This window comes from Sphaeramia orbicularis, chromosome 21 (assembly GCF_902148855.1).
Source record: "Sphaeramia orbicularis chromosome 21, fSphaOr1.1, whole genome shotgun sequence".
In the NCBI taxonomy this organism is placed as follows: Eukaryota; Metazoa; Chordata; class Actinopteri; order Kurtiformes; family Apogonidae; genus Sphaeramia; species Sphaeramia orbicularis.
Window position 1 is genome coordinate 56,673,997 of NC_043977.1, and position 144,179 is coordinate 56,818,175.

The 144,179-nt window shown below is 38.5% G+C and overlaps 3 protein-coding genes across 5 annotated transcripts in view; 1 reads left to right on the top strand and 2 right to left on the bottom strand.

Annotated features, from left to right (window-relative positions):
• Positions 1-28,752: 28,752 nt before the first annotated feature.
• Positions 28,753-110,268, bottom strand: tbc1d8 (TBC1 domain family member 8). Of its 2 annotated transcripts, XM_030125682.1 has the most exons (20): positions 109,941-110,268; positions 87,006-87,116; positions 83,959-84,077; positions 82,908-83,136; positions 77,308-77,548; positions 71,623-71,830; positions 69,296-69,493; positions 65,521-65,670; positions 60,100-60,250; positions 51,888-52,102; positions 47,177-47,294; positions 42,157-42,442; positions 40,726-40,864; positions 38,407-38,505; positions 38,254-38,322; positions 35,332-35,602; positions 33,716-33,781; positions 33,544-33,630; positions 32,193-32,305; positions 28,753-29,959 (listed from the first exon to the last, which is right to left on the bottom strand). In XM_030125682.1, the coding sequence occupies exons 1-20, from the start codon at positions 110,065-110,067 to the stop codon at positions 29,567-29,569; spliced, it is 3,390 nt and encodes a 1,129-aa protein (XP_029981542.1). In that variant the 5' UTR covers positions 110,068-110,268; the 3' UTR covers positions 28,753-29,566. The 2 variants fall into 2 exon arrangements, with proteins under 2 accessions (XP_029981542.1, XP_029981543.1); XM_030125683.1 differs by lacking the exons at positions 28,753-29,959; positions 32,193-32,305 and adding an exon at positions 32,346-32,456.
• A 7,364-nt stretch (positions 110,269-117,632) lies between these two features.
• pdcl3 (phosducin-like 3) lies at positions 117,633-128,388 on the top strand. The gene is made up of 6 exons (XM_030125645.1): positions 117,633-117,727; positions 119,132-119,252; positions 120,367-120,457; positions 124,177-124,320; positions 124,428-124,636; positions 128,229-128,388. The coding sequence occupies exons 1-6, from the start codon at positions 117,722-117,724 to the stop codon at positions 128,375-128,377; spliced, it is 720 nt and encodes a 239-aa protein (XP_029981505.1). The 5' UTR covers positions 117,633-117,721; the 3' UTR covers positions 128,378-128,388.
• Positions 128,389-128,924: 536 nt separating this feature from the next.
• Positions 128,925-144,179, bottom strand: part of nms (neuromedin S) — a 33,666-nt gene continuing 18,411 nt past the window's right edge. The window contains exons 4-7 of one of the 2 annotated variants that reach the window (XM_030125647.1): positions 144,113-144,139; positions 143,974-144,027; positions 135,075-135,149; positions 128,925-129,171 (exon numbers count right to left, since the gene is read on the bottom strand). In XM_030125647.1, the coding sequence (XP_029981507.1) occupies positions 129,142-129,171; positions 135,075-135,149; positions 143,974-144,027; positions 144,113-144,139 (186 nt within the window). In that variant the 3' untranslated portion in view covers positions 128,925-129,141. Of the gene's footprint in view, positions 129,175-135,074; positions 135,150-143,973; positions 144,028-144,112; positions 144,140-144,179 lie in introns of both variants that reach the window. The other variant, XM_030125646.1, reaches the window with a different exon arrangement.

The following is a 144,179-nucleotide window of genomic DNA, read 5'->3' on the forward strand; positions in this document are numbered from 1 at the left end:
TAAAAAAATGTTCCCGCAATTACAAGAGACAGCAATGAAACAAGTCATACCAAAAAAAAGAGATTTAAATTTCATTTTAACTGTTTTATTTGAGATTCAATTTGGTCATCAGGGGGTTGGGACAAGTGAAAAATGGCATTTTAGGGGGTACTCCAGACTTATTTGGTATTTTTAAAACTATTTACAAACATTCTTTTCTCCCAGTTTTTTTAGATTTGGTCTCAGGACGAGTAAATTTACACAGAAACTCCATGTTTTAGTATTTTGTACATGGATTATTTAAAATTTGATGGGTGGGATGTCAAATGTCCTCCAATTCTGGAATGACCCATTTGACATGAAAGCAGATCTTTACATAGGGTTTTTTCCCCTAAAAGTGTGGTAATCAAACACAGTTATCATGAGAATTAGAATTTAAACGGTAATACTAACCATCTGTTATTTTACTGCAGTTTACCGTTATACCAGTAATCGTTCCATCCCAACATATGGCACAGCATAATGACAATAACAGTATTTATAGAACATAGTGGAGCTGGTCCAAAGGCAGCCACTACAACAACAGAGCTAATACTGAAGGTACTGATGACAGCCACTGGAACAGAGTGGCTCATAGTAGTTAACCCAGTCTACCACCTAGCTAGCGTTTGGTGGAGCTAATGTGCTCTGGACACAAACAGAGCCTGTTCTATCTGTAATATCAGCTCCATCAGATCCAGGCTCTGTCTGGAACCAGCTGAAACCATGGATGGAACTGTTGTGTGTGACCACTGGACGTGGAAAGCAGGGTTCAAAAACAAACAAAAACAAGAACGTTCAGTTTAAATTCCATATTAGCCGGCTTGCCGTCCAGTGTGCAGTCAATAGGAAAAGATCTGTTTTACAGAGAAAATACTTCAAATTATGTGCACAATATGTGTGACTGTTAAGCACAAGTAACAATTCACTAGAAAACAGTAAAAAATAATAAAATACATTCACATTTCAATCATTTGTCTGAGAAAACGTGTTTTACATGAAAAACAGGTTTAACCGTTCAGTCTGAGGAACAGTTCACTCACCAATTCACACCAGGGAGAAAGAGGAGGCACAAAATGGAGGATAAAGAGGAGGCACAAAATGGAGGAGAAAGAGGAGGCACAAAATGGAGGAGAAAGAGGAGGCACAAAATGGAGGAGAAAGAGGAGGCACAAAATGGAGGAGAAAGAGGAGGCACAAAATGGAGGAAAAAGAGGAGGCACAAAATGGAGGATAAAGAGGAGGAACAAAATGGAGGAGAAAGAGGAGGCACAAAATGGAGGAGAAAGAGGAGGCACAAAATGGAGGATAAAGAGGAGGCACAAAATGGAGGAAAAAGAGGAGGCACAAAATGGAGGATAAAGAGGAGGAACAAAATGGAGGATAAAGAGGAGGCACAAAATGGAGGATAAAGAGGAGGCACAAAATGGAGGATAAAGAGGAGGAACAAAATGGAGGATAAAGAGGAGGCACAAAATGGAGGAGAAAGAGGAGGCAGAAAATGGAGGATAAAGAGGAGGCACAAAATGGAGGATAAAGAAGAGGCACAAAATGGCGGCGCTTCAAAGCCTCGGATTTCTTCAACTAAGAAAAGTCCACAAAGAGGAGGAAAAAATCCTGACTTTGTGAACCTTTGTCTTCATTTCAGAGCATAAATGAATCCAATAATATTTCCAGTGAAACATGTTGGAGTTCACTCTGAGCAGATTTCTGAACTGACCTTCACGGGTCACGCTGAAGTCTGGGCTTCACGATGGAGGAAAATCCAGCAAAGCGCTCGATAAGAGTCTGAAAAAGGAGTTGTGTCAGTGCCGACGCCCATTTTCCAGGTGGAGCTGACTGGTAGATTTGACCTGTTGGACTTTTCTCTCCTTTCTTTGTGGCTCTTTTCTCCGTCTCGGTCCGTCCTGCTGAGTTCAAGAGCTCCCGGAGAAAGGAAGAGGAACTGACAAGAACGGAAGGTTCCAGAGAAAAGGGGCGGGACAATGAGCCCATTTACAACAGCTCATAGGTCAGGAGCTGTGTGTCAATCATTTTTACAGGACGTTAACTCTGACTACTGAACAAAATCTGTTTATTACTAATAGAAAATAGAACAATCAGAAACAGAAGTGAATGACAATTTAGTGAATACGTTCAGATCCTATTATGTCAAATCCTATTCTATTCTATCATATTCTATGATCTGAGGTAAAGCACCATGGTCATCTGGACAGAACATGTGAGAAATACAGCAGATAGAAATACAGCAGATAGAAATACAGCAGATAGAAATACAGCAGATAGAAATACAACAGATAGAAATACAGCAGATAGAAATACAGCAGATAGAAATACAACAGATAGAAATACAGCAGATGGAAATACAGCAGATAGAAATACAACAGATAGAAATACAGCAGGTAGAAATACAGCAGGTAGAAATACAACAGGTAGAAATACAACAGACAGAAATACAACAGGTAGAAATACAACAGGTAGAAATACAACAGATAGAAATACAGCAGATAGAAATACAGCAGATAGAAATACAACAGATGGAAATACAGCAGATAGAAATACAGCAGATAGAAATACAACAGATAGAAATACAGCAGATGGAAATACAGCAGATAGAAATACAAGAAATAGAAATACAGCAGATAGAAATACAACAGATAGAAATACAGCAGATAGAAATACAGCAGATAGAAATATAGCAGATAGAATTACAACAGATAGAAATACAACATAGAAATACAGCAGATAGAAATACAAGAAATAGAAATACAACAGATAGAAATACAACCGATAGAAATACAGAAGATAGAAATGCAGCAGATAGAAATACAACAGATAGAAATACAGCAGAAATAGAACACATAGAAATACAACAGAGACATACAGCAGATAGAAATACAGCACACAGAAAAACAACAGCGAAATACAGCAGATAGAAATATAGTAGATAGAAATACAACAGACATTCAACAGATAGAAATACAGCAAATAGAAGGGACATGTGCTCAATAATTCTCTGACTTTCCCAATAATTGCTAATATTCTGATATTTGAACTTTAATGTGGTTTCTGGGTCTTCCAACTTCACTTCTTGTGTAAAGTTACTCCAAGGAATGGGATTTCATTGACCCTTTCAGTCTGGATTATTTAGACTTAGATGTCTGTTATCACCACCATCAATCAAATCAATGTCAAAACTGTGTCAATCAAACAACAACCGTCCAATCAAATCCTGTTTTGATTGAAATGATCAGATTCATTTATTCCAGACTTTTATTGACTCACAGATCCAATAAAACTCCAATCAAACACAAACAGAAGCTTTTCTCCGTTTCCATTTCCAAGTGGTGACAGATTGATCAGATCTAATCTCAGCAGGTCGGTCCGTCGGTCCGTCGTTGGACAAACGCTGGCGTTTCCGTTCAGTCCACAACTGGACAAATGGTGGAATTTACACAGGAAGCATCAATCTACACACAATTTTTACCCACAATTCAACTCTTCAGTCAACTATGGATGGAGTTTTAGGATCACGCCCAGAGAATCAAAGTCTTTTCTTTTTTTTTTTTACACATAAAAAGTAACATTTCAGTATAAATGTTGTTCTACTGTTTGAATAAAAGCATCATACACAGAGTGAAGAACTCTTTGGACTATTCTGAGTAAAAACTATTTTCAAAAACAAGTCAGAATATGATCAGAATGAAGTGGTATTTACATGTGTATAAACTCTGTGAATAGAAGCTGAGACGTTGATGGATGGTGAAGCATCCGAACAGAATGAAGGCGTTTATTGGTTCAGCTGTGAAACTGTTGATCCGATCCAAATATCAGCTGGACTCACACTGAACCACTGGGACTCTACAAATGGGATGTTTCTTCCACAACTCTCATCGCGTTTGTCTCCGCCTTCATTCGGATCCGCTTCACGGAGACCTGGAAAAAACATGGCGGCACACATGTCCAGTTCAGACTCCTGTGTGTGACTCAGTCTGAAGTCCAATGGATCCACTGAGGACAGATGTGAACGTACCTTATAGAAGAAGAAGAGGCAAAGATCAAATATGAGCAGAGCCGAGACCAGGACCACCACCCTGATGATCAGATTTGTCACCAAGTCTGAAACACAAGAGAAACAACCTTTAACCCTTTCATGTGTAAATGAAGAATTGTTTTGTGTTATTATTCGTCCTAAGGCATGATTAAAAAAAACACTGCAACTGAATTTTTTATGAACCGATTTTCATGGAATTCCAAAAATATCCACTCAGCTGGACACCATGCGTTTAATTATTGAAGCAAAGAAACATGTATTTACTGATGTATTGTGTGAAAACTATGAAAAAAAATGTTTTAACTCTTTTCCCGCCATTGACGAGATATTCCGTCAATCCGTGTCTTCACTGTTACACTGTAGTTGAAGCTGTTGCGAATCGTGTGAGTTACTTTCCTTAGTCCAAAAACAAACAATTAAGCAGCTTTTCCACAAAAATGAAGGACCGGGTTTAACGTTTTCGCATGGGAATCACTGTATCCCATGGCAACGCATACAGCGCCAGTCACTCTGAATGAGGAAATGCCGACTGCAGGAACTGCATTCAGTTTCAAAAGCCTTAAAGATGATTATGGAGACAGAGTCTGACAATTCAATATATGAAGAACCTTCAGAGGAACCTTTTAGAGACAGTAACAGAGAAATTGAAGGTGAGGGAGACGGACACGGGAAACACAGATCGGCTCAGGTCCGACACAGAGATGGGCAGGGGGGGGGGGGCGGGCACGGACAGACAATGACAGACAGGAGGAAGAGAAAAGAGACATTTATACTGGACATTCAAGGAGAAGACAGACAAGCAGATGTAGGAGAAGACAAAGGACAGCTGGTCTGCATCTGTTGCACAGAGTGAGTTCAGATTCAGACTGTGGACATGGAACAGATTCAACATAGATGTGGTTCAGCTCCATAATGTCAGCACTGACACAGGTAAGACACTGTTTTATTTGGCTTTAGTATGAAATAAATAAATACATATAGTCATACATAGATAAATAAGTAGATGTCCATATAATTATTTACAGATCAAACACAGCAGCTGGTCCAACAGGAGGACCTGGTGCAGCCAAGGAAAGGCCAGAAATCTACACTATTTAGTGAATTTGTTTCTTTTTTTTTCTTGAAAATGAGGAATATTGAAGTGTTTATATCAAAAAGCTAAACTAATATGTGGAAGACTTATAGGTGATGTATGTAAATGTGTAAAGTTTATCAGGAACCTGGTGCTTTAGAAGATGTTTGGTCTAAAGTTTGGTGTGGATTCCCCGAACATTTTGTGGAATGATGGGATATCTTAGAGCTGATTGTGACTATTATTGTTGTTATTATTATTTTATTTTGTGATTTTGAATACAGTGTTACTGTTTGTAAAGAAGAAAGAGTCAAAAATGTAAATAGGAAATCAGTTTTATCTTGAAAATCAATATCTTTGAAAAAAATGCAATTTTCTCAGTTTTTTGCTCAAAATTCAGTTTTTTCCTGAAAATGACCAATATTCAAATGTTTGTATCTCACGAACGAATGAAGATAGAATAAAATTGATTTTTGTATTTAAAAGTTGAAGGTCTGTTCTTTCTTTTGATGTATTCAGTGTTCACTTACTCCTAACACAACATTTTCAGTCAGCCTCCAAAGATTAGTGAAAATGACCAAAACGGCTGGTGCTGGCTACCAGCTCACTGGAAAATGCTCTGGCGGGGAATGAGTTAAAATACTGCTAATCTCATGTTTTGTCACATTTTAACATACTCTAATATTGGTTATTACTCACTTTATGGAGATAATATGCAAAAAAAACAACTTTTTGTTTAAAAAAAAACAAAACCTCATAACAATAATTGCAGTGTATGAGATGATGCATTTAAGCATCCACTGTGTTGGCTGATACGGATCTAAACCAACAAAATCCATGAATATACAAGAGACCAGCTGTAGAAAAACTGTCCACTGTAGTGACCACTGTGCATGAAAGGGTTAAAACAACACCCATGGAACATGTGTTTGAAGACAATGAAGAAATACCAAAGGGTTGGAAGGAAGGAAGGAAGGAAGGAAGGAAGGACAAGTTCCCAAAGAAGGCAGACCAGAGCAAAGGGAACGACTCCAGAGGCAGAACACTCTAGTCCACACCTGGACAGATTTTCACTAGAACTATATCAGAGAGGATCAAACCAGCAGCAGAGGACCAGCTGGGTTCAACCAGGCTGGATTTGACCAGAACAGGTCAGGTGTTGATCCCAGAGCACCCAGCGGATCATGGTGGAACAGTCTGTAGAGTGGAACCTGCCTGGATTAGTCCACTTCAACCACTGTCAAAAAGCATTTGATGACACAAACCGCTCCAACACTCTGGAAACTCAGGAGACACTACGGAATACCAGAGAAACTAGTCAACGTTGTGAAGGCCATGGACCAGGAACCAACTGCACAGAAAGGACAACTGTCACAACCTGTCCACGTACAGACAGGAGGAGCACAAGAATTCTGTTCATCCTGGCAGTTGATTGGCTCGTGAAGGAACCGACCAAAGGAAGACACCTCTGAAACAGTTCCATCTGTTCCACGACCACAGGACATGTTTTATCTCACACTTGTTTAAGACAGTAGAAGTTGCTGGTTGCCTCAGTTGGGCTTAAATTGCTTGTTGCAGCTCAAACCCATGGGTCAGTGCAGTAATTCTCCACTGGACAGATCTGAACTAGTTCTAATAAAATCCTGGTTCAGACGTTTGTGTTTTTCAGACTGAATGTGTCTCTGTGGACACACCAGACAGATGGAAAAAACAGGACCAGTGTCTCCAACTGGTCCGATACAGACCAGTTTGGGTTGGACTTGAATCTGTGGACATTGTGGACCTTCAGACTCAGACCCACAGGTTTTAGTGGGACTGGTTTGTAGATTCCATGAGTTGAGTTCTGAGCTGAAGTTGACTTCAAAGTGTTGGTTGATGTTGTTGAAGTGGACTGGTCCTATTGGACAGATTGGACTCCAGTGCATGTGTCCAACTGTGTTGGTCCAGACCTCCATCTGCTGCAGCTCATAGACTGACTGATACCAGTGGACCCCCTCTAGACCTTGGACATGTGGACCACACACACACGTACAGATGCACCTTGAACTGTGGACACTAACTGGGCTTCACATTCAACTGGATGGACTGGCTTTAAACCTGGGTTTAAACTCAGCTGTGCTTTGAACTGAGCTCAGATTAAAGGAGTGTTTGTTGGTTCAGCCCAGTCTCTGACAGGTTCAACTGGACCGGCTTTACCTGATCTCAGTTCTACCATCGTGGTTCTGCTCACACCTGTTCACTCTGCTCACTGGGAATATTGTGGAACATGGTCATGTGACTGTTACTGATGCATTGTGGGTGTTCTGTGTGCGATTGTCCTGACGTTACCTCCGACAGTGAGATAGAGGGCGGGGCTCTGAGACGACGAGAAGCTGCGGTTATAAACATCCACGTGATAAACACATGTGTAGTTCCCTCGGTGGGCGTAGCCCATGGAAGACAACAGGAAGTGGGCGGAGTGATTGACGGCCAGCAGGGTGAGGTTCAGCGGCTTCTTGGTGTCGGAGATCAGCCGGAAGGAGCCTCCTGGGTACTGTGAAGTCGTGACGGTGAAGTCGGAGCCCACCAGCACCCGGAACCCCTGCTGGTAGACCTCAAAGACCCCGTCAGACAGGGAGATGTTGGGCTGAGGCAGCAGATCTGTCCACACACAGAGACATGATTGGACCAAGCAGCACACATGAGCACAAACAAGCAGTCAGAGAATCCATCCTCCTCAGAGACACAGATGGATCTGATCCACAGGAGTTTGGGATGGGATGAACACTGACCAATGAAAACATGAGGAATGGCTCATTTAGAGCACAGCTGACCTTCAAAGGCATTATGGGTAAAAAAGGACACACGTGGTGGTTTTACAGTCTCACATGTCAACATTTGGTCCTTTTGTCCTAAATGAGACTAATGGGAAATCTGTTTGTGTTTTCAGCCTCATCTGGTCCAAATGAAGACGTTCATTTGGGATCTGGACGTTCCAAAGGTCAAAGGTCAATATTTGACACATTTGACAGAAAAAACAATGAACTGAGACAAAATAATCAACTGATGAAATGAACAGATTCATTAGATGGAACTTTAAACGTCAGAGTCAGAACCATCTGGTCACTGAGAATTCAGTTCAGACACAGTTTGTGTCCATTTGTACCTGAACACACCACGTCCACAGCAGATGAGTCATTGTAGGAATCATCTAGTCCAACACAGTCCCTCAGTCCAGATGTCAGCTTTACACAAGGAACTGAGAAAAACCACACAGTTCTGTCTGTAGAATCATCTGTTGTGTTGACTGAAACAGCTGATCCACAGTCCACATGTTGACACACAGCAGATCCAGACTTCAGGTCCCAGCGTTTATAGTGGTCTACTACTGGTCTCCAGTGTCCCTGGTGTTGGATCTCCACAGTACCAGCACAGCGGCTCGGCTGTCCCACCAACCTGACCCCACCTGGATCTGAGCAGAGACACAAAGACATGAGTCAAAGGAACACACTGTCATATGAAAGCCACGCCCCCTTGGTACCTGTACAGGTGAGTCCAGCCACTGTTCCAGGTGAGCAGGTCTTCCCAGCTGAGCTGGACCTTCTACAGTCCAGGACAGCAGACTCATTTCCTTCACATTGGAGCTCACTGGTTCAGACTGGAGCCTCCCCCTCTCCATAGAGCGCCCCCTGCAGGAGCCTAGGAGCCCCACAGCCAAGCTCCCTACAGACCACCTGGGCGTCGTTCAGGTCCAAATCCTCTTCACACACTGAGGACCAGGACTGGTTGGACCGGACCTCCAGTCTGCCTGAACACCGACTGGAACCATGGACCAGTCTGACAGAGTCTGTGGACCCACAACAACACACACACATGTTTAAAGACACAAAAGCCCCTGGACAGACGGCAGTGTGAGGGTGGACTCTGTCAAAGCCTCCTGTCAGTCATTAGTGACACAGGAACTAAACTGGACTCATGGACCAGTTCAAGCAGAGACACAACGTCCTCAAAGAAAACAGCAGAACACAGAACACACCAATAAAAGGCCCTTTAGTGTTGAATGTGGAACTGAAGGACACAGTGAGTGTGTGCTGTTGTTGACCTGGATTCCAACAGAGGGCGCTGTCTACATTCAGACTGGACTCAAACAGGCCTCAGGTCCACTCTGTGGATCCTCAGTCACAGGTTAGAGTTAGTTGAACGTCAGCACTGGTGGACACACAGTCATTCTGAAGTCAGACTGAACATTCAATATGTGTGAGTGGGGTCTGTTCAAAGGCACACACACAATCCCAGTGGTCAGTGAATGCACCATAATGCAGTGGGTTTGATCAGTGACCTGTGCACTGGTTCATCTCAGACCACTGGAAACATGTGGCTCATGTCAAACATCTGCATTTAAGGACATGCTTTAGTGTCAGTGATGTTTCCATGGTGTCTTCAGAGTCCAGCAGACCCACATAGAGCTGGAAAAAGAGCAAATGGACCAACACAAAGTCCAGTTCAGACTAATGGACTCAGTCCTTCTGAGCTGTTCAACAGCCTGTTGGAAAGCAGAGTCATGTGACCACGTTCATGGACTGGAACTGAATTCAGCTGCATGTGTTTGATGGTTCAGTCCAACTGTCCAATGTGTGGACCTGGTCTGACTGGGTTTGGTTTGACCCAGCTCAGATAAAACACACCTGAATGGACTCATGGAAGAACTGGGACAGAATCAGGACCATCATCAGTAGACTTACCTGAACAGGTGAGGGACAGGGCGGAGCCAGAGTAAGAAGGACCTGTTTTCACACAGTCCATCAGTGCAGATGTAGAGAGAAGACATTCAGAGCTGATGGACCAGTTAGGACCAGATGAACCAGATGCATCAGATGGATCAGGTCTCACAGAAACAGCAGATCCACAGTCCAGTCGACGACATATGACATCTGCTGCCTTCAGGGTCCAGAGGTCATATTCATATTTCATGTCTCTCCATTCTCCATGACATTTCATCTGTACTTCACCGTTACAACGACTGGCTCCTCCCACCAGTCTGACATCATGAGGATCTGATGAAATACAAATGACAGATAAATGAGCTCAAAGTGAGTGAACTGATGTCAGCTGGTGTCAGTCAAAGCTCCGCCCACCTGTGCAGGTAAGGTCCACAGCTGTTCCAGATGAGCAGGTCTGTGACCCTGAGCTTCCACAGTCCAGCAGAGCAGACTCATGGCCTTCACAGGTGAACGTCTGCACCACAGGAGCCTCCGCTGCTCCAGAGAGCGCCCCCTGGAGGAGCCCAGGAGCCCCACAGCCCAGCTCCCTACAGACCACCTGGGCAGCATGAAGGTCCAAGTGTCCTTCACACACTGAGGACCAGGACCTGGACTGGTTAGACCGGACCTCCAGTCTGCCTGAACACACACTGGACCCATGGACCAGTCTGACAGAGTCTGTGGACACAGATGGAAGAAGACTGGAATAAGACTAGAGTCTGAAGTGGACTCTAAGGGACTGTAGTGGACTGGAGGAGACCAGGGTCTGGGGGGTTGGACTATATAGTGGATTTTACTGGACTGTAGTGGACTCACATTCATATGTGTTTGTGTTTGTTTCTTCTGTGTGACATGATGTTCAATCAGCTGTTTGTTTGTGGATGTGGATATTATTGATTGATCGATTGACTTGATCAGTTTGTGTGAGTTCACATTAAATGTGAGTTGAAGTCTTGGACCGACCAGGATCTGAGAGTCCACAGAGTCTGGAGCCCACAGTGACAGTGGAAGGGTTAGGGTTCAGTGTTAATGCTCTTACCTGAACAACTCAGCTCCAGGGATGAAGAGAGACGTGTATGAGATCTAAAACAGTCACTCAGTTCAGATTCATGACAGTCTGATATGATCAACCAACTATCTGTATGTGAACCATTGAATCTGTGTCTCACTGAAACTGCAGATCCACAGTCCAGTTCTGCACAAACTCTGTTTCCTAACTTCCTGTACCCCTCATACCCTTCCACTGGTTTCCAGTTTCCATCCTGTCGTTTCATCTCCAGGTCACCATGACAACGACTGGCTCCTCCCACCAACCTGAAGTGGACAGACCCTGTAGACATAAGACAGACCAGTCAGAGTCCAGTCCAGAACCACACCAGCCCATGTGGACCACATGGACTGGATTCTTGAGCACATGTGGTTTCCATGTGTGAACAGTGTTTTCAGTCCCACTGACAGATTTTGTGTCCAAACGGACTCAGTTCATCCCTCATTCATTCAGTCAGTGAATTGAATGGCTCAGTCTGCTCCTGTTTGTCAGTGTTTCCTTCACTTGTGGATCTTTAAAGCCACACTTGTCCAAATGTCAGGAACAGGAGCTGAGCGTGCTCAGTGGAGCTTCTGTAAACCCATCCTTCCTGAATCCTCTGCATTGGCTCCAGTTTGTTCAGATGAAAACCACCTGAACCAGGATGTTCAGCTTCAGCCCAGTTCACATCCCTCCTTTGTGCATTTCTTACCTGTTGAAGTGCTGTTGTTTTCAGACAGGAGCCCTGCAGGAAAAACACAAAGGACAGCCATGAAAACAGGACAAGACTGGGATTAGAACTCCAACATGTCCACATTAGGAACCAAACAGGAAACTGAGGCTGATCAGGTTGGATCCAAATCTGTCTGAACTGTGTTTGTGCTTTGACTTTGACAAACGGAGTCTAAATACCAAAGCAGCACGAGACACATTTGCACATTGAGACACATTTAAAAAATATGTAATTCGTTTTTTTCCAGCCGACATAGGTTTGTCCCAAGTCAAAGTCCAAGTCTTTAAAATGGCTGTAAATATTCTTTTTCATCTTCAACTTTAAAAATATGTTATATATATAGGTAATTATTGAATGCATTAAAAAGAAAAGTAAGTTCTATTAATATATAAACTTTATTTTTTTAATGTTTAATTATGAATATGGAGATGAAGCTGTCAGACAGCGGTGAATCCTTTTGTGTGTGTCCATCCTTCTTCATACCTTGGATCCAGAAGCACATCGAGATGATCAGCAGTGTGGTGTCCATGTCCAGTCCGGTGGTTGTCTCTTCTCTGAGTCATCCTCTTCACTGTCTCTGTCTTTGATCAGGACATCACTCAGCTCCTCCTCATTCTTATCTCCTCATCTCCTCTGCTGTGGTTAGTGTTCTGCGTCGGACACCTTCACATATTTGGGCGGTAATATTCCACTATAAGTCCAAACCACTGTTTTCTGGACCCAATGATTCATTCATTGATTTTCTGGGGGGGTGGGGGGGTGGCGGTCACTTGAAGCCTAACCCAGGTACTTATAGGCAAAGGCGGGGTTCACCCTGGATATTTCTCCAGTTCATCACAGGACTGAACATAGAGATGAACAACCACTGTCACATTCACACTTATGGGTGATTTAGATTAACCCATTAACCCACAGGTGTCAAACATGCGGCCCGGGGGCCAAAACCGGCCTGCCAAAGGGTCCAGTCTGACCCACAGGATGAATTTGCCAAGTGCAAGTTAAAGCATCAAGCTCAAAAACAATATGATAATAACCTATAAATAATGACACCAATTTTTTCTCTTTGATTTATTGCAAAAAACATTAAATTATGAAAATGTTTACATGAAGAAACTATCCTTTAAAATGTGAATAACTTGAACAAATATGAACAACCTGAAATGTCTGAAGAAAATTAAGTGAAATTTTAACAATATTCTGCTTGTTACTAAATGTTTTGTGCCTTTGTAGATCTGACCTATAATGCATATGTATAAATGATAAGTCGAGGCATAATATTGATAAAATTGTACTTATATTTCTTAACAAATTCCGTTTTTTTCAGGTTATTCACATCCTTTTTGTTTAGATAGATTTTAAATGTAAATATTGGCATAACTGAATGTTATTTTTTGCATTAAAACAATTTGGAGTTGTCATTACTTATTGTTTATCATGCTATTATTGTACTGGTCCGGCCCACTGCAGATTAAATTGGGCTGAATGTGGGCCCCAAAAGAAAATGAGTTTGACAGCCCTGTATTAACCTATCAGTGCATGTGTTTGGATGGTGGGAGGAGCTAAAGTACTCAGAGGGAACCCACACAGACAACATGCAAACTCCACACAGAATGGTCCCACCCCCATGGACTGGTGTTGGAATTGAACCCAGGACCTTCTGTCTGTGAGGCACCAGTGCTATCCACTGCACCACCGAGTCAACAATGAGTCAGTCATTTACAAAAAGGCTGAATGTAGAAAATAGAAATGTCTAATGTGGAGTTCTAGTCCCATCTGAGTGTGGATGGAAACATAGTGGTTGAAGGAACTCATCTACTGCTACTGAATAAGGGTGTTAGAAAATATTGTTTCTGCAATATATCGTGATATTTCATTTCACAATACTGTATCAATATTAAAAAGTACTGTATCGATATTTTTAGGTATTTATTCAAATGCAGATATTGTGGAGGTTAATTTTTGTGTTTTTTCTTCTTTCTTTATATTTTATTTATTATTGTTTAACACTCATTTATTAAATAATGTTAGTTCTTTTGTTGGGATTGAACTAAAATACTGTTCTGATGTTAGTTCTGAACTGATCGAAAATGAACATTTGAACAGGATCTTAAACTGTAATGTCTGTAAAAGAGAATTTCAGTTTGAACACAGGAACATTTTGTGATAAAACAATAGATCCTGTTCTGATCAAATAAAAATGTGTTTAGTATTTGTGCAGATTTCTGGTGTATTTCAATTCTTCAAGGAAATAATCATTTTTTTCAAAAAAGCCTTTCGAACAGTATCGTGATATATCGTATTGTGATCCTAGTATTGTGATTTTGTATCGTATCTTCAGATTCTTGCCAATACACAGCCCTACTACTAAGTCCAACTGCAGACTCAACACCCACAATGCACCAGTGCACCAGGACAGACCACCTGAATCCCATTATTATGGTGGGTCTGTTTTTGAGGCTGTGTCCATCACACGTCACATTCACATCTGGGGACTTTCCAGGTGTCCCATCCAAAATGCCAGTGTCCCCATCTGCACTGTCAGACCAGATAAGTTGAGTTTACTTAAAAAATTTGAGTAAACCTGTTGCCTTAAAAAATTGAAGTCATGAGTAATGAAAACTTGAGTGTATTAAACTTAAATGCTTGATTTGAATGGAATTGCTATTTTAAGTACAACATATTAAATGTTAAGTTAATTTAACTTCAAATTTGTTGCAATGTCATTTGCTTTGTATAATCATTAGACTTAATATCATCAGCTCATTGAACTCAATTCCAAGTTGATTTAAATTAAAATCTTTTGCGATATAAATTGCTTTGTATAATTATTCAACTTAATACATTGTAGCGTGGAAGGAAGTTAGGCAGGAAGTTAGCTCAATGCAACTGCCAGCCCAGGAAGTGCTTTAAATTTGGCAAAGCATAAAAATTTACAGCGAACTAGGATAATCTCATCTGAACAGTAAATCCATAGTTCTTCCTCTGGCTCTGACTCATGGTGCGGCTGTACAAAAATATAAAAACAAACACAAAAAGGCCAATAAACACTGACATACACACATTCAGTCCAGATGAACACTAACAGCACAACCCACTGAACCCCTGTACAGAAAAAAGAACACATTTACAATAACATGAACAATACCCACAATGCAATGCACAGATAAAAGGTGTGGTCAGGACTAAAACTGAGTGATTTAAGTCCATTCAACTTCAACTGTTTTTACACTTTCGACTATGTCTACAAATTAGTAGAATATACTGAACATTTTATAGTAATGTGTTACAGGTCCCAGAGAGCTGAGGGCCACAATAACAATTACTGTGTGGTCCTGATGTGGACCGGATTGATCTGAATGGAATAAAACAAGTAGAGAAATGAGGGAATGTGAGTCGCTGTTCTTCTTTCCAGAATGCATCTCATCTGTGTATTTATTCATCACAGAATAATCAAAATCATAGTTATAAAACATTTCTTTTGTTTTCATCCCAGCTATTTTCTTTGGTCAAGTAGTTTTTAACAACATCTTCTCCCAACTTTATCTTATTTACCAAATACACTTTTACCCTTATCATTTTCTTCATTTAGTTGACATATATTCAAAAATAACCTTTGATACTAAAGCATATTTTAACAATATAACACTGTTTGGAGCACCACAATGTCAAGTGTAATGTTAATGTGCTATTTTTAAGGTGCACTGTCCCCTTAAATAAAATTACTCTTTAATTACTGAACTAAAATGAATTACTTAAACCTTCTGTTTCAATCACAGGTTACTGGAATGTAGAAATGAAATGCTTATGCTACATTAACTAACTATCAGAAACAAAATACTTTGGTCACGACAACCCATATAAGCTCCGTGCCTTTAACCATAAACTTCAGACAAGGTGCATGTCCCACTACTTTAAAACTCACAAAATGCACATACACAACAAAACCAAAATACATTATGTGTACGGGAGCCCTTTCACACACGTTCAAATCAACATTAGCGGCTATGCTAGGCACACAAAATGGCGGCTACCGCGCGCTAATTCCACACGTTCACTCCATGCACTCACATTAAGTGGTTAAATATGACAGAAACGATCTTAAAACACAACAGAAAACAACACATTATTAAAGCCCACTCTAAGGACGTGGATTATTACAGATGTTAACACTTTAACTAACCTGAATGGAATAAAACAAGTAGAGAAATGAGGGGATGTGACTCGCTGTTCTTCTTTCCAGAATGCATCTGAGGACGGGGGCGGTGCTTCGCTTATAGTACCCGAGAGGAAACTGCCCTTATGAAACAAAAATATATGGCAATACATTGAAAAATATAATGCATTATATTAAAAAATACATTTCCATATATGGGAAAGTAGTGCATATATTTTCCAATATACTGTAATATATGCTTTAATCATATATTGTTACATATAAAACATATATTGCAATGAAGACAAAAACTGCCCTATATTTTTACATATAGTTTTATTGAAACTCAATTTCTTTCCATTGACACAAGTTTACATAAAGCAGATATTTATCAACACTTACATTACTTGGTATGCATAATAACATATTTCATGAAAATATGCATCATGATATACATGAAAAAAGTGTTAACTGAAAAAAGATGCCTTCTTAGTCATTTTGGCAACATAGGATGAAAAAGATGAACATATATATACATGCATATTTTTTGAAGTGTATTACTAAATATATAATTACATATATTTAGTAATACACTAGACAATATATGTATGTATATATGCATACATGCATTATGAAGTGTATTACTAAATATATAATGACATATATTTACATATATAAGTAAATATATTGTCATATATGTTTCAATATATGGAAAGCGGCAATTCCTTATGTATTTTTCAATATATTGTAATATAATACAAAATATATTGACACAATATATTATTCTGTATATTTTAAATATAAATATATATTATAAAGTAATATATTTTTCAGTCAGTAATATATTGACAGTCAATATATAGAGAAATATATTTTCTTTGCATAAGGGTGGGCTAGAAGAATAGTTCCTACCTCATAGCTCCTACTGTAAACCCTTATTATCCACACTGTCAGTGGCATGACAATTTAAAACACAATTACTGGACAAGGTTAAGAATTCCACTTCACAGTTAAATGTAAACATTAATAAAATAAAAGTAATAAAATAAAATATAGACCTTAAAAAACACAAAATGGGGTCACATTATTTCACATGTGCCACAAATGGAATCAAACTGAAATCATTTCAGTCCATTGTGATTAAAGCATTTTAGTGAATACAAAGTCTGGGCTGACAGTCTGTGAGTGACTCTGTTCAGTGTTGAACGTGTCAGTGCTCGGTCACACTGAGCCCAGACCATCAGACCACAGGAACAGGTCAAAGGTCAAACACCACATCTGTCTCACTGGTCAGACTGTTGGACGTTACTGTTGGATTCATGGAGTCAGAAACAGGGTTGTCATAGCAACGGTAACAGGTTTCATCATCTGAAGTTTCTCAGCTCTATCTTGTGTTTAGTGACTTTGTTTATTCCTAACTTTACGTTTAATCACTGGGTTTTCATCACAGTTTTCCACAAAATAAAAGCGATATTTCTACAATTTCAACAAAGCGCTACTTGTAGGTGTTTCCATTGAAGAGTGTTTGGCTTCTGATGCGTGGTTCTAGTCCAGTCCCATCCAGCCACATGTTGTAATTTTCATAAAATACTGTATAGTTCTAGAAAGACACTGGTTTAAGGAAGATGGAGGCTCTGAGTTTGATACCAAACCTCAACGGTGTTGGAACAGATGTGTGAAAATGCACTAAATGTGTTTCCTTTTGTGCTCTGCTTCTATATCTAAACATCTCAAAAACCACCTCATAAGAGCGGATAAAATGTTTTGTTTCCGGTACCTGTTTCCTATTGTGCAATTTGCATGTTGTGCATTTGTGAGGGTGATGTAAACCCAGTTAATGATCTGAATGAAAACAGGTCTTATGTGTTGGTCTTCAGGACAGACGGTGCAGATGAAAACCCCTCAGACTGTCCTGGTCTCACAAACCCATGGGTGGAGGACTTCAGCTCCAACCGTCAGCCTTGGACCACTTCTACACCTGAACTCCTCAAACTGCTGTTTTCTATATCAGTGTGTGTCTCTACTGTGTTGGACGTCCTAATCAGCAGAGAACCTGGACTGAGGTTCAGGGTCATGTGGTCCATGCAGCTCTGTCAGGACAGGTTCTGGTCTCCATCTGAATCCACGGTCCAGGACCATTAGGACCCACAGACCCGGCGCTCTGCTGTTGGTCAATGTTTAACCATGGAAGACATGTCTCCTCCTCCTCTGACCTCCGACCCCACCTGTCCCTGTCCAGGACCAGGACTGCAGCGTCTAGAGCAGGGCTGTCAAACATGCGTCCCGGGGGCCAAATGCGGCCCCCCAAAGGTTCCAATGCTGCCCCTGGGATGAATCTGAAAAGTGTAAAAATTCCACAGTCCAGGCTGTGGAACTCATTTTAGTGTCGGTTCCACATCCAGACCAATCTGATCTACAGTCAAATAATAACAGCAGAAGAACCCACACAAAAGAATGACTGCAGATTTGTCTATAAATAACGACAATTTCTAATTTTTGTCTTTGTTTTAGTGCAAGAAATAACATTAAATTATGAAAATATTTACATTTACAAACTGTCCTGTAACAATAAAATGTGAATAAACTGAACAAATATGAACAACCTGAAATGTCTAAAGAAAATTCAGCCCAATTTAAACAGTTTTCTTCCTGTTCCTCAGTGTTTAGTGTCTTTGTAGATCTGATCCAGAATGCACATGTAGAAATGATAAGTTGAGGCAGCATATTGTTAAAATTGTACAAATTTTTCTTCAGAGATTTCATTTTTTTGAGGTTATTCATGTCTTTTTTTTTTTTTTTTTTTTTTTTGAATAGTTTATAAAAGTAAGTATTTTCATTGTTTAATGTTTTGGGTTTTTTTTAACCTAAAACAAAGACAAAAATTGTCAGTTGTCATTATTTATTGGTTCTTCTGTTCTTATTTTACTGCTCCGGCCCACTGCAGATCAAATCAGGCTGAATGTGGAACCTGAATGAAACGGAGTTTCAGAGCCCTGGTCTGGAGGACCACGGGCCTCCGTCCTCACCGGCCGACAGAACCAGGACACACTGCCCCTGTGAACTGAACACTGTGGAGACAGAACCAAACAGAACCGTCTGTGGTTCCACTGTATGTTCAGCGTGTCCCGTGTCCACGTCTGGTGGAGTTAGACGACAGCGGTGGTGCCGTAGAGCCTCAGTGGGCGGGGCTAAATGTCAGGATTCCTCCCTGAACTAAATCTACTGGTCAGTGGCTCAGATCCTCAGTCACCATCGTATGAACTCATGGGACGATACAGGACGGTCCGATCCCATTTCACCCCAAACAGCCCTCCCCCTTAGCCCCTCCCCTCCGAGTCGTCGAGAATGGGGACACCCCCACCCCTTCATGTGAACGCACAAAATGCAGGGGGAGGGGCCAAGGGGTGAATTGGGATTGGGCTGACGACAAACACACATTTATTTCCATGGAAACCATGGAACGTGTCCTCAGTGTCCAAAAAATGACACATTAACAGCTATGTTGAATGATGGATTCTGATTGGCTGATGCCTGCGTCATTCAGTCTGTTATTTGTTTAGAACAGACTTTCTCTGTTTTATTCTGTTTTATTGGAGAATCCAACTGTTTAACGGTGCCGTATGTAGGATTGTGGCCAAAACTGGTACTGCACTCACATTCAAATACTGTAGAGCGTGGTATCCTCTGCTCCTCCCCCCAGACTAGGGGGGGACAGACCCAGTACGAGCGTCTACTACTAGTGTTTCCACTGATCCTGTCCACCACAGCAGACATTTCATACAAACAAAATCCTCACCAGACTGATTCTACATCAGTCTGATATAGAATAGAACAGGACAAACGTCCTGCCACTCAAACGAAGGTTTCACTTTTACTTCCACAAAGTACAAGCAGCATGGACCGCTACCGTACCCCCCCCCCCCCCCCGATTGAACCACGAACGCCAGACTAACAGGGACAGCGAACCCCCCCCCTTCGGATCACAGATAGCTACCGTATCCCCACCACCACCACCACCACCAAACCACGGACGGAAGACTCCTAACACCCCCCCCCCCTTTCGGATTACACACCGCTACATGAAGAGGTCACTTCCACAGAAAACACTGAACTACAAGGAGCTACCATGGCAACAGACCAGTCCTTCACCGGTACCCGGTCTCTTCACCAGTCCTACACCGGTACCCGGTCTCTTCACCAGTCCCAGACCGGCAGACTGCAGCTCGGCCCCTGGAGAAGGGAGCGGGTGAAGAGGCTGTGACCCCGGCTCTCAGTGGTTCTTACGGTGGTCAGACTAAGGCAGAGCTGGTGTCGGTTTTCAAATTCTTCTCCTCTTTCATCCGTCTCCATGTTTCTAAATCATCTCCTTGTTTTGTTTCTCTCTTTGTCTCTTTGTCGTATTTGGAATAATCCCTTTATTCCTTTTAGGTTTATTAATGTCAGACATTTGTGCTCATAAATGTTCAGCTGCAGCTCAGTGGAACTGCCAACCTGGATGAACAAAGGTACTGATTCTGTGATTGGACGACAGGTGATGGGCGGAGCCTCAGACCAAAACACACAATGACATCATAAACATCATTTGGGGGCTGACACTGAGCTTTTAAATGTGAATCTTCTGTCTGGACTACTACTGTCAGTGAGATCAGGATTGAAATGAACAGGATTCCTTCATGTCTGTGACAGTCAAGGCCATTTTAGAACGACTGAGAACAGAATTCACACAGACTGCACCTTTAATTCAGCTGAAGTTTTCAGGTCATGTTAAACTCACTATCTGAACTGAATCTAGACACAGAAACATGAACCCACTGAGTTGAGGTGATTTTTATCATCAACCACTTCCTGTTTCTGAACATACAGGCATCATGTGACACAACAGCAGCAGCAGCGAATCAGGTATCTACAAGTTTATATCTATTAATGTGGTCACCATAGCAACCAGGGACCAGAGGAAACCAGTGTGGTTGGGTTCCAGTCTGTCCATCCTGTGATATGGATCAGAAAAGTGATGAGTGAGATTGTGGGTAAAACAGCAGATCCATTTGTGAGAAGTGTTGATGTTTTTTTGGATTAGTTACTGATCAACAGCAAAAAGGTACAAAGTCTGTTTGAATACTGACACAAGTGCAGCCGTTTCCAGTCCTATCTGCTGCACTGACTCCAGTTTACAGTGGAAAACTGGAAATGGGACTGAGGTCCAACTGGTCCGTCCTCATACGGCTGAAGACAACATTTCCCACAATGCACTGCAGCTAAACGCTGAGGAAACGGCATCAGAAGCAGCAGCCTGTGGACGAGGCTGAAGTCATGTTTACAGTGAAGACTACAGGGAAACAGAAGAAAGAGAATCCAAACCAGAATCACAGTACTTTATTCATGCAAGGGGGAAATTATTGGGGATGAAAGTCACTGCATTCAAATAAAAGAAAAAAGAGCAGGAAAGAAATGATCAATACAACAGTAAAAGAAATATAGGTCAATATATAAAGCTAAACATGTACAAACATTCATATAGCTCTGAATATACATATATATAAAATATACATATTAAAACACTCTATTAAAGCTACACCATATGTTGTGGCATTTTTACACTTTTCTTTTGTCATCTTAAAATACTCCTAATAAGTGTGTGTTAAACTAAAATGTAAAAGAAATCCACCAGGTACTAAAACTCAAAAACGTTTAATTCTCATATATTTCTAATAACAGTCTGACCAATCATTTTAGTCGGTCCGAATGAAATAATTGGCCGAACCTGACTGAGCCTCCTGTCAATCATCTGTTACGGCCGTCCAGCATCCGATCCATTATCGCCGCCTCACATCCGATATGTGTCCCTCTGAATCTGACGCTTCACTGGCGTTGCTTCTCCTGTCACTGACCACAGTCTACTGACCACTGACCACAGTCTACTGACCACTGACCACAGTCTACTGTCTAGGATGTGTTTGGATAGAACTGACATGCACATCTGGAAGGGAATTTATTAACAGAAGGGATTTATGAACAGAAACAACAACTGAGAGGCACAAACGGGAGTCTGATGAATGAAGGATGGAGATAAAAGTCCAGAAGTCAGCTGTACTGGACTGAACAGGTCTGCATAAAGCTCAGCTTTTATGACGGTGGGACTCATACAGGTGCATGTACATGGTGTCACACATGTAAGATGATGTAGGATGATAATTGTATGGACTATGAAACTTCAAATGTCCACGGAAAATTTGCGGAGGCCGCGCATTCACAGTGCGCGCGCCCATCCCCTGGGCACTGCAGTGAAGACACTGACCCAGTACTGCACAGACCAGGTCTACTGATGGACCAGGTCTACTGATGGAACAGGAGCCGCGGGCCCGCGGCAGGTGGATGATGTATCTGATTACTGAGGGAGGGGTCCGCGGACACGCCAAAACGGACCGGACCTCCACCTCTGCTTCCTCCTCTGTTTCCATCGCGCATCAGGTGAGAGGAGGAGGAGCCTCAGAGCTCAGGCAGAGGGAAGGGGGCGGGGCTTTGGAGGGAGGCGGGTTGTTCATGTTCAAACTTTTACTAAGTGCTGTGAGAAATGCCACATCGGTAGGTAGAGCTTTAAGACACAAAATTACAACAGCATTTGTACAATATGTGCTAAACAATGTCTTCTCAGTATGAGTGAATAAATATCCCTCATCAGTTGAACAGTGTAGTTGTGTAGAATTGTAATTCTAGGGTTATACAGTGGAGTTCAACAGTGTGATGGAAACAGGCAGGAATGATCTGTGCGCTTCAGGCTGCACTGAACCCTCCCATTATCCTTGGGCTCACTTTGACCCTGGAGTCGACTTTTTTTGTGTTTCATATTTCATGACTTTTCCTAATTTGATGTAAAAAAAAAACTGATGAAGCAAAACATGATCCTGACGATATTTGTTCAATGTGTTGAACACATATTACACACACTGGTGTTCCTCTGGGGTCAGTTTGAGGCCCAGCTGTTTTATCTGTGTGTGTGTGTGTGTGTGTGTGTGTGTGTGTGTGTGTGTGTGTGTGTGTGTGTGTGTGTTAATACCTCATGTAAACCTTTATTCGGGTTTAACATTTCCATGTAAACAGAAGCGAAAATACTTTAGTTCCGAATTAATTTCTTCTGGAAAAATAAATCGGATTTAAAAAACATCATGTAACTGTACCCAATGAACATTTGACAGATAAACAGAACCACAGCGCTGCAGTTTCACACTCACAGCTTGTCATGTCTGTTATGGATTGTGACTGTCTCTGTCAACTCACCATATATTTTTATTAGTAAGTTGTTATTTTTTTTAATCAATTACTACAAATTCCAGGCGACCCCACATGGGGTCCCAACCCTAAGGTTGAAAACCTCTGGACTACAGTGACTCCTGTGGAAAAGGTGGTTCCTCTGAGTCAGAAGGACGAGGTGGTAGTTAAACTCCACCATGCCCAGGCAGACTCTGCTGGTGATTTACATGAATAACACCAGACTGACATATATATATATATATATATATATATATATATATATATATATATATATATATATATATATATATACAGGGGTTGGACAAAATAATGGAAACACCTTAAAAAATCAACCAAATATAATTTCATATGGTGTAGGTCCGCCTTTTGCGGCAATTACAGCCTCAATTCTCCGAGGTATTGATTCATACAACTTGTGAATTGTTTCCAAAGGAATTTTCAGCCATTCTTCAGTTAGAATACCCTCCAACTCTTTTAGAGACGATGGCGGTGGAAATCGACGTCTTACTTGAATCTCTAAAACTGACCATAAATGCTCAATAATGTTGAGGTCTGGGGACTGTGCCGGCCATACGAGATGCTCAACTTCATTAGAATGTTCCTCATGCCGTTCTTTAACAAGTCTAGCTGTATGGATTGGGGCATTATCATCTTGAAAGATGGCGTCCCCCTCCGGAAACAGTGCTTGAGCCATAGGATGAACTTGGTCGCCCAATATGTATGTATGTATGTATGTATTATCTCCATGAAATGAATAAAAACTAGTATTAGAGTAGCCAAAATGTTAGGTGTTTCCATTATTTTGTCCAACCCCTGTATTTTAGCCCTGTGTTTCCCTTTGTCCTGTGCCAGTTCGTATTCTCCTCTGTATGATACTTACCAGTGTTTTTTTGGATCCTGTTTGTCTGTTTTTGACCCGGATTACCTTTTTTGACTCCTGCTTTTTGCCTAACCCTTGTCTGTGCCTCTGCCTCCAATTTATTCCACGCGTATTCGACCTTTTCGCCTGTACTTCTGGTACGTGAGCCTGCCTGTTCCTAATGTCCTGTTGCCTTTCCGTTTGCCTCTCCGTGTATGACCTGGTTTGGATACTGACTATTCTCTGTTTTGCTCTAGTCGGGTTACCGGTCTGGGCTGTGAAGTCCAATCTCCGGTCCTGTCTCTGGATCCTGTGAAGAGTCCGGGACTCGCTGCCTTCAAGGATCTGCTATGTGATATCTGATCTGCTATCTGCTATGCTATCTGATCTGATATGTGTTTTTTTTTTTTTTTCCTGCTACAACCAATCTAACAGCACATGGCTGGAACCCAGAAAAATATGTTCATCATAGAGTATTTTCTAGAACATCTGATGAAGCTTTAAAAAAAAAAAAACAGCTTAAGTCAAGGTATGTGCAGATGAAAACGTTTAATAATAAATGAACAGAAGTTATAAAATCCATTTTATAAAAAGAAAACTCTTCATTGTCTGTTGAAAGGATTACCGATACAGCTTCACAGTGAGGCAGCAAATTGAAAAGCTGTAATTAACCACTTCATAAGTCTGTAATAAATCACTTACTAATACTTTATACTATTGTTATAAGCCATTAATAAGAAAAACTTGGGTTTCCCCCCAACTTTAATGGACCGTTTGACCTCTGACTTTTTGAAAGTCTGGACCAAACTTCAGCATATTTACATTCAACACTTGGATATTTTGCATTACTGTTCATTATTTACAGATGAATAAATAATTACTATTTCTTTGGTTAATGATGTGGGGAAAATCTCACAAACTATTTCACCAACTGATAAGAAAGCTGTTTGACAACTGGACCACTCCAAGTTGTTTTAATTAACGGCTTACAACTGGTAATAAAGTACTAAGAATGTATTTACTAATCAGAAATAAAGCCACTAATTACAGCGTACTAATACTTAATAATGGGTGTCCCATAAGAAAACTAGCAAACCACATTATTTGTCCGAAACGTATTCCTACCTGCATTCGTCCTCTGGGTGACTTAAAGAGGCTGGAAGTACATTTCCTTTATGCACACAGGACATCATAAATGCACAAAAGATACTATACCAGGGGTCTCAAACATGTGGCCCGGGGGCCAAATGTGGCCCACCAAAGGTTCCAATTCAGCCCCTGGGATGTTTTTTCCAAGTGCAAAAATTTCACAGTCTTGAACTGAATTAAGCAAAAAAAAAAAAAAAAAAAAAAAAAAATGTAGCTTGAATTAAGGAAAAAATATTGAATTAAGTCCCTCCAAAAAAGTAAGTAAAAAAAATCTTTAATTAAGCCAAAAAAATCTCAAATTTAGCAAAAAATGTTGAATTAAGCCAAAAAAATCAAGTAAAAAAAATCTTGAATTAAGCAAAAAAAAAAAAAAATCTTCAATTACGTAAAAAAAATCTTCAATTAAGGCAAAAAAAATCTCAAATTTAGCAAAAAAATCTTGAATTAAGCCAAAAAAATTCTTCAATTAAGTAAAAAAAAATCTTCAATTAAGACAAAAAAAATCTCAAATTTAGCAAAAAATCTCAAATTAAGCAAAAAAAATCTTGAATTAAGTAAAAAAAAATCTTGAATTAAGCCCAAAAAAATCTAGAATTAACAACTTCAAATTTTTTTCTTTGTTTTAGTGCAAAAAATAACATAAAACTATGAAAATATTTACATTTACAAACTATCCTGAAACAATAAAATGTGAATAACCTGAACAAATATGAACAACCTGAAATGTCTAAAGAAAATTCCGCCCAATTTGAACAGTTTTCTTCCTGTTCCTCAGTGTTTAGTGTTTTTGTAGATCTGACCCATAATGCACATGGACAAATGTTAAATTGAGGCAGAATATTGTTAAAATTGTACTTATTTTTCTTAATAAATTTCTTTTTTTTCAGGTTATTCACATCTTTTTTTGTTTGGATAGTTTATAAAAGTAAGTATTTTCATCGTTTAATGGGTGTTTTTTTGCACTAATACAAAGACAAAAATTTGCAGTTGTCATTATTTATAGATTATTCTGTTATTATTTTACTGGTTCGACCCACTGGAGATCAAATTGGGCTGAATATGGAACCTGAAAGAAAATGAGTTTGAGAGCCCTGTACTATACTGTGCTGGCTGGTACCAGTAAGTGGACCAGAATTTGGCCTGCTGCTGAGATTTGGCTCAAAAAATATATGAAGGCAGCCCTTTGTTTTTGTCAGCTGTAGCAGACCGTGTTCACATGGCGGTCATTTCATATTGGTCTTATGGTTGTGTTCATATTGTATAAACACCAGGAATATGAGGGATGTCGGACAGTAAAACAACAATATTCGATAACGCACCAACGTCCATTCAGTGATCTACAAGCTAACGTCACCGTTTGAAAGTATTACATGTTACAGGAATAGGAAAGGAATAAATTAAATCTTAAATATTTATGCACATCCATCTTTTCGCCTGAACTCAGAGATGATCTGGTGGTCAGTAATTAATAATTCAGTGTAATTATTATTATTATTATTATTATACAGATAAAGGAAAATAGTTCAAGCTTCATTACATCCAGTGTGATTTATTAGAGGTTTAAGATGAATTAATTTCCTGTTGTATAATAAAACACTATCAAATGGTACTGTTAGCTTTTAACTGGTTATATGGCTGCTAATGGATGTCGTTTTTCTTTGAATAATGGTCCGACGTCCCTCCAGATTTGAACTATTCCTTGGTTTTTCAGTTACCTGTCAAACAGGAGGCAGTGAAAATTCAAACCATTTCTCAGATTCACTGGATTTGTACAAAAACATTATGACATTATTATCCTATTATCAGCAACTCAGAGGAAAATGGCCGCTATGTGAATAGGCCTGCTTGTTTCCATGGTAACAACTTCTGCCAGTATGGACGCAGTTCCTAGAGTCATACACAAGGCTGGACGATAAATCGATAATGACAATCATCCCAATATTATTTTACACCATCATAAGAGCTGTTGGTGTGATAGAACTCTTTCGTTCATCTTTTCAGTTTTTTGGTTCGTTACCAGCTCAAACACTTCCCGACCACGTCAGTGTTTTCATGTTTTCATGTATATTTTGGTGTTGAATATTTCATAAATCGAATGGTTTTGAATGCATGAACTTCCACTGTTTGAAGGCAATAATGATTAGACATTTATCGTGATAATTATCTCTACTGACTGATATGAAAATTTTTATGTTAGTATTTTTGTTGATATCTCCCATTCCTCATCATACCATGAAAAAAGATCACGGATTACAGACATATGAGGGATAATAGGGGAGAATAAATAGAGCTGCAACCCATTAATCCATTAGGTGCTTGAAGCTAATGCAAAAATTCCCGATTCGATTAATCGACTCGAATTGATTGAAGGGAAATATTCTATTGCGGTTTTCCTGAATTGAAGCTTCTTTGTGCGTCACAATAAGCGTCCGTGTGAAACACAACAGTGGAACCAATGTTTAACAGCAGAGAAATGAAGGAAACAAAGCTTTGATTCAGGAGAACTGTGGTTAAATGATTGTTTTGGATCACTTTGAGTCGATTAATCGGTTGCAGCTCTAATAATAAATGAAATGATCGATACCACTGTCGTATGTGTCTATTAAAATCAAAGGCCACAACCTCAGCGGAACTCAGTGTATGAGAATGAGGAAGCACAGCCTCAGTCATATGTTTTATAGGCAGTAGTGACTTCATGTTGCCAGTCTTTTGGTGCTTTCCCACATTATACCTAAACAACTTGCCTCCACTGCCTCTTTTTGGTTTTCCATCAGGTAAAAGCTGCAGGTAGTTTTTTTTTTTTCTTTTGTCAATTCCGCTATGATCCCACTCATTCTAATGTCGACCATAAACTAGTGGTAAATGACTGAAAATAATTCAATGAGACTAAAAAAACTTTGCTGGCTGGGAAACTTGCAGGGTCACAATTTTCAAGATAACTGTATTCCTTTAGGTTTTGTTCTGAGTTTTTTTTTTCTCTTTGGTTTGAGTTTATGCTGGATTGATACATAACATTAACTATGAGGCAAGATCATCACATTGATGATTCAGTAAGTAAAATTCAGAAAGGTTTACATATTTGTTAGATGCCTGGCCTCTTAACTTAAGGAAAAAGTAAAAAAAAACAACAAAAAAAAAAGCACTGAAGATGGTATGCCGTACAGCTCTGATAAAAATTAAGAGCCCACTGCAATCTCCTGTGAAATCATCCTGTGTGCATGTATGACAGGCATTCCATTCCAACACAAACACACCTTATTCTACTGAATAAACACATGATCCATGTCTTATTTAAGAAGGAGAAGTATAAACACCACTACTGTGGCCATCAGTGTCTTCTTACAACAGGGAAAAACAGTCCTATTAGTACTGCAAAAGTAACTGGGATCCAAAAATAACTAGTGTTCAGAACTCAAAGCTCCGCCAAGCACCTGAACGCTGTGCATGTGTGGATCCACTCTTTCTGTTTAAATTCCACAGTTTCCAGGTTGTTCCATACAGCAGAAACAGTTGAAGCTTGGTCCCAGTCATGTGTCTGTCCAATTACATTCAATTCACATCAATATTAGTTGAGTTCTAATTTTAAATGTGTGGGAAATGGGATTTTCAATGTTCAATGTAAATGTCCACAGAACCAGGACCTCCCTCATATAATACATGGATTCAAAAAGTTTGGGATATTTACCAGATGGAGCAGATCACATAAAACCATATTTACTAAAAGATGGGAACCTATGTTACCTTTGCTGCTGCAATAATATTTATTGGTGATGCAATACTCGATATTGTTTATCAAGGTGTTGTCATTTTGCCTCTGATGAAGATTTATATGTACAGCCTTTTTATTTTTTTGGAAGTAAACATTGTCTGTTTGCTATAATTGTTATTGTTTTCTCTAATTTTCATCCTGTGCTGCTTGTGAAGGTTTGTGAGAATACATTTGCAACTGTGTAGGGGGAAAAGAAAACTAACTGAACAGTACTTGAATGTATACATTGTATTGTACTGAAAAAAGAGAAAATCTAATAAAAACTTCAAAAAAAGTAAAAAAAAAAAAAAAAAAAAAAAAGTTAAAAAAACAGGTAGAATGATGTAGAGGCGGTACCATGAGGTGGGAAAGCACCCTTTGGCATACTGTACTGCACCATGTACATTATAACATGGACCAAAATGTGTGATTTTGTGATACACAATGAACAGTTTGTTGTAGTTAAAGAAATAGATTCTTTTAGAAATAGTGCAGCTATAAAATAGGAATATGCTGCAGTTTTGGTCTTCACATACTAAGGTTCTCCAGTTTTGCCAAAGCGTGCTAATATTTCAAATGTTCCGCCCTCATAATGTGATGGTGTTGTGGTCTGTATTTAGCAGACAGATAGTAGAGTGGTATCAGTGTCGTGTACATTACAGTCAGTCACATTTTGGTAAAAGATACTGATACTGTGGCATTCTTCTGACGACATCTGGCTCCGAGTCCAGCGTTTACGTCGGAGTCAGCTGGTCCTCTGCTGTAGCATCAGCAAACCCGCCCGCTGGTGATACTGCTTCTCCTTTGCTTCCCGTATCTTGGCGGACAGATCCACCGTTTTCTCAAAGAAGTTCACCAGCGCCTGCTCCGTCAGCAGCGACGCCAGGATCTGAGCGTAGCTGACCGTCCAGTCGCTCTCTGGCGCCAGGCTCCCGTCAACGCCGCCATCGCCGCCATCCTGCACAGGCTCGGTTCCTTTGCCGGTGTCCTCTGACCCCGAGCTGGGCCTGCGGTGACCGGCCTCGCCGATTTGCAGCACCAGACTGGTTACCGTGGCGATGGCCTGGAAGAGTTCGTTCTCCTCTGGGTCACCATGGAACAAGCTGTAGAGTGTCTTACAGAACTGGATGAACTCCCGCTGTGGAGAAGGAAATATAAGACCGAATCAACCTAAAAGACGATTACACTGTTCAGTTACTTCTTTAACAGGGCTGTAAGAAAAGATCGGTTCTGCAATATATCGCGATATTTCATTTCACAATACAGTATCAATATTAAAAAGTACTGTATCGATATTTTCAGGTATTTCTTCAAATGCAGATATTGTGGAGGTTCAATTTAGATTTTCTGTTTTTCTTTTTTGTTTATATTTTATTTATTTATTCTTTAATACTCTTTTATTAAATAATGTTCGTTCCTTTGTTGGGACTGAACTCAAATCCTGTTCTGATGTTAGTTCTGAACTAATAGAATATGAGCATTTGAACAGGATCTGAAACTGGAATGTCTGTAAAACAGGATTTCAGTTTGAACACAGGAACAGTTTGTGATAGAACATTAGATCCAGTTCTGATCAAATAAAAATGTGTTTAGTATTTGTGCAGATTTCTGCTGTAATTCAATTCTTCCAGGAAATAATCTTTTAAAAAAGAAACAAAACCATTAAAAAAATTGCCTTTTTAACAGTATCGTAATATATCGTATCGTGGTCCTAGTATTGTGATTTGTATTGTATCGCCAGATTCTTGTCGATACACACTCCTATTCTTTAACAAAAAAGAAACGCTCAAAACAGTGAACTTTGAGTAGTTTCTGAAAGACAAGTTAAAAGGTCATGCTTACAACATATTTGTGCTTTGTGTATTACTCATAAGTAAGAGAGGCGCAAATTCAGCAAAACAAAACAAAAAAAAGTATACATATATATATATATATATATATATATATATATATATATATATATATATATGTATCACCATAAATGCACCACACTGGACCTTTTTATTACATGAATTATGTGCACAGGTAGGGATGTAACCATATGAAAATTTCATATCACGGTTATTGTGACCAAAATTATCATGGTAATCATTATTATCGCGGTATTACTGAAATTGTGCTCAAAATGCTCAAAAAGTACTAATACACACACTGAAATAATTTAACCAAGTTGTATTTTTAAAAAAAAATACAAATAAAATAAAATAAAATAAAATAATTGGCACAATGTCCCTTCTGTGTCAGAAACATTCAAATATTAACCCTTAGTGGTCTGAGCCTATTTTGTCTGTTTTTCAGTCCTTTTGATTTTGCCTTTATATACTATAGAAACAAATGTTTACTATACCCATGTTTGGGATCTGTTTTTCAGCATAACGTCATCCGTCTCATCTGTCTATTATTTTTTTCACTTTAACCTACTATAAAAACATAAAAGGCCCAAAAACACACACAAAAAAAAATATAAAATCCAATTTGAAAAATGTATATAATTTATTGCATAAATAACACACAGATGCTTAACAAACCTTTTCAAAGATTTTAAAAGTGAATATTGGTTCCAAATATTAGGTATATAAAATTAAAATTGTAATAAATTAAAACTATACTCAAATATTTGACATAAAGCAGTCAGTGAGTGAGACTGAGTGAAAAGTATGTGTTCAAGGAGCAAACACTGATCTGCCTCGGTGAAGGTCTGTGCTCTTCGAGTGCTTTTCTAGTTTATCTATGAAAAATAATTATGACAAATGTATGATAGAATAATGCAAACACACCCACAGGTTACAGCAGAGCACTTCATTAGCCTGACAAACTGGAGTTACATGTTCAAATGGACAATTCCAAACTCAACTTTCTCTTCTCTCTTACTTTCTCTCTTGCACTTCCTCTAAAAATATTTGTATATTTTCAATAAATCACTGAAAAATAATTTCCTTTGTTTCATCTCAGTTTAGACACACAAGGTCACAAGGCAGGGGAGGATACATAATTTTCCAGGATAAATTAACCGTTTCCAGGACATTTAACCTTTTTCTCATTTTCCATTTGTTTTCCATGACTGGAAAATTGGTCAGTCATTTTTCAGGTTTTCCAGGACACGTGGAAACCCTGCAAAACTTTACAAAGCCACTTGCACCCTCTCAAAACTTGATGATTTGCTGCTTTTCCATGTGTTATTTAACAATAGCTTGCTGTCAAGGAAACTAAAACTTTCTCTGGGGGATTTCACACATCAGATACTTCCATCACAAGCACCTTCTCCTTGAGACAAAAACACCTCGAGTCAATACGAAGGTCTTTTTAGCTCCCTGTGTTCAGGATGCAGTAAAGAAAAAAGATGTTTTCATCATAATAAACCAAAACCAGACCTGATTCATGAGTGGTAGAGGTTTGTCTGCGTCTTTCTCCTTCTCTTTAACCAGATCCTTCAGCATCTGCTTCAGCTGCTCCTGGTAATCTTTCACTTCTTCACCTGCATCATCTGAAACGACTACTGTGTTAGTAAGTCATAAATACATACCTGGACCCCAGAAACTGCCTGGAGTTCATGTTTTGAAAGGGATTCTAGATCAGGGCTCTCAAAGTCATTTTCTTTCAGGTTCCACATTCAGTCTGATTTGATCTGCAGTGGACTGGAGCAGTAAAATAAGAACAGAAGAACCTGTAAATAATTACAGCGCAGAATTTATGTCTTTGTTTTAGTGCAAAAAAACCCCATTGAACGATGAAAATACTTACTTTTATAAACTATTCCAAAATAAAAAGATGTGAATAACCTGAAAAAACTGAAATTTCTTAAATCAAATCAAATCAAAGTTTATTTATATAAAACTTTACAACAACATAACGAAGCCCAAAGTCCTTTACATCTAAAAGCATGATTAAATTATAAGATAAAAAAACAGGTTAATCAAATTTCTTAAGAAAAATAAGTACAATTTTAACAATATTCTGCCTCAACTTCTCATTAGTCCATGTGAATTCTGGATCAGATCTACAAAGACACTAAACACTGAGGAACAGGAAGAAAAGAGTTCAAACTGGACTGAATTTTCTTTAGACATTTCAGGTTGTTCATATTTGTTCAGGTTATTCACATTTTATTGTTACAGGATAGTTTGGAAATGTAAATATTTTCTTAATTTAATGTTATTTTTTGCACTAAAACTAAGACAAAAATTTGAAGTTGTCATTATTTATAGACATAATGTAATATTGTTTTCACATCAAACCCAGTAGAAAATATATAGTCATTCTTTTTTGTCAGTTCTTCTGCTGTTATTATTTGACTGTAGATCAGATTGGTCTGGATGTGGAACCGCAACTAAAATGAGTTCCACAGCCTGGACTGTGGAATTTATACACTTTGCAAATGGACTCTATGCACAGCCCCACTACTTCCTGTACTTCAGGTGGGTCCTTTATTTCCTGTCTTTCATTATTGGACACACTGATTAATCCAGGTGTGCCTGATTAATCACTAGTCACGACAAGAAGTAGCAGACACACCTGGGTTAATCAGTGTGTCCAATAATGAAAGACAGGAAATAAAGGACCCACCTGAAGCTCAGGAAGTAATGAGGCTGTGTATAGAGTCCATTCATCCCAGGGCCCAGACTGGAACCTTTGGAGGGACGCATGTTTGAGACCCCTGTGTTACATTAACTGACAATAATATCCGTGTCAATAGCTGAGGAGTTGTTGCGTCTTTAGACCTACCGGAGTTGCGATTGACGTACAGAGGTCTGTTGGTGGAGAGCAGTGGGCTTTTCATCAGGGAGGGGTCGTCCTCAGTCTCTGTCAGAGCTATGAACACACAGTCGATGACGGTCAATGAGATCAGACAGTGGCTGCAGCTGAAACACTCATGTTATTATAGAGACTCAATAACCTGGTGGGATGTGCAGACGGTACAACAGCCTTATTTTCTCATTCAGCTCTTCACAGTACAAAGTATCTGAGAAAAAGAAAAGAGTCGAATCAGACGTGTGTCACTTTGTCAATCACTGGAAAACAACATCTAACACAGGGAGGCTGAAAGTCACTCACTGGATTTTTATTTAAACATTTCAATGCATGTGATTCCTGCATGTTTCGTTGTTTGTGTTGGAGTCCGTTTAGTGCTGAGGACCGCTCGCTGTTTAGCCTTCTCCATTTCTAAGCTAACAGGAGCTAGTGTTGCACATGTCAAGGAGCAGAAATGAGGAGCCAAAGAACTTGGGAGTGAGCATAAGGATTTTTTCAGGAAAACTAACTGGAGACGGACAGCAGCGGAAAAAATTATTAGACCATCAAAAGTCATCAAAAACACTGGTTATGCAATCAAGTGCTAACTCCTGTGTGTACCATGTGACTAAAACAGACTGACAAGAAAACATGGAATGACTGAAACAGTGGTTCCAACCTTTTTTGGCTTCTGCCGGAATAAATATATAAAAAAGCTTTGCAGCAGCTGGAGGGTTCAAATTCAAACTTTTTGAACTATTAGGGTCCAAATTAGGGATGTAACGATTACCGGTATAACGATAAACCGCGGTAAAATTGCAGACGGTTAGTATTACTGTTTAAATTCCAATTCTCATGATAACTGTGTTTGATTACCGCACTTTTAGGGGAAAAAACCCTATGTAAAGATCTGCTTTTATGTCAAATATTTGAATATAGTTTGAATTTATTACAATTTTGATTTTCTATACCTAATATTTGGAACCAATATTCACTTTTAAAGTCTTTGACATGGTTCATTAAGCATCTGTGTGTTATTTATGCAATAAATTACATACATTTTTCAAATTGGATTTTATATATTTTTTTGTGTTTTTTGTCCTTTTCTGTTTTTATAGTAGGTTAAAGTGAAAAAATAATAGACAGATGAGATAGATGAAGTTGTGCTGAAAAAACAGATCCCAAACATGGGTATAGTAAACATTTGTTTATATAGTATATAAAGGCAAAATCAAAAGGACTGAAAAACAGACAAAATACTGTAGACTCAGACCACTAAGGGTTAATATTTGAATGTTTCTGCAACAGAAGGGACATTGTGCCAATTATTTTATTTTTATTTCTTTTAAATACAACTTGGTTAAATTATTTCAGTGTGTGCATTAGTACTTTTTGAACATTTTGAGCACAATTTCAACAATATTGCGATAATAATGATAACCGTGATAATTTTGGTTGCAAATGAAATGAAATGATATGAAATTTTCATATCGTTACATCCCCAGTCCAAATACACAAATAAATGAACCACAGACTAATAAAAGTGGGTTTAGCAAAATATGAGCCCTTTATTTCCACTCTGAAGCTGCTGGTCCTGCTCTCTGGTCTAAATATGGCAACTTCTAACTCTTAAATCTAAGACAGCGATAACCAAATAGCCCAATTCAAAACAACAAAATGTTCATCAACAGCAAACTTCAGTGTCTTTTTGGATCCTAAACATACATATTTCGACATTTACAGTTGTTTGAATCTGTTTTTGTCTTCCCTTCATCCACTCACCCAGCCAGACGGCAAACTCCTTAAAGGTGACCAGGTTGTTGCGGTCCTGGTCCAGCAGGGTGAAGGTGCGGTTGGCCAGAGTATCGGCGTGCTGCTCGGAGCTGCCGGGCCATGGCACCAGCAGCCCGTACAGGCTCTTAAACTGAGGCCGGTCCAGGCGGTAATGACGCTCGATGTACGAGTGGCCCGAGTTACCGTGTTTCCACGCCGCCGCCTCTGCCGCCGCCGCCAAGCTGTTGTCACCCCAGTACAGGCTGATGAAGTGTTCTGTCTGTACGAACGACGGGAGAAGGGACAGAAAAAGAGAAAAAAGAAGACAAAAAGAAGAAAAATAAGAAGGATCACATAAAGAATGGAGGTGAGATGTGTGACAGAAACCAGACAAGTGAGGTGGACTGTGGGAACTTAAAGGTGGGGTGGGAGATGGAGTCCTGGAGCATTTTTAACTATATTCCTTAAAATCCCCTTCACACTCTGATTACAACCAATTAATTAAATGCCTTAACACAAAAATAAAAAAAGGTAGTCATCTGTGGAACGGACAGGACTGAAAAAACACCATCCAATCATTTTAACCGGCCCATCGAAATGATTGAATGATTGATATGTCTATCAAACTCAACTGCCATTTGTCCCTCCCCCCTCTGCGCGTACCCCTCTTCAAGCATGAATCGTGCGTTCTCAGAAGCTTGGAGGACTTGTTCAGGAAATGAAGCCAGAGCTTGGCTATAACAATAATAATAATAATATTAATAATAATAATAATGGATCAGATTTCTATAGCGCTTTTCTGTGAACGCATACTCAAAGTGCGTACAGTGGATCCATTCTTCATTCGCTCTCACATCCTCCCTCTGGTGGTGGTAAACTCCATCTGTATCCACAGCTGTCCTGGGGCAGACTGACAGACGCATGGCTGACAATTCGCTCCCAGTTCCCTCCCACCACCATCAAACATTCATACGCATTTATACACCAGTGTGAGCAGCAGCACTGGAGGCAAGGAGGGTGAAGGACACAACAGCACATGGACAGAGCGGGATTCGAACCGCCAACCCTTCGGTTATTGGACGACCCACTCTACCATCTGAGCCCCTCAGGTTTTAGTATTAGTTCTATTAGGATGGAAGGTTCACAGTAAACTGTTTAGTCACTAACATAAATCAGTAGTAAATGCACCGTTAGGTCTGAACTGGGGCTGTTCTGTAAGAGCGGGGGGGTTGGAGGAGACTAATGAGGTATGGATGGAGTCATATTAATTTAAATTCATTCATATAAACTCAAACGGATAGTAACTGATGCAATTACATGATTACTAGTGATGCACCCATCCCATATCAGTATGGGGCATCGGCTCTGATACTCAGTGTGTGTACTCGTATTCGTACTCGTAAAAGTAATCCGATACAAATGCACCGATACCACTTCTGTCCGTGTGACATTCCCAGTTCAGTGCAGCAGGTACGAGGAGGAGGAATAATGTGTGTGAGTGTGAAGAGTGTGGAGATGGAACCAAATAAATGAGGGTGATAAAAGTAACACTGACTGACAGTAATGTTCCAGACACAGACAGATACAGACGCAGCGTTCTGTCTGTAATCTGAGTACATTCCATCTGTTTTCCAGCTGATGGAGGATGAGTACCCAGACAGAGAATACCAGCGGAACTGAGGAGGTAGAGGATCTGTTCAAAGAGAAAAACTACTGACACATTTAGGACGACTACCCAGAAAAACTACTGACACATTTAGGACAACTACGTAGAAAAACTACTGACACATTTAGGACAACTACCCAGGACTGGGCTGAAGGTACGGAGCGGTGCGGACCGCCGCCAGTGGAAGTGAAAACCAAACCTCTCACTCATTTGTCTTTTCTCTTCCTGCTGAAGCTAAACTTTTAAACCTTACCAGAGAAAACGCTGCAACATTAGTATCACAGTAGTGTTCCCTCTGTCGTCTACATGTTTGTTATTACTGACTTTCTTCTTCTTCTTCTTCTCATTAAACTTTCCTCTTCTTCGTGGTATTTGTCCAGTATGGTTAATTCAGAGCGGCGCCCCCTGGTGGATTAACTGACAAACGCTCATTCCAACACATTAAATGTCAGTAGCAGCACTTTGTTCCAGTCAGACTAATGACAACGACAATAAAGCACATTTACAAAAGGAACTAACAACTGGAATGGGATCATTAAGGACTAGGATCAGTACTCGGTCTGGAAAAAAGTGGTATCGATGCATCCCTAATTATCACAAATATTAAATTATTTAACTCATTGTTGTACTGTGACTGCCTCCGCTGCTACCGCCGCCACAATAATACTAACAAATTCGACGACTGGTATTATTATTATATATTTTTGTGTTATTACAACAATTATTATTTTCCCCCTCACTCCCCCCTCTCTCTTTCTCCCTTTCCTTCTCAATTCCCTCTTCCCCTTTTCCCTATCGTCCCTAACCAAGCTATATTATTTAGTTGCTCTTTACATTTATTATTTTTTCATTGTAATATGATGTCGTTGTTGTTTGTCATTATTCTGTCGTTGTTGTTGTTTTTGGTTTGTTTATTTGTTTGATTTTCCCTTTGTTTATGTGTTGTTGTTGTTTTTCTGTCCACAATGTCTTGTTAAATATCACTAATAAATACATAAATAAATAAATAAATAAATGCATGGATCTGCGAGTCGCGGTCGGAGCCAGGTGATCTGTGCTGCACTCGTGAACCCTCGGGAACAAGCATTGCACGAGCCCGTACTCTGGAGGCGTGGCTTCGGGGGATGTCTGAAAAAAGCGGTTTGGACATTTGAATTGTGCATTTTCAAAATGTAGCCGCTTGAACCGTTTTTCCAGATCTCCTGCCCCACCTTTAATAATGTTTGGTTCATTGAAGCACAATTAAAACCGACTGAAGAGGATACCTTGAAGAGGTCATAGGCATCTGACAAGTTCTCTGGAGAGAGGGAAACTTCTGGAGTCACAAGTCTCAACTGCACAGACACAGAGTTGGGTTTTTAGAGGATTTTAAAGGAAGGGCATATTTATGAGATGATGTCATGAGTGTGTGTGCTCACAGCGTTTTCTTTGGTGGTGTCTTCATGCGCCTGGAGCACCTGGATCCTGTGGCGACAGCGAAGCCTCTCGATCTGCCTCACAGTCAGGTCTCCGAATTTCTGAGATGAGAGAATAGAAACAACACGTGATGAACTTGAAGGCGACACTCGCAATGGAGAACATGATGAGAGCTGCATGACTGATCCACCAACCGACTCAATGACAGGGATGAAAACAATACACACATGATCAATATTGGAAAGATTATACCAAATGTGTAAAAGGGGTTATTAATTTTATTATAATTATTATTATTATTATTATTATTAGTAGTAGTAGTAGTAGTAGTAGTAGAAGTAGTAGTAGTAGTTATTTGCAAACATGTACAAATATTAGGAGGAACAGAACAGTCAATGACTAAAATGAAAAACATAATGAATGATTTTTAAAGGATTAACAAAAGGGAAATAATTTAGAAAAAAAAAGAAAATTCACTTTACATTTGATTTAAGCTTAGATCATTTTTGACTGCTGCAAAAATGGACAGCACTTATACAGAGGGTGCAATTTGCCAAAAAAAATGGGGGGGGGGCAGTTCTATATGTGGGGGTGCGGTCCTTAGCTAACATAACTAACGCTGGTATGAAACAAAAGTGACACTTTACATACTTTCAACGTCCAACTCCTGGGTTCTATTCCTCTATTATACAGCGAATCTTACACAAAATTTTCACAACTTTAACTTATTTCCACTGGACACACAAATGCTGGGCCCCATGAATTTGTCACGTTTAACCCCCCCTTTATGGCCCCCCAGTGCATGGGGATGTTAGTGAATTCTGCGACTGCCGACAGTTTGGTTCAGGTGAACGTTAGTGTCAGTAATGTAGGATATAGGTGGAAGAAAACTGTCACAACCTGCTGGTTGGTTGGTTGTCTGTCCCGTCCCCCCCACTGAGGATGAAATTCATTGAGTAGAAATGGGATGTAAAAACTAGGCCTTAAACGGTACACAAAATTTTCGATTCGGTACGTGTTCGGTTTTTTTTGGTTCGGTACAGGAAGAAAGAAAACCCCTCAAAATGCCTTTAATACATTTATGAATTTTTGAACATTTCCCCCCCCAATTTCTGGAGACAATAGAATATAGAAAAACAGGAGTAATATAATTCTGCTGCTATAAATCAAATAGAAAATAAAATAAATAAAATATTACTAAATGTACTTTAAACATTAGTATAGTTTTCCCAGAAAGGTAGTTTTGAACAAGCAACAAAAATCTAATCCCAGTTCTGTCAGTTCACATTCTGCAGAAAAAGAACAACAAAAAAATTTCACATGAAGTGCAACAGGTATATAACTGCACGGCGTGCAGTTATATACCTGTTGCAATTAACGTCTCTTTCCTTGTTGTCTTTCACCTGAACCTGAACTGATCCAAACTGGACTGGACTGATGGTGGAGGGTCTTCAGTCTCTTCCTTCCAGGTTCACATCATATTTGTTGTTTTTTTTAACCTTATATCAGCTGCTATTTCATATTTCAGGTCAATGTGCGCTCCTTCAATATGTCCGTGTGGAACTTGCGCAGATTTAAAATTACGCATTGAATGACGTCTTTCCTTCCTTTTTAGCTTACCGGCCGACAGGCTGTAAACTATTGTCGTCATTGTCGTCATTGTCGTCTGTCGTCGTCGTCATCATCTGTCGTTGTCACAAAACTTTCAATCGTCTTCTCCGAAACTACAATTCCGATTGACTTCAAACTTGGTGTACAGCTTCTTTATGATGGTGTCAACTAAAGTTAGTGAAATTATTTGGATCCGGATCTGATTCTGGATTTGGTGCAACTTTGAAAAAATTTCCCATTATAAGAGATAGGAAGTGGATTGATCCAATAAATCAGTATCAATGATATCAAGTTGGAATTTGATTTTTTTACAGATCTGATTGGAATATGAGCAAAACATGGCCTATTTCTGTAATAGAATAAATACACAGAACTGGGGGAGAATAAATGGCATCTGGATACATTTCCCAAAGCTTTGAATTTGGCCGCTAAGATACAGGGCCACTGGTTCTATTTTTCTTTTTCTCAACATACTGTGCCATTTGGGTACAGCTGTGGACCGAACTGAACAGGTGTGAACTGAAACAGTTCAGTTCTGTATGTGTACCGTTACAGGCCTAGTAAAAACCAGAGGGGGGGTAGATCCCCCCCATCCTCCAAACAAATCACACCCTGCTTACAGCTGAACAAAGTCTTGTGCCTTCCAGTCATTACCCAGAACTACAGGCCCACATCAGACACAAACACCATTAGTTCAGAGTGTTATTCACCTCACAGGACTCATTGAGGAGGTCGGTGATGTTCGTTGGGTTCACAGCAGGTGTATCTGTGTGACTGCTGCTCAGCTCCTCTGCAGCAGGCGATGACGGAACACATGCAGGCTCTTCTGCTCCGACCTGATCCAAGAAACTGCAAAAGCACATGGAGTTAATCTGATCTGCTTTGCTGACAGACACTCAAACATGCAGCGAGCTCTTTCTGGCTGAATGTTTCCTATGATCAGCGCTGCCAGGCTTGTTAGAAGAAAGTGCCTTCAGAGAGCTTGTGTTTCCAACTGTGATGCTGGGAGCTAAACGTTAGATTGCATGTTGCCTGTTTCATGTGGAGCCCTAAAGCTGCCGTTTTAATGTATCTTCATATCAAAAATGTACAGTGGTGTGCAAAAATATTAGAACACTTGTCAAATCTTAAGAAACTGGTGGTTGATTTTTTTTCCCAGAGTCTGAATGTCACGTTTTTGCCATTGCAAAAGGTAAGGGCAAAGGTACTGAGAATATTTCACCTACACATTTATCAGTCCAGTCCTTTTTTTTGATTTTACTCTAATGCCGCGTTTCCAATACGTGGTATCGGCTCGACTCAACCCGACCTTTTTGTGTTTCCATTATGAAAAAGGACCTGGAATCTAGTACCCGGTACTAGTTTTCTGGTCTCACCTCCGCTGAGGTTCCAGGACTGGGGACCAGGTACTAAAAGGTGACACTGTGTAAACACTGCAGACCACTGATTGGTCAGAGTCGTCTCTGTGACCCACCGTTTTACAAAAACAGATGCGGAAGTTGACAGTAAATATAGCGGTAGGTGAATCCACGTGATGACAGCCTGTAAAACTACACCATGGTTTATCGAGGAGGTTCAGACGTAAAAATTCAGCATGAGCTTGATGAGACAATACGGAACGAGCGAGTTTATCAACAACTCTGAGCAGACGACACGGAAGTAACGTGCTGCATCACTATGACGACCAGGTACTGTAAAGTCAGTGTATCCTGTCATGGAAACGGTCTCCAGGAACAGGACCTGGTACCAGAGTCGAGCCGGTTCCATGTAGTGGAAACGTGGCATAATATTTAGTGTGCCCCCCCCCCCCCTGGCAACAATCTAAGAAAACTCTGTGGAATGAGCTTCTGAGAGCATGGAATGACACTGGGCTTGAAACTGTCAGAAAATACATCGACACAATGACAGAAAGATGCACTGCTGCGATTGTTGCTGGGGCGGGGGGGACGAACACTAAATATTAGAGTAAAATGTACAAAAAAAGGACTGGACGGATACACTTGTAGGTGAAATATTCTCAGTACCTTTGCCTTTACCTTTTGCAATGGCAAAAAAAGTGAAATTCAGGCTCTGGGAAAAAAATAAACCACCAGCTTCTGAAGATTTGACAAGTGTTGTAATATTTTTGCACACCGGTGTACCTAGTGAGAATCATAAGCGCTTGTCCGTCGTCGGTGCTGGACGACAGCTGCGCAGCATTGGCCTCCAGCACCGCCAAACCCAGCTGGAAGATGGCTTTGATTCCATGGAAGAAGAAGCTGTCGACCACGCAGACGGCGCTTTGGAAGGGCAGGACGCTGAGGAAGAGAGTGAGGAACCAAGACAGGGAGACGGAGGAGAGGGCGGAGATGTCCGGAACGTTTTCAGCCAGCTCTGGTAAACGCTCCCTGATGAGCTCCTCAAACACCGACTGGTCCACCTGGGCTCCTGCATGAGAGAAGAACCACAACAAGCACATCAGAACAGATCAGCCATTACATTCTGACCACTGAAATGAAACTAATGTGGATTTTTTTTTTTTTTTTTTTTTTAGTTTGTTTTATTTCGAAGATGCAACAAGACAGCGTAATCTTACTTAGTCCTTAGAAATCAAACAGGTAGTTACAGGGATGTAACGACGTGGAAATTTCATATCACGGTTAATGTGACCAAAATTATTACGGTTATCATTATTATTGCGGTATTATTACCTCCACTAGGAGGTATTGTAATCACTTTGCTTTGTGTGTTTGTTTGCATGTTTGTTTGTTTGTTTGTTCTCATCTTCAGTGTAAAACTCTTCCACCCATCTTTCCCAGATCTTCCCCACAGATAGGCCTAGGCCCTGGGACCAACCCAGTCCATTTTGGTCCCAGTAGGCCAAAGTTCAAGGTCACAGCAAGGTCACAACATCTACAATTTTCCATCTGTCATCATTGAGACATTTTTGAAAATTCATAAAAAATTTAAAACGACTCTGATTCTCCTCCAATTGGATCCTTCTGTAGCTTAGAACAATATCTTGTATCTGGAACTAAATTGTCCACATCCACTGTGGAATGTGGACTCTGTGGACATTTACACTGAACATTGAAAATCCCATTTACCACACATTTATCATTTTAACTCACCAAATATTGATTGGAATTTAAAATAATTGGACAGACACATGACTGGGACCAAGCTGCAACTTTTTCTGCTTTATGGAACAACCTGGAAACTGTTGAATTTAAACAGAAATAGTCGATCCATACATGCACACTGTTCGTTTCAACACAGCACCTAATCATTGGGGTAAAATACATATCTACGGGAATACATATACTCAGGATTGTTTTTTTCACTTTTTATCACAATGATGTATATTGTATTATGCTATAAACATCTAATATTACATTTCATAATAGCACCAAGTTTAGAAATTAAAGGAGAACACAAAGTTTCATCCAAAAAAAAGGGGAGCCACTCAGCCTTCTTCAGGTACACTCACAGCCAAAGATTAAGATAAAAATGTACCTGGAGTCGACCTGAGAACACCTGGCAATTTTCTGTTTTGACAAAGTTTTATTTTTCAAAATGTATCACCTAAGTACCTTCTGCTTACAATCTTAGCTGGCGGAGTTAATATGAAAAATAAATAAATAAATCACATCACAGAGTTGGAATTGCAAGCACTTTCAAGCACTTAAATGAAAATTCAAGCACTTTCCAGACCTTGAAAACACAACATTGAAATTCAAGCATTTTCAAGGATTTCAAGCACCCATACGAATCCTGTATTAGACAAAAACTGAACACTTAGTCATAAATGGGGGGGGGGGTTAATATCAATTACCACATTAGCCCTGATTTTCTGATGCAACAAGATGTTCTAAACACTCCTGTGGAATTTTTTTAAAATTTTCATCCAACACCCCCACCCACCATGTAAATGTATGTTTCAAATGTTTTGTTTTGTCTCTGCTGTATTGTAAATGAGCTCAATATTTCTCCAAGTTTAACTAAAGTTTATGAAATATGTAAATAACCAAACTAGACCTTAGAGTGGAGGCGTCTGTAGCAGCAAAGTAAAAGCTGTCATTTTAACTCTTTAAGTGCCAGACAGTTAAGGGGCTAATAAGCCTTAAAAGTGCCACAGAATTTGGCCGTTTTTCAGTATTTCGCTTCGTTTTTATAATATTTGAAGAATCCTGCAGGAAACCGCTCGGTAACATCCGACCGATTGCTGATTAGATCCAAAACGCACCGGACGCAGCCGATTCATTATTGATCGTAATTTGCATAATTTATAATAATAATAATAATAATAATAATAATAATAATCTTTATTTATATAGCACTTTTCATACATTAAAAACTGTAGCACAAAGTGCTTTACATATCAGTTTAAAAATCAGTACCACCCCCCACCCACACCCACCCACTCACCCGCACACACACACACACACACACACACACACATACATGCAAACCCACAAGCTCACACATACTTAAGAAGACTGACTGAGCACGGGTAGACCAGAACAAAAATGTACAAGTAAAAGTAAAACATCAGTTTAGGAGGCGCTGTCTCAGGGAGCCGTCCGCACCAGGAGGCAGCCGCCGACCCCGGCGACCAGGCACCAGCAACACAGCCCCGCATCCCAACTAGTGGGAGAGGGCCAACTGGGACCCCCACCCACCAGAAAGGAGCGGACCCCAGTGAGAGAAGGCGCCACAGCCCCCGGAGTCCACAGCCGCCCCCCGGCATGGAGGGCTCCCTCTGATGAAACACCGGAGAATAAGAAACATTAAAAAGATATACAAATATTATTCGGTCGCGTGACCTCAAATTCCCGTCTGCTTGGTCTCAAAAGGGGGACACAGAAAGAACGTCATCGAAATGTGAGAAAGAAATGGGGGTGGATGGTTTGTTTGTACACAAATGTGGCGTGTTCTCCAAAGCCGATCTGATCGGCCCGTGGCACTGAAAGTGTTAAAATGAGCTGTTTAGCCTAAATATATAAGGTGTATATATACAAACAACTCTAAAAAAAAAACCATAACTGATCACTCCAAATGGTTCAGACAGAAGAAGACCTGGTAAATAAGTGACGAAGAAACCAACGGAGATGTGACAGACTAGCGATGAGCAAATCAAGATGTATGAAACCTGTGAGTGAGATCCAAAATGAACATGACTTTCTTGGCCTTATTCAAAGGTTAAAAGCACTACTATTTGGATGACTTTTACACAAATATCATTACTTCTTGGGAGAAACCCTACCACTAGTTTGTAGAATAATCACCTATACATACATCTATGAAGAAAACCAATGATTTCTCCATTTTTCGAGACCTGTGTCCACATACTGTTGTCATACGGTGTATAAAAGTGACCACTAGATGGCAGTAGAAGCTAAATATTTAATGGATTATTTACACGTAGATTGTTTTTGTCTGCAGATTGGTTTATTAACTGAAAACTAAATCTGCTGTTTAAATATGGAACTGAGGTCCAGTTATATTTCTGGATAACATATAACGTCTGTATAACATTTGGTTTATACAGTTGAATGACTACCTTTATATACAAATACTGACACTAAATGATTAAATACATCAAAAAAAAAAACAAAGGACTTCTTCGTTACAGGAGGGAGGCTCAAGGTTATTACTGTTAACGAAAACTAACGAAATGACCAAAACTAAAATTGTAAGAAATTTTCGTAACAGAAATAAATAAAAACTATAATTAAAAGAAAAAAACGATAACTGAAACTATTGTGTACTTACCAAGGTTATAATAGTATTGGATTTTTCATTATAGTTCAGTTTTATTTAGTTTTGACTTTTTTTTCTCTAATTCAGTTTGTTTTAATTCATTTTTAGAGCAGATTTGCTAGTTTTTATTAGTTTTTTTTTTTTTTTCTAAATGCTTAGTTTTAGTTTAGTTTTTTTTTAAACATTTTTTCTCTTCTTCTCTGTCGTCGTATTCAAATAAATCCCAGACAGGACTCTGCTGCTTTCTCCCAACTTTAGTCTCCATGTTTCCAGGTAGAGTGGGGACCAGAAGACGACTGGAAACCACAAGTGACGGACCATGAAGTTCTGTGTGGTGACAGCAGCTAAAATTGCTCAAGTGAAATAAATCAATTTCATATTGATCGGACATTGATAAAAACAAAGGGAATTTGATCCATATTTTTTATCCGTTTTAGTTAGTTTTGTAATCACACAACACAGTTTCAATTAGTTATGTTTTTTTTCTTTAAATATAGTTTTTATTTATTTCAATTAACGAAAATGTTTTTCCAATTCTAGTTTTCGTCATTTTGTTAGTTTTCGTTAACGATAATAACCTTGGTGCTTACAAGACTAACTAAAACGTATAAAAATTATGGATAAAATTCCCTTCGTTTCCGTCTTTGTCAATGTCAGATTGATACGAAATTGATTTTTTTCCCGTCAAGCAATTTTAGCTATCAGCCCCATATGATATTTAAGGGTCCGTCACTTGTGTTCATTTGTGGTTTCCAGTCGTCTTCTGGTCCCCACTCTACCTGGAAACATGGAGACTAAAGTTGGGAGAAAGCAGCAGAGTCCTGTCTGGGATTTATTTGAATACGACGACAGAGAAGAAGAGAAAAGAGACGACTGAACTAAAACTAATACTAAAACTAAACTAAAACTAAGCATTTAGAAAATAATGAAAAACTAATAAAAACTATCAAACCTGCTCTAAAAACTAATTAAAACTACCTGAATTAGAGAAAAAAAAGTCAAAACTAAATAAAATTAAACAATAATGAAAATTCCAAAACTATTATAACCTTGGGGAGACTACAAAGACACTAGGAAGAATCAACACTGACACTAATAAAACGTGAACATGACTACAGATCAAGCTTATCAGGTTCACTGTAGGTGTTTTTTGGCATTTTGCAGCTAAAAACACTCACAGACATCTGTTTTTCAAGGGAAAATAAAAGGAAGAGGAAATTGTTTCAAACGCACCTTCGCTGACATAAATAAACAGGTTCACAAACACAGGAAACTGGTCTGTGTCAGAGGACAAAAATAAGCCGTTTGGGTTGTTTGGAGTCTGAGAGGCAGCAGCTTCGACAAAACAAGAACAACTGACTGGATCTGCTTCGCTTTAGTTCGGTTTAGTCTTCTGTTTTTTGACCTTCGACCTCTCACCTATCACCCTGCGGTTGAAGTAGTCAGGCAGCATCCTCTCACAAACGGCCACGAGCAGCCAGAAGGCTTCCTCCTCTTTAGCGTAGAGCAGCAGCACTGACGCCAGGATGTTCATAGACTGGAGGAAGAGAAGAGGAGAGGAGAGGAGAGAAAAGAGAAGAGAAGAGGGGAGGAGAGGAGAGGAGAGAAAAGAGAAGAGGAGAGGGGAGGAGAGGAGAGAAAAGAGAAGAGAAGAGAAGAGGAGAGGGGAGGAGAGGAGAGGAGAGAAAAGAGAAGAGGAGAGGGGAGGAGAGGAGAGGAGAGGAGAGAAAAGAGAAGAGGAGAGGGGAGGAGAGGAGAGAAAAGAAAAGAGAAGAGAAGAGAAGAGGAGGAGGGAGGAGAGGAGAGGAGAGAAAAGAGAAGAGGAGAGGGAGGAGAGGAGAGGAGAGGAGAGAAAAGAGAAGAGAAGAGGGGAGGAGAGGAGAGGAGAGGAGAGGAGAGAAAAGAGAAGAGGAGAGGGGAGGAGAGGAGAGGAGAGGAGAGGAGAGGAGAGAAAAGAGAAGAGAAGAGGGGAGGGGAGAGAGGAGAGGAAAAGAGAAGAGAAGAGGGGAGGAGCGGAGAGGAGAGGAGAGGGGAGGGAGGGGAGGAGAGGAGAGGAGAGGAGAGGAGAGGAGAGGAGAGGGAGGAGAGGAGAGAAAAGAGAAGAGAAGAGGGGAGGAGAGGAGAGGAGAGGAGTGGAGGGGAGAGGGGAGGGGAGGAGAGAAAAGAGAAGAGAAGAGGAGAGGAGAGGAGAGAAGAGAAGAGGAGAGGAGAGGAGAGAAAAGAGAAGAGAAGAGAAGAGAAGAGAAGAGAAGAGAAGAGAAGAGAAGAGAAGAGGAGAGGAGAGAAGAGGAGAGGAGAGGAGAGGAGAGGGGAGGAGAGGAGAGAAAAGAGAAGAGGAGAGAAGAGAAGAGGGGAGGAGAGGAGAGAAAAGAGAAGAGGAGAGGAGAGGAGAGAAAGAGAAGAGAAGAGGAGAGAGAAGAGAAGAGGGGAAGACATTAAAAAAAACCCAGGTGGATGTCAGAGGTTATGTTAGAGGTTACTGAGGACTTGCAGCTGACATCACTGGTCATGTGACTGTTGTTTACACCTCCATATTGGTCGGCACACTATCTGGATCCAGAAAGTCACAACTGTTGCTTTATATCCTGTTTTTCTTCAGACTCATGTTTGCGTGTTTTGTTCTTTGTGAGTCTGTCTGCTTGTGATACAGGCACCACAGATGAGTTTACATGTTTACGAACAACAGTGATGCGTGCGTATCTCGGAGGTAAAACCAGTGTTCCCAGCTCCAGCCGGCTCACATCAGCCGTACACCTGCAGGCTCTGAACTGGTGAACCAGCCCAGATGTTCACTGTAAACGCTCCATCAACTGTCTGTGTCCTAAAGCCCCTCCCATCTTCATCATGTGACTGGACCTCATGTGGAAGGCTGTCCCATAGTTAAAGCAGACCGGCACAGACGGGGGGGCAGTATTGTCTCCAGCTCCAGATGAACTCAGTGGTGTCGCCCGCCGTAGCTCCGCCCACTTCCATCTGCCTCACCCAGCTGAGGAAACTCAAAGGGAGCAGGTAGATCCACAACCACTGTGTCTGTAGGTGATGGTCCAGGGGAAGTCCTCCTGGAGGTTTAAAGGGTCTGCAGCACCGGACCACATGAGGACTATTCTGTTTTTACACACCGCTAAGGCTACAGGCACGCAGGCTAACTGTACTGAGAAGCTAGGCTAACTGTACTGAGAAGCTAGGCTAACTATACTGAGAAGCTAGGCTAACTGTACTGAGAAGCTAGGCTAACTGTACTGAGAAGCTAGGCTAACTATACTGAGAAGCTAGGCTAACTGCACTGAGAAGCTAGGCTAACTGTACTGAGAAGCTAGGCTAACTATACTGAGAAGCTAGGCTAACTGTACTGAGAAGCTAGGCTAACCGTGGTAATAACTATAAACAGTGGTGGGCAGAACAGAACCAGCGCTGACACCAGTGGACCCCAGTGGTCTGTCTGCAGAACTGATACTGGTGAAAGAGAAGGAATAAACGGAACACAGGAGTTTAGCAGGTCCATCCTTTGACATGCTGTACGATCCAAGGAAAGCCTGCCTACCAATATGGGGTCGTAAACAGAAAAGCATGTGATCATGTGACGTATGTGCAAAACCTCAATGCACATACATCCCCCCCCCCCCCCCCCAGGCCACGCCCCTCTCAGTCAGACTGAGTGTCTTAAACCAACCTGTTCAACATGACGGAGTATAGCAGTAAACACAGCCAGAGCAAAGGAACATGGGAAATCTGAAATTAAATGAAGGACAGTTGGACTGGACACGGATCTGTACGAGCTACCAAAGAACAAGTGGTCCATGAACACTGACATGTGGACACACATGGAGGATCCAGACCTGATCCAGGGGGGAGGGGATCAGCGCTATTTGGACCTGAAACTAATATACATTTCATCAGGACTGACAACCAGGGTCCAAAACTAGGACCAGAACCAGCTGATCCAAAGGCTCCAAAACTAGGGCCCAGAACCAGCTGATCCAAAGGCTCCAAAACTAGGGCCCAGAACCAGCTGATCCAAAGGCTCCAAAACTAGGGCCCAGAACCAGCTGATCCAAAGGGTCCAAAACCAGGGCCCAGAACCACCTGATCCAAAGGTCAGAGCGTGGACTGACCCCAGTGAATATATGCATGATCTACTGGGACTGAGCAGATTTACTGAGTCTAGTTCAGATCCAGTCCTTTATCCAACACAGATACTACTGCTGTGGACCAGCAGGGCACCACTGCATTCTGGGAAATTAGCAGATTTACACCACCTGGTTTAAATTAACACATTATTCTGGTAATATAATGGCTTTATTGTCAGAATATGACAACTAATGACATTTTTGTCAAATTATTAGTTTTTTTTATAACTACGACTTTATTCTCATAACATTGTGATTCTTTTGTATTCGACTTTATTCTCATAAAATTACAGGTTTTATCGATATTTTATGACTTTATACTCGTAGTGCCCAGTGTTTTTCTTTTCTTCTGTGGTCCTAATACTCCGTCGTAGCTTTATTCTCCAGTTCCCCCGTATTTGTAAAACTAGGTTGGCCTCAGTTTCAGTTCGTTTACTAATCATGTAGGAGCACAAGGTTCACAATCACAAAATGAGACAAAAACCAGGAAAGATCTGATCATGAAACCAAGAGCTGCACTAAGAAGGACCGTCAGCCAAAACAATAGGTCATTTCAGGTCTGACTTGGACCCAAAAATACAGCAGAAATGAATGTTAGCTGACACCAAACAGGATCCACAGATCTAGGTTTGGTTTCCTGGATTTGTGGATCCATCTCCTTCTCTTTTCTTTGTCTTTGGGTGTCTGTAAACGATAGCTCCCACTGCTGTAAGAACCTGAAAATACAATCAATCTCACAACAGCTCTGCCCCATTTTTGATTCAATTTTGTTCTTCAGTTTAGACAGGATTGAAGCCAACGCTGTCACTCATCTCACATCATCTCTCACCACAGTGACTTCTGCTAGCGCTAACGTGCAGACCCTCTATTATTTACAGCTCCAGTTGCTTCTGTCGGCACTTCTGTAACATCTCTCACTCTCATTATCACTTCTGCCAGGAGGTATTGTGATCGCTTTGCTTTGTGTGCGAGCGTGTTTGTTTGTTTATTTGTTTGTTAGCAAGATAACTAAAAAAATTATGGACGGATTTTCATGAAATTTTCAGGAAATGTTGATACTGGCACAAGGAAGAAATGATTAAATTTTGGTGGTGATGGGGGGGGTTTGGTCTAATCAGAAGGAGGAGTGGACTCACAGCATCAGAATGAACACAAACGAAAGAAAAAATGAACAAAATGCACAAAAATGACAAAAATACAAAAATAAAATGAACACAAATGAAGGAAATAATGAACAAAATGCACAAAAATGAAGAAAATATAAAAATAAAATGAACACAAATGAAGGAAATAATGAACAAAATGGACAAAAATGACGAAAATACAAAAATAAAATGAACACAAATGAAGGAAATAATGAACAAAAGGCACAAAAATGACGAAAATATAAAACTTAAATGAACACAAATGAAGAAAATAATGAACAAAACGCACAAAAATGACAAAATACAAAAAAGAACGCAAATGAAGAAAATAATGAACAAAATGCACAAAAATGAAGAAAATATAAAAATTTTGAACAAAATTAAGAAAAATGAAAATAAAAACACAATGAAGAAAAACGAAGACAATGAAGAAAATGAAAAATGAAGAAAATATTAAAAACAAAATGAACAAAATTGAATATAAAACAAAATGAAGAAAAATGAAGAAAACAATAAACAAAATGTACAAAAATAAAGAAAATATAAAAAGCAAAATGAGGAAAAATGAAGAAAATAAACAAAATGTACAAAAATAACGAAAATATAAAAAACTAAATGAGGAAAAATGAAGAAAATAATGAACAAAATGAAAAAAAATGAAGAAAATATAAAAACACAATGAAAAAAATGAAGAAAATAATGAACACAATGAAAAAAAATGAAGAAAATATAAAAACACAATGAAAAAAATGAAGAAAATAATGAACACAATGAAGGAAGGGGGGCAGATCTCTCTTGGCGGAGGTCTGCGCTCTCTGAGTGCTTTTCTCGTTACATCGTCATTGGTCGACTTCCTACCTGACAGTATCCGATCTTGGGGTTGCGGTGGGCGTAGGCGGTCAGGACGCGCCTGAGCGCAGCGATGCCGGTGGGGTTCTGAAAGGCCGGATGGTCGGGCAGTGAGCGGTGAAGGTCCCGCTCAATCTCCTCTGTTGCCAGGTTGTTGTGGCCCATGGACTTCTGCACCATGCTGGAGTAATAACCCTCATGGGACTCCAGCTCTGAGGACGCGTCTGAATAAAAACACCAGCGCACAGAAGGGAAACCAGCAGGTTATGTGTTCAACACTGTCAAAGGCCCGTATTCCCAACCCGTCCAAACTCATCTGTTATATTGTGTTAATATTAGGGATGTAACGATTACCGGTATAACGATAAACCGCTGTAAAATTGCAGGCGGTTAGTATTACCGTTTAAATTCTAATTCTCATGATAACTGTTTGATTACTGCACTTTCAGGGTAAAAAACCCTATGTACAGATCTGCTTTTATGTCAAATATCTGAGTATAGTTTTAATTTATTACAATTTTGATTTTCTATACCTAATATTTGGAACCAATATTCACTTCTGAAGTCTGTGAAAAGGTTCGTTAAGCATCTGTGTGTTATTTATGCAATAAATTATATACATTTTTCAAATTGGATTTTAAATTTTTTGTGTTTTTTTGTCCTTTTGTGTTGATATAGTAGATTAAAGTTAAAAAAATAATAGACAGATGATACAGATGAAGTTGTGCTGAAAAAACAGATCCCAAACATGGGTATAGTAAACATTTGTTTCTATAGTATATAAAGGCCAAATCAAAAAGACTGAAAAACGGACAAAATAGACTCAGACCACTAAGGGTTAATATTGGAATGTTTCTGCAACAGAAGGGACATTGAACCAATTATTTTATTTTTATTGTTTTTTTTTAAATACACCTTGGTTAAATTATTTCAGTGTGTGTATTAGTACTTTTTGAAAATTTTGGGCACAATTTCAATTAATAATAACTGTGATAATTTTGGTCATAATAACCGTGATATGAAATTTTTGGTTGAGGCAGAATATTGTTAAAATTGTACTTATTTTTCTTACGAAATTTCAGTTTTTTCAGGTTATTCACATCTTTTTTGTTTGGATAGATTATAAAAGTAAGTATTTTCATAGTTTAATGGGGTTTTTTGACACTAAAACAAAAAGAAAATAATTAGCTTTTTTTCCTTATTTATAGGTTATTATGATAGTATTTTACTGATCTGACCCACTTTAGATTGAACATCCTTGATTGATAATATCTTCAGTGTAAATTTTACATTTCACAAACTCATCCCAGGGGTTGGACTGGACCCTTTGGCGAGCCGGATTTGGCTGCTGGGCCGCGTGTTTGACACCTGTGGTCTAGATGTTCACCTTCCCTTGGCCAGGCCCCAGTAGTACTACTTTCATAAAACGACTTAGCTGTAACTGTCACAGCTTTCGTGGTGTTTCATTTCTGATAATGATGTAAAAATGTCACTGAAGTGGGGTCAAACAAATGCATGACCTTGATGGAAATTCCAAAAATACAGCTACAGCAGGTAATCATTCAAGCAGAACACTCATTTAAACACCGAATAATTATTGCAGTAATTCCTTCATTATTTGTAGTATCATCGCTTGATATTTCTTGAAAAACGACAAAATTTAACAGTTAAAATTTAAATAGAGACAAATATGTAGTACAATAGTGGTACAAAATAGGATTTGAAAGATCATCCATTTTACTCTAAGACAGGGCTCTCAAACTCAGTTTCTTTCAGGTTCCACATTCAGCCTGATTTGATCTGCAGTGGGCCGGAGCAGTGAAATAAGAACAGAATAACCCGGAAATAATGACAACTGACAATTTTTGTCTTTGTTTTAGGGCAAAAAAATCCCATTAAACTATGAAAATACTTACTTTTATAAACTATCCAAACAAAAAAGATGTGAATAACCTGAAAAAATTAAATTTCTTAAGAAAAATAAGTACAATTTTAACAATATTCTGCCTCAACTTATCATTTCTACATGTGCATTCTGGATCAGATCTACAAAGACACTAAACACTGAGGAACAGGAAGAAAACCGTTAAAATTGTGCTTAATTTTTGTTCAGGTTATTCACATTTTATTGTTACAGGATAGTTTGTAAATGTAAATATTTTCATCACTTAATGTTATTTTTTTGCACTAAAACAAAGAAAGAAATTGAAGTTGTTAATTCTAGATTTTTTGGGCTTAATTGAGGATTTTTTTTTTTTACTTAATTGAAGATTTTTTTTTGGTTTAATTCAAGATTTTTTTTTTTTTTTACTTAAATGAAGATTTTTTTTTTTTTTTTGCTTAATTCAAGATTTTTTCCATAATTCAAGCTAAATTTGTTTTTGCTTAATTCAATTCAAAACTGGAATTTTTACACTTGACACTAAACACTGAGTAACAGGCAGAAAAGAGTTCAAATTGTGCTGAATTTTCTTTAGACATTTCAGGTTGTTCATATTTGTTCAGGTTATTCACAATTTATTGTTACAGGATAGTTTGTAAATGTAAATATTTTCATAATTTAATGTTATTTTTTGCACTAAAACAAAGACAAATATTTGAAGGTGTCATTATTTATAGGCATAATATAATACTATTTTTTCCCCATCAAACCCAGTAGTAAATCTGCAGTTGTTCTTTTGTGTGGGTTCTTCTGCTGTTCTTATTTGACTGTAGATCAGATTGGTCTGGATGTGGAACCCACACTAAAATGAGTTCCACAGCCTGGACTGTGGAATTTTTACACTTTGTAAATTCATCCCAGGGGTTGGACTGGAACCTCTTGGCGGGGGGGGGGGCACATTTGGCCCCAGGATGCATGTTTGACAGCCCTGCTCTAAGACGTTGAATTGCTGAACATTCAAACTCTTTTTCAGTCCTGGTCACGTTTCAGTTCTGCCACAGGTACCATTTTGTTCGCTCATGTCAGACGGCTGCAGCTCTGATGTGGGGAAGTGAGACTGAAACAGAGGAAGTGACACCAAACCCAAAGAAAGGCGGGTGGGGTTTGTTGGGGTGTATGAAGCCCACACTACAGTACATACAGGAGCTGCTGGTGTGACATACGGATGTGAAGCATGAGCGCTGTTTGTCACACTTCCATCTGTCTGATAGTCAGTTCTTCATCTGCTAAGAACAGACATGAGCAGGTGGTGAAATGAAAGTCAACAGTTCAACTCTGTTTTTCTCTCTGTTTTAGGTTACAGTCCACATTTTCCTCTGTTTTCTGCCCTTCAAAGCCCAGCGTGGGTCTGTGTGAATAAAGTCACAGTAAAAAAAAAAACAATTCATAATTTAATGAAAATAATGTTGAACTTTGATGAGATTAAAGTCGTAGTATTTTGAAAAGAAATTTGCAAAAGTGCGATAAAAAGTCATAATTTAAAACTTGTAAGCCTTAAACCTTGTTGATGACAGAGTTTGTGGTTACAGCGGAACTCTGAGCCTAATGACACTGTGTCGATGGTGGGTGGGGCTAATAGGCTCAGTATTTGGTGGGCGGGGCTAATAGGCTCAGTATTTGTTGGGCGGGGCTAATAGGCTCAGAATTTGATGGGCGGGGCTAATAGGCTCAGTATTTCGCCATGCATAAACCCCAAATGAAAGTGTGACCTCACAAAATGTTCCAAGTTCTCCAGAATGCAACAACTGCGTACGACTTTATGTAAATTATATGTTTTCCACCTGTTTTTAAATGACAACATAGTTCTTGTAATATTATGGCTTTATTTTCAAAAAATGACAACTTTAATCTCATGAAGTACGACATTATTTTTGTGAAATGATTTTTTTTTTTTTTAAACTGCGACTTTATTCTCATAATATTATGGCTTTATTCTCGAAATATTATGACTGTTTTTGTATTTGACATTATTCTCATAAAATTACGGGTTTTATGTTGATATTTTACAACTTTATTCTCGTAGTGACAAGTGTTCAAAAAGGAGAAAAAATGCATCAGTGTTTGACAAAAAGTCTGTTGGCTTTGTTATGAGGGTGATTATTTGTTGCTTCATCTCAGATCTTGCTCCTGTGGCCCTTCAGTGTCCTGTGTACATGTCAGGGCTCTCAAACTCAGTTTCTTTCAGGTTCCACATTCAGTCTGATTTGATCTGCAGTGGACTGAACCAGTAAAATAAGAACAGAAAAACCTAGAAATAATGACAACTGCACATTTTTGTCTTTGTTTTAGTGTAAAAAAAAAACCCAATTAAATTATGAAAATACTTACTTTTATAAACTATCCAAACAAAAAAGATGTGAATAACCTGAAAAAACTGAAATTTCTTAAGAAAAATAAGTGCAATTTTAACACTATTATGCTTTCAACTTCTCATTTCTGCATGTGCATAATGGATCAGAACGACAAAGACACTAAATACTTACAAACAGGTAGAAAACTGTTGAAATTGTGCTTAATTTTCTTTAGAGATTTCAGGTTGTTCAGATTTGTTCAGGTTATTCACATTTTATCGTTACAGGATAGTTTGTAAATGTAAATATTTTCATAATTTAATGTTATTTTTTGCACTAAAACAAAGACAAAAAATTGAAGTTGTCATTATTTATAGACATAATGTAATATCATTTTTTTCACATCAAATCATCAAGTAAATCTGCAGTCATTCTTTTGTGTGGGTTCTTCTGCTGTTATTATTTGACTGTAGATCAGATTGGTCTGGATGTGGAACCCACACTAAAATGAGTTCCACAGCCTGGACTGTGGAATTTTTACACTTTGTAAATTCATCCCAGGGGTCGGATTGGAACCTTCGGGGGGACGCATGTTTGAAACCCCTGACTTAGAACATAATTTAATGCATAATTTCAAAGCCTATTTCACGGCAATACTGGCAAAAATTAGTCAGTCCTGGAATTTAGGAAAATGTACTGATTTACTCCAACGCCTTGATTCCCACCATTCCAAGTCATTTCTCATTAGGGGCTACAAAGTTAGCGAGAACTGGTTCCTAATTTCAATATAAATTGTTGGGTTGGAACGGGTCGAACTGACACATTTAAACACAATCCAGCCAACAAGTTTACAGCTACATAACTAAAGACCTACCATATCAAATTTAATACCTTTTAAAGACTTTTTTAAGGTATTAAATGCCGATTTGCAAATTCAAGACTTTTAAGACCCCTCTGTAAATCATTTCTGATGTAGTACAACCCAGTGTTCCAGGTTTTAGAACCACTGGTCTGGGCAATTCTAGGTGAAACTGACATTTGTTTTGAGCTATTTTCCCATTTTGTGTGTGATGCAGGGTTCGTACCCATTTTTCAAGGTCAAATTCAAGCACTTTTCAAGCACTTTTAAGGGTAACTTTCACATTTTTCCAGCACAGCACCTTAACAGGAATGGAATACATTTACTCACGATTATTTTTTTATCACAATGATGTACATTGTATTATGCCATAAACAACCAAAATTATGTTTCATAGTAGCAAAAAGTTTAGAAATGAAAGGAGTTTGACCCAAAAAAAAAGGGAAGCCACTTGACGTTCTTCAGGCACACTTGCACCGAACCAAAGACCAAGGTAAAAACGTACCTGGAGTCGACCTGAGAGCACCCGCTAATTTTCTTTTTTGACATAAAGTTTTATTTTTCAGAATGTATCACCTCTCTCTAAGTAGTTTTTGCTTACAATCTAAGCTGGCAGAGTTCATATTAAAAATAAATAAATAAATAAATCACAGAGTTAGAATTGCAAGCACTTTCAAGCACTTAAACTAAAATTCAAGCACTTTCCAGACCTTGAAAACACAACATTGAAATTCAAGCATTTTCAAGGATTTCAAGCACCCGTACGAACCCTGGTGACAGCACTAAATAATCCCCAAGATGCTGATGATTAAACAAATGTCAGGATGATGCCTGAAATATATATTCAAAATAAGAGAAAAGACAGAAAAACACTCAAAAATGTTAATAATGTGACAATATTAAGCATGCTGTATTTCCTCAAATAAAAACCTAGAGTCAATTACAAACCAGGTCTCTAAAAATAGCCTGTGTTGAGGCTGACATGAACAAATAAATGGTGGTTCTTAATAACTCACCAGTATAAAAATAACATGGACAAACTTCTGGTGCCTGTCCTATAATGTGCTGCCAGTTATGCTCAATGTAGACTTCTATGAGTTTAACACATTTAATGGTATAATGCAGGAATTTTCAACAGTGTATTGCTGTGGATCACTGATCTGAAGCGCTGTTGTCCAATCTCAGTCACTGCAGGTGTGTGTCTTACTTTTTCAACGAAACTGTCATTTGCAGAAACTTCTGAGCCCAACAGAAAGAGACACACCGTGAAATTATTAAGACATGAATAGATTCTGTCCACTGGAACACCACAGGCCTGATGGGAGTGAATCAAAAAGAGGTTTCCTACCGAATGTGACCGTTTCTACTAATAAAACAAAAGAAAATTAGAAATAAAAGGGTGGCTCTAATGCAGTGTTTTTCAACCTTGGGGTCGGGACCCCATATGGGGTCGGCTGGAATTCAAATGGGGTCGCCTGAAATTTCTAGTAATTGATAAAAATAAAAATCAAAACTTACAAAAAGAAAATCTATGGTGAGTTGACAGAGACAATCCCAATCCATAACAGACATGACAAACTGTGTGTGAAACTGCAGCTCTGTGGTTCTGTTTCTGTGTCAAATGTTCATTGTGGTCAGTTTCAGATGCTGCAGCTCTTTCATCATTCATAGTTTCAGTTCTTGTTTGTTCAGTATTAATTGTCCTCCTTGTAAATCACAGCTGGACTGACTGGACAGATCCTGACCAAGGAAAATCCCATTCTCCCTTTGTGCAGTAATCTACACCTGGATTTACTGCCTCTGTCCACAATAATAGACATTATACAGACTAAATGTGTCTAAAATTAACATTTATAAGATGCTGGAGACTATATGGTGAAAGTAAAGCCGATCATTTTCATATATTCTGGGACTGCCCTTATATTGTGCCTTTTTGGCAGGCACTGAAGAAAAGCATGGAGACAATTTTCAAAGTCCAATTTCCATTCACATTTGAATCTATATACTTGGGAAAAGAGAACCAGGGGAGAACACGTTCACTGGATAAATATCTATTCAGAATATTGTTGGTGGCAGGTAAAAAAGCCATCACTAGGAAGTGGCTAAAAAAGGATGCACCAAAAATGGAGGACTGGATAGAGGTTATAGAGGACATCTATAGGATGGAGATGTTGACTTTCTCTGTCAGACTTTTCAGCTTTTCTGCCTCCGTCCATAATAACACTGGTCAACAACAAATGTATTGTTTCAGTTTTTTGAAATCACATTAATTTTGCTCAATCAGGTCAACTTTCTGAACTATGCTACATATTGGCTTTTGAACATTTTTGCTTACGTTTATGGGCCTTTTCACATCATATGATACAAAATTCTTTCATATTTCTTGCAATAAACGAGTTCTGAAGATTTTACTTTTGCCAATTTATGATGAATGTTTTTTTTAATATTCCAGGTGAATGAAATGGCTTCGACGAGAAGATGTTGCAAAAATAATCCTGACGTATTCTGCTCCATCTGCGGTGAATACACCATTATACCTAACAGGAATCAAGTCACAAGTTTCATAAAGTGTGCTTACCAATCTGATTTTGGTATTAATTATTATAATTTGTGAGAAGATCAAATTTTTCAAAATCAAATTAGCAAAAAACCCTGACCTGATTGAGAAAAACAGATGTCATTTTTGGATTTAGCGGTGCAAAATGGTCCGAATTCAGCTGAAAAAACCTAGACAACTTGCAAAAAATATTTTTTTGTAACCCAGTGTTATATACATTATATAGACTAAATGTCCTCTAAAATTAACATTTTTTTGCAACATAGTATAGCAAACGATTTCATGATCAAAAACAAATTAGTTTTAATGACCAAAAAAAAGTCTCCGTTTTGAATGTCTGGGGTCACCAGAACTTTGTGATGTTAAATGGGGTCAGTAGACAAAAAAAGGTTGGCAACCACTGCTCTAATGCAAACCTCCGTCAAATAAAGGCCTGGCACCTTCTGCCGCTGAAATACATTTAGCCTTTTTTTTTTCAAACCTAAATCAGTTCCAGGTCTTTGGAGAGATGAGGATGCTCGTATTCTTCATCCAGTTTCAGTTAAATGTTCCGGTTTTTCTTTCTTACTCACCAGAAAGCGTCATCCACAGCTCGCCCCGTAGTGACTCTGGTATCCCCATGGCAACAAGCCTCTGGATCTTCTCGGTGCGGAACATGTGCACGCCCCGTCCGAACTCGGCGAAGTGATCGTCCCAGAGCCGTTCCTTCACCTGCTCCATGCTCTGACACACAGTCACATATAAACACTAAGTATTCAGGATTTTATCCATTTATTACTTACAGATGACACTGATTTTGTCTGATACATTTATGTTTCCCATTAAATTCAGTCATAAGCAATGTTGTATAGTAACAAAGTAATAATACTTCACTACTGTACTCAAGTATGTTTTGAGAGAATTTGTACTTTTACTGAGTAGTTTTTATTCCGTTTACTTTCACTTTTACTTCACCACATTTCCGAACTCAGTTTCATAGTCCTACGTCGATACACAATATTGTTACAAAAAATAAATTAAAGGAAATGTGGTGTTTTCACCAGTGAGATTACCTGTGACTGCAATAAAGTCAGGAAGCTCATGTGTCGTTGGGTCTAATCGTGTAATGAACAAGCGCAAACAAAGGTCCACACTCAACCTGTCGGCAACCTGTTGATGTGAGCAGCAGCGTCATACTCTCAATTCCTTTGGTGCCTTTGGTTGTTATTCACATTTACTTGTACTTTGGCTTTGTTATAACCCTGGGTCATAATTTGTCTATTTATATGTATATATGTTTTCTGGTTAGTGTGTGTGTTCTCCCCCGTCCTGTAGGTGTGTTGTGCCCTTTTGTGTCTGTTTGTGTTGCAGGTTGCTGATTGGTGGAGTATGATTGCCCGGCCCCTTTAAAAACGGCCCTGGAGCTTCTGTTCGTCCTCTCTCTTGCCTCCTGCCAGCTCCCCACCCTGTGTTCTGTGTGTGACCGTCAGTCTTCATGTGCTCGTGTGATGAGTTGATTGTATACAGTTGTAAATAGTTTTTTGTAAATTGAACCTTTTTCTGGTAGGGGAGGCCGGCTCTTCTGTTTTCCCGTTTTCTCCTGTTTTTTGGTTAGGAAGTTTAGGTCAGTTTACAGTATTTTATTTAGTGCATTTATTTTTGGCTGGGTAAGTTAGTTTAAACTGTAAAGAAGATCATTTTGTTTGTTGTTTTAGCCATGCCCTCCCCTAACCTCCTTTGGTTGATTTAAAAAAAAATAAACATTGTGAATTTTAGTTTGTGACTGACTTGTGTGCTTGGGAGCTGGGAGGGGACAAAGTGAGCATGTTATGTTCGCCCTGGTGAACCCCTAGGCCGGGGCGTAACAGGCTTTCATTACTTGAGTACATTTAATTGCAGATCACTTGATAAACTTAAATACTCGATATTTAAAGACTTTAACTTGAGTAGTGTTTCAGTTGGTGACTTGAACTTCTACCAAAGTAATTTTTTTGGTAAATACTAGATATTTAAAGATTTTAACTTAAGTAGTCATGTAGTAACAGGTAGTTCACGACAGAATGCTCTGCTTTTGTAAAAAAATATACTGATGGTGGTTCCTAGAGCCAGAACACAGTTGGGTCAGACTGCATTTCAACATGCTGCCCCCTCTGCACAGAATGTCCTGCACAACAACCTACGTCTGTCTGAACTTGTTACTTCAGGTGAATTTAAAGCTATTTTAAAGGAGTGTGAAATCAGTGAGCTTGGTCAATGTAACTGTTTTTAAACTTGCACAAATGATTGTTTTGTACTGTATTTTCTGGACTATAAGCCGCTACTTTTTTCTCTCGCTTTGAACCCTGTGGCTTATACAGCGATGCAGCTCAAGTATAGATTTTTACGGGTTTACGTCCTCCAGGGGGCGCTCTGGCAGGAAGCGCAAAATTGAGACAGACAGGTGGAAGAGGTGATGAAGAGGAGAAGTTTTAAGATGAACTTTAATCATTTTGCATAAACCCTCATCATGGAAAACGCACGAACAAGTGCATCTGATGCAGCTTTAAGTTCAAACCAATGGATGTGTCTGTAAAGAAGGAAACAGAGCTGCAGCATGAAAGAGACAATGAGAGACAACAGAAGAGAGACGGAGAAGGAGTGTGACGGAGCTGAGGCTGTTCAACTCCAACACTGAAGAAGACGACTGCAGAGGTTTAATGAGCAGAAGGAAGACGAAGAGACAGATTGAACTGCAACCAATTAATCCATTAGGTGCTTGAAGCGAATGCAGAAATTCAAATTCGATTAATTGACTCGAATTGACTGAAGGGAAATATTCTGTTGCAGTTTTCCTGAATTGAAGCTTCTTTGTGCGTCACAATAAGCGTCCGTGTGAAACACAACAGTGGAACCAATGTTTAACAGCAGAGAAATGAAGGAAACTAAGCTGAAGATTCAGGAGAATTGTGGTTGAATGATTTTTTTGGATCACTTTGAGTCGATTAATCGGTTGCAGCTCTAATCAATGACTTCTCTGGGTTTTTGAACCAGCCTGTTCCTGCCGTTTTACTGCCGTGTTCCAGGCACTGTTTGGAAACAAGCAGTTAAGGGATGGAAATAAATATTTAAATAATCTGCCTGTTCACCATCTGTCTGTGGAAATATCTCATGTGACAACGTGGACACCTGCGGCGTACAGTTAGGTGTGGTCTATATATGTACAAAGAGTTTTTTCTTTTAAAATTTGGTGGGTGCGGCTTATATTCAGGTACGTCTTATAGTCAGGTGCACTCTGCATTATGCACACTGCATTATGTGTTGATTATGTCTTGTCAGAAACTATGTGTTATGCTGCTTTTCTTGGCCAGGTCACTCCTGGAAAAGAGATCTGCAATCTCAATGAAGCTTTTTCACCTGGTTAAATAAAGGATATATAGTAGCGTACCTGTACTTCTACTCAAGTGTGATTTTCCAGTACTTTATATTATATGTCCCAAAAAAAAAAAATTCCAATAGGATTTTCCACATTGATATCTTTCCAAATATTTAAACAATCTAAATCAGGGGTGTCAAACATGAGTCCCGGGGGCCAAATGCGTCCTGCCAAAGGGTTCAGTTCGGCCCCTGGGATGTTTTTGCCAAGTGCAAAAATTCCACAGTCTTTTATTGAATTAAGCAAAAAAAATTTTAGCTTGAATTAAGGAAAAAATCTTGAATTAAGCCAAAAAAAAAAAATCTTCAATTAGGCCAAAAAAAATCTCAAATTTAGCAAAAAATCTTGAATTAAGCCAAAAAAATCTAGAATTAACAACTTAATTTTTTTTCTTTGTTTTAGTGCAAAAAATAACATTAAATCATGAAAATATTTACATTTACAAACGATCCTGAAACAATAAAATGTGAATAACCTGAACAAATATGAACAACCTGAACTGTCTAAAGAAAATTCAGTCCAGTTTGAACTCTTTTCTTCCCGTTCCTCAGTGTTTAGTGTCTTTGTAGATCTGATCCATAATGCACATGGACAAAGGAGAAGTGGAGGCAGAATATTGTTAAAATTGCACTAAATTTTCTTACGTTTTTTAATTTAGATTTCAGGTTTTTCAGGGGTTTTTTTTATTTTTTTTGGATAGTTTGTAAAAGTAAGTATTTTCATAATTTAATGGGGTTTTTTTTACACTAAAACAAAGACAAAAATTTGGAGTTGTCATTATTCATAGGTTATTTTTCTGGTCCGGCCCACTTCAGATCAAATTTAGCTGAAAATGGCCCCTGAACTAAAATGAGTTTAACATCCCTGATCTAAATGCTCTTTCAGGGTATGAATCTATAACTTTCCCTACATCTTACAGAAAACCCCATTTAATGTGGTTCAGGGGTCACAGAGAACTGTGGATCTTTGTAAAGTATGTCATGGGTTTGTTTCTTCTTTCTTCAGGGCGTCCTGATCAAACCTTTGTCTAAACTCCTCCCTTTTCTTGTCAACATTAGGGTTTGTTTCAGTGTACTTTAACACAATGAATGCTCTCTGAGCAGGAGTTAGTTGCTGACCAACCATAACTAATTTGCAGTTTGAGAATTGGAGAGGAAAGAATCAAAGTGAAATGCTTGTCAACAGATGTAAGCTTCTTAGGGAACAAATGCAAAATGGTAACTGACAGATCAATACATCTTTTAACAAGTGTTCAGAACTCAAACCTCCTCCTTCACCCTGAACGCTGTGCATGTGTGGATCCACTCTGTCTGTTTAAATCCAACAGTTTCCAGGTTGTTCCATACACAGAAACAGCTGAATCTGGTCCCAGTCATGTGTCTGTCCAATTAGATTCAATTCACATCAATATTAGTTGAGTTCTAATTTTAAATGTGTGGGAAATGGGATTTTCAGTGTTCAATGTAAACGTCCACAGACAATTTAGTTCCACATACAAGAGATTGTTCTAAGCTACAGGTGGATCCAGTTGGAGGCTAATCGGAGTCATTTTGAATTTTTTTTAATGAATTTTGGAAAACTGCTCGATGATGACAGATGGAAAATTGTAGATGTTGTGACCTTGCTGTGACCTTGAACTTTGGCCTACTGGGACCAAAATGGAATGGGTTGGTCCCAGGGCCTAGGCCTATCTGTGGGAAAGATCTGGGAAAGATGGGTGGAAGAGTTTTCCTGTAAAGCTGCTAACAAACAAACAAACAAACAAACAAACAAACACACAAAGCAAAGTGATCATAATACCTCCTGGCGGAGGTAACAACAAAACCTCACACGAGTACAGACCACTGATATAATGTTATGCACAGAATTTGAATTCATTTGTTATTTGCCCTGTCAGTTGTGAGCAAAGTATTTTCCTTCATATGGACGCCAAGAGCATCCAAGTACCAAACTTGGAAGAAACGAACCCATGACATGCTTTACAAAGATGCACATTTCTCTGTGACCCCTGAACCAGATTAAATGGGATTTTCTGCAAGATGTAGGAAACAAGTTATAGCTTCACACCCTGAAATAGTATTTAGATTGTTTAATTCTTTTGAAAGTTATCAATGCAGAAAGTCTGACTGTAATTTTTTTTTGGGACATACGGTACGACACTGGTCTTAGGCATTAAGAGCAAATGAATGAAAACAAATGTTCTCCCTCTGTGAAGAAAACACTACTCAGTTGCTGCACTGAAAAAAAAATCCCCTAAAAATTTCAAAAGCAACATTTCTTACCAGATAACATTTCCACTGTTCTCTTGATAAGCTGCAAATGACAAAGTGTTATATTTCAGCAAAATTTCCTCCCAAAAAAAACACACAAAGACATGGATTGTTTGGAGGTACTGGGCCACTGTGGGCAGATGAATGAAAAAAAACAAGTGACAAACTGCCTGAGGGACTGTGGAAGCTCATCGACTTCTGCTTCCTCTTTATGAAGCCACAGACCTGAGCTAGAATACTTAACGTTACTTAAAAACCAGTTCTAAACATTCTCAACTGTCATCCGTTCATTCAGTCAAATTTGGGTTTGACCTCTGACTTTTCCCACTGACCTTGCTTCCATTTGTTCCTGGTTGGGTTTGGTGGAAGGCGGTCATCAGAGCCTCACTGTTGACGGTGTTGCGTAGAACATGCTCCTCTATCTCCTCTTCATCGGAGACACCGGTGTCATAGTAGAAGGTGTAGTAGGGAGTGGGGGAGGACTGTGGTAAAAGGAAAAGACCATGTTAAACTAAACTGTCTTTGTGTCAGAGCAGTGTTGAACTGTTTGAACCACACAGTCAGTGGTAGTCTGCGTTTGAGGCTGAACATAAAACCTGCTAAATGTTTCACTGTGAGGGTCAGAGTCTTGGTGAAACAGAAAGATGACGGTAAAAGTGTCAGAGGCTTTAAAGGCCAACTCCTTATTGTATTTCTTACTGACAGACTTGGATGGTGTTGGTATGGGTCGGCTACGTTTGCTATTAAGAGTCATTTTTGGACAGAAACGAAAAAAAAAACTGTCCGGAGCCAAACAAGGTTAGAACAGTATTGGATTTTTCATTCTAGTTTAGTTTTATTTAGTTTTTACTTTTTTTTTCTCTAATTCAGTTCGTTTTAATTCATTTTTAGAGCAGGTTTGATAGTTTTTATTAGTTTTCATTTTTTTCTAAATGCTTAGTTTTAGTATTAATTTTAGTTTAGTTGTCTCTTTTCTCTTCTTCTCTGTGCTCCTATTCAAATCAATCCCAGACAGGACTCTGCTGCTTTAGTCTCCATGTTTCCAGGTAGAGTGGGGACCAGAAGACGACTGGAAACCACAAGTGAACACAAGTGACGGACCGACAAGTGTTGTATGGTGCCACTAGCTAAAAGTGAAATAAATCGATTTCGTATCAATTCAACGTTGACAAAGACGAAAACAAAGATAATTTTATCCATAATTTTTATCTGTTTTAGTTTTGTAAACACACAATACAGTTTCAGTTAGTTACCATTTTTTTCTTTTAATTATAGTTTTTATTTGTTTCAGTTAACGAAAATATTTTTACATTTCTAGTTTTCGTCATTTTGTTAGTTTTCGTTAACGATAATAACCTTGGAGCCAAAACATATCCTTATGTTCTACCTCAAAGTACTTATTTATTAACTGTTTGTTTCTATATTTTGTATAACCTGGTTTTTATTTGTAGCCCCCCCACCCCTCCAGGAGCCATTGCTCTTTAATCAGGCTGCATTTGTAAATAAGAATCTGTTCTTAATTGCTTGCCTGAGTAAATAAAGGTTAAATAAATGAAAATTAAAAAAATAAATTAAAGTAGTGACTATGTAAGAAGCTCTTTAGGATTAGTTGGTACAGAAAGTGTCATGAATAAATCAGAGTTTCTGTGCATTTACAGAACTACAAAGGAAATTACAGAACTGTATTAAAGAAAACAGTGACATTTGTCATTATTGTTTTGCTGCAAAAAGCGACCGGTACGTGAAGGACACACACACTCCTTCATCCTTATACAGTTGTCCCTCACTATAATGTGGTTCACCTTTCGCTGCCTCGCTGTTTCACGGATTTTTTTTGTGCAATTTTGCATGCTTTTTTTTAAACAGTGTATGAATACGCATTGTGTTCTGCGTCCTGATTGGCTAAGGGACTGTAGACCACTGTCAACCAATCTCCTCCGTGCCGTGTCTTCTGTGCAGTCCAGAATGCATTCGGCTCGCAAAATTTACATAAATGTTTGATCGTTAACAGTGTGACTCTGAAGTGCTGTATGTTTGCAAGTTTTTTCCCCGACAAAACCCACAATGTCGACGAAACGTTCTGCACCGACAAAGGCACCTGCAGTCGAACCCAAAAGGCAGAGGAAGATGCTAACCATCGCACAAAAAGTTGGACCTCTGGACATGCTGTATAAAGTGTGTGGTGAGGGCTTTTACAGCCTTAAAACATATATAATAACTGTAAAAAATAAAGCTGACTACTTTGTGGATTTCGCCTATTGTGGGTTATTTTTAGAACGTAACCCGCGCAATAAATGAGGGACCACTGTATACATACATCCGTACATATAAACGTATGTATGTGTATATGGATGAGTGTGTGTGTGTGTGTGTGTGTGTGTGAATAGATATAAAAATATATAAGAGTAACGTAAAAGGAAGAGGGACATATATATTATTAATAATATTTTAGGGAAAGGGGGTGGGATTAAGTAAATTGCACTTCTTCCCGCCCCTTTTCAGGTAAATGTAAATGGAACTATTGTGCTGTTCTTCTGTTTAAGATTGCCATGATTGTTGATATTTGTATTATTCTGCATGTTTTGCTTGTTCGCATATGTGTTCAATTTCATTGCATGTCGGAATAAATCACTAAATCAAATCAAATCAAGGATTCCTCTGTAATGAAGAATACAGACATATACCTTCAGTACTACTACTTCTGTTTTTGATTCATTTGGAGTGCAGTCCACATTTTTACCACTGCAAAACATCAAAATGATTTTATAGTTGCAACAATAACAAAATGTGTAAAAAAAAACCAAAACAAAACAAAACAAAAAAAAAATAAAAATTTTTTTGACACATCTACAAGGAGCCACTTGAAAAAAGCCAAAATCCAAATGTGGCCTGGGAGCCCTAGGGTGCCTACCGTTGGTATAAGGGGAGTTTGTTCCATTGCATTTGGTACATTTTTGTGTGAAGTCATGCAGAAACCTCACATAAAACATGTACAAAACAAACTATCCAGAAGCATCTGAGTCCTGGCCAGAGCAAAGGGGATCTTAGATCAAAAATCACTTCAGATTCTGTAGAATTCATTGATCTTACCTTATGTAAGTTACTGTTTGGAGGAATGGGGAAATACATATGCAAGTTCATTACAAAGACTTTTTCTACTGCAAAAAAGAGCAAGAAGAACTGTTCACAATGTGTTTTTCATGAACACACAAATCCACTATTTTTACAATCTAAAACTTTTAAAATCTTTGACCTTGTGGAGTTCAAAACTATTCAAATAATGTATAAAGCAAAGAATAACTGACTGCCGGCAATATTCAAGAAATGTTTTGTGAAAGAGAGGGAGGCGATGATTTAAGGGGAAAATTACATTTAAAGATTCACAAAGTACGCACTAGGTTAAAAAGTTTCTGTATCACCATCTGTGGAGGAAAACTGTGGAACAAACTGTGTGTGGAGATAAAACAAATATCAAACATAATTCAGTTTAAAAAAAAGATATAAAGAATTGATTGTTGAGAGGTCCAGTATTTAATAATGACAATGAGTTCTGTTTGTTTATGGATGATGTTGTACTGATAAACCTGCTGCAATTATTGAAGAAAATGGTTAAATTGTTGAGTCTGTTTGTGTGACTGTACTGACATGAACATACTGTTGTGTAGAATTCAGTTACTGCATTATGGATTTGTTGTGGTTCGATGCTAACATTAGGAACATTGTATTGTTTGATTCTTGTATTAAGTTAGTGATAAAGGAGTAAAAACACTGAGGGGTTGGATTAAATCAGTTTAGACTTCTTCCTACTCCTTTTGCTAAATTCAGATTGTATCTGCTTGAAGATAGATTCTGTTCATTTAAATGTTTATTTTTGTTTTATTTAATTATTTGGTTTTTTTTTATTTTGTTTCTTTACATGTAATAAATAAATTAATTAATTAACTGATAAACAAACAAACAAACAGTAAATCTGGGATACCCAGAACCTGAACAACTGAGACAATAAACTTTCCTGCTTTGATTGTGGATGGGAACCTTGTGTATCTGTGTCTGCATAAAAATAAAAACTAATTTAACTACTTAAACAAGAAGCGTGATCCTTCGTACCATACTCCTCTTGCCGTGTTTCTTGCTGCGGAACATGGAGCGTTTCCACTGCAGAGCTCGGAGTCTGGAGTTGAGGCTCTCCACCAGCTCGTCTCTGTCCTGCAGCTCGATCAGCTGGAAGGCCTTTTTACTCCGAACACTCACTATGACCGGATTAGGAAGAACACTGGTGCTCTCGGCTTTTTCTATGGACAAAACCTGAAAAAAAGAGGCAATACAGTAAATATCATATTTTTCGGACTATAAGCCGCTACTTTTTTCTCACGCTTTGAACCCTGGGGTCTCTCTTGAACCTCTGGTCTGGATAATGTTACACCAAAGTCATCTATGGTTTTGTAATGGAGTAAATGCACACACAATTATTTATTAAATCTGCTTTTACTGCACTGATTCATTTAGTTTATATTATCCCTTGGCCAACTTCTACTTCTTCCTTCAAATGCATAAACATAAACTTCTGGCGGTAATTTAGTCCAGTGACAAAGGAAAACCAGTAAATATGAAAGACTGGAACAAAGCTAAACAAAGCTTGAAGTTCTGTTTAGAACGTTCTCTTCCTGTCTCTGCAGAGAAATAAAACAAAAGCTCCATTGTAGATACTTAGTTCAAAGTCTCTGATGTAAAATGTCCTGTGCACAAAGGTTGTCCTGGTTTACCTCTGATATTTGCCACCTTTGGAGTCATTTAAAAGCACTTTCTTTATAAACAACTGTAGAGATTCTGGACTTAAAATGTATGCACAGTATTTTCTTTGACTTCTGTTTCTCTATCTGTGGTTGGAACTAGTACTAAAACCACAAAGCAAGAGCATAAAATATGACAAAGAGAAAACATTATTCATTATTTTTGTGGAGACACATGGTTGAATCCAGGGGCGTAGAATTGCGTAGGGACACTAGGGACCCGTCCGTACCAATATCCATCCACTACTGTGTAGTCCCTACCAGTCCAACCACTGTCTGTGGTGTTTAGACAATGATTCTGACACACAAAGGGTTAACAGTCGGGCTGTGCTAGAAGTCCCACCTCTAACGTAAATGTCTCTCTCCAATTGGCTCTTTGGTTTTGCTAACATACATGTGATTGGCCGTCCCCGCTGTCACTCCATCTACTTGTAAAAGGAACCTGTTAGTTGGAGCGCTAACGGAAGTTTTCAACATGTTTGTGTTTGTTCTGTCTGAGTCACATCAGACAGACGGATTTGAATATCAGTGGAGTCACTTACATGTACATTTGGACATGTGTTTGTTAGCGTGTGCGCGCATGCCCGTGTGTGTGTGCTTGGTAATTAGGATGTAAAGGATGTCAAAGAAAAGAAAACTGGACAGAAGGCACTTCTATAGGAGTCAGAGTGTAAGTTAGTTTAAGGGTCTAGAACTGTAGAGGCTCCACACAGATACTGAACAAGAAAAGCACTCGGAGAGCGCAGACCCCCCCCCCCAGATCACCACCAAAATGTAATCATTTCTTCCTTGTGCCAGTATCAACATTTCCTGAAATTTTCAACCAAATCCATCCATAACTTTTTGAGTTATCTTACACACAGACAGACAAACAGACAAACACACAAACACACAAAGCAAAGCGATCACAATACCTCCTGATGGAGGTAATAACAGAAGACATTATCTAATGCCAAACAGATACAGTTTTTAAAAGTTACTTTACTTATTATTTTCATGCATTTCTATGGAAGAGCAACTGTTTAAATAAAAAACACACAAAGAAAATTTGTGGGGAAAATACAATAAAACCTGAGATTGTAAATGTGATTCTAGTTATGATTTTATCCATATTTTTGGGAATAAATTACATGTAATAATTGAAACTAAAAGCCTTTTTGTTCAGACAAAAACTGTACCATCAAACTGTATGAACAGTGGATCCAGAATGTGTTCATATGTCATGAATCAACGTATTTATGTGAGTGGACAGAGAGTAGAGAGGAGGAGGAGGAGGAGAAGAAGGAGGAGGAGGAGGAGGAGCAGAGGCTGTAAATACATAGGTGAGATTCAATATTAATGCATATGTTCATCATTAGAATAACTTTGCAGAATGCATTAAATTCTTGTTTTGTCTTTAAATATTCACATATTCATTGTAAACATGTCAGCTACTGAATATTTTTTCTGACTATGATTGTTTGCTTGTTTGATCAGCTCGACATGATGTGAAATTATGATTTCAAATGCAAAAAAATGTCAACTTTCAGCAGTGCTGCCTTGGAGCTCTTCAGTGTCCACACCAGTGTCAGAGTCCACCCCACTGCCTCGGCTGAATGGGTGCGTTTTCATCCCAGGCTGTGAAGCAGGCGGGGGCTGTCTTACCTCAGACAGTGGGATGATGAGGATGCAGTGGCCTTCCTCTCTGCTGCAGAAACACAGATAGTTGTCAGTGGTGTAAAGAGTCCCGGCTGTGTGGGAGCGAGCGTGGGGCGTCCACACCGAACAGGAAGCCACCTCGTGGAGACTTTCGCCACGCGGGAGCCGAAACAGAGCCAGAACGTACTCCCTCAGAGCCTGCTCCTCAAGGATTCTGGGGAGAAAACAGGGAGTCTGATTACATGTACGGCAGCAATACTCTGATCATTACCTGTTTTCTGGAGTTATCAGAATATTCAAATGACCATGTAAACAGTATATTAACAGCAGTAATCTGGTTATAATAACTCAGATTAACACACCTGGATTTCTCCCCAGTACTCCACTGTCCTCCTGTGTGTATCCAGGTTAATCTGATTCATTTCATTCTTTTACGTCTGTGTATGTGTAAAAACAATTAAAATCACAGAAAACAGAATGTAGCACCAAACTGTCCTAGATGTCAATATCCCCCTGTTTCTTTTGGACACATGTTTTGGTCATGTCCATCTTTGGATGTTTTCTGGTCTTCAATCTTCCAATCACTTTCAGCGATACCTGGTAAAACACTGCAGCCTGACCCTTGGACAGGTACCTTCGGTGTAGTTAGTGATGATCTAAACTTGTCTCATCTCCACAAAAATGCAACTGCCTTTGCATCGTTGCATGCCCGCCGTCTGATCTGACTGAACTGGAAGGGGAAGAACCCTCCTGCCTATGTTCACTGGATTAGAGAGGTGATGTTGGGATTGGACCTGGAAAAAATTAGGCATACAGTCCACGGGTTGGAGGAGAAAAGTGACAGAACCTGGTCACAGTTCAGAACTCCTATCAAGAGCCTGCTTTCTGCCTGAGTCCTTGTTTTTATTTAATGTATTTTTTAGGGCTGGACAAGTTAACGCGTTACTACTGCGCTAACGCATTCATTAAATAACGCCGAAACTTTTTTTTTTCCCATCTCCCGTTAATGCCGTTTTATTCTAACTCCTATTCTTCCGCCCCTGTTTGTGTGTGTGTAGTGATTAGCTCAGCAGATAGACAACAGGTTTAAGAAAAGCCGGACGCCGAAAACTTCTCTCCTAATTATTACTGTTCTTTACCACTTGTGGTTTTGTAGTTTCTTGTTTTTACCATTGTTGGTATGTAATTATCATCATGTAAGTTGACTGTTAACTGTTACCATGGTAACACCACCAGGAATGTACTTTGTGTCCATTTTTTACACACATTTTGGTAATGCAATGTTAATGCTGTCAGATGAGTTCATTCTAATTTGGTTTAGGCCAATTTTTTTGTTCATTGTTCTGGCTTGAAGTCAAAGGACAGGAGTGAGGATTTAAAATGTTCTTCTTCTTTCTTCCTCACTCCTTTACTGCCATCCTAGGCTTGTCAATGCCCACAGTCTGACTGCTGGGACTTCTTTTTCTTATGCCAGAGGTCCAGAATGTTGGTCATATGACCAGAATGATCAACACAGATTGGTTTGAGTTTTTTTGTTTTGTTTTGTTTTTTTTGAGGGGGGGGCTTGTATATTTCTTTTTCTTTTTTTTTTTTTTTTTCTTGTGGTGTTCTGTTTGTCCATTTGAAACATGTGTATTTGTATGGATGTATTTGTGGGGATGCCACCTGGATGGGGGGTGGGGTGGGGACAAGTTCACAAATTGTGTAAGAAATGCCTTAATGATGTAAATGTTGTGGAAAAATGATAAATAAAGTTGTTAAAAAAAAAAAAATCACAGAAAACAGAAGTTGCGTAGTCAAACGTGAGCAGAAGATGATAATGGGGAGATGATGGGGCACTGATCTGCCTTGGCGGAGGTCTGTGCTCTCTGAGTGCTTTTCTAGAAAAGACAGCGCTGACCTCTGCCGAGGCAGATCAGTGCCCCCCCCCCCCCCCCGATCAACACCAAATTTTAATCATTTGTTCCTTGTGCCAGTATCAACATTTCCTGAAATTTTCATCCAAATCCGAGGCACTGATCTGCCTGTCTGAGTGCTTTTCTAGTTTACACTTTTTTTTTCTGTCTGGCTTTAACAATGCTGGCCTTGTCTGGTCGTCTCACTTCTCTACCACCAGTTGCTCCATCTGGCATTTGCATCATTAAATAAACAGGCTTATCAGTGCACTGATATAATACATGAATGTGATGTCTGTTTGTGCATCAGGCTGTTTTCTGTGTCTGTAAGGGCGTCAGTGTTGGGGGATGTCCACACCGTCGGCATTAGACCTCAAATCTGCTTTATTCCACAGATCTTTTTACGGATTTTTTTTTTTTTTTGCATTTTTGCTTTTATTGGCAGTTAAAGAAAGAAAGTGCATAGTAGACAGAGAGAAAAGTAAGATGGGGAGAGAGAGATGATGACATTCAGCAAAAGCCTTGGGTGGGGAATTGAACCCTGGTCACCGTGGTGAGACTGTGGGTTATGTGGAACGCAGCCCAGCAGGTGAGTCATACAGGGGAGAGCCAGTTGTTTTAGGTTTTTTTTTTTAATGTGGTCAGTGTGAACTTGTCACAGTCCTGAACTGAAGCTGTGGAAGAAGAAGAAGCAGCACAAGAACAAGAAAAAAATAAAAAAAAGAAAAAAACCCTCCGCTACAAATAAAAGCAAAATTTGCTGGTTTAAAATTTTATTTTAAGTTAAAATAAGTAGATCGGATCAGATTTTCTGTGATTAGTGCAGTTCATACCGCCCCATTTGAGTGAAAAGACCCTTTTCCTTCCAGTCCAAATGCATTCCTCTAGTTCTTGTCCACACTGTGCTCAGGGTTAGGGTTAGGGTTAGGGTTAGGCTTTAGGCCTGTGGGCTGCACTGCCTTCATTAACTATAAGTTTCACCCTGAGGAGATGAGTCAGTCTAACCCACAGCTATCCTTTTCTCCCTTTCTCCCTGCAGTTTGTGACCTAAATCTTCTCATACAGTATTTATGCATTAGTGTCACTCACTGAGCAGTTCTGGCCTAAAGCAATAGTTCTGTCTTACACTGATCAGTAGAAATATCTGGGCTTGAAATTGCATGAGTACGTGACATGTGAAGAAACTGTCTCTGTTGTAGTCTGGTTCAATCTGTAGTATGTATGTAGTATGTGGAATTCCATATTCATACATAATGACTGTCCTGTGTTAGACGGTGGTGTGTGTGTTTATTCTATGAACATAAAATTTGTACCAAGGTCCATAAATTGGCTTAAGCCAATGTGGTTCCCAACCTTGTTTTGCTCGTGACCCCAGTTTAATATCACAAATTTCTGGCGACCCCAGATATTCAAAATGGAGACTTTTTTTTTTTGCTAAAATTAATTTGTTTTTGATCATGTAATAGTTTGCTATACTATGTAAATAAACATTAATGTTAGAGGACATTTAGTCTATATAATGTCTATTATTGTGGACAGAGGCAGTAAATCCAGGTGTAGATTACTGCACAAAGGGAGAATTTTATTTTCCTTGGTCAGGATCTGTCCAGTCAGTCCAGCTGTGATTTACAAGGAGGACAATTAATACTGAACAAACCAGAACTGAAACTATGAATTATGAAAGAGCTGCAGCATCTGAAACTGACCACAGTGAACATTTGACACAGAAACAGAACCACAGTGCTGCAGTTTCACAACCACAGTTTGTCATGTCTGTTATGGATTAGGATTATCTCTGTCAACTCACCATTTATTTTTTATCAGTAAGTTGTTTTTGTTTTTTTTTTATCAATTACTAGAAATTTCAGGTGACCCCATTTGAATTCCAGGTGACCCCATGTGAGGTCCCGACCCCAAGGTTGAAAAACCCAGCCTTAAGGTGTGGCTCTCACATATAGGATGGGAGCCTCCACACATCCGACATAAATATCAAATGCTTCAGTTTTGGAACAGGAGCCAAAGTGAAAACGTCTCATATGAGACTCAGTATAAACATATTCCACAGGGACCTCTTACATTATCGTCCCTGGACTAATGAGTTCAAATCCAGGATATTTCATGATATTCAGAGGATCTGGAGCAAACTGTGTCTCAGGCATATAGAAATGTAATCAATTTAAATACGATAGAAAGAAAAATATTAACCATTTGTCTCCAGCCTTTGCTGCAGCAGCTCCTAAACTTTGGAACCATCTGCCTCTGCACATCAGACAGTCCTCCTCTGTCTGTTTTCAGATCCCTTCTTAAAGCCCATCTTTTCTCCTTGGCTTTTGAAACTTTTGTTTGAATGTAATATTTTTACCTCCGCCAGAAGGTATTGTGATCACTTGGCTTTGTGTGTTTGCGTGCACGCGTGCGTGTTTGTTTGTTAGCAAGATAACTCAAAAAGTTATGGATGGATTTTCATGAAATTTTCAGGAAATGTTGATACTGGCACAAGGAAGAAATGACTACATTTTGGTGGTGATCGGGGGTGGGTCGGGCTTGCAAACCCGCATGCACACATGGGAGGCAGATCTGTCTTGGCGGAGGTCTGCGCTCTCCGAGTGCTTTTCTTGTTATTCAATTGTTTTATTTGGTATTGTTTTTTTTTTCTTATTTGTTGTTGTTTGTAACTGAGCAGCTTTTTATGTTTTAATCGATTCTCGTATTTTATTCTTTTATTTAGGTTTTATCTATTCTTCTGTTTTTTATTTATTCATTTATTTATTTTTTATTTTATTTTTACAGTTGTTCTGTGTCTTTTAATCTATTCTTGTATTTTACTCTGTTATTTTGGTTTTTATTTATTTTTCTGTACAGCACTCTGGTCCACTATGGTTGTTTTAAAGTGCTTTACAAATAAAGTTGGATTGGATTGGATACAGTGTCGAGGCCTATTTGTTATCTAACCAAAATGTTTAAGAACACTAGTAGTCCTAGATAAGGCTGGACTGTCTGCAAAATTGTTGCCTTACTGACTGTTTCTTCTAATAAAGTGAAATATGATGAAATATTTGACCATTATGTCTGTTTGCCAACATTTAAACCAGTGAGGATGTAAATGGTTGTATAACCATTAAGCAGAATTTATTTACATATGTCTGTGAACTGTTAATGATGTTCGCATTACTTGGCCTGAATGAAAAGAAATAACAGGTGGTTAACATTTCTTCTGAATTTAGAGCTAATGTGCCAAATGGCAGGATTTGACATATCATAAACACGTTCACCATGAGGACCTTATAAGAAGGTTTAACAATAAACAGTAGTATTTATATTTACTGACAGTGAAACAAGGAGTTAAAGTTTTTTCTAATCTAATTTTTATTTTACTTTTAATGTTATCACTGTGGGGTTTTTTGCCCACCTTGGATTCTCCGTGTACTTTTTCTTTCTTCTTCTTCCTTTTTTCAGTTTTCATTTGTCACCTTCTGTAGTCTCAGATAAGATCTACATACTGTATAAATACTGTGCTGTACTATGTGACTCAGAGAGTATAATTTTAACTTGACTTCCTGTTAAGGTTTTGAGGTTTGAAATGGACAGAAATAAGCCACCCTGCCTCACAGCGGCATCTCAGAATGAATGGTGAGTGTGCATTACTGTTCCTGTCTGAAAGTAAGACAGAGAACATAAAACTATTTAACAAATGTGCGATTCAGCCACCTGTAAAGGCTTAGAAAAAAACAAAAAAAATTCACAAAAAAGGACAAACAAATGAGGCCTTGCTGTTGCCATGGAGCTCCTAACTCACCTCTTTGTGATGCGTGCGGGCTGCTGCAGGACTCGATCCAGCTCCAGTCCTTCGCTGTCCAGCAGCCGCCTCAGGGTAATGTCAGCCAGCTGACCTATGACCCCGTAGGCCTCGTCCAGGTTCAGGAACATGGAGAACTCCCTTTGCCGCTGCCGCGTGCTAACTCGGATGGCCTCGTGCATCAGGCCGGTGGAGACCCGCTCCAACTGCGTCACCTCCGCCCAGGGGATCACGAACTTAACTGAGGACGAGAGAAGACGGAGGAGGCCGGGTGAGTCCAGCCCCAAAACGCCAGACTGCAGAAAATGTTCCCACCTGACCATCTCAGACCACTTCAACAGTCACAGTGAAAACCAGATCGAACTTCAGCTGCATAGCTTCATTAGTTTTTGAGATACTGAGGCTTGTTCATTGAGTACTTTTGAACTGTTTATGTTTGATTTATGAGATTTTCAGAGGTTGTTTTCAGGTGTCTGTCTTTATGAGTTCTGTAAGAGCTGTCTTAACTCTCCGTAAAAGCTGATCCTGACATGCATATTTACCAAAGTACAGATAAAGTATTGGCGATCCAGGGGAATTTTGGTCAAAATATCTCCACCAATTTAAATCTATCCTTTTTAACACTGATTTTTCATGCTGTAGTACTATTATACTGACTATTTTTTGTTATTTTCTTTAGGCACTGAAAAATGACAGAAGCCATTTTAGTCATTTTATATGATTTTTTTTTTTTTTAACGTTAGCTGAACCAATAGGGTCTTTTAGTCTGCATTGGTATTTATTGATTATTTATTGTTGATTTTTTAAATGCATTTATTCGTAGTTGCTTTCAATGATCCTGTATTCGTGCACTGATTTATTTATGTTTGTCACATTGCACTTTGGATGTGGGCTGATGTCTGCGGTAAGCTGCAAATGAATTGTCTGTTTGGGATAAATAAAGTTTTCTGAATCTGAAATGTTTAAAACCATCATTCCATAGCGACTGTTCCAAAGGCACATTGCTCATGTGTAACAAGGTCTAGTCTGAAAACAACTATTATTACCTCTGCCGTTCCTTGGTGGAGGTTATGTTTTCATCAGGGTTTGTTTGTTTGTTTGTTTGTTTGTTTGTCTGTTAGCAAGATAACTCAAAAACTTATGAATGCATTTGGATGAAATCTTAAAGAAATGTTGATACTGGCACAAGGAACAAATGATGAAATTTTAGTGGTGATGGGGGGGGCTGATCTGCCTTGGCGGAGGTCTGCGCTCTCCTAGTCCTTTTCTACTTCAATGACTGGAATCATTCAGTATGTATGTGTGTATGTATGTGTGTATGTGACTGTATGAGTGTATGTAGAAGTGTATGTAGATAATCACAATCTTATGTTGTATATAAAGTGATTCAGCACTAACAGTCTGAGGACTGGAATTAGGGGGAGGACTGGATAAGCAGTGGCTTCTTCCTACTCCCTTTCAGGCACAACAGTTCTTTTTTTTTTTTTTTCTACTATTTTATTTTTTATGTATTATTTATCATTATTATTATTATTATTTTTCTATTGTTTGATTGTTTTAATTTGTGGATTGTTTATTATTATTATTATTATTATTTTTATTTTTGTTTCATATGTTTTGTATTATGTCTGTGTCTGAAATAAACTAACCTAAACCGGAAAGATCATGCCTGGTTGGAGGGGAGGCCTGCCGTGGACTGACCCAGAAGTTAATTTGTGCTGAGCATGTTTAAACTTTAAACTATTCTAGGTAATCTGACAATTGGTAATCTTGGCCAGGACCCCCTTGAAAAAGAGGTTCTTATAATCTCAATGGGATTTTTTTTCCCTGATTAAATGAAGGTTAATAAAAATAAAATAAATTCTGTGACTAGTTTCCAAATTACTGCACAAAACTGTTACCATTTAGTTTGGAAGGAACTGTTTCGTATGCATATTCACTCCCTGAATGCCTCATGTTTTGTAATACTCTGAAGTCTATTTTCCTCAGTGTTCACTGAGGTGATCTCAACAGTCAGCTGGTTAATATCATACAAGTACTGACAGTTAAATGATCCCCAACAGTCATGCTATAAAACCTCCTAAAATACTTGGATTTGAATAATAATTTGCCCCGATATGATTCATACAAAAGCATTCAATGGCTCATTTGAAATTGTGTCATCCCTCTTGGAATGTCTGAACTGTTTATTTATTATCATTTCAGTTCCTAACTTGCAATCAAGAGGTTCTAAAAATCAGGTTTTTGTGCGAGAGTGATCATGACTTCAGGCTTCCACCACAGCCTTCTAAAAGTTCACACTTGGCTCTGAAACATGTCCAAAATCCTGCTTGTTCAGTAAGAACATGCCTTAAATTGCCTGTTGCGCTCTCAGTTCATGTCAGTTGGATAAAGCTAATGCTCCAGTGTGAATGAGACACAGACTTTTGCAGATGCAGACTCAAACACAATGTACTGATGAGATGTGAGAAAAATAAGCACAAGGTGTTATTTGATACACATTAGATTTCTTACACAAGGGCTTAAATGACTCTAAAATGTTACTTTAAGGATGACTTGTGTTTGACATACAACCACAGGATTGTAGATTTTTAGGAAGTTAAATATTAAATTTACCAAATGTGTCATCTTCAGGGTGGTTGTTTTGCAGGTGGGATGGGATATGCTTTCCTGGAGCATTTTTTACTATACAGCTTAAAATCCCCTTCACACCCCAATTACAACTAGGGATGGGAATCGAGAGCCGGTTCTTTTTGAGAACCGGATCCCAGTAGCTCGATTCCTTGGAATTGTTTGCCTGCCTGCTTAATGATTCTTCTTATCAGTTCCGCCTTCGCTGCGCATGCGCGATGATGTTATGTGGACGCTGCATTGTTTTGGTCAGAACGTAGCCAACTTCGTGTTGAGGCAGAAACGGTCCAAACAGACCACACCAGGTCTAAACAGACCACACCAGGTCTAAACAGACCACACCAGGTCCAAACAGACCACACCAGGTCTAAACAGACCACACCAGGTCCAAACAGACCACACCAGGTCTAAACAGACCACACCAGGTCTAAACAGACCACACCAGGTCCAAACAGACCACACCAGGTCTAAACAGACCACACCAGGTCCAAACAGACCACACCAGGTCTAAACAGACCACACCAGGTCTAAACAGACCACACCAGGTCCAAACAGACCACACCAGGTCCAAACAGACCACACCAGGTCTAAACAGACCACACCAGGTCCAAACAGACCACACCAGGTCCAACCAGACCACACCAGGTCCAAACAGACCACATCAGGTCTAAACAGACCACACCAGGTCCAAACAGACCATACCAGGTCCAACCAGACCACACCAGGTCTAAACAGACCACACCAGGTCTAAACAGACCATACCAGGTCTAAACAGACCACACCAGGTCTAAACAGACCACACCAGGTCTAAACAGACCACACCAGGTCTAAACAGACCATACCAGGTCTAAACAGACCACACCAGGTCTAAACAGACCATACCAGGTCTAAACAGACCACACCAGGTCCACTGGTAACACTTGCAAAGCTTCCATTTCTTCTAAAGGGTGGAATCCCTCCAGTCTGTTCAAACATTTGTCCACAGCATGGGATTCATTTACAGGAATGTCACGTATTTGATACGATACTTAGCAACGCTTGTGAATGTAGCGGCAGAGTGAACACCAGGCCCAGTTCTGGTTCCGGTTACAAATGTCGTACCCAAATACAAATTTCCAAAGGTAGGGGAAAGGAAATGAGGTGTACAGCAACGGGAGACGAGCCGAGCCGAGTCAAACTGGTTCGACGTAGTGGAAATGTGGCAATAGAGGAATTAGTAAAGCATCTTTAGTTTCACTTTCACTGTACGCCCCCAGAACCAGGCCCAGCATCATCTGTTATTATTTGTACATACTGTATATGGTATATTTACTGTATTTGTTCTTTTTTCTGTGCAGAGATGGAAATATAAAAGACAGTTAATGCAAACACACCCGTTTGTACTCTTTTATTCCCTCACTCAATGAGAATCGATAAGAGAATCGATAAGGAATTGGATCGATAAGCAAAGTCGATAGTAGAATCAGAATCGTTCAATTCTTAACAATTCCCATCCCTAATTACAACCAGGTAATTAAATGCTCTAACAGAAAAATTAAAAAATGTAGTCACCTGTGGAACAGACCGGACTGAAAAAACACCATCCAATCATTTTCAGCGCCCAACTGAAATGATTGAAAAGTGATATGTCTATCAAACTCAACTGCCATTTGTCCCTCCCCCCTCTGTGCGTACCCCTCTGTGTGCGTTCTCAGAGGCTCGGAGCACTGGTACAGGAAACGAAGCCAGAGCCAGAGCTGGGACATATTAGTTATATTAGGATGGAAAGTTCACTGACAAACTGTTTAGTCACAAACATAAATCAGTAGTAAATGTAACGTTAGTCAGATAGGTCTGAACTGGGGCTGTTCTGGAAGAGCGGGGGGGTTGGAGGAGACTGGATGAGGTATGCATGGACCGGGGCCGAAGCCGGGGCCGTAGGCTGGGTCGGAGCCAGAGCCGGTGAACTGTTGCTGTGCAGCGCTCGTGAACCCTCGAGAACAAACATGGCGCGTGTCAGTACTCTGGAAGTGTGGCTTTGGAAGGATGAAGAAGAAAGGGGTTTGGACTTGTATTTTCAAAATGTAGCTTGCTCAAACGGTTTTTCTACGATCTCCTACCCCACCTTTAACCAACCAAGATGAAAAACATGAAGAAAACAGCAAATCTTGACATTTCAGATATTGGAAAGAGCGAAGGATGGGCACTCATGCAAACTAACTATCTCCTGTAAACAGTGTGGTTTTGTCTACATCAGGGCTGTCAAACTCATTATAGTTCAGTTCCACATTCAGCTAAATGTGATCTGAAGTGGGCCAGATCAATAAAATAATATAACATATATAACAATATAACATAATAATATAATAATAAAATAAATGTCAATTCCAAACTTTTCTCTATGTTTTAGAGCGAATAAAGTAAATTTACATTAAGAAAATGTTTACATCTACAAACTATCTTTTAAAACAATGTGAACATGAACAAACTGAATAAATAAGTGTAATTTTAACACTATTCTGCCTCAGTTTATCATCTACACATGTACATTATAACTTACAGATCACAGTGGATCTGCAAACACACAAAACATTTAATAACAGACAGAATCTTATTAAAAATGCACTTACTTCTCTTAAGACATTTCAGGTTGTTCATATTAGTTCAGGTTATTCACATTTTTGCAAAATTATACTTTGTTTTAGTGTAAATACGTGAAAACATTTACATTTATAAACAGAGAAATTTGGAGTTGTCATTATTTATAATTTATTATGATAGTATTTTATTGAATCCTGCCCATTTGAGATTGAATTGGTCTGAATGTGGAACCTGAACTAAAAGGATTGTTCATATATTCAGTGTAATTTTTGCATTTGACAAATTCATCCCAGATTTGGCCCCCTGGCCGCATGTTTGACACCTGTGGTGTACATGGTGGCTGGCTCTTTTGACAGTTATTCCCTTGGATGGAGTGAAGGTGTACAGACCTTCCTTCCCCAGCAGGAAGGAGTAGAAGGCCATGTGGTTGATGCTGAGGTAGAGGAAGCCCTGCCGAGGCACCCGGCCCTTCCAGCAGCAGCACGAGTAGTACGTCACCAGTTTCTCTGATGACGGGAGGCCGAAGTGCAGCTCGAACTTCAGCAGCGCCTCCCTGAACTTCCCCGGGTCCTCCTCCTGGGCAGCCTGGCGACCCCGGACCTCCTCTGCAATGAGCCCCTGCAAAGAGAAGAGGGGAAGTCGCACTGATAAGTACAAGGCTTCAGGTGGACTTCTGACAGGAGCCGTGGCAACAGCACTACGTTTCACATCGGAATGTAACGATTACCAGTATAATGATAAACCGCGGTAAAATAACAGACGGTTAGTTTTACCGTTTAAATTCTAATTCTCATGATAACCGTGTTTGATTACTGCACTTTTAGGGGAAAAACGCCTATGTACAGATCTGCTTTTATGTCAAATATCTGAGTATAGTTTTAATTTATTACAATTTTAATTTTCTATACCTAATATTTGGAAATGATATTCACTTTTAAAGTCTTTGAAAAGGTTCGTTAAGCATCTGTGTGTTATTTATGCAATAAACTATATACATTTTTCAAATTGAATTTTATATTGTTTTTTGTCCTTTTATGCTTTTATAGTAGGTTAAAGTGAACAAATAATAGACAGATGAGACAGATGAAGTTGTGCTGAAAAAACAGATCCCAAACATGGGTATAGTAAACATTTGTTTATATAGTATATAAAGGCCAAATCAAAAGGACTGAAAAACGGACAAAATAGGCTCAGACCATTAAGGGTTAATATTTGAATGTTTCTGACACAGAAGGGACAGTGTGCCAATTATTTTATTAGTTTGTTTGTTTGTTTTTATAAAATAGAACTTGGTTAAATTCTTTCAGTGTGTGTATCAGTACTTTTTGAACAATTTGAGCACAATTTCAATAGTGCCGCGATAATAATGATAACTGTGATCATTTTGGTCACAATAACCATGATATGACATTTCATCTGGTTCCATCCCTAGTTTCACACCTTGACTTTTCCTTTGACGAAGCTGGCGACATCCTCCTTGTTCTCGAACACAGACAGAGAGTGCAGCAGGTTGTGGACCAGCCAGTCCCAGTGCTTGTTCACTTCTTCTATGGCAGCTCCTGACAAAGACAACACACACAGGTGGGGAATTTCACAGCTGGGACTGAAAACTTCATGCAGTAGTGCAGGGTTCCTACAGGTTTCTACAAGTTAAATATAAGACGTTTAAGTCCTTTTGAAGACCACTTAGAACAGAATTTAAAGCCCATTTCACAGCCTATTTCATGACCATATTATAAAATTTGTGACTCTTAGAATTTAGGAAAACTCGCTCAACAGGATCACAGTGATCTTTTCTCCACCCATGCTTACTTTTCATTTGTGAGCCGTCCCTTAAAGTTCCCAAAGTCAGCTTTCTCGGGCGACACGGTGTGACTAACAGCTGCACGTGTTGGGCTGAATGTTCTGTGATCATTTCTAAAAAGTTAGCAATAATTTCCTCTGCCAACGAGGTTCTGTTTTCATCGGGGTTTGTCTGTCTGTCTGTTTGTCTGTTAGCAAGATAACTCCAAAAGTTATGGATGGATTTTCAGGAAATGTTGATACTGGCACAAGGAACAAATGATTGAATTTTGGAGGTGATCAGTGTGTGTGTGTGTGTGTGTGTGTGTGTGTGTGTGTGTGTGTGTGTGTGTGTGTGTGTGGTGGTGGTGGTGGGGCTCTCCGAGTGCTTTTCTAGTCAGTTCCTAATTTCAATATAAATTGTTGAGTTGGAACTGAGTCAACTCACGTTACTTTCTTTGCAGCTTGGACATTTAACAGACACATTTAAACACAATACAGTGAACAAGTTCATGGCAACATAACATAAGACCTACCATATCAAATTTAATACCTTTTAAAGACTTTTTTAGGGTATTCAATTCAAGACTTTTAAGACTTTTTTTAAGACTCCGCTCAAACCCTGTGTAGTGATGGAACTATGAACCAAGGTTCTAATAGTTTTGGATTTTTCATTCTAGTTTAGTTTTATTTAGTTTTGACTTTATTTTCTCTAATTCAGTTCATTTTAATTCATTTTTAGAGCGGGTTTGATAATTTTTATTAGTTTTTATTTTCTAAATGCTTAGCTTTAGTTTAGTTTTAGTTTAGTCGTCTCTTTTCTCTTCTTCTCTGTCGTCGTATTCAAATAAATCCCAGACAGGACTCTGCTGCTTTCTCCCAACTTTAGTCTCCATGTTTCCAGGTAGAGTGGGGACCAGAGGACGACTGGAAACCACAAGTGAACACAAGTGACAGACCATTAAATATCGTATGGTGCCAGCAGCTAAAATTGCTTGAGGGAAATAAATTGATTTCATATCAATCCGACATTGACAAAGACGAAAACGAAGGGAATTTTATCTAGAATTTTTATAGTTATAGGTTAGTTTTGTAAACACACAATACAGTTTCAGTTAGTTATCTTTCTTTCTTTTAATTATAGTTTTTATTTATTTCAGTTAACGAAAATGTTTTTACAATTCTAGTTTTCGTCATTTCGTTAGTTTTCGTTAACGACAATAACCTTGCTGTGAATGTCTGGCCTTTAATGAGTGATACAGCACCTTTCTGAGATCGCTGGTGCATCATTACATAAGTACAAATGTATTTGTTAAAAAAGGAAAGAACGTGAATATCATTTAAAAATTTGATGTCATGCTAAACTGACTAAAAGAGGGACTGTTGACTTATTCCAACTGAGACAGTACAGTCTCTCTAACAGCAGTAAGCTAGCAAGTTTGGACGCTGATATAGTTAGTATAAAACAAGCAAGTTGCTTCTGAAAGTGTAAGCTAATGAGTAGTAATTAGCTAAATATATGAATAAGCAGTAGGTGCTAATGTATAGGTTCATAATGTAAGTTACTACGATAAAAAAAAAAAAAAATGGATGGTTGGATAATTTAAGCTAGGATAAGCAATAAAAATATGAAGTGAAATGTATAAACAGTGGAAATAGTCAATATAGTTTAAGTGAATAGAGCTAAAATGGAGAACACAGTAAGCAAATAAAGTTAGCTAATATACAGTAAATAATATAAGTGGTTAAATGTATGAATAAACTGCTGAAATATAATATTTTGAGTGTAAGCTAATATAATAATGAAAATATTTAGTGAGATGAACAGCTATGATATTAACCCTTTCATGCACGAATTATGAGAACCTTAATCAAAATTTTTTCCTGAATGTTTTTATTCCTCTTTAGGCAGGAAAAAAAACAATGCGATTGGAAAATTTTCTTCTGAAAAATAAATAAAAATAAATAAATAAAATAAAATAATTAAAAAAAAAAAAAAATTAAAAAATACTTAAAAAAAAAAAAAATAATAATAATGAAAAAATAAATTCTTATGAACCTATTTTTCATGAAGTTGCAAAAATGTCCACTCAGCTGGACATTTTTGACGCACAGAAACAGGTATTTACTGATAAATCGTGTGAAAACTATGGGGAGGGCTTGTGATTCTGGGGGTTTATGCTCAGGAGAGATCTGCATAATGTTACCAATTCATGTCAGAAAGATATGTAGTGTCTGAAAACTTTAATAAAGATATGTGCAAAAAAAAAAAAAAAAACACTACAAAAAGAACAACAAAACCCATGAATACACCAGAGAACAGCTGTAGAAGAGCTGTCCACTGGAGTGACCAGTATGCATGAAAGGGTTAAGGTAACAGAGTCTGAGTTAATAGAGCTGACATGAATGTAAAAGTTGGTTAAAAGTATGAATAAAGAGCTGAAATAAAGCATCTAAGTGCAAGATAATACAAATGATAAAAAATATGCATTTAAATGTGAGGTTGTCTACATCAGAAAAAACACTGAATTAAAGTGTATCCACCATTAGCTTAAAAAATACTGTCCAATATTAGCAGAGAAGTTAAAACTACTGACAAACGTTAGTGAAAGACACACAAATGAGAATGGAACCAGCTTGAAAAGTAGCATCTCCTCAGAGTGTGAGCGGAGACCCACAGGAGAAGATGAAATAGGTGGGCTTACCGCTGGCGATGACCCAGCTGATCTGGGAGCCGGGGACCTGGAGGAGGATGCGGAAGGGGATCACCCTGGCGTTGGAGTCCAGCACCGTGTCCAGGGCTCCCACCAGGAGGCCTGCACACACAGCAGCACAAAAGAGGTGTAAGCACGGCCGGTGATCAGGGCTGTTAACCTACACAGCTGTGGGGGGGCCCAAGGGAGAGGGGGGCCTATGGGAAGTGAAGATTTTTTTTTTTCCTGTTGTTCAACTACATTACATGATAAATATTGACCTACATATATGCAAGCTTCATGCATTAGATTTTATAAATTGGTATATTATTGTATTCCATAAAAGTGCAGACTGCTCTGTGAACGCCCCTGAGAAAAGCACAAAATGGTTCAGTCCACAGGAGTTTGACAAACGCACCTTGCTACTTAGGCTAAGTTCTCTCCATTGAAAGCCCATTGGTAAGAGCATTGGACTTTAAAGACCTCATCAGGGATTTTTCCAGCAAGAAGACCAGTCAGTGGACATTTTCTGTCGAGAAAACTGGAATGGATGGAATTGTGCTGTTTTTATTTTTGGAATACTTGTTCAAATCTGTTTGTTTTTGCCTTTTTTGTTTCTTTACAGGAAAATGATTATTGAGTCATGTTTTGTTTGGTTACCTTTTATGACATATTATTCTAGGCTATTGAAAAATTCTTGTTCCGTCAGTAAATCTAATGAGTAAATACAGTCTGTGTGGTTGTGTTTTCTTATACAGCAGCTTAAGCAGACTGGTGAATTATGGTTAAATCATAATGTTAGCCCTGTGATACAGACATTGTGTTGGTGGGTAAGGCCCTTGGCAGATGGGTGTGTGTGTGTGTGTGTGTGTGTGTGTCGGGGGGGTTGTGGGGGGCCCATCAGGACTTTTTGTGTATGGGCCCAGAATTTGGTGCTACAGCCCTGGGTGTAAGCTTAGGGTACGTTTACACGGCAACACTAGGATCTAATTCCGCAAAGATTTCTCCTTTGCGTTATAAAATCACTCCGCGTTAAGACGAAGCCGCTATGATAACGATCTGCGTTAACATGAGTCCGCGAGGACGTCTGGATACGCTGTAGTGGCCATGCCAGACCAGTAGCTGGCGATCTCCTAACTGTCCTCCTTCGATGGTACGTTAGGGATTGACTCAGGCATTGGCGAATATAAGAAATGCGTCTCCGCTGGTAAGAGTGTAGACACAGTAAGTCTAACTTTTGGTGGAGAAGCGACAGCAAACTGAGCACAGTTAGCAGCACGTATGTTGTTCTGAAACCGGCCATTGTTGTTGTGGTTGTTCCTTCTTTTTCTGCAGCTTTATTGTGTCATAGAGGCTGGCAAACCAGCTTGGAGGCGCATTACCGCCACCAACTGGCCTGGAGTGGGTTAACTGGCGGTTCTTGGCTGCGCGCGCATGCGGTGACGTCATATTTTACCCCGGAACGCTCCGATTCGCGTTAACACGGAGCTGGAATGCGGAGCGTATCGATAACATTCCACCCTGGACCCTGGTATCAAAAGTTTCCGGATTCAGGCACTCTAGGCACCGTTTCCATGTTAACAGAAGGCTAATCCGCCATGAAATCTTCCCGGAGTCGACTGAATCCTACGCCGTGTAAACGGCCCCTTAGATTAACCCTTTCATGCATAAGTCACTCCAGCGGACAGTTCTTCTCCAGCTGTTCTCTTGTATGTTAATGGTTTTAGTTTTAGTTCCATATCAGCCAACACAGTGGACACTTACACATCATCTCATATCCTGACATTCAGACCATTACTGTAACGGTGCTGTTCTTGATAAACCTGATCTGCACTAACATGTTTGAGTATAAATCAATTGTTATTTGTTAGACAAGAAGGTTTTTTTTACACATTATCTCAATGAAGTGAGGAATTAATAGCATTAGAATATGTTAAAATGTGAGAAGACATCAGATTAGCAGCATTAAACATGTTTTTATTTCATTGTTTTCATATCCCTCTCTGATATTGGGTTTTAAACACGTTTCTTTACTTCAAAAATTAAATGCATGGATATTTTTGTAACTCCACAGAAAAAAAAAAACCTTGATCGCATTGTTTTTTTCATGCCTAAGGAGGAATAAAAACACTGAAGAAAAAAAACTTGACTAAGGTTCTCACAATTAATGCATGAAAGGGTTAAAATGATGCAAAATGAAACCAGGAAACCATCGACTGTATGATGTGTGCTGTTTTACACGAGTCAAACCCACTGTAACAACTGTAACTGTATAAAAACCAGTTCACATCAAACTTTTGGCAGCAGTATAAGCCACATAAACCCAAGACAAAGTACAAACCTGCAAGTTACAACAAGCGGAGAGCAGGTGGATCTTATCTGTGTTTGTCACTGTCCCTCCACAAAAATGTGGGTAAAAATCTTTGATGATGCAGGTAAACATCCTTGACTATCTGATGGAAGATGCAGGGTTTTTAGGTTATTTTATGCTGTAAAATTGCGGGAATTTGCAAAACATGCACAACGTTGATAAAATATGCGGGAACTGGAAAAACATGCACACCAATGAAAAACAAAACATGCTGCGTACTTTTAATACCCCTTGGCCAAATATAATGTAAGATTGTGTTAAAAGTTACTGCCCTATAGGTGACCTATTGTCAACAGGCTTCTGCTCCATGCCAAGATGCATCCACAGTATAAATCTGGTGCAGATATCTCAAATGCATTCTTCAGATGATGTTATTACGTCATTGACTGGACAGACACACGACAAAACAACTACAATACTCCTCTGACTAGCGCTGGCTGAGGGATAAAACCTGATTCTTCTCCCATGCTCTGTTCTAACTAGGCTACTATTATACCAGGGCTGTCAAACATGCGTCCCAGGGCACAAATGCGTCCCGCCAAAGGTTCCAGTCCGGCCCCTGGGATGAATTTACAAAATGTAAAAATTCCACAGTCCAGGCTGTGGAACTCTAGTGTTGGTTCCACATCCAGACCAATCTGATCTACAGTCCAATAACAGCAGAAGAACCCACACAAAAGAAGGACTGCAGATTTACTACTGGGTTTGATGGAAAAAATAATATTACATTATGTCTGTAAATAATGACAACTTCTAATTTTTGTCTTTGTTTTAGTGCAAAAAATAACATGAAATTATGAAAATATTTACATTTACAAACTATCCTGAAACAATAAAATGTGAATAAACTGAACAAATATGAACAACCTGAAATGTCTAAAGAAAATTCAGCCCAACTTGAACTCTTTTCTTCCTGTTCCTCAGTGTTTAGTGTCTTTGTAGCTCAGTTCCATAATGCACATGGACTAATGAGAAGTTAAGGCAGAATATTGTTAAAATTGCACTGATTTTTCTTAAGAAATTTCTTTTTTTTTTAGGTTATTCACATCTTTTTTGTTTGGATAGTTTATAAAAGACCCCAAACAAGACCTTGGGGTCTTGTTCACAAGTGAGGGAAGGAGAAGAAGAAGCGTCAGATTGACAGACGGATCGGTGCAGCATCTGCAGTGATGCAGTCGCTGTACCGGTCTGTCGTGGTGAAGAAGGAGCTGAGCAGAGAGGAGAAGCTCTTAATTTACCGGTTAATCTACGTTCCTACCCTCACCTATCGTCATGAGCTTTGGGTCATGACCGAAAGGACAAGATCCCGGATACAAGCGGTCCAAATGAGTTTCCTCCGCAGGGTGGCTGGGCGCACCCTTAGGGATAGGGTGAGGAGCTCAGTCACCAGGGAGGAGCTTGGAGTAGAGCCGCTGCTCCTCCACATCCAGAGGGGCCAGCTGAGGTGGCTCGGGCATCTGTTTCGGATGCCTCCTGGACGCCTCCCTGGGGAGGTGTTCTGGGCATGTCCCACCGGGAGGAGAACTTGGGGAAGACCCAGGACACGTTGGAGAGACTATGTCTGTGGGCTGGCCTGGGAACGCCTCGGGGTCCCCCCGGAAGAGCTGGAGGAGGAGTCTGGGGAGAGGGAAGTCTGGGCATCCCTGCTTAGACTGTTACCCCCGCGACCCGGCCCCGGATAAGCGGAAGATAATGGATGGATGGATGGAAAATAAAATAATAATAATAATAATAATAATAATAATAATAATAATAATAATAATTTAAAAAATAAATAAAATAAAATAAAATAAAAAATAAATAAATGAATAAATAAATAAATTAATTAATTAATAAAAAGCTTTAAAAAATTAAAAAAATAATGAAACTAAAAAAAAAATAATAAAAATAAATTAAAAAATAATAAATGAATAAAAATAATATATAAATAAAAAATAAACACAAGTAATAATAAAAATAATAATAAAATAAAAAATCAAATAAATAAAAAAATAAAAATAATATATAAATAAAAAATTAATAATAATAATAATAATAATAATAATTTTAAAAAGGCGTGTTTCCACTATGTGGTACCGGCTTGGCACGACTCGACTCGGCCTTTTTGCGTTTCCATTATGAAAAAGGACCTGGAATCTGGTACCTGGTACTAGTTTTTTGGTCTCACCTCCACTGAGGTTCGAGGACTGGGGACCAGATACTAAAAAGTGACACTGTGTAAACACTGCAGACCACTGATTGGTCAGCGTCGCCTCTGTGACCGGCCCTTTGACAAAAAACAGATGCAGTAGTTGACAGTAAATCTGTCGGTAGGTGAATCCACATGATGACAGTAAACGGTAAAACTACACCATGGTCGGTCCAGATTCAGTCTTTGGTGGCCGACGTAAAAATTCAGCATGAGTTTGACGAGACAACACGGAACGAGCGAGTTTATCAGCAACTCTGAGCAGACGACATGGAAGTAACGCGCCGCATCGCCATGACAACCAGGTACTGTAAAGTCAATAGTATCCTGGAATGGAAACGGTCTACAGGAACAGGACCTGGTACCAGGGTTGAGCTGAGCCGGTTCCATGTAGTGGAAATGCGGCATTACAGTGAACAAAGAGAAATGTGGAAGACTGAAACTGGAGTGAGTCTTAGTTGTTCCTCAAACTGGATGATTTCCAGTTAACTGCAGACTGTGAGCTTGTAAAACCCGCGCTGAATCCAGTTTAGTCTGCCAAGAAGAGAAACGAGCTCGGCAAATATTCCATCTGCATGTGACTGTTTGTTTGCATTATGATAAAAATACACACAACGAACCCCAAAGTGTCAGGACACAAATACCAAGTCCACACAGACATATTAACCCAGTTCACAGCCACAGTGGTGGAACACTAAACAGGTGGAGAAATGGGATCAAGTCTCCAACAGCAGCAGCTCCCTGGCCCCCAGCCAAACACAAACCACGTCTACGAGTCCAAGTCAACCCGCCTGGAGCCGCAGTCCGGCAGCCTAGCAACACAAAGGCAGCCGCCCACCGCCACCGCAAACCTCAGGAGGGGTTTACTCTGGACAAGCGTCCAGAAAAGGGGGTCCATGTGAATGATGGCCTTCCTCAGCTAATGATCCCACTGCTGGGGAGGACAGAGAGCAGATGACTTTTAGAAGACTGAGACGAGCACGAGGGAGGGCTGCTTTGGACTGCGTCACTGAAACACCTCATTTCTAGTCCGAACACTTAAAACAGGACATAATCACCCAAACAGCAACTCCCCAGTGAGATCTAACAACTCACCTCCAGACAACAGATCCGGAAAATCCCATTTCAAGAAATCCCACCAAGACAACCTTCACTTGGTCCATTTCCGCTGCTTAATTCAAGATTTTTTTTTTTTGCTTAATTCAAGATTTTTTGCTTAATTCAAGATTTTTGGCTTAATTCAAGATTTTTTTTTTTTTTGGCTTAATTCAAGAATTTTTTTTTTTTGCTTGATTCAAGATTCTTTGCTTAATTCAAGATTTTTTTTTTTCTTTTTTGCTTAATTCAAGATTTTTTTGCTTAATTTAACCTTTTTTTTGCTTAATTCAAGATTTTTTATTTTTTCTGCTTAATTCAAAATTTGTTTTGCTTAATTCAAGAGTTTTTTTGCTTATTTCAAGATTTTTTGCTTCATTCAAGGTTTTTTTTTGCTTCATTCAAGATTTTTTTTTTGTTCATTCAAGATTTTTTTGCTAAATTCAAGATTTTTTTTCCTTAATTCAAGATTTATTTTTTTTTTTTTGCTTAATTCAAACAAAAAAATGTGCCAATGGAATAAGTGAAAACCATCTTGGTAAAACCTTCCGAAACGTCTGCTCTTAAACTCAAAACTATGGAACTCTGTGTCTGGCTTCGGATATCAGGCCTTCAGTTTCTATTCCATATTCTATTTCAGAGGCAAATATTGTACTTTTTACTCATATTTCCAAACATACAGACTTTGAATGTGTGTGATAAAGTTTGTGAAAGGTGATGGGCAGATTTTAATACAAGGCTTACACTGTCAGGGGCCGACAGTAAAGGTATAGCCCCGAAATCCCTGCAATCTTCTGTTGTATATAAATCAGTCCACTATAATTGTTAGACAATTGATATTAACTCAATTACATTGACCTGATAGTGGCATCATAATGGTCAGAGAACCAATTTATCCTAAAAAAAACTCCACCTAGTGAATGAAAATGACACCATACGAACTCCGGATGGTAGCAAGAAAATGGACATTTGTAAGACGATCAATATGAACCAAATTTGATCTCAATCAGCCTATTATTGCTTGATTTATTTCCAAAAACCTGGTTTTGAAACTAAAGCGCTTCCATTTGGATGACTTAAAATACTCATAGAGAAGCTGAAACTGACAGGGTTCTTCCACTAGGGGTCCACTATGTTGGTTACCAAGGGAGAACAAATCCAACCAAATCTGTCCTAGTTATCGAATTCACACGAAGGATATCTGACAGTGGCGGCAGATCCGGCAGTGGCAGTCGGGGTACAACATTATATCCCCCTAAACTCGATTTCGGGGATATAATGACTGTATTACGCTAAAGCAACGCTCTGAAAATCATCTTGGATTTGATTCAAAAAGCATCGTCACAAAACTGAGAACAGGCTGGTTTTTACGATTTTACTGCAGAAAAAGCTAACATTTAAAAATAAGTTGTTTTCAAAGAACTGAGAAGCTCCAAACAGTATGATGAGCTTATAGAATATGATGCATTACTGCAGATTAAACTACCAATATTTAATAAAGTTAAACATGTACAGCAGTAAGACACAAATAACACAGCAGCAGCAACTAGAAAAGCCCTCGAAGAGCACAGACCTCCGCTAAGGCAGATGATGGTGCCCTATCCCCCCCCCCCCCCCAACCCCCACCCCCCACCACCAAAATGTAATCATTTCTTCCTTGTGCCAGTATCAACATTTCCTGAAAATTTCATCTAAATCCGTCCATAACTTTTTGAGTTATCTTGCTAACAGACAGACAGACAGACAGACAAACCCAGATGAAAACATAACCTCCACTGTTCCGTGGTGAAGGTAATAATACAAAACGGTGACAGGGATCACTTCACTGAACGGTAGCTACACTGACATGACATATTTACAGGTGTAAATATGGAAGATTTGCATGTCCCTGTGCACCTTGTTTGTTTTGGAGCCTGTTTTGGCCGACCATTTCGAAGCTAATGGCTGCCCTAAACCCATGACCACAGCCTGTGGACTCCTTTAAAGAAATGACTGTAGCTGAAACATACTCATCACTGCAGTCATTAGCCTATCCAAGGGAAGGAGCTGAAGTTTTGGCTGTAATTGCAATACAAAATACAATTTTTTTGGGACTGGAGGCAGTGAATATTCCATTTCTGTGTTACTACTGAGGTGTTACAAAAAAGAACAGATGCAACATGGCAGCCCCCCTAACCCTGATAGCTGATCACTTTTCCAAACCCACGTGGTGTTGAATTGCCTCAGTTTATATTGAGTCTAGGCTGAGGACAGAGGAGGTAAGTGTTACAGGAGGACAGGGATTTCCACTTATTTCTGCCTATTGAACATTAAAGGGCTCATATTTTGCTAAACCCACTTTCATTAGTCTTTGGTACATTTATGGGTGTATTTGGACCCGAAGAGTTCAAAAAGTTTGAATTTCAGTCCTCCAGCTACTGCAAAGCTATCTTTATATTCATTTAGGCAAAAATCAAGTGGATTTCTACGACCTGTTCCAATTCCTTTTTAATTTGTTACATTTTATAACTAGTTACGTCACAACATTTACACATATAAGGTCAAGACTTCCAACGAACATTTCTCCGAGTACGACATAATTGTTTGTCAGCAGTGGTGGTTGTAGTAAAAACTGAAAATATGTCCAAACTAGGGCTGTGTATCGGCAAGAATCTGGCAATACGATACAAATTCCAATACTAGGATGTCGATACGATATATCACAATATATCACAATACTGTTAAAAAGGTAATTTTTTTTGTTTGTTTCTTTTTTTAAAATGATTATTTCCTTGAAGAATTGAACTACAGCAGAAATCTGCACAAATACTAAACACATGTTTATTTGATCCCAACAGGATCTAATGTTATATCACAAAATGTTCCTGTGTTCAAACTGAAATTCCGTTTTACAGACATTCCAGTTTCAGATCCTGTTCAAATGTTCAGATTCTATTAGTTCACAACTAACATCAGAACAGGATTTGAGTTCAATCCCAACAAAGAAACGAACATTATTGAATAAAAAGTGTTGAATAATTACAAATAAAATATAAACAAAAAAGAAAAACAAAAAAAAAAAAAACAGAAATGAACCTCCACAATATCTGCATTTGAATAAATACCTAAAAATATCGATACAGTACTTTTTAATATCGATACAATATTGTGAAATGAAATATCGCGATATATTGCGGGACCGATATTTTCTAACACCCCTAGTCCAAACTTCAAGCAGATTACCTAAAATGTTCAGTTGTTGGTTGTATGCATTTGCATTTAAAGGGCCAGCGCTCAAAATGACCTTTCTGGTGTCATTACTCAAAAATAGAGTTGAAGATGGACCCGTGGAGTTGAATTAATGAAGAATTCAGACCCAAGTCCAGCATTTACAGCAGTGGTTCCCAACCTTTTTTTTACTCCTGACCCCATTTTAACATCACAAATTTCTGGCGACCCCAGACATTCAAAACGGAGACATTTTTTTTGGCTAAAATTAATTTGTTTTTGATCATGTAATAGTTTGCTATACTATGTTGCAAATAAACATGAATTTTAGAGGACATTTAGTCTATATAATGTATATTATTCTGGACAGAGGCAGTAAATCCAGGTGTAGATTACTGCACAAAGGGAGAATGGGATTTTCTTTGGTCAGGATATGTACAGTCAGTCCAGCTGTGATTTACAAGGAGGACAATTAATACTGAACAAACAAGAACTGAAACTATGAATTATGAAAGAGCTGCAGCATCTGAAACTGACCACAATGAACATTTGACAGATAAACAGAACCACAGTGCTGCAGTTTCACACTCACAGTTTGTCTTTTATGTATTGGGATTGTGTCCATCAACTCACCATATATTTTTTATTAGTAAGTTTTTTTTGTTTTTGTTCTTTTTTTTTATCAATTACTAGAAATTTCAGGCAGCCCCATATGAATTCCAGGCGACCCCACGTGGGGTCCCGACCTCAAGGTTGAAAAACACTGATTTACAGTTTATGTGGAGCACAAGGAAAGGTTTTAAAATGCATAATTCCATTAAAAAAGCAAAATATTACTCCTTTAAAACAATGGATACCAACACTTACTCCCCACTGTGTTCAGAAACTGTCAGTATGAATGTTAGATGGGACTTCCTTGGATTTCCAGAAAACAGGCAGACACTGGTATGAAGACAGTGCAGATGTTAAGCGCCCATCCCTTCTCAGCAATCCTGCTGAAAGTATGTTATCACTGGTGTGATAGGGGCTGGAAGTGTTTTCACTGCTTTGAACTGCACTTGGCATTTCTGTTTCTACTTTCACATTAACAGCTGGAAACATTTTCTAAAGTCAAACCCAAATCAAATATAAAGACAGCCGTTCTGTGTTGCCTTTCCTGTGGTTGTGTGGCAGCAAAGTGAAGGTCATTAAATGAGTTAATGTTAAACGACAGGGACTTGACCCTTCACCCCTCTTGCTATGGGAACAGCAGGAGAACAAACACAAACACACAAAGTAAAACCGGGCCAGGAAGTTCCCTCTTTTCTATTTTACGAGAAGCAATCTAGCAGGGTTTCTCCACAGGGAAGAGAAAAGCAAAGAGAAGACACTGAAAGAACATTTTTGAGGCTTCATAATAAAAATGTAATGCACAGTACAGTGAAGGCTGTTATTGTCCTGCACACATACAATGAACACAGAGAGGAAGCCAGATAGAGGAAACAAAAAAAAAAAAAATAAACCACTGTGGGAGGCAGTCAAACAGACAACAGCTGCAATAAGCATATGGTCAGAAATGACTATTATGAGGGAGGGACGGATTTAAATAGTCATAGAGCGATTGCTTTAAACATTTGATGCAAGGGAAGTACACAGACTGTGACAAAACCTGAAAAACTCAGTGGAAGTAACAGTCAGAGGTCAGTTTATGCCTGGAGTTGAGCCACTTTTATTTGAACACAAGTCACATGAGTCCAAGAACAAACAGCCCAGACTGTAGTGCGGTGTTTTTCAACCTTGGGGTCGGGACCCCTCGTGGAGTCGCCTGAAATTTCTAGTAATTGATAAAAATAAAAACTTGCCAATAAAAAATATATGGTGAGTTGACAGAGACAATCCCAGTACATAACAGACATGACAAACTGTGAGTGTGAAACTGCAGCACTGTGGTTCTGTTTATCTGTCAAATGTTCATTGTGGTCAGTTTCAGATGCTGCAGCTCTTTCATAATTCATAGTTTCAGTTCTGGTTTGTTCAGTATTAACTGTCCTCCTTGTAAATCACAGCTGGACTGACTGGACAGATCCTGACCAAGGAAAATCTAATTCTCCCTTTGTGCAGTAATCTACACCTGGATTTACTGCCTCCATCCATAATAATATACATTATACAGACTAAATGTCAACTAAAATTAACATTTATTTGCAACATAGCATAGCAAACTATTACATGATCAAATATAAATAAATTTTAGCCAAAAAAAATGTCTCCGTTTTGAATGTCTGGGATCACCAGAATTTTGTGATGTTAAACTGAGGTCACGAACCAAAAAAGGTTGGGAACCACTGGACTAAGTGCAATGATTGATGTACAAACCAAAAATAAATTCATTCATTCATCCATTCAGTTTTCTTAATGTACATTGTAAGTAAAAGCTGTAGGACAAACAATGCCTTACATGTTCATCAGTGTACTGGATGTTTCTGTGCTGCTGTTCTCAGTTGTACATGTACTGAAATAAAACACTTCCTGTGCTCTTCAATGCTCATGATCTAAAATTCCTGCCATCTCTCCCAAAAGTCACACTATAGTATAATAATAACTGGTACACAGGCCGTTTCATGTATTGTATTCTAGGTTGATCTTGTATTTTTGCTGTCTGTCATACTGCTGCTGCTGCAACATAGTAGAGCAAACTATACCATGATCAAAAACAAATTACTTTTAGCAAAAAAAAAAAAAAAAAAAAGAAGTCTCTGTTTTGTACGTCTGGGGTCACCAGAAATTTGTGAGGTTAAAATGGGGTCATGAGTAAAAAACGGTTGGGAACCACTGCTGTAGTGACTGCAGATGTTAACGGTGGTCTTATGGTGTTTATGTCAGCACAGTCCCCCGCTGGGTCCCTACCATATGAGAGTCACATCAGTCGTATAGATGGGATTAGCGCTGGATGATACAGCCAATAATGGTACCATCAGTCACTTTTCCACTGACCCTCCAATTGCCCCAGTGTAACTTAGGCAAAAATTTACCTGATGGAAAAATAACAATTTCACCAAAACTCTTGTTTCTTGATGAAAAGTTTTTGTGCTGGCAAGAGGTGGTTTTTCGGCCGTAGTGCGATCGGTATATCACACAAAACTGCGATGGAAAGAGCTTTTTTTGCAACTATAGTCCTACAGTCCTATAGCCCTACAGCTCAACTCGTAGCCTGAGGTCTTCAGAAACACCTGCTGATGGTTCCACACACCTGTTTCAGCACACGCGGTGGCAGGTCTTTTAAAGCTGTGGCACCACGTCTATGGAATGACCTGCCTCTACACCTACTGTCCATGGACTCTGGAGAGAGCTTTAAAAAACACCTGAAAACCCTCCTGTTCAAACAGGCTTTTTAGTTTCCCACCTGACCCAGGGCCACCACAGACTGACTACACTTTATGTATTCATCATATTTTAAACTGTCTTAATGGTACTTTATTGGGTTTTATGGGTATTCTTATTGTATTCTACTTGCACTGTTTTATTCGTTTTTCGCAGTGTAAAGTTGCTACTTTACTGTGTCACATATACTCCATGTGTCTCCCCCTACCTCCCCCCTCTCCCTATATCTCTATCGCTCTCTCTTTTCTCCTCCTTTACTCTCTCTCTTTAACCCCAACTGGTCGAGGCAGACGTCCATCCTCCTCAGTCTGGCTCTGCTCCAGGTTTCTGCTGTTAAAAGGAAGTTTTTCCTTCCACTGTCACCAATCACAAGTGTTTGCTCCTGGAGGATTCTGTTGGGTTTCTGTAAACTTGATTTGATAAAGCACTTTGTGACCCTGTCTGTGAAAAGTGCTCTATAAATAAAATTTACTTACTTACTAGTCACGTGAATTAAAAAAAATGGATGTTGACCGACAGTACAACAAGCGAAGAAGAAGAGTTTTAAAAGAAACCTGACGTGGTATGTGTGGACACACCAGGAAACTGAATCATTTTACAATTTAGTACGAGATACAGGGGTAATATATGATAATAATAATAGTAATGAATATATCAACAGGATATTTAGGTTTGCCACCATGTTTATGGAATGACTTCTCGTGTCATCTCGCGATAATAAATAAACAAATCACTGCATTTGTGATTTAATGGAAAAACCTAATTACGCACATTTAGTAATTATCATTTAGTATTTAGTAAATATTGGTCAAGTTTTGCACACATGTCCAATGGTAAAGCAACTATAATAGAATTCAGTCTATATGGATGATAGACAAATACTTAAGTCTGTTTACAGTCTGATGTTTTCCTGAGTCAAATTTGAAGGATGTAGACCAGGGCTGTCAAACTCATTTTCTTCCGGGGTCCACATTCAGCCCAATTTAATCTGAAGTGGGCCAGACCAGTACAATAATAGCATGATAACTAATAAATAATGGCAACTGCAAATTGTTTTAGCGCAAAAAATAACATTCAATTATGCCAATATTTATGTTTCCAAAATATCCAAACAAAAAGGACATGAATAACCTGAAAAAAATGAAATTTGTTAAGAAATATGAGTACAATCTTATCAACATTTAGCCTCGACTTATCATTTATACATATGCATTACAGATCAGACCTACAAAGACACAAAACATTTAGTAACAGGCAGAATATTGTTCAAATTGAACTTAATTTTCTTCAGACATTTCAGGTTGTTCATATTTGTTCAGGTTATTCACATTTTATTGTTAAAGGATAGTTTGTTAATGTAATCATTTTCATAATTTAATGTTTATTGCACTAAATCAAAGAGAAAAAACTGGTGTTGTCATTATTTATAGGTTATTATGATATTATTTTTGAGTTTCATGCCCTAACTTGCACTTTGCAAATTCATCCCGTAGGCCCGATTGGAACCTTTGGCGGGCCGGTTTTGGCCCCAGGCCGCATGTTTGACACCTGTGAAGTAGACGGTTATTTGTGGGTTTAAATGCCACGGACATAAAAAAAAAACAAAAACAAGATGTAACAGATACATCAAGACAAAAATGACTTAAGATATGTCATGTCATCTCCGATTTTGTGATTGAAATCAAGATAGTGACAAATGAGCGGCCTCTGAGTTCTGATTAAAAAGATGAAGATGATATCAGTGATGGTTGTGTGTGGTTACATTTTCAAAGCTGTTGTAATTGAAAAAAAAAAAAGTTTCATCATCACCAAAATATGCAGGAATAAAATGTAAAAAGCAAGAAACTGATCAACATAATAACTTGACTCTATTACTGTTAGAGTTTTGTCATTGGGAAGTTCTAAGTCCAGAGTGGAAGTGTCAGAAATAGAATGACACAAGAATAAGTATGGCTTAATTAGTGCGTGATCACATGAAAATAAGAATCATTGTGTTTGTATTAAAAAAGAATGAGCTGTTTATATCTAGCTAGTAATTTACATGTTTCTACGGTAGCTCAAAACACACTTTCTTCTATTTTTTTTTCCATTTTACAGCAGAAAGGATCCAGTTTTATGAAACATTGCCATTATCTGCATGAGTATGGATTACAGTTTATATCCCCTTAACTACGAAGCCCAGAACAGACAAAACAAAAACAGGCTTTAATTCACAAGGCACTGAAGATGGTGGGGTATTCAGGGGGCTTCAGTCTGCAGCGTCACTACCAGGGATGTAACCATATCATGGTTATTGTGACCAAAATTATCACTGTTATCATTATTATCACAGTATTGTTGAAATGTGCTCAAAATGTTCAAAAAGTACTGATACACGCACTGAAATAATTTAACCAAGCTGTATTTTGAAAAATAATAATAATAATAATAATAGGCAAAATGCACTTTTTGTTGGCAGAAACATTCAAATATTAACATGTAAATATCAAACATACTAATGTGCACCAGAGACGTCACCTTATAGCCATTGTTTGACCATTTTCCAGATCAAGTTTGTGTTGAAAGTGCGGTAATCAAACACAGTTATCATGATCATTAGAATTTAAACAGTAATACTAACCGTTGGGAATTTTTCCGTGGTTTATGGTTATACCGGTAATCATTACATCCCTAGTCACCATGACATGCCACTAAGTTTCACACACTGAACCTTGAACATTCTGAATCTAATCATTTACGATACTTTTTTTATTTTTTATTTTGTCTTGTCCAGCATCATAACCGCAGAATGCTAGTCTGGCTGCCTTTTTGTGCCAAACAAATTTGCTTTGGCAAGTGAAACTTCATAAAGTATATGAGGCTCCCCTTGATATTCTGCTCTTTCATTTCATTTGTTTGTTTATTACATTTACAGAATACATGCAAATTCAAAATTCCAAAACAAAATCATTCATCTATACTCGAAAAGGAGCGGGAAGAAGAAAAACGTATTTAATCCCACCCCCATTCTCATCATCAAATAACTGAACATAATAACATTTTAAATCCTCACTCCTGTCCTTTGACTTCAAGCCAGAACAATGAACAAAATAGAACAAAACAGGCCTAAACCAAATTAGAATGAACTCATTTGACAGTATTTACATTGTATAACTGAAATGTGTGTGAAAAATAAAAACAAAGTACATTCCTGGTGGTGTTACCATGGTAACAATTAACAGTCAACTTGCAAGATAACACTGATCTGCAAGGAAAATGCTTCCAGAATAAAAGTAATGAAATTTTACCACATGAGAGTCACTGATACAGAAAAATCCAGTCAAAAATGCTGGTTGGCTGAACTTTCCAAGATACAGCCTTGGGTCAAAATGTGAAATTCAAGAATTAACAAGAGAATGGGTTTGACTCAAAAGGAATATTTGTCTCAGAGCTACAAGATCTACTTCAAAACACTGTCTGCACATTAGAATACATTCACTTTACAGGTTCTATTTAGTGGAAGATTTATAAAACTATTATAGAAATGTACATAAACCAATATATATGTGTAATAACACTTCATCATATACCTTGAAAACATCAGCAAACCGACACTTTTGTCATTTATTTTCCAATTAATCTTATTAAAATACGTAACATTTAGCATATTTAATGTCTGAAGCAAATCATTTCTAAAAAATTGTAGACCAGTGTAATAATTACACACAAACAATGGTCAGAAAAAAACCAAAAAACTACAACAGCACTAATGGTAAAAGGCAGCACATCCCAGCGATGGTCAGAACAACAGCAGATGGTAACAGACAACACAGACCAACTAGATGAGGAACAACAAACACACATTAACATTTAAGACAGAGTATTTATGGAACGTCAGTATTCAGACCCTCCATCTTTACACTGGGACCAGACCACATGTTTATAGAACAGTTTAATTCGGTGGATCTTTTGGTGTTGCTTGTGTTGGATGTCCACATACAGACAAACAAAAACGTTTACAGGTGGTTTGAAATTTGGGTAATGTGAAATCTCCAAAGCCTCTCAAATTATGAGTACTCTCCTGAATTGTGAAGTTTTTTTTGTATATTATTTGGTAGTAATTTGTAGAATGCTTTAAATAAGATTATTGCTGTATAATATACTCAATACGTCTTTTCCAGCGACCTCAGCTCACTTTGCGTTCGTTATTTCTTCTTGTTGCTTCACTGCCAGCATTTTGCCTTCATTAATTAACTTAAACAACAGATGCTGGAGTTATTAGCCTGGATCATGTGTTCAGAGGGAAGAGAAGGCAATCAAATCAGGGAGGAAGGAAGAGTGGGTTGAAATGTTATTACAAATGTCGTCAGATGATGGATGATGTTTTGAACTGAACACCAGAGTGGACATGAGGGTGAGCACTCATTGCCCATGTGGTCTGTTTCATCGCAGTTGCAACATTGGTAATAAAGTTGTATTTTTTATAGCCTGCATAAAACAGAGTGATAAGAAGGAATGGGGCGGAGCAGCTTATGCAACACATGATATTTGGAGTGTATCTTCAGAAGACTGTAGTTTTACCACAGCCAACCCACAGTGTAGCAACGTCCTCCCAGTCTAAGGCCCAATCCCAGTTCACCCCTTAGCCCCTCCCCCTTACCCCTACCCCTTGGGCCTCGCACTTGGCACCACCCCTTTATCTGGAGTTTCAGTGGGTAGGGGTTGAAACATTCCCCTGTGAAATGGGATGACCCTTCCAGACCTGTTCCGTCATCAGCAGTCATTGATGCCACTATGAACAGATGCAAGAACTTGGTTTCTGAAAGTATTCCCCATGTCGTCAGCAGCTGGAACTGTCTGTGTTCCATGGGCTTTGGTCATCTTTTACAGCTATCAACCACAAACTGCAGAAATGTGATCTATAACACGTTAAAAGGCATTTAATGATCGATCAAATGATTGATCTAAAGTTGTTTACAAAGAAAAAGTGTACATTTGTGTGTTTCTTTCGTCACACTGCTGCACTTTTCTGCTGGGTTTACCTCCACCTCGCTGATGATTTGAACAAAATTATGGGAGATTTCTCCTACCCTTCCGTTTATAGTGTGGTCCTGGAAAATCTCCGTTTCGACGGCCAAACAGCCCCTCCCTCTTAGCCCCTCCCCTCTGACTCATCGAGATTTGGGACACCCCTACCCCTTCATGTGAACGTGCAAACTGGAGGAGGAGGGGTAAGGGGTGGACTGGGATTGGGCCTACGGCTACGACCAGACAGCAGGTCTTAATGCACAATTCAGATTTTTTGCTGAAATCCAAATTTTTGTGCGCTGGTTCATGTTAGACATTAAATGCAAATTCTATCAGTTTTGAGTCTGAACTGAATGCGACCCTGAAGTGACCCGCATGTGCAAAAGAGGTCCTGATGTAATACATGACCACGCAGGGACACACTGTGTTTACAGAAGTAAATATATTTTTCCCGCTGCTCCTCCTCCTGGGACGCAGAATTGTGACGTTTGTCGCTTTTCAGTGACGTAAAGGTTGGATAAATGCGACCTGTTGCATTTGTGAAATATCAGATACGCGTCACATTTAGGACCACATATAAAAGTGGCCTGGGTCCAGTGGTGGCTGCTGGTCTTTCAGACAGGAGAAGCTCATTGTCGGCTTACATCAAAAAAAATGTCTAGTTATTTAAACATAAATTCATCCCTCCGTTCCTTTTTAAGAAAACGGTCAGTGACCTTTTTGCACCAAGTAAACAAGAAAAAGTTGAAATTATGTTAAATTGAAACAAGGAAGTACAATGAGTGTGTTTTCTTTCAGGTCAGTAAATGAACAGTTCATTTGGTTTCTGTGATTCCACAGCAGAATGTGTGACGGTATTAAACTGAACTGTGTCAGTGAAGGAGCAGATCTGAAAACAGCTGTCAATCAAACAGGATTCAGCCTTTCGACTGATCCTCCAATCAGCACACAGAAGCCTGGCGTCCAGCCCGGCCGAGCTCCGCCCACAGCTCCATTCACCCCCAGAGACACCAAGCGTCCGGGGGCGGGACAACATGGTGGCAGTTATCCAATTAGCGTCCAGTTTAGAGTCGTTGAAAAACCAGTTCCACTCAGTCCCATTGAAGTGCATGGACGCTGAGCGTGTACGGACAAATGCACTGAGCAGAGATGGAGGAGAAAACACAGACACGGGAATGGAGGAGAAGTGAACAACATCCAGTCCACTGATCTGGGATCAAACTGATTCTGAACCAACTGGTCTGAGAGATGAACGTGTTCCAACACATTTGGAGTCAATGAAATGAAAACAACTGAACAGATTTGAACATTTAATTGGAGTGATTTTAGAGGAAGCTGAGCTTCCACTGCAGTCTGTGAGAAATGACCACTGCCTGGGTCAGATTTGAAAAAAATCTGATTAGTGCTGTTCAAACTGTCTTTAACAGATCAGATACAGGTCACATATGGACAAAAAAATCTGATTTGGGCCACATTTGCCTGCAGTCTGAACGCAGCCTAAGTGCTGTCACATTCCCTTTGATGCACAGATGTCCAGATGGAGTCTCCTTCACATCCTTCCTAAACCCCGTAACTCAGAGGTCAAGGGAAAATGCTTCGGAAAAGGACACAGGTCATATTTTACATGATTCCAATGCAACCTAATCCTTCTCATGTGAACATCTGAAAAGATCAGCACACGAAAAATCTAATAAGGCCTGAGCTGTGTTCTGGTACAGATACAGTTTTAACACAGTTTTAACAGTTTAATCACCACTTCAGTGTTCAGTGCATTATATTTAGTGACTGCAGTGAAGTTACAGATTACAACCAATTTCACCCCCTTCTCCTTCAGCTATGGTGACCGTAACAGACATGGAACTGTGTTTGTTTTGTTACTTCTGGGCTTCTCAGTTGATCAGATATAACTCTATTCAACATTCAGATTTAAAACATGACAGTAATGCACCTTTACCCTGGATTCCACCGGCTATTTCTGAACAAAAGATGAAGAGGAAGACTGTTCAGTGCAACATGGTGAACTGTAACAGTGACCCATTTCCTCTGTAGATTTGAGTAAATGAAACAAGACAGAAGGGACATTTTCATGTGATAAACTTCTGAAAACATAGTCATGAATATTGTCCTCCAGTTCATTATTTAAAATTAAACTGTGATTAAATGGAAAAGATATAAAATAGACATAATTAGATGAATAAAGAACCTTTACACATCATTACATTACTGTGGTAGTGTTAATAATCAGTTTACGGCCCAGTCTGCATAATAATAGCGATAGTAAAACTTCTAACAGATGCCGAACAGCATCATGAACCACACCAGGAATAACTGAGCATCAAAAGATTACAGTGAAAAAAGCTTTGAACAGATAAAATCAACCCTCTGAGACAGGGGTGTCAAACATACGGCCTGCAGGCCAAAACCAGCCCACCAAAGGGTCCGATCTGGTCCATAGGACGAATGTGTGAAATGCAAAAATAACACTTTAGGGGCCACATAAAGTCCTACTCTGGTCTCAAGTTGGTTGGACCAGGAAAACACCTTCATAATAATCTATCAATAATAATAACTCCAAATATTTCCCCTTTGTTTTAGTGTGAAAAAATAAAACTTCATGAAATATTTCCGTTTACAAACTACCCTTTCACAAAAAATGTGAATGACCTAAATAAATATGAACTTAAAACAGTGGTTTCCAGCCTTTTTTGGCTCATGACCCCATTTTAACATCACTCATTTCTGGCAAACCCAGACATTCAAAACAGAGACTGTTTTTTATTTTTGCTAAAATGTATTTGTTTTTGATCATTTAATAGTTTGCTATATTATGTTGCAAATAAACATTAATTTTATAGGACATTAAGGCTGTATAATGTATATTATTATGGATGGAGGCAGAAAAGCCAGATGTAGATTACTGCACAAAGGGAGAATTTAGTACAATCAGTCCAAAGGCTGACAATTAATACTGAACAAACAAGAACTCCAACTATGAAAGAGCTGCAGCATCTGAAACTGACCACAATGAACATTTGACAGAAACAGTACCACTGTGTTTCAGTTTCAGACTCAGAGTTTGTCATGTCTTTTATGTTTTGTGATTGTCTCTCTCAACGCACCATAGATTTTTTATTAGCAAGTTTTCATTTTTATTTTTATCAATTACTTGAAATTTCAGGCGACCCCATTTGAATTCTAGGCGACCCCACGTGGGGTCCTGACCCCAAGGTTGAAAAACACTGACTTAAAATGTCTAAAGAGAAGTGTAATATTGACCAATATTCTGCCTGTTGCTGAATGTTTTGTGCATTAATAGATCCAGTGTGATATATAAATTCTAATGCACTTGTGTAAATGATCATCAGCATATATAATATTGTTAAAATTGCACTTTGTACTTACACAGATGGACTGAACTTATATAGATACATACACCAGCGGGCCACTGCTGCCATGCAAGGCACTGCCAGGTCCTACTGGGGGCAATTTAGGCTTCAGTGTCTTGACCAAGGACACTTCGACATGTGGACAGTTGGAGCCAGGATTCGAACCACCAACCCTTTGGTCATTGGACGAGCTGCTCTACCAACTGAGCCACAGCCATAGATGGGCGATAAGATAATGAGCAAAAAAAAAAACTGAAAAAAACTTTTTAAGAAAACGATTAATTACAGTTTAAAAACAATTTGTAACTGATTTACACTAACACCTGTTAGTGCAGATCAGGTTTATCAAGAACAGCACAGTTACAGTAGTGGTATCAGTTGCAGAGTATGGGATGATGCCTGAACGTCCACTGTGTTCGCTAAAACAACAAAACCTATGAATATACAAGAGAACAGCTGTAGAACAGCTGTCCACTGGACTGACCACTGTGCATGAAAGGGTTAAAGATTAAAAAGGAAGGTTTGTGATTGGATGTAGGTAAACTTTAGATCCAGGTTATGTCAGAGCAGGGGGGTCAAACTCATTTTAGTTCAGGAGACTCATTTCATCCAATATGATCTGGATGGGGTCAAACCAGTACAGTTTAGTGCAAAAAATAACATTAAATTATGAAAATATTGACATTTACAAACTATCCTGTAACAATAAAATGTGAATAACCTGAACTGTCTAAAGAAAATTAGTACAATTTTAACAGTTTTCTTCCTGTTCCTCAGTGTTTAGTGTCTTTGTAGATCTGATCCAGAATGCACATGGACTAATGAGAAGTGGAGGAAGAAGACTGAGAAAATTGTACGTATTTTTCATAAGAAATTTCATTTTTTTCAGGTTATTCACATCTTTTTGTTTGGATAGTTTATAAAAGTAAGTATTTTCATCGTTTAATGGGGGTTTTTTTGCACTAAAAAACACAGACATAAATTGTCAGTTGTCATTATTTACAGGTTCTTCTGTTCTTATTTCACTGGTGCGGCCCACTGCAGATCAGATCAGGCTGAATGTGGAACCTGAAAGAACATGAGTTTGAGAACCCTGGTTTACTGATTTCAGATCAGTTTATGTAACTATAGATAAAATTTATTTATTTATTTATTTATGGGTAGCATATTTCTTTATTTTGTGTTATACAGTGTAGCAGAAATAATATGAGTTTACGCAAAGATGGTAAGTGTTCCATAGATCAGTGGTTTTAATAGTTTTTTTTTCCTTCAGAATACTGAATAGTTTAAATATATTGTTTAAGCTCAGTTTTAACTCTTTCTTGCATTAATTGTAAGAACTTAGTCAAGATTTTTTTCCTGATTGTTTTTATTCCTCTTTAGGCATGACAAAAACAATGCTCTTGAAATTTTTTGAATGAACCTTTTTTTCATGGAGTTTCAAAAATGTCCACTCAGCTGGACACCATGTGTTTAACCCTTTCATGCACAGTGGTCACTGTAGTGGACAGTTCTTCTCCAGCTGTTCTCTTGTATATTCATGGGTTTAGTTGTTTTAGTTCCATATCAGCCAACACAGTGGACACTTATGCATCATCTCATAAACTGCAATTCATACCATTATTGTAACTCTGCTGTTCTTGGTTGGTTCTTGAGTGGAAATCAATTGTTAATATTTAATTTCTGCATATTATCTCCATGAAGTGAGTAATAACTAGTATTAGAATATGTTCAAATGTGAGAAAACATCAGATAAGCTGCATTAAACATGGTTTCATTTCATTGTTTTCAGATCACTTTATGATATTGGCTTTTAAATACATGTTTCTTTGATTCAAGAATAAAATTCATTAGTGGAGCTGAGTGGACATTTTTGTAACTCCATGAAAAACAGGTTGATTTAAAAAAAATAAATAAAAATTCAATCACATTGGTTTTTTTTTTTTTTTTTTTTTCATGCCTAAAGAGGAATAAAAACACTCAGGAAAAAAAAATGATTAAGGTTCTCGAAATTCACGCATAAAAGGGTTAATTTTTGAAACAAAGAAACGTGTTTAAAACCCATTATCAGGAAGTGATAAAGTGTGTGACAGCTTTTAAATAAAACACTTTTAATGCAGCTAATCTGATGTTTTCTCATATTTGAACGGAACTTTTTTTTTTTTTTTTTTTGTTCTAAACTCTTTGGGACTCTTCCTCATATTGTTGTTGTTTGTTTTCTTCTTGCTTCTGTTTCTTCTGTTTCCTATGGACTCAAACAGCTGTGTGGTGCACGCGCCGCTCTGCTGCCCATGTTTACCATGTTGTTTACTGTTGTTGTTGTTGTTTACTACCTGTGATCCTGCCCGTGGACTCCCCATGGCCTCTCCTTCTCTGCAGGAGGAAGAAGTCGTTGCTCCTCTCCGTCACCCACAGCTTCAGTGCATTTTTCAGCAGAACTTCCTCTGGGTTCAGCCACATTTCTTCTTCTTCTTCTTCCTTCAGGGAGTGGACCCGTGGGGGGGGGGGGGGGGGGGGGGGTCCGTCCGCCTCTGGCCCTCCGCCGCGGACTCACTAAAGTGTGCTGTGCCGGTCCTCCGGTTCCAGGAGCGGCCAGATCCGCTCTACGTCGACGGCTGGGTGGACTTGTCCATGTTCCGTGCTCCTCAGATGCGGATCCCACTTCCTGCTCCTGCGCCCACAGCAGACCTGCAGCAGCTGGCCACCACAGATGGTCTATGCACGAAGAGGGCTCACTCTGCAGTCGGTTTAAAACCCGGATGGTTAGTGCAGAGTTACGGAAGCAGAATGCGTTCACACCAAACAAGAAGATTCGGCTGTTTTTACCAATTAACGAGATTATCTGATTCTGTTGGTTTCTGTAAAGTAGCTTAGAGTCTGGTTTGGACCAACTCTGTATGTAAAGTATCATGAGAGAACTTTTGTTATGATTTGGTGCTATATAATAAAATTTGATTGATTGATTGATTGATTGATTGATTGGTTTTCCCCTGAAAGTGGCTTTGGAAAAAAGCGTCTGCCAAATGCATAAATGTAAATGTAAATAATTATTATGTAATTACAAGCCAAATTAAAAAAAAAAAAAAAAAATTCCAGAAAACTGTATCATGTTTAGTTTAGTTTAGTTTATTAGTTTGATCCCCATTAGCTGCTGCATACCCCAGCAGCTAGTCTTCCTGGGGTCATCAACAACACAAAAACAAAGCACCAACAATTTCCCACAACTCACTCAACAAACAGGATGTACGTACACTCAACACAACAACACAAAAACCAAAAATCAGCAACAGCATACAATACAAAACAATTACAATAATAATACCAACAACAACAGAAAAAAGAATAAATAAACCAAAAATCAGAAACAAAAAATAAAACATAAAATAAAAATAAAAATAATAAAAACAGCTCCACAACAAACAAAAAAAACAAACCGTCTAGATGATGTGTTAATTTGGAAAAACAGAGCCAATATTTTTTAACTTATGTTATACTGTTTTATGAAAAAAATACAAATTCAGCTCTGTTTTTACAAGATAATTATTTTAATTCAGAAAAACAGAGCTGAATTTAATTTTTTCAGAAAACAGTAGCTCGTTAATTCGGAAAAACAAACAAAGCTCTTTTTTTTTTCCAAATTAACAAGATACTGTTTTCTGAAAAAATAAAAATTAGGCTGTGTTTTTCTGAATTAATGAGATAATTATCTTGTAAAAACAGAGCCACATTTAAATTTTTTCAGAGAACTGTATCTTTCTAATTCGGAAAAACAGAGCAAATTTTTTAAACTTATTTCATACTGTTTTATGAAAAAATAAAAATTTGGCTCTTTTTTTATGAGATAATTATCTTGTTAATTCAGAAAAACAAAGCTCTGTTTTTCCGAATTGACGAGATAATTATCACGTAAATACGGAAGCGTATTGCATTCATACAAAAAAATAAATAAATAAATTTGGCTCTGTGAATTAAATTTTTTTCAGAAAACAGTATCTCATTAATTCAGAAAAACAGAGCCAATTTTTTTTTTTTTTTTTTTAAACTTATTTTTTCTCGTAATTACGTGATTATTATCTCGTTAATTCGGGAAAACAGAGCCGAATTTTATTTTTTGTGTGAATGCAATACGCTAACATACGGATCACAGAAGTAACTGTCAAAGAAAAAAAAAGTATATATGTATATATATGTGTATATATATACATATATATATATATATATATATATATATATATATACATATATATGTGTGTGTGTGTGTGTGTGTGTGTGTGTGTGGTTCTTAAGTGTCAGTTGCTGTTTTGCCGTTTATCCATTAAATTTATCAATAATACTCAATTTCAAGGTTCACTTTGTTGTCATTACATGTAGAGTGTACATGAAATGAAATCAGTACTCAGGTTTAGCAATGTACATGGTAAAAATCCTATAAAATAAATCCTATATTAAAAATAAGAACAATAAAATCTGATAAGAACAATAAAACCTAATAATAGATAATGAATAAATATGCATAAATACTACAGTGCAAGATTAAAAATGAGCAGCATGTTAAACCAGGATAAAAACAGCAGTGTTTTCAGTAGCAGCATGAGCTCTTTTCTCTCTTTTCATTGCTTTTTCAATAAATAATCAAACACAAATAAAACAAACAGAGGCTTACTAACAACAATGTAACACATAATGATTTCCTATTTTGATAATTTTTCTTAAATTAAATTTCAAAATACAGAATACACACAGGTATTCATACACACATTAAAAAACCAAAAAAAACCAAACAAAACCCACTTAACCCTTCCAAACCCTTTGTTGTCACCAGATTTACAATATGGCACTGTAGATATAAATACAATTACATATCAGAGTGTTACAGACACATACATCTTAGCTTGTTAAGGGCTTTGTACATGCGTCGTAGGGTTGTCAAAAAAGGTTCAGAAAGATTTCCACACTTTATGAAACTTCTGTTCAGATCCATGAACACATAATGATTTAACTAAAAGGATTATGGAGAAAAAGTAGATGGAAAGCAGTTTGATCACATGTTGCTGTTAATCCATAAATAGGAAAAATGATGAGGAAAAATATATTTGTTGAATTAAAGATGAAAAAATTCTACAAAAAATTTTAGAATTATTGGATAAGATTTGGATTAAATGTTTACTCATCATCTGCTTTAACTGTGACTAACTTGATCAAAATAGATTATATTTTTCTCAGTGTGTGTTTAAAAAAAACAAACAAAAAATATGTTGTAAACTATTATAAATTGATGTACAGATAAAAAATTGTACAACAATGTAAAAAATAAAACATTATCTAAATAATAGGCCTATGCAGGAGCATATTTACCTTTACTTAAGTTATGCACTCATTATATAACTTCATGTTTACTTCTGTCTTCAGAATGAATCTGTTGGGTGGAAAATCTTTATTAACTAAGCCATTAAATGACACGTTTATACTTTACCTGATACTATTTATATTGTACCAAAATTGATCAAAATAGATTAGAGTTTTCTGAGGGTTTTGTTTTTGTTTTTTTTAAATGGCACGCTTTGGCCTTTTATCACTGAAAAATAATTTTTCAACAAAAATTATTCATGAAGCATACTGCCTTTTAAATAATAAAGCAGAATAAAATAAGTATTCTTGGTTTCGTAAAACACCCAACAAAGGCTTTTTTTTTCCAGCTTTATTCATCAAAATCTGGTCATACATTCTAAAGAATTCCATAGAAAAAGACTTTTTTTTTCCAGACTGAGCATCAACATCAAATTTATGCAGAACAGTATTTGTAAAGAACATAATAATAATAATAATAATAATAATAATAATAATAATAATAATAATAATAATAATGAATAAATAAAATGAATAACAAAATAAAGTCAGAGGTCTAATCAGATATCAGTACATTCAAATTTTCACAAACAATCAAGGCTTGTTTGGTTTTTACGTATTTCAGTGTTTTTTGAAGTTTGTTCTTTCATTTATGTAAATTGAGAACAGTGGGCGTGTCTTCATAAATCTACATCCGTGTCTAAACTGTTTAGCAGTAATAATTAAAGTGTTGTACATAATTTCTCGTTTTTTGTTTTTCCATTATAACCCCGAATTTAATGTCTTTATACTGCCTTTAAATAATGAAGCAGAATAAATAAAGAAGTATTCCTGGTTTTTGTAAACACCAACAGAGTGAGTGGTCTTCGTTGTCTTTCCTTCTCTTCCGCGTTTCACTAACTTTCCCTTCCGCCACTTCCGGCTCACAGTGACTAACCCGTCTGTGATTGGCTGTCTGGCCCCATCTGTGATTGGCTGTCCACGGCGCGCGTCTTCAGGTGTTCCCTGGTCAGGAGCACACACACACACACACACACACACACACACACACACACACACACACACACACACACACACACACACACACACACACAGTGTTTGGGATGATCCAGTGCATTTATGATGTTCAAACAGACTGGAGACAGACAGCCTGTGTTTTCATGTACGAACAGGAGAAACTAGAGTCAGCAATTTATACACAGTGAACTGAAGCTATGGGCTGTGATTTATATGACTTATATTATAGATTTGTTTGTAATTATGTGTTTATATAATTTAGTGACTTAAAGGTGTTATAGTGAGGCATGTCAGATGTAGACAGATGTAGGACTATTAGAAACTGACTGAAGCTTAATATTCATAATTACATTTTCATTCATGTAAAACTACATGAAAATGTTTGTTTATATTTACAGACAGTTTCTTCTTTCTGTTAAATAATGGGTGCCATCTACTGTTGAGTTATAACACTATCACTTACACTTACTTCTATCCATTTAACTAAGAGCTCTGTAAATAATAATCATCATCATCATCATTATTATCATTATTATTATTATTATTATTATTATTATTATTATAATACATTATTATATCATATATATTATTATTATATTATATATTATTATATATATTATAATACAATAATAATAATAATAATAATAATATGTTATATTATATATATTATATATATATATTATTATAATACTTAGTATTATATTATGATGGTGGTAATAATAATAATAATAATAATAATAATAATAATAATAATAATAATAATAATAATAATGGTGATGATGATGATGATTATTATTATAATTATTATTATTATTATTATTATTATGTCACAGTGTAACTCTTAGCAGCAGACTGCCATCATCATCATCATCTGCGTGCTTTTGTATCTTCCTATCAATAATTGTGCATTTTTTAAAATTGTTCATTTCTGCCTACCTTGCTCTTCCATTTGTTTGTTTGTTTGTTTGTTTTGTGGTTTTCTTTTATATATGTTTGTGTGACAGTAGCCTTGTCTTGCTTCCAAGTCCAAACCATCCAAAAAGTGTATTGAGTGAGTGAACTATAAAGTGTTTATTTTATAGCAAATAGTGAATGAGTGAATAATAAGGGGGTAATTCCAGTCACAACATTGGTCTGATGTCACAAGCTTACAGTTGCTAATGTTTGCTAATATTAGCCTACTTTGAATAAAAGTGGTTCTGTTTTGAAAAAAAAAAAAAAAAAGTGTTTTCAGACCATAAATGAACTGAACCATGGTGCAGTTTGATGATGTATGACAACTACAAATCTGGTTTGGATGAAAGTGAAAGTCTAAACATCCAGACCTGAAAGCACTTTAAAAAGCCCAGAGAAGACAAACCCAACTCATCTTCTTTGAGGGACTTTCACATTCGTTGTGGCCGCTGTAGAGGAGAATAGTGAGGGTATAACTTTACAAACACTGAACCTTTACAATGAGAGGACTCCCAAAAGCCAAAACAAATGTTGTGATCACTCAGTGAAACCCAAACTACATCGTTTATTTCCTTTTAACAACTGTTTTCATGCAGAACACATTACATCATTTGGACACACCTTCTCAAATATGTTTTGTTTCTGTTGCTACTTCAGGCATGTCCTCTATAAAATATTATACATGAATATGAATGAATGAATGAATGAATGAATGATTTTCTTATTGTGTCTTGCATACAGACATGCCCAGCCCTTCCATGGACTTATAAGACACCATAAATACAAACCAAAGCTCAAATACCAGACAATAGGCACAGAATATAAACAAAACAAAATACTGACCTATTTAAACAAACACATCTGCTGCTTTTTCCAGGCTTTACAAACAAATAATGCTAATTTAAATACATTTGAACTAAACAACCATTTCATCTTGTCATCATCAGTGCTCCAGAACAGATCAGGATTTCAGGTAAAAATGTCATCAAACAAAGAGGCTCTCAGTTCATCATATAGAGGACAATACAAAAGAAAATACTTAAAAATTACATAGTGACTGAAAAAAGACTGAACAATTCTTGACATTCTCTGGACTGACTGACTGACTTCTCCATCATTTCTCTTTATTTACTTCATCAGTGGATTTCCATTCTGTGGATTAGTTGAATAGAATTAATTGCTCTATAAGCCAACTCTACCTTCACAATTCAAGTAATGGTGTAAAATACAAGGAATCTAGAATAGTATAACATCACGTAACATAACATAACATAACGTAACATAATAATAATATAATAACATATTTTGCCATTTCCCCATTTAATAAAATGTTTACGCTCACTTTATAATTTCATATTTACTTCTGTCTTCAGTATTAATGTACAGTGCTGAAAAGCCTTTAAATCAGACTTGTTTATACTTTATCTGGTACTATCTATGTTCCTGTGTAACCTCAGAAGTAGAATATAAATGCTCTCAATATAATAATTATAGAGACTGTGTGTGTGTGTGTGTGTGTGTGTGTGTGTGTGTGTGTGTGTGTGTGTGTGTGTGTGGTGTGTGTGTGTGTGTGTGTGTGTGTGTGTGTGTATGTGTGTTTATTCGATGAACATAAAATTTGTACCAAGGTCCATAAATTGGTTTAAGGCAGTGGTTCCAACCTTTTTTGGCTCATGATCTCATTTTAACATTACAAATTTCTGGCAACCCCAGATATTTAAAATGGAGACTTTTTTTTTTTGCTAAAATTAATTTGTTTTTGATCATGTAATAGTTTGCTATTCTATGTTGCGAATAAATGTTTGGTTTTTTTTTTTTTTTAGAATTTTCTTTTTATTGTTTTTTCAGTCAGCCTTACCTTAGCATTTTACATTGTGTACATGACTTCTACATATGGAAAGAAAAACAAACAAAAAACAAAAACACAAAAACATTCTCAAACAGGGGAGCATTGACAGAAATAGTAAAAATATACAAAGCAACCAAAAATATAGAAAAAAAGGGAAAAAAAACCAAAACAAGTATATTTCACATTCCGTTCTTTTCCCCTGTATAAGATGAACATTGAACATTTAAAGTGTGTAGCACGAACCAAGGGTTTACATGGATCTAAATGCACATTACTGTTATCCAGTGAAACCAGCTCTTAATAGTGTAATAAAATCAACACAGTTTTTCCAATAATTGTTGAATTTGTCTGAATTAATGTACAGTGCTGAAAAGCTTTTAAATCAGACTTGTTTATACTTTATCCAGTACTGTCTATGTTCCTGTGTAACCTCAGAAGTAGAATATAATGATTTATACAATAATTATAGAGACTGGTGGTGTGTGGTGTGTGTGTGTGTGTGTGTGTGTGTGTGTGTGTGTGTGGTGTGTTGTGTGTGTGTGTGTGTGTGTGTGTGTGTGTGTGTCTGCAGCACCTGTTTGGTTCCACTCCCTGGTAGCCAGAAATGGAATGCTGCGCTCTCATTCCTTATATGGTCATATCGAGTCTCAAAAGGAAGTAGGTGTCATCTTTATTATTGTCCCCAAACACCGGTTCCTTGGCGGGTTTAAAGCATGAACTGTGGACATTATAAAAGAATTAAAAACATACAAAGGAAGTGGACCTACCTGTTTATATTTGCGCTTAGATACTGAATGTGATGGTGCATTTATTGTGGCCGTTTAACGGTTGGTTGTTTTGAGGCTGTTTGTGTTTCCAGTCGGACCTCTTTATGGTGCGCTCCTTCTGTTTCCGGGTCTGGGAGGAGAGTAGCGGTGTGATTTGAAGAGGACTGCCTTATCTGTCAAAATGCAGGTTAGGAAAGCTTTAACACACTTCAGGACGAATATATGTATTATAGTTGAATGTAGAGAAGCTTTAACAGTGGGTGTTATCTATATTGTGTCTAAAATGTCACAGCAGAGCCTGTAACTCGTCACTCATTAGCCGTTTAGCTAGGCGGACCAACTTAAAATGTTAGCCTTACTATTAGCTAGCCAAATGATTCTTTACATCTCTCACAAAAGACTTTAAATGACCTAATAAATGATTTGTGTTTGATGCTCTACTAATTGATAGACGGACAACTGGATAAGGAAAATAAGGCAGCCGATCATCCTTAAGAGCCGGGGTCTGCTCAAGGGTTCTGCGTCTTTAAAGGAAGTTTTTCTCGCACCTGTCACCAAATGTTTGGTTCTGGGGGATTTTGTTGGGTTTCTGTAAACTGGTTTAGAAGTGTGGTTTAGATAGACCAGCTCTAAATGGAAAGTGTCATGAGATAACTTTTGTTCCAGTGTGCTTGCGTAGGTCTTCAAAGTCTTAAAGTATGGAATTTTGAAACACTGTTTTCCAGACCTCGAAAAGTCTGGAATTTTGTATGAAAGTCTTAACAAAGTATAGAAAAACGTTTGCTCAAAGGCACATAATCTTGTAAGATAAGAAATATGAGGAAATTAGTTACTTTAAGTTTATGTCAAATATGCAACAGGACATAGTATACTTTAGTCCTTAAAAATAAAGCAGATTACAAGAAAACATGAAAAACACATACATATATATATATACTCAGTATATACTTGAAAACATAATATGACTTCATTCACATATTCGAAAAGGAATGGGAGGAAGTAGAACTTACAACACTTAAAGCATATAAAAAACTTGATGTGATTTCACTAACAGGTTGGTACTGGAATGATTCTAGTGAAGCTTGTTTCTGTGATATCCATGCACTTTTGTGATTTTCATGTTTTGAAAAAGTTTCTGTTAGGAAAACATAGTTTACAGCGAATTATGCATTCATTCATTCAAACATTCATTCATACATTTATTAAAATGAACTTATCTATGACACACAACAGGTACAATCTCTACCAAAAAAGTAGGCACACAATTATAAAAGTACATAAAGCCAAGGTCTTGGGGAAAAAAATAGCAGTTTTGAAAAAGTCTGAAATGTTTATTTCGATAAAGCCAAGCACCCTGTGTTGTGATGTGATGCTATATAAATAAAATTTGATTGATTGAACTTGATACTATTGTTAGTTGTTGGTAAACTAGCAGTTTTCTGTGAGCTAACTAATGTTGATTTTCAAGGAAATGTTCTACCAGTTGTTCACACCAACTATAGACTAGACTGACCACTGTGGGGGTGGGGGAGATGAGGTTATCTTAGGGCATCCAGCAGTCACAAATCAGCTTTTTATGTGTCCCCCTTAGGACCCTAACGAAGACACAGAGTGGAATGATATACTGAGAAAGAAGGGTATTCTTCCTCCCAAAGAAACCCCTAAAGATGAAGAGGAAGAGGAGGAGCTGGCCCTTCAGCAGCAGTCTGTCGGTAAGGAAGACAATCTAAACCCCTGTGTGTTTTTCTTGTAGCGTGGCGCAGAAATATTTCTACCTGATTGGACATGATTTACAATGTAACGTCACCCAAATTAAAGAGACACAGTAGACAAAAAGGAAAACAGAGCTTTTAATGTGTCCATCAGGAAGTTGGTTTGCTACACAATCACAAGGTGTTACATCAGTTACCCACAGACACACTTATACCTTACAACACTTTGGATGGGAAAGACTAGCTGGACATCCTGTGTGCATTTCCAGGGCTCAGCAACAAGCTTTTGACTGCATGCCTGGGTCAACTCAAAAGCCACATCAAACTATTAAATCTAGAAAATGTAACGGTTTTTTGTTTGTTTTTTCAGCTGATTATGGATATAGTGAAAGAGTGAGATATATTGCCGCTTATTTATTTCTGTTGAGAGTTGGGTAATATTCAATATATTCAATGTGATACCTTGGCTTCAATACTTGTTTCCAATACTTTTTTTTCTATGCTAATTTTCCACCTTAACAGAACGGAAGTTCCATTAAACATTATGGTAAAAATGTGTTGTTTCTTTTTTCCATCCATCCATTTTCTGAACTGCTTTGTCCTTGAGAGAGTCGTGGGGGTGCTGGAGTCTATCCCAGCTACCTATGGGTGAAGGCGCGGTACACCCTGGATGAGTTGCCAGTTCATCACAGGGCTGTCACATCCACACCTATGAGCAATTTTAGCTTGTCCAATGAACCTATATTAGTGCATGTCTGTGGACTGTGGGAGGAAGCTGGAGTACCTGGAGAGAACCCACGCAAACACAGGGAGAACATGCAAACTCTGCACAGAGAGCCCCCCCCCCCATCATGTACAAAACTGCTTGTCTCACCTCTCTGTCCTGTACCTGCATTCCATATTTTGTAACCTCAACCCTAAGAGTGTACTGGCCATTGTTACTTTTTTCGGTCTTTTTTTTTGTCTTAGATTGTTAAACCAGCAGATGATTGTAATACATTATGTTCAGCGTTTCTGCATTAGTTTGGTCTATTGGTTAATTTGAACCTCCTTTAATTAGACACAGGGTTGTTCAAAGTATGTGTAACTATTTGTTTTCATCATTTTTTATCAGTTAAAACATACGAGGACATGACACTGGAAGAGCTCGAAGAGAATGAAGATGAGTTTGGTGAGGATGATGAGGCTGCCATTGAGATGTACCGGTAAGGGCACATGTTATTGTGTGTAAAGGTAGAGTTTCCCATCAATGAGAGGGGCTGTGGGGCCCTGCCATAGTATATATTTTTTCTCTTCCCTAGTCTTATAATGAACTGAAAATTTCGTGGGGGGCAGAGTCTTTCTTAATCATGAAGGTAATAATGTAAATTAATTTTGGGATGACTGCAGACCACACCGTTAATGTTTCAGTGCATGTCAATGAAAATGAAATCAGTCACACAAATTACATTGTACAATTTGCGAATCAACAGCCTCTGAAACCATAAGAGCGCAACAAATGACAGTGACGTTGCCTGTCATTTGTTGTCCATCCATCCATCCATTCTCTTCCGCTTATCTGGGGCCGGGTCGCGGGGGTAACAGTCTAAGCAGGGATGCCCAGACTTCCCTCTCCTCAGACTCCTCCTCCACCTCTTCCGGGGGGATCCCGAGGCGTTCCCAGGCCAGCCGAGAGACATAGTCTCTCCAACGTGTCCTGGGTCTTCCCCGAGGTCTCCCCCCGGTGGGACATGCCCGGAACACCTCCCCAGGGAGGCGTCCAGGAGGCATCCGAAACAGATGCCCGAGCCACCTCAGCTGGCCCCTCTCGACGCGGAGGAGCAGCGGCTCTACTCCGAGCTCCTCCCTGGTGACTGAGCTCCTCACCCTATCCCTAAGGGTGCGCCCAGCCACCCGACGGAGGAAACTCATTTCGACCGCTTGTATCCGGGATCTTGTCCTTTCGGTCATGACCCAAAGCTCATGACCATAGGTGAGGGTAGGAACGTAGATTGACCGGTAAATCGAGAGCTTCGCCTCTCGGCTCAGCTCCTTCTTTACCACAACCGACCGGTACAGCGACTGCATCACTGCAGACGCTGCACCGATCCGTCTGTCAATCTCACGCTCCATCCTTCCCTCACTCGTGAACAAGACCCCGAGATACTTAAACTCCTCCACTTGTTGTCATTTGTTGTTTGTCAACTAATTACTCTTCATCAGTTTCTGGCATTAAGTTTTATAGTAAACTGAGCGGCTTCAAAGCAGTGAACAAACCCTGTAGTATCAGTTTTGCTGGCCTTTTATAAAACAGAAATTTTTATTTCGCCAAAGAAATCTGACATCTGGGTGAAGTCAAGGGCATCACAGATGGACAGCCCACTACTTTTTGATTCATAACTTTTGAACCAGACAAGTTTAAGACAAATATTATAAATAATTGGAAGGGTTTAAATGCCATCTTAAACATACTCTAAGGGCAAAATTTAGTTTCAAATATTTTAAAATGAAAAATATCAAAACTACTGCGTCACAGATGGTCTATTTTTTGCAAGATTTACAAAGTTCACAAAAGTGAAGTTCCTATGACATTTTCATCCTAAAATTTATTCAATATATACATTAAACCCCCTATTTTGCAACCTAATAATTGGTTAGAAGAAAAAAAATATTTGATCATACCTAAATAGCAAGAGTTTTGATAAATGGCAGCATCACAGATAACAGAAGTAAATATCAAATTAAACATTTTTATTTTTATTCAATTAATATTATACTTTTTTTTAAACAATATTTACAGCATACAATAACATATTCCAATGCATTTTGCATAGACATATGCATTTTTTTAATTTAAACAGTGTTTAGAATATGACAAATATACTAGTCAAATATCAATGTATTTGGAATAAATGCAGTTTATTTATGAGTCTATTAAATGAACCCAGAATGACGGCAGAAAACACTGTCACTTTCCAAACATTCACACTCATAAAATTCCTCAAATTTATTATTCACAAATTTTTTCTCATTTCAAAATACATTTTCCTGAAAATATAAGTATATATACCTACCCAAAAATATAAGTTTGGTGTAGATTATTGTAATAAAATTTTTTTTGACCACATGTTAACCTTCCCTTGACTTCGCTCATCTGGCAAATCTGGTATGAGATAATCAGCAAATCTGTTATGAAGTCATCAGCTGCTCTGTGTATGTCTGTGTGTTTATTACAGTGACAGAAACTGGTTTTGTTCTTACTTTAATTTAATTCAGATTCTTATGAAATCTTACACAAATTTCTGTTTTCTCATGGGTGGGCAAAATAACTTGAGTGAATAACTTGAGCACGAAGACAACACTGACAAAGCAGAATACATCCATGTTGTTACATCACAGGAATGCTAGACAGTAACTTGACAGCAAACACAGAATCAGTCAACATGAGTCATGTACAACTGATTCATTTATTCCTGTGATAAATCAAAATGCGGGCCGCTAACAAAAAACAAAGGCCAGAGAAATGTGGCGGAGGCCAGGACAGTGCAGGTTGTGCCAAATAAATGAAATTGATAGAACAAACAGGGCCTAACTGAGTGTCTAGATGTAGGAAACAGAAAAACAGAAGAAACGCCTAAACCAGACCTGGGCATTGTAAGGCCCGGGGGCCACATGCAGCCCGACAGCTGACCCTAACTGACCCACATGAGGTCATTGGCAAATTAAAAGTCAATGCAAATATACATCATCATATTAGATGTAACCAATACAACGCCACCGCTTTATTTTGAAGGACCTGCTAATTTACCGTTTTTTTCCACACACTTTCTGTACTTGCATAAGGCTTATGCACTGATTGGTTTGTTGGTCAGTTTCAGCTCATGAAGATGTCAGCTAATGCCAAAAAAAGAACGACCGATTCTGAATGCAGAGTTTTTAACAAGACATGGACTTGAAAGTATTTCTTTACTGAAGTCAGAGGTAAAGAAAAAGAAAAGGAACTGTGATATGCAAACAAAGCTGGATGCATTCATAGGTTTTCATGTAAAGTTAATGTGGAGCTGGATTTGCACATTTTCGAAAGTCTTTTTGCGAATATTCATTAAATAGTTGTATTCTGTGCTCCACATTTTCATTTTATTATTGTATTATTGCATTTACTGTTTTTGTATTATAGTAAAGTATATATATATATAGAGAGATACATATTAAGGAGAGCTGCAAGTGTATTGATCCAGCCCTTAACAAATGTCAAAGTTTCTCATGTGGCCCCATAGGAAACTTAATTGCCCACCCCTGGCCTAAACTTATCTGTAAACTGCTGTCACAAAACAGACATGGGTGGCACCAACCAATAAACCTAGTGTGCTAAACAAAAGATGAAGCTGCATGAATGCAAAAATGTATAGGGTGTCCCAAACTCACCTATGTCACGAACCTCACATCAAATAGCCTTCTAACAAACAGAAAATGGACTCACAAAGGACTGTCATGGCAGCAGGGCCTCAGACAGCAGTCAGGGGGAAGACGAAGAGGGGGGTGAAGTCTTCAGGGGGGAGCTTTTCACCTGTCTTCTTAGAGCTGATTGGCTGGCTGGAGTCTTCAGGATCCAATCACAGGCCGCTCAGCCTGCCCAGGTGGAAACCAGTTTGTAATCACCTGCAGAAAAAAGGGAGGCGGGAAAACAGAAAAACACCGCCCTCTGCTGTCTGACATGTAACACGTGTTGATGCAGAGCTTTCAAACAGCTCATGTGAGCAGAAATCAAAGTCAGTCCTCATGGTTAATTAGAATGCTGTGTCTGTTTGTTCCAGTTTTGTGTATTTCCCTACTAGAAAAGAGACTTTCCAGGATCGTAACTGGGATCAGACCCTGCTCTGATGTTGTTCTGACTGAAACCTGTTCACTTTGACGGTACATTGAAGTTGCTTGTGTTTCTCCGCAGACAGAAGCGAATTGCAGAGTGGAAGGCTGCTCAGATAAAGAACATTTTTGGTGAGGTGGGGGAAATCTCAGGGCAGGACTACGTCAAGGAGGTCAACAAGGCAGGAGACGGCATCTGGGTGGTGCTGCACCTCTATAAGCAAGGGTAGGTCTGTTAAAAGAAGCAGTTAAGGACACTGAAGCATGTCAAACATGATCTGTCTATGCACTTTTCTAAAACAGAAACACTGACCGTTCATGTCTTTTTCCCAGCATCCCTCTGTGTACCTTGATCAACCAACACCTTGCCACGCTGGCCAGAAAATTCCCTCAGACCAAGTTCCTCAAGTCCATCTCCACGACCTGCATCCCCAACTACCCCGACCGCAACCTGCCCACCATCTTCGTCTACTTTGAAGGGGAGATGAAGGGTCAGTTCATTGGGCCGCTTGTCTTCGGAGGAATGAACCTTAAAGTTGAAGGTAGGATGAAGCACGTTGAAGCTTATGCTGATCCTTACATTAGAGCCCACAGATTAATCGGGCCGATTATAGCTTAAGAAATGCATGAGGACAGCATAGAAAAAAAGCTCGGTATGATTTCACTAACCTGTCAGTACTGGAATGATTCTGGTGAAACTGCTTTGTGTGATATCCATGCACTTTTATGATTTTCATCTGTTTTGAAAATGTTTCTGTCAGTGAAACATAATTTACTGCGAATTATGCGTTCATTCATTCATACATATGTTTATTAAAATGAACTTTTCTACTACACACAACAGATACAATCTCAACCAAAAAAAGCAGGTACGCAGTTTTTTCACACATTTTGTACGATAATTTTAAAGTATAGCGTACTATTCATTTAACAGATATTTTCTTTTATTTGAAATATTATTTACAATTACACAGTCGTCATAAGATTAGATTCTATGATTAAGTTTATCGATTTGAGGGGTCCATCCCTTGCCCATTATCACCCAAAATATATTTTGTCTGGCTTTTAGGATCAACCAATCGCAGCTTTTGAAATGATGACTCATACCTAGCAACGGGGTCAACAACACCTCCTCACTAAGATAGGAATTTCTGTCCATTCCTTGCTCAGAGTTCTCTGAGAGTGTTCTGGAATCACTCCTAAGCTCAGACTCCTTGCTAGGACTTTTTAGGTGAAGTTAGGAGCTGTGAGAGGATTCTCAGAATCTTTAGGAATACGGGCCCAGACTTTCTTCTCGGTTTGATGTGAAAAAAATATTACATTATGCCTATAAATAATGACAACTGCAAATATTCGTTTTTGTTTTAGTGCAAAAAATAACATGAAATTATGAAAATATTTACATTTACAAACTATCCTGTAACAATAAAATGTGAATAACCTGAACAAATATGAACAACCTGAAATGTCTAAAGAAAATTCTGCACAATTTTAATTATTTTCTTCCTGTTCCTCAGTGTTTAGTGTCTTTGTAGATCTGATCCATAATGCACATGGACAAATGAGAAGTGGAGGCAGAATATTGTTAAAATTGGACTTATTTTTCTTAAGAAATTTCCTTTTTTTCAGATTATTCACATCTTTTTTGTTTGGATAGTTTATAAAAGTAAGTATTTTCATAGTTTAATGGGGTTTTTTTGCACTAAAACAAAGACAAAAATTGGCAGTTGTCATTAAGGGTGTAAGAAAATATCGATATTGCAATCTTAAAAGCACTTTTTACTGTCTGAAAGAGACAAATGTTTGTTTTTTTTTTATTGGGAATGCACAAAAATAATGTTCTGATGTTGGATGATTCAGGGACTGAACACTATTTTTTTCGCAACAGAATACGAACATTTAAGCAGGAACTTAAACTGTAATGTCTGTAAAACATTATTTATTTGTTTTTTTGTTTTGTTTTTTTTGTACTGGTAAAGCCACATGTTAAAACTTTATTTATCCAAATGCTGCACTATAAGTTTTTCCAGGAAATAATCTTTTAAAAAAAGAAACAAAACAAAAAACATCGCCTTGTTAACAGTATCGTGATATATCGTATTGTGATCCTAGTATTGTGATTTGTATTATATTGCCAGATTCTTGCCAATACACACCCCTAGTTGTCATTATTTATAGGTTATTCTGTTATTATTTCACTGGTCCGGCCCACTGGAGATCAGATCGGGCTGAATGTGGAACCTGAAAGAAAGTGAGTTTGAGAGCCCTGGTTTAGGTCTTGGTTTTAATACTATTCCACATGGTGGCAGACACGGTGAACTCCTGAAGGTCCTGGTTCCAGTCCTCATTCTTTACTAATGTGTCACTCCAGGATCATTACAGCCAACCATTAACATCTCTGTAAATTCCTGTTTTGTTTTGTTTTGTTTTTTTTAAAGGTAAATGACTGTTTTAGTGCGACGGCAGTTTAACAAACAAATCCTGATGGTCTCCTTGGTTTTCATGATTGAAGTATTTAACCATTTTTGTGTATGTTTTTACACTGGCTGCTTGTCCGTCAGAGGATAGACTTTACAGTTCTGTTGCTGGTCTATAAAGCTGTGAATGGTTTAGGACCTCCTGACCCAGTATGAACCCACCAGCAAGGTTATTATCGTTGACGAAAACTAATGAAATGACGAAAACTAGAATAGTAAAAACATTTTCGTTAACTGAAATAAATAAAAACTATAACTAATAGAAAAAAATGATAACTAACTGAAACTGTATTGTGTGCTTATGAATCTAGCTAAAATGGATAAAAATTATGGATAAAATTCCCTTCGTTTTCGTCTTTGTCAATGTCAGATTGATACGAAATCGATTTATTTCCCTCAAGCAATTTTAGCTGCTGGCACCATCAAGATTATAATAGTTCTGGATTTTTCATTATAGTTTAGTTTTATTTAGTTTTGACTTTCTTTTCTCTAATTCAGTTCATTTTAATTTGTTTTTAGAGCAGATTTGCTCGTTTTTAGTAGTTTTCATTTTTTTCTAAATGCGTAGTTTTAGTTTAGTTTTAGTATTAATTTTAGTGTTTTTTTTAATTATATTTATCTTCTTTGCCGTCGTATTCAAATAAATCCCAGACAGGACTCTGCTGTTTTCTCCCAACTTTAGTCTGCATGTTTCCAGGTAGAGTGGGGACCAGAAGACGACTAAATGACAAGTGACGAGAAGTGACGGACCGTGAAGTGTCGTATGGTGCTGCTAGCTAAAATTGCTAGAGGGAAATAAATCGCTTTCGTATCAATCCGACATTAAAAAAGATGAAAACGAAGGGGATTTTATCCATAATTTTTATACGTTTTAGTTAGTTTTGTAAACACACAATACAGTTTCAGTTAGTTAGCGTTTTTTTTTTTTTTTTCTTTTAATTATAGTTTTTATTTATTTCAGTTAATGAAAATGTTTTTTCAATTCTAGTTTTCTTCCTTTTGTTAGTTTTCGTTAACGATAATAACCTTGGGCATTATATGACAGTTAACGCTTCGTCACTTGTGGTTTCCAGTCGTCTTCTGGTCCCCACTCTACCTGGAAACATGCAGACTAAAGTTGAGAGAAAGCAGCAGAGTCCTGTCTGGGATTTATTTGAATACGACGACAGAGAAGAAGAGAAAAGAGACGACTAAACTAAAACTAAGCATTTGGAAAATAAAGAAAACTAATAAAAACTAGGAAACCCGCTCTAAAAATGAATTAAAACTGAATTAGAGAAAAATAAGTCAAAACTAAACTATAATGAAAAATCCAAACCTACTAGAACCTTGGTTCCCAGAGTCAGAACCAGACATGGAGAAGCTGCGTTCAGCTTCTATGCTCCACATGTCTGGAACAAACTCCCAGAAAGCCTCAGATCAGCTGAAACACTCACCTGTTCTGACCCACCTGTTCTCAGCTGCATTTGAATAGTTTATATTCTTTTAAGCTGAAGGTTTTTATCTGTTTATCTGATTTTGTTTGTTTTTCTCATGCCTATGCTTTTTATTGCTTCTGCTGTCATACTTTTAATGTTTGATGTAAAGCACTTTGAATTGTCTTGTACATGAAATGTGCTCTAAATAAACCTGCCTTGCTTATGTCTGTCCCCTTCAGAGCTGGAGTGGAGGTTGTCGGAGACCGGGGCGGTGAAGACAGACCTGGAGGAAAACCCCAGAAAACAAATCGAAGACAAGCTCATGTCATCGATCAGAAGTTCACTCCCCACGCGAAAGGACAGTGACAGTGAGGATGAGGACTATTAGACGAGACAAAAGAACCCTAAACAAACGGCCGTGAGGACAAACGCTGTAAGACGAGGACCAGCGTCTCCTTTTATCAGCACGTGCATTTCAGTTTTTGACCAGAAGGTGGTGCTCCTGTCACGGGTTTGTGTCTGCTGGGTCTTGCTTGTGGGCACTTGGGGCAGGAAACTCAACTGGAGGGAGGAGCCAGTCTTTTAATGGCAAAGTGGGATAAATGGAACAATCAGCCTTTTGTCATTTTAATAACAATGAACCTTTACAAATGCTTCAAAGACAAATTTTTTATTATGTTTGATATATATGTCAAAAATGTACATGTACAACTACAACTGTAGAGCAGTGTGAGTTCACCTCTGTGCCACAATAATCAACGCCAGTTATTTGTCATGCTCATTTTTTGTCTGTATCACTGTTGACTATAAAGGACTTGCTTTTAAGACTTTTCACCGTTTTCTTTGTGTTTTCTGACATGTTTTGTCTGTGCCACAACGCCAGATGTGTGCCAGAAGAAGAAAAAAAAAAACATTCAGAAGCAGGAAGACACCTGGCAGCCATGGCAGAGGTGTGATGCTATGGTGTCAAATTTACACAATCTTTTATTATCAGGAAACCAAGTAAAAGGAGACGCATGTCAGAAGTGCTGCCGTGGCTCCACTGGTGGGTTTCTTTTAGGGTGTGATGTCCAGAAGCGTGGATGTCTGCTGCTCCACTCCACTTCAGTGTTCAGTGTGATTTTTCTTTCCTTTGTTTGCAGATCTTGTCTCTTACAACATCCCCTCCGGCAGAGCTCTAATCTTCTTATCATTAGTAAGACAGAGATAAAAAGGCAGTGTCAGTGAAAATCGAAGCTGAACAATTTAATTTCTGTTAGCTCGCTTAATTACCGGTACGTGTCTTTTTTTTTTTTTTTTGTTATTTGCTTGAAGAAACTCTGGCGTAGTTTAGTTTTTTACTACAGCGATGGAAGTAGTTGGCCTTTTTGGCCTGTTACTTTCTCTTTACTGATGTTGAAAGGTTAATTTCTTTTTAAAATGATCAATCAGACCCTGAGTTATAAAAAAAAACACAGATCCATCACATCACTATAACCAGAGAAACATAAATCCTCTGTAAAACAAGGGATCAACAAATGTTCCCTCAGTTATCATTGCTGTGTGTGGAGAACTGAATAAATCTTCGACATCAGTGAATCATGTCTTCTGTTGGTTACTGCAGGGCTTTTTGACCTCAGTTCATGTTTTGTTCATTGGACTACCTGCTTGTGCTGCTGCTGAGTGTCCACTGCGTACCTCTGTAGTTCAGACCACACACTACTACAGTTACTGTTCGGTAAATCATGATCGTAGTAAGGGAATGTGTTCAGACGAGGGATGCACCCATACCACTTTTTTCCAGACCGAGGATAAGTACGAGTACTTATATTTGAGTACTTGCCAATACTGAGTACTGATCCTAGTCCTTAATAATCCCATTCCAGTTGTTAGTTCCTTTTGTAAATGTGCTTTATTGTCGTTGTCATTAGTCTGACTGGAACAAAGTGCTGCTACTGACATTTAATGTGTTGGAATGAGCATTTGTCAGTTAATCCACCAGGGGGCGCCGCTCTGAATTAACCATACTGGACAAATACCACGAAGAAGAGGAAAGTTTAATGAAGAAGAAGAAGAAGAAGAAGAAAGTCAGTAATAACAAACCTGTGGTCGACAGAGGGAACACTACTGTGATACTAATGTTGCAGCGTTTTCTCTGGTAAGGTTTAAAAGTTTAGCTTCAGCAGGAAGAGAAAAGACAAATGAGTGAGAGGTTTGGTTTTCACTTCCACTGGCGGCGGTCCGCACCGCTCCATACTCCAGCTGGTATTCTCTGTCTGGGTACTCATCCTCCATCAGCTGGAAAACAGATGGAATGTACGCAGAGGACGGACAGAAGGCTGCGTCTGTATCTGTGTGTGTCTGAACGCTACTGTCAGTCAGCGTTACTTTTATCACCCTCATTTCTTTGGTTCCATCTCCACACTCTTCACACTCACACACATTATTCCTCCTCCTCGTACCTGCTGCACTGAACTGGGAATGTCACACAGACAGAAGTGGTATCGGTGCAGTTGTATCGAATATATTTTACGAGTATGAATGCGAGTACACACACACTGAGTATCCGAGCCAATGCCGATACTCATATCAGTATCGGAGCATCCCTAGTTCAGACGCAGAAAAAATTATTCGACCATCAAAAGGTGTCAGAAACAATGGTTATGGAATCAAGTACTGACTCCTGTGTGTGTCATGTGACTAAAACAGACAGAAAAGAAAACATGCTTTATTGTCGCTGTCATTAGTCTGACTGGAACAAAGTGCTGCTACTGACATTTAATGTGTTGGAATGAGCGTTTGTCAGTTAATCCACCAGGGGGCGCCGCTCTGAATTAACCATACTGGACAAATACCACGAAGAAGAGGAAAGTTTAATGAAGACGAAGAAGAAGAAAGTCAGTAATAACAAACCTGTAGACGACAGAGGGAACACTACTGTGATACTAATGTTGATATTGCCCTGGGTAGTCATCCTGAATGTGTCAGTAGTTTTTCTGGGTAGTCGTCCTAAGTTGTCTAGGTTTTTTCAAGTGAATTAGGACCATTTTGCACCGCTAAATCCAAAAATGACATCTGTTTTTCTCAATCAGGTCAGGTTTTTTTGCTAATTTGATTTTGAAAAATTTGATCTTCTCACAAAATATAATAATTAATACCAAAATCAGATTGGTAAGCACACTTTATGAAACTTGTGACTTGATTCCTGTTAGGTACAATGGTGTATTCACTGCAGATGGAGCAGAATACGTCAGGCTTATTTTTGCAAGATCTTCTAGTCGAAGCCATTTCATTCACCTGTAATATTAAAAAAAACATTAATCATAAATTGGCAAAAGTAAAATCTTCAGAACTCATTTATTGCAAGAAATATGAAAGAATTTTGTATCGTATGATGTGAAAATGCCCATAAATGTAAGCAAAAATGTTCAAAAGCCAATATGTAGCAGAGTTCAGAAAGTTGACCTGATTGAGCAAAATTAATGTGATTTTTGGATTCAGCACCAAAATTATCCTAAATCAGCTCAAAAAACTGAAACAATACATTTGTTGTTGACCGGTGTAATACTATGGAGGTACGGAGCGGTGCGGACCCCCACCAGTGGAAGTGAAAACCAAACCTCTCACTCATTTGTCTTTTCTCTTCCTGCTGAAGCTAAACTTTTAAACCTTACAGAGAAAACGCTGCAACATTAGTATCACAGTAGTGTTCCCTCTGTCGTCTACAGGTTTGTTATTACTGACTTTCTTCTTCTTCTCATTAAACTTTCCTCTTCTTCGTGGTATTTGTCCAGTATGGTTAATTCAGAGCGGCGCCCCCTGGTGGATTAACTGACAAATGCTCATTCCAACACATTAAATGTCAGTAGCAGCACTTTGTTCCAGTCAGACTAATGACAACGACAATAAAGCACATTTACAAAAGGAACTAAGAACTGGAATGGGATTATTAAGGACTAGGATCAGTACTCGGTATTAGAAAGTACTCAAATGTAAGTACTTGTACACGGTCTGGAAAAAAGTGGTATCCGCGCATCCCCAGGCCAGCCCGGACCCTTTGGTGGGCTGGATTTGGCCCCCGGGCCGCATGTTTGACACCTCTGCTCTAGAACTTAACCCTTTCATGCATGAATTATAAGAACCTTAGTTGAGGTTTTTTTGTTTTTTTTTTTGAGTGTTTTTATTCCTCGTTAGGCATGAAAAAAACAATGAGATTGAGTTTTTTTTTTTCATAGATTTACAAAAATGTCCACTCAGCTACACCATGAATTTTATTCTGGAAGCAAAGAAACATGTATTTAAAAGCCAAAATCATAAAGTGATCTGAAAACAGTGAAATGAAACCATGTTTAATGCAGCTAACCTGATGTTTTCTCACATTTGAACATATTCTAATACCAGTTATTACTCACTTCATGGAGATAATATGCAAAACATAAATATTAACAACTGATTTCCACTCAAGAACCAACCAAGAACAGCAGAGTTACACTAATGGTATGAATTGCAGTTTATGAGACGATGCATAAGTGTCCACTGTGTCGGCTGATCTGGAACTAAAACAACTAAACCCATGAATATACAAGAGAACAGCTGGAGAAGAACTGACCACTGGAGTGACCACTGTGCATGAAAGGGTTAAACACACACATTCATGGCTTCATACACCATGTGACAGGTTTTCACCCCCTGCACTGTTATTTGCTGAAGTTACACAAAGATCCCAAATGTCTACCCCCAGAAACACACACCTGAACGGGACACAATAAGACAGAAATAAGACCATAGAGCAGGGGGATCAAACATGTGGCCCAGGGGCCAAATGTGGCCCGCCAAAGGGTCCAGTTCAGCCCCTGGGATGTTTTTGTCAAGTGCAAAAATTCCACAGTCTTGAACTGAATTAAACAAACGTCCACCTTTAACCCTTAAAGACCCAAACGTCCACCTTTAACCCTTACAGACCCAAACGTCCACCTTTAACCCTTACAGACCCAAACGTCCACCTTTAACCCTTAAAGACCCAAACGTCCACCTTTAACCCTTACAGACCCAAACGTCCACCTTTAACCCTTACAGACCCAAACGTCCACCTTTAACCCTTAAAGACCCAAACGTCCACCTTTAACCCTTACAGACCCAAACGTCCACCTTTAACCCTTACAGACCCAAACGTCCACCTTTAACCCTTAAAGACCCAAACGTCCTCCTTTAACCCTTAAAGACCCAAACGTCCACCTTTAACCCTTACAGACCCAAACGTCCACCTTTAACCCTTACAGACCCAAACGTCCACCTTTAACCCTTAAAGACCCAAACGTCCACCTTTAACCCTTACAGACCCAAACGTCCACCTTTAACCCTTACAGACCCAAACGTCCACCTTTAACCCTTAAAGACCCAAACGTCCACCTTTAACCCTTACAGACCCAAACGTCCACCTTTAACCCTTACAGACCCAACGTCCACCTTTAACCCTTAAAGACCCAACGTCCTCCTTTAACCCTTAAAGACCCAAACGTCCACCTTTAACCCTTACAGACCCAAACGTCCACCTTTAACCCTTACAGACCCAAACGTCCACCTTTAACCCTTAGACACCAAAACGTCCACCTTTAACCCTTAAAGACCCACACGTCCGCCTTTAACCCTTACAGACCCAAACGTCCACCTTTAACCCTTAAAGACCCAAACGTCCACCTTTAACCCTTACAGACCCAAACGTCCACCTTTAACCCTTACAGACCCAAACGTCCACCTTTAACCCTTACAGACCCAAACGTCCACCTTTAACCCTTAAAGACCCAAACGTCCACCTTTAACCCTTACAGACCCAAACGTCCACCTTTAACCCTTAAAGACCCAAACGTCCACCTTTAACCCTTACAGACCCAAACGTCCACCTTTAACCCTTAAAGACCCAAACGTCCACCTTTAACCCTTACAGACCCAAACGTCCACCTTTAACCCTTAAAGACCCAAACGTCTACCTTTAACCCTTACAGACCCAAACGTCCACCTTTAACCCTTAAAGACCCAAACGTCCACCTTTAACCTAATCCATCTACTGATCTAAACTGTTTAATTCCTGTTGATCCATTAATCCTATCAGTCCATGTCAATAATTGGTGTCAAATACAGTTCTTCATCTTTTCATGGTCATCAGATATGACCATATTTGGATGTTCAGAGGCTCCGTAGTTACCATGGAAACACCATCATCTTCTCCAACATTGATTCCCCAGTAAAACCCATAGAGTTGGATCAATGACAGTGGATGAAAATGAACAAAAATGAATAAAAAAACCCTACAAAATAAATAATGTGGAAAAATAAGCAAAAAATTGGACTAAAATAAAGGAAAAAAATAATAAAATAAGCGACAAAATGAACAAAAAGAGGCAAAGTGATTTTAAAAAAATGAACAAATATGATTATGAAATCAACAAAATAAGTAATATTAATAAAATAAGCCACAAACTGAACAAAATGAAAGAAAAAAAAAAGAACAAAACAGACAACAAATGTCATCTTCTACAGCATTCATTCTCCAGTCAAACCCGTGCAGTCGGATCAGTGACAGTGGACGGACACACTGGGTTTGTGTTCAGTTCAGGAGAGATTTGACTGAAAAAGTCACTTTTTCTACAGTTTTTTTCAGTTTTAATATAGCCTTTGAATTTACTCTGAGCTTTTATGAACATCTACATGATCAGTGAATTAAACACAGAAAAATACCTGATTTTACTGAAAAACTACGCAAAACACACAGGATAAAATTATAATAAATGGTGATAAATCACATAAGAAAAGTTAAATGTAAAGAAAAAATATTTTGGAACTGCAAAATTAGTACTGGGTCTGTGTGGGTGAAAACATTCTACACCAACATATCCTGTTTAGAATGATTAAAAAAAACATATTGTCCATTTGTCCAAACTGAATTACAGAATCCAACAGGTACATGACATTCAACCCTGCAGCAGACAGCAGTGGTCCATGATAGAAGCAGTTCACATTTTACAGGTTATGTTCAGTCCATGGTTTTTATGTGCAGAAATAATTAGCCAAAAGGATTCAGAACTGATGGAATATTTGAATGTTCATACCAAAAGTAACACCTTCTTCTTTCTTCTCTGGGAAAGTTTGGGGGAGAGTCGCATCAGAGGGTGAACTGAGTGGGACTGAGAGAGGAAAGAGAGGGAAAAAAAAAAAAAAAAGGAGGAAAGAGACCAGTTACGACAAATAACACTGACATTTTTAATCCACCAAAAAATACCCAGGGTCTTTAAAATGAATGTAAATGAATTAACTTTCCAAAAGCAAAAGTCTGCATAGATGAGGATGTATTTAAAAAAAAAAAAAAAGACTTTAAATACAACAGTACAATCAGTTTGGCTTCATTCACAGGCTGCACTTTCTACATTTAACTGAAATTATGGTATTTTCTAAAATTCTGTATCTTATTTTATTTTATACAAGATGTGTTATTTTCTTTTTTTAAAAATTGTAATATAATAACAACAACAACAACAATGATAATAATAATAATAATAATAATAATAATAATGATTTAAGATTGCTTTTAATGTTTAACTGTTTTATATTTATACACCTGCCTTCTGCACCTGCTTTTATCTCTTTAATGTGTTTTGATTCCTGTTTTAATCTGCTGTATGAAAAGTGTCTTTGAGTTCCATGAAAAGGGCTATACAAATAAAATGTATTATTATTATTATTATTATTATTATTATTATTATTATTATTATTATTATTATTATTATTATTAATAATAATAATAATACATCACACTTATAAACCACTTTTTTGGACACTCAAAGACACTTCCCAAACAAAACAAAAGAACACAGGAGCTGTAGAAAATGCTAGTTTGAACAGGTGAGTTTTGAGTAGTGACTGAAGTTTTGAAAATTTCTATTTTATTTTATTTATTTATTCATTCATTCATTCATTCATTCATTCATTCATTTATTCATTTATTCATTCATTCTCTTTTTTTATGGGCTCAGCTGGCTGACAGGCAGCTGTCTGTACTGATAAGGCAGCAGCCCACACCAGCTGTACTCCCAGTCATCATTGTCCATTTTTCTGACACCTTTGCTTGTGTATCCTCTTTAATTTGGACATTTTATTTTAGTATTATTGTGATGTAATGCTATTCCTGGTTTTCGGTTTCATTCCCGTGGCTGTAGAGGCTGCAAAGTGTTGACTGTTAAAATGATGTATATGAAATCAGTAAAAACTTGGATTATAAAGAGCTTATGCATGTTTTTAGTTGTGGTACAGCTGCCTACATTTTTGACCGTGTGTGACATTTAACATTTAACTTTAAATGCATGAATAGTTCATTAACTGGTGCTGAACACTAACACGTGCTATTACACAGCCAAGCAAAGCATCTGCTCTGTCCTCTGGGACAGTCTCCATGGACTTGTGATGTCCAAATCAAAGAAAATAAACTAAATTAAAGGTGCAGGACACTTTGGTGTCCAGTTTTTCCTCAGATCTGTCCATCCTCAGTCATATCCTCAGTATCATGAATCTGTTCGTCTGTCTGTCATTACTCAGCTGAATCTCTTCCATGACAGTGAACAGTTTCTTAGTTCCATCCACCAGAAACAAACCATGTGTTTACAAACCTGAGGAATTTTGTTGTGATGTGCATTGTGGAAAACGAAGGCTCGTGCAGCCGCCTGACAGCAGCAGCTGGAACAGACATGACGTGGAAACAGCAGGAGCTCCCTTCCCTCTGTGCATGTTCCTCCAGCCGTTTCCACGTCGTGTTTGTTCATCCATATAAGACCATGTGGTTGCACTGCCGCTGTCGTGGTCAGGTGGCTGCACGAGCCTCCGTTTCCCACAATGCACGTCGCGACAAAATTCCGACAATACCCGAGTTCCCTCCCGGCTCTGAATGTAAACACATGGTTTGTTTCTGGTGGATGGAACTAAGAAACTGTTCAAGAGGTTCAGCTGAGTACTGACAGACAGACGAACAGACACATGACACTGAGGATATGACTGAGGACGGACAGACGTGAGGAAAACTGGACATGACAGTCTGCAGCACCTTTAAACTGTGAGTCAGTTCTCTGGACAGAACATGCATCTTTGTTCACTCCAGTGTGTACTTCAGTATGTAAGTGTACTTCAGCCTGTACTTAAGTATGTAAGTGTACTTCAGCCTGTACTTCAGTATGTAAGTGTACTTCATCATGTACTTAAGTATGTAAGTGTACTTCAGCCTGTACTTCAGTATGTAAGTGTACTTCAGCCTGTACTTCAGTATGTAAGTGTACTTCAGCCTGTACTTAAGTATGTAAGTGTACTTCAGCCTGTACTTAAGTATGTAAGTGTACTTCAGCCTGTACTTCAGTATGTAAGTGTACTTCAGCCTGTACTTCAGTATGTAAGTGTACTTCAGCCTGTACTTAAGTATGTAAGTGTACTTCAGCCTGTACTTCAGTATGTAAGTGTACTTCAGCCTGTACTTCAGTATGTAAGTGTACTTCAGCCTGTACTTAAGTATGTAAGTGTACTTCAGCCTGTACTTCAGTATGTAAGTGTACTTCATCATGTACTTAAGTATGTAAGTGTACTTCAGCCTGTACTTCAGTATGTAAGTGTACTTCAGCCTGTACTTCAGTATGTAAGTGTACTTCAGCCTGTACTTCAGTATGTAAGTGTACTTCAGCCTGTACTTCAGTATGTAAGTGTACTTCAGCCTGTACTTCAGTATGTAAGTGTACTTCAGCCTGTACTTCAGTATGTAAGTGTACTTCAGCCTGTACTTCAGTATGTAAGTGTACTTCAGCCTGTACTTAAGTATGTAAGTGTACTTCAGCCTGTACTTCAGTATGTAAGTGTACTTCAGCCTGTACTTCAGTATGTAAGTGTACTTCAGCCTGTACTTAAGTATGTAAGTGTACTTCAGCCTGTACTTCAGTATGTAAGTGTACTTCATCATGTACTTAAGTATGTAAGTGTACTTCAGCCTGTACTTCAGTATGTAAGTGTACTTCAGCCTGTACTTCAGTATGTAAGTGTACTTCAGCCTGTACTTAAGTATGTAAGTGTACTTCAGCCTGTACTTCAGTATGTAAGTGTACTTCAGCCTGTACTTCAGTATGTAAGTGTACTTCAGCCTGTACTTCAGTATGTAAGTGTACTTCAGCCTGTACTTAAGTATGTAAGTGTACTTCAGCCTGTACTTCAGTATGTAAGTGTACTTCATCATGTACTTAAGTATGTAAGTGTACTTCAGCCTGTACTTCAGTATGTAAGTGTACTTCAGCCTGTACTTCAGTATGTAAGTGTACTTCAGCCTGTACTTAAGTATGTAAGTGTACTTCAGCCTGTACTTCAGTATGTAAGTGTACTTCAGCCTGTACTTCAGTATGTAAGTGTACTTCAGCCTGTACTTCAGTATGTAAGTGTACTTCAGCCTGTACTTAAGTATGTAAGTGTACTTCAGCCTGTACTTCAGTATGTAAGTGTACTTCAGCCTGTACTTCAGTATGTAAGTGTACTTCAGCCTGTACTTCAGTATGTAAGTGTACTTCAGCCTGTACTTCAGTATGTAAGTGTACTTCAGCCTGTACTTAAGTATGTAAGTGTACTTCAGCCTGTACTTCAGTATGTAAGTGTACTTCAGCCTGTACTTCAGTATGTAAGTGTACTTCAGCCTGTACTTAAGTATGTAAGTGTACTTCAGCCTGTACTTCAGTATGTAAGTGTACTTCATCATGTACTTAAGTATGTAAGTGTACTTCAGCCTGTACTTCAGTATGTAAGTGTACTTCAGCCTGTAGTTCAGTATGTAAGTGTACTTCAGCCTGTACTTAAGTATGTAAGTGTACTTCAGCCTGTACTTCAGTATGTAAGTGTACTTCAGCCTGTACTTCAGTATGTAAGTGTACTTCAGCCTGTACTTCAGTATGTAAGTGTACTTCAGCCTGTACTTCAGTATGTAAGTGTACTTCAGCCTGTACTTAAGTATGTAAGTGTACTTCAGCCTGTACTTCAGTATGTAAGTGTACTTCATCATGTACTTAAGTATGTAAGTGTACTTCAGCCTGTACTTCAGTATGTAAGTGTACTTCAGCCTGTACTTAAGTATGTAAGTGTACTTCAGCCTGTACTTCAGTATGTAAGTGTACTTCAGCCTGTACTTCAGTATGTAAGTGTACTTCAGCCTGTACTTAAGTATGTAAGTGTACTTCAGCCTGTACTTCAGTATGTAAGTGTACTTCAGCCTGTACTTCAGTATGTAAGTGTACTTCAGCCTGTACTTCAGTATGTAAGTGTACTTCAGCCTGTACTTAAGTATGTAAGTGTACTTCAGCCTGTACTTCAGTATGTAAGTGTACTTCAGCCTGTACTTCAGTATGTAAGTGTACTTCAGCCTGTACTTAAGTATGTAAGTGTACTTCAGCCTGTACTTCAGTATGTAAGTGTACTTCATCATGTACTTAAGTATGTAAGTGTACTTCAGCCTGTACTTCAGTATGTAAGTGTACTTCAGCCTGTACTTCAGTATGTAAGTGTACTTCAGCCTGTACTTAAGTATGTAAGTGTACTTCAGCCTGTACTTCAGTATGTAAGTGTACTTCAGCCTGTACTTCAGTATGTAAGTGTACTTCAGCCTGTACTTCAGTATGTAAGTGTACTTCAGCCTGTACTTAAGTATGTAAGTGTACTTCAGCCTGTACTTCAGTATGTAAGTGTACTTCATCATGTACTTAAGTATGTAAGTGTACTTCAGCCTGTACTTCAGTATGTAAGTGTACTTCAGCCTGTACTTCAGTATGTAAGTGTACTTCAGCCTGTACTTAAGTATGTAAGTGTACTTCAGCCTGTACTTCAGTATGTAAGTGTACTTCAGCCTGTACTTCAGTATGTAAGTGTACTTCAGCCTGTACTTAAGTATGTAAGTGTACTTCAGCCTGTACTTCAGTATGTAAGTGTACTTCAGCCTGTACTTAAGTATGTAAGTGTACTTCAGCCTGTACTTCAGTATGTAAGTGTACTTCAGCATGTACTTCAGTATGTAAGTGTACTTCAGCCTGTACTTAAGTATGTAAGTGTACTTCAGCCTGTACTTCAGTATGTAAGTGTACTTCAGCCTGTACTTCAGTATGTAAGTGTACTTCAGCCTGTACTTCAGTATGTAAGTGTACTTCAGCCTGTACTTAAGTATGTAAGTGTACTTCAGCCTGTACTTCAGTATGTAAGTGTACTTCAGCCTGTACTTCAGTATGTAAGTGTACTTCAGCCTGTACTTAAGTATGTAAGTGTACTTCAGCCTGTACTTCAGTATGTAAGTGTACTTCATCATGTACTTAAGTATGTAAGTGTACTTCAGCCTGTACTTCAGTATGTAAGTGTACTTCAGCCTGTACTTCAGTATGTAAGTGTACTTCAGCCTGTACTTCAGTATGTAAGTGTACTTCAGCCTGTACTTCAGTATGTAAGTGTACTTCAGCCTGTACTTAAGTATGTAAGTGTACTTCAGCCTGTACTTCAGTATGTAAGTGTACTTCAGCCTGTACTTCAGTATGTAAGTGTACTTCAGCCTGTACTTAAGTATGTAAGTGTACTTCAGCCTGTACTTCAGTATGTAAGTGTACTTCAGCCTGTACTTCAGTATGTAAGTGTACTTCAGCCTGTACTTAAGTATGTAAGTGTACTTCAGCCTGTACTTCAGTATGTAAGTGTACTTCAGCCTGTACTTAAGTATGTAAGTGTACTTCAGCCTGTACTTCAGTATATAAGTGTACTTCAGCCTGTACTTAAGTATGTAAGTGTACTTCAGCCTGTACTTAAGTATGTAAGTGTACTTCAGCCTGTACTTCAGTATGTAAGTGTACTTCAGCCTGTACTTCAGTATGTAAGTGTACTTCAGCCTGTACTTCAGTATGTAAGTGTACTTCAGCCTGTACTTAAGTATGTAAGTGTACTTCAGCCTGTACTTCAGTATGTAAGTGTACTTCATCATGTACTTAAGTATGTAAGTGTACTTCAGCCTGTACTTCAGTATGTAAGTGTACTTCAGCCTGTACTTCAGTATGTAAGTGTACTTCAGCCTGTACTTCAGTATGTAAGTGTACTTCAGCCTGTACTTCAGTATGTAAGTGTACTTCAGCCTGTACTTAAGTATGTAAGTGTACTTCAGCCTGTACTTCAGTATGTAAGTGTACTTCAGCCTGTACTTCAGTATGTAAGTGTACTTCAGCCTGTACTTAAGTATGTAAGTGTACTTCAGCCTGTACTTCAGTATGTAAGTGTACTTCAGCCTGTACTTCAGTATGTAAGTGTACTTCAGCCTGTACTTAAGTATGTAAGTGTACTTCAGCCTGTACTTCAGTATGTAAGTGTACTTCAGCCTGTACTTAAGTATGTAAGTGTACTTCAGCCTGTACTTCAGTATATAAGTGTACTTCAGCCTGTACTTAAGTATGTAAGTGTACTTCAGCCTGTACTTAAGTATGTAAGTGTACTTCAGCCTGTACTTCAGTATGTAAGTGTACTTCAGCCTGTACTTCAGTATGTAAGTGTACTTCAGCCTGTACTTAAGTATGTAAGTTTACTTCAGCCTGTACTTCAGTATGTAAGTGTACTTCAGCCTGTACTTCAGTGTGTAAGTGTACTTCAGCCTGTACTTCAGTATATAAGTTTACTTCAGCCTGTACTTCAGTATGTAAGTGTACTTCAGCCTGTACTTCAGTATGTAAGTGTACTTCAGCCTGTACTTCAGTATGTAAGTGTACTTCAGCCTGTACTTCAGTATGTAAGTGTACTTCAGCCTGTACTTCAGTATGTAAGTGTACTTCAGCCTGTACTTAAGTATGTAAGTGTACTTCAGCCTGTACTTCAGTATGTAAGTGTACTTCAGCCTGTACTTCAGTATGTAAGTGTACTTCAGCCTGTACTTAAGTATGTAAGTGTACTTCAGCCTGTACTTCAGTATATAAGTGTACTTCAGCCTGTACTTAAGTATGTAAGTGTACTTCAGCCTGTACTTAAGTATGTAAGTGTACTTCAGCCTGTACTTCAGTATATAAGTTTACTTCAGCCTGTACTTAAGTATGTAAGTGTACTTCAGCCTGTACTTAAGTATGTAAGTGTACTTCAGCCTGTACTTCAGTATGTAAGTGTACTTCAGCCTGTACTTCAGTATGTAAGTGTACTTCAGCCTGTACTTAAGTATGTAAGTGTACTTCAGCCTGTACTTCAGTATGTAAGTGTACTTCAGCCTGTACTTCAGTATGTAAGTGTACTTCAGCCTGTACTTAAGTATGTAAGTGTACTTCAGCCTGTACTTCAGTATGTAAGTGTACTTCAGCCTGTACTTAAGTATGTAAGTGTACTTCAGCATGTACTTCAGTATGTAAGTGTACTTCAGCCTGTACTTAAGTATGTAAGTATACTTCAGCATGTACTTCAGTATGTAAGTATACTTCAGCATGTACTTCAGTATGTAAGTGTACTTCAGCCTGTACTTAAGTATGTAAGTGTACTTCAGCCTGTACTTCAGTATGTAAGTGTACTTCAGCCTGTACTTAAGTATGTAAGTGTACTTCAGCCTGTACTTCAGTATGTAAGTGTACTTCAGCCTGTACTTCAGTATGTAAGTGTACTTCAGCATGTACTTCAGTATGTAAGTATACTTCAGCATGTACTTCAGTATGTAAGTGTACTTCAGCATGTACTTCCGTATGTAAGTTTACTTCAGCCTGTACTTCAGTATGTAAGTGTACTTCAGCCTGTACTTCCGTATGTAAGTATACTTCAGCCTGTACTTCAGTATGTAAGTGTACTTCAGCCTGTACTTCAGTATGTAAGTATACTTCAGCCTGTACTTCAGTATGTAAGTGTACTTCAGCATGTACTTCAGTATGTAAGTATACTTCAGCCTGTACTTCAGTATGTAAGTGTACTTCAGCCTGTACTTCAGTATGTAAGTTTACTTCAGCCTGTACTTAAGTATGTAAGTATACTTCAGCATGTACTTCAGTATGTAAGTGTACTTCAGCCTGTACTTCAGTATGTAAGTGTACTTCAGCATGTACTTCAGTATGTAAGTATACTTCAGCCTGTACTTCAGTATGTAAGTGTACTTCAGCCTGTACTTCAGTATATAAGTTTACTTCAGCCTGTACTTCCGTATGTAAGTTTACTTCAGCCTGTACTTAAGTATGTAAGTGTACTTCAGCCTGTACTTCAGTATGTAAGTGTACTTCAGCCTGTACTTCAGTATGTAAGTTTACTTCAGCCTGTACTTAAGTATGTAAGTGTACTTCAGCCTGTACTTCAGTATGTAAGTGTACTTCAGCATGTACTTCAGTATGTAAGTATACTTCAGCATGTACTTCAGTATGTAAGTGTACTTCAGCCTGTACTTCCGTATGTAAGTTTACTTCAGCCTGTACTTAAGTATGTAAGTATACTTCAGCCTGTACTTCAGTATGTAAGTGTACTTCAGCCTGTACTTCAGTATGTAAGTTTACTTCAGCCTGTACTTAAGTATGTAAGTATACTTCAGCATGTACTTCAGTATGTAAGTGTACTTCAGCCTGTACTTCAGTATGTAAGTGTACTTCAGCATGTACTTCAGTATGTAAGTATACTTCAGCATGTACTTCAGTATGTAAGTGTACTTCAGCCTGTACTTCCGTATGTAAGTTTACTTCAGCCTGTACTTAAGTATGTAAGTGTACTTCAGCCTGTACTTCAGTATGTAAGTGTACTTCAGCCTGTACTTCAGTATGTAAGTGTACTTCAGCCTGTACTTCAGTATGTAAGTGTACTTCAGCCTGTACTTCAGTATGTAAGTGTACTTCAGCATGTACTTCAGTATGTAAGTATACTTCAGCATGTACTTCAGTATGTAAGTGTACTTCAGCCTGTACTTCCGTATGTAAGTTTACTTCAGCCTGTACTTCAGTATGTAAGTGTACTTCAGCCTGTACTTGTACCTGTACTCACCTCTTGCTGTACTGCTCCGACAGAGTTGCGTGCTTTAGAGTAATGGAACAGGAACTGGAAGAGGACAGTTTAAAGTCATTTGTGCTCCTGAACATACAGTACGTGTGGACACTGAAACTGATGAAGGAATAAGACTTACTCTTTTGAAAACATTCTGGACGTTCTCCTGTAAAAAAAACAACCCAAAAAAACACAACTTCAGATTA

Excerpts from the sequence above, each read along its gene's own strand:
- pdcl3 (XM_030125645.1), top strand. Across the intron at positions 119,253-120,366 it reads CCTTCAGCAGCAGTCTGTCG|TTAAAACATACGAGGACATG; the intron begins GTAAGGAAGACA and ends ATTTTTTATCAG. Across the intron at positions 124,637-128,228 it reads AATGAACCTTAAAGTTGAAG|AGCTGGAGTGGAGGTTGTCG; the intron begins GTAGGATGAAGC and ends TGTCCCCTTCAG.
- tbc1d8 (XM_030125682.1), bottom strand. The coding sequence starts at position 110,067 with ATGTGGCTGAACCCAGAGGAAGTTCTGCTGAAAAATGCACTGAAGCTG. Across the intron at positions 83,137-83,958 it reads TCGTCAAAGGAAAAGTCAAG|GGGCTCATTGCAGAGGAGGT; the intron begins GTGTGAAACTAG and ends TTCTCTTTGCAG. Across the intron at positions 77,549-82,907 it reads CTTCCTGCTGGGGAAGGAAG|TTAAGTTCGTGATCCCCTGG; the intron begins GTCTGTACACCT and ends TCTCGTCCTCAG.